The 101,312-nt window shown below is 38.5% G+C and overlaps 1 protein-coding gene and 1 long non-coding RNA gene across 26 annotated transcripts; one reads left to right on the top strand and one right to left on the bottom strand.

The window, feature by feature from the left end:
* Positions 1-2,440: 2,440 nt before the first annotated feature.
* On the top strand, positions 2,441-101,074 carry KIF1B (kinesin family member 1B). 25 transcript variants are annotated; one of them, XM_052791986.1, is made up of 53 exons: positions 2,443-2,778; positions 8,201-8,387; positions 25,246-25,322; positions 27,622-27,801; positions 29,932-29,997; positions 31,942-32,120; positions 32,856-32,967; positions 34,009-34,086; positions 34,331-34,396; positions 35,156-35,173; positions 36,708-36,783; positions 37,085-37,163; positions 37,708-37,850; positions 39,031-39,072; positions 41,491-41,702; positions 42,807-42,886; positions 44,286-44,361; positions 45,458-45,520; positions 46,852-46,914; positions 47,425-47,504; positions 48,944-49,050; positions 49,532-49,615; positions 51,237-51,417; positions 51,826-51,898; positions 64,505-64,598; positions 65,378-65,526; positions 66,134-66,312; positions 67,300-67,437; positions 68,548-68,796; positions 74,200-74,318; positions 76,147-76,232; positions 76,380-76,509; positions 76,885-77,044; positions 77,652-77,742; positions 78,321-78,439; positions 79,432-79,487; positions 80,000-80,200; positions 82,198-82,306; positions 82,945-83,011; positions 84,433-84,517; positions 84,780-84,885; positions 86,394-86,420; positions 89,220-89,334; positions 89,895-90,028; positions 90,559-90,620; positions 91,340-91,485; positions 91,837-92,076; positions 92,342-92,413; positions 93,036-93,157; positions 93,931-94,080; positions 94,587-94,779; positions 95,405-95,523; positions 96,319-101,074. In XM_052791986.1, the coding sequence occupies exons 2-53, from the start codon at positions 8,282-8,284 to the stop codon at positions 96,359-96,361; spliced, it is 5,802 nt and encodes a 1,933-aa protein (XP_052647946.1). In that variant the 5' UTR covers positions 2,443-2,778; positions 8,201-8,281; the 3' UTR covers positions 96,362-101,074. The 25 variants fall into 25 exon arrangements, with proteins under 25 accessions (XP_052647967.1, XP_052647946.1, XP_052647950.1 ...); XM_052791990.1 differs by having other exon boundaries at positions 41,569-41,702; XM_052791988.1 differs by lacking the exon at positions 86,394-86,420.
* LOC128143936 (uncharacterized) lies at positions 19,904-21,409 on the bottom strand. The gene is made up of 2 exons (XR_008235931.1): positions 20,880-21,409; positions 19,904-20,263 (listed from the first exon to the last, which is right to left on the bottom strand). It is a non-coding gene; the product is annotated as an uncharacterized LOC128143936 (long non-coding RNA).
* Positions 101,075-101,312: the final 238 nt, after the last annotated feature.

Raw genomic sequence — 101,312 nt, forward strand, 5'->3', positions numbered from 1 at the left:
TATTCAAACAGGCTTCCCAATTTGAGTAACCAAGTATATATGTTTGTACTAATAAATGCAAGAAATTTTTCACAGTACTACTTGCTGTCATGTGTCTGGTATAATAATGCTCAAGAACACTTTTCTTTGTGCTGGGCACCTTCATTATGTGAGTATTTTCTTGAATGTCTAAATTCTAGTTTAAAACACACATGCTTGCAGGGAATTGGATCTGTTTCTGCTGTTTTGTAGGCTGATATCGTATTGGTCAGAAACGTATAAAAGGAGTAAGAATGGTCCCTCTCCTACAAGGGAATGGACACAATTTTTTAAATGGGATTCACAGGTAGAACATAGCAGTAGCATTCCACTTAAGTACATTTTTCAGTAAGTTAATTCTAAATTACCCAAGGAGACCTGACTTTCAAAAATGATATGGAGAAGGCTAGTCTAATTTCTAATTAAGTTGAGATATAATTCTATATTCTATATGTTTTACAATTAAAAAGGCATCACAACCAACTAGATGAGGATTGTCTTACCTCCATATTTGGATATTTGAAGAGGAATTTTCCTTATCTCCTTTTGCAGTGAGTGACCTCCCAGATGCTATACAGCACCTGCCATATGCCCTTTACTCTTTTCTTTCTCAACATCTAACTACACTTTTTCTGAACATTTCTAGCAGATTTTTCAAGGTTCTGTAAGCAAGCAACCGAACTAACACACTGGAACTATTCTATGCGAGCACTCTGTAAACTTAGATGTAAGACAGTGATGCAGGAACTACTGTTCCTAAGAGACGCTACACAAACTTTGCTGAAGTAAAATTAATCACGTTGGCTATTACCATGAAGGACAGCACACACCCGGTATCCAGACAGTTTGCAGAGGATTTCAAAAACAGGTTTTGGTTTTTGAGTTGGTTTTTGGTGGGGGGGGGTTGGTTTTTGTTTGGTTTTTTTTTTCCCAGAGAAATTACAGCTGACCTAATTCTGCATGGCCCTAGATAGAAGTCAGCACAGTTACACCGAACTAAAACCACCACTAATGATTTAAATGGGTCCTGGCAATAGAAGTCTTCCACAGTTCAAATAATGGTATTTTCTAGGACATGTGAAAACCACCTATTTTTGCTTTGATGGTTCTGTGGCAGTATTTCCCTATCAACCACTGTTCAGCTATGTGGTGTTAGGCTTTTGCATTCATAGGTGTAACTGCAAATAATCTCCAAAGACAATGAGATTGGCAATGGTGAAAAGTCATTTTTCACCAAACAGAAAGTAACAAGCAACTCCTTCTCCCAAAAAACTGAGACTGATGGGGAACACAAGAGACACTGTGAAGATCAATGTAGTTAAAGCTAGGGGCCTGTGAACAAAAATAAACCTCATTCTGAAACTAGAGATCTCAGGTCCAAAATGTTCTCAACAGCTTAAATCCAATTCGTACGTGATGGTGTATGTATGGAAAATACCTAAGTAAGATACTTTATGGAATATTATTTTCTTTAAAATGCTTATAAGCTTATACATAAGCGTATTTCTAACAGTAGAAATGATCAAAGTGCTAATGGAAAGGAGGAACTTGACAGCTGAAGTAATCGCCACAAAAATAAATTTTTACTATGGGAATACGCGTGAAATTATTTAAACTACAAGATCTAATACACCATTGACTATAACAATTTGATCACCTACATAAAGATACATTATGAAAGCTACAAAAAATAATTTAGGCTGCTCAAAGAATGTTTTGGGGAGGGGGCGGGAAGGGAAAATTAATCCCCTCCCTCTGAACTACCATTGTTAAGCCTCGTTTAGGACTCAAAAATCCTACTGAATCCCACCGAAGCCGGCTGGGACTTGGCGAATTCGTTACTTCAGCTACCGTTTTTCGGTAGGCAGGCACGCTGACGCGCTCACGGGCCCCTCGAGTTGGGGGCGCCGAGCAGCCGCATACGTTAAAAGGCTATTTTTAGTCACAAGTGCCCGATTTCTGCTCACGTCTTTGGCAACGATACGCGCCACTCTCGGGCCCGCAGGCAAGGCCGCCTCAGCCTCGGGGGGCGCGCACGCACACACACAGACAGAGCACGGCGGGGCGGTGATAGGGCGCGAAGTGTGTCCTCGCGCCGCTCGCTATAGGTTGAAACAGGGACGACACGGATTCCGCCCCGAGTTCTGATTGGCTGGGAATGGAGAAGAACCGAATCTCCGTGTCCCTGGGGCTCGGCGGAGGGATTGACTCAGAGGGTGGAGTGGAGCTCCTCATTGCGGTCGGGCATTCCCGAGCTGTGATTGCTGCACGGCAGTGTCAGCCTGTGATTGGCACGGCGAGAGGCGGGCACGCGCCGAGTTCTCCGCCTGGCGATTGGTGAGCTGTAGGGAGGAGGGAGCAGCGGCGAGCGGCTATTGGCGGGACCGACGTTCTTCCCCCTGCGGAGGCGGGTTCAGGCGCGGAGCCCCGCGATCCTGTCAGTGTGGGAGCGGCGCTGTGGGGAGTACGTCGCTGCGTTCCTTCTTCCCGGCGCGGCCTTTCTCTTTCCTCCCTCCCCCTTTCTCCCTTCCCTCCTCCTTCCCTCCCTCCCTCACTCTTCCCGCTTCCTTCCTGGTGGCGGGGTGGGGGGGTCTCCCGGCCTCGGTGGAGGCGGCGAAGCGTGATGGGGATGGCCGGACTCTTCTCTTTCCTCCGCCCCGCGCTGCTCTGCTTCGCCGGCCCCGCCGCCTTCCCCAGCTGCTGACAGCGCCGGCGGCCCCGCGCTGCCCGCGTCCTGCGGATACCCCCGCCCGTCCCCAGGTGAGGGGTGGCTTACGCCGACGGAGCTCGGCCCGACGGTCGCCGGCGGCCGTTTGTCAGGGGAGCGGGGGGAGGCGAGGAGGGGAACGGCTTGGTGCCGGGGCGGGGGGCGGGGTGGATGCCGTAATGCGGTGGGGGAGGCGGGGGTTGCTGGTGTACGCAGCTGTTCGGGAGGGGGAACGGGGAGGCTCCACGGGTGGGATGGGGCCTGGGAAGTGGAGGGGAGGGGGGGGGTGGGAATGGGGGGAGCGTTGGCAGGACAGGGTGCCCCGGAGCTGTCAGGGCAGCGGCACAAGGGCGTGGGGCCCGGACTCGGCCTTTCCTCGCCTGCATCTGCCTGATGCATATAGTTGTCCCCTGGGACGCTTCCTTCCCCTTTCCCCCAGGCGTTCCGAGCCATGGCGGTGCGGCCGCTTCCCGTCCTTTCCCTCGTCTCAATCCCGTCCGCTGTGTGGGTCGCGAATATCGCCGCGTTTCGCCGTCCTTTTTCTCCTTTCTAGCTCAGATGAGGTGGAGGCGATAATTGCTCGTTCAGGAGGGAGGCGTAGTCCCTCACCCAGCGGGAAGATGCAAGAATGTAAAAGGATTGTGGTTTTCAGGGTGGGTTTTGTGGACCTGTAGTTGGTGGCTCTGTCCCTGGATTCCGTACAGCACAATTACTGAGGCAGCCATATTGGGATGATGATCTGACAATCCTCTGAGCTAAGTCAGGAGGCAGGCGTCAGGAGACAGGATGACAGGCCCGGTAGTTTTGGGGTCATTGGCAGAATATGGGTATTAAACTGACGTTGCAGAACTAGAATTCACCAGAAGCAGATGGTGAATTTGTGTCTGTTCTTTGAAATGTAAAATAGGTTCATACCAAATTTTAAAGTGTATTTCTCTTCACTTCCAGCTTCTTCTTAGCTCAGTTCTTTTTGTTATTGCACAATCCAGTAACTTGATGTGTTGGTAAATAGCTGTATGTTTATATGATCAGATTTTCAGTGCATCACCAAGTTCTGCACCACTGTTTTATCTGGCATCGTCACTTAGTACAAAGATAACAATTCGTAGTGTATGAGTTCAGCTGATATATCAGACTGTCATCACTACCTGATCTTTAGTGGAGGACCTAAAATTGGATTTGTTGTGGTCCTCTTGTTCATAAACCCCTGCTGCTCTGAACAGCTGTTTTGCTAACTTTCCATATACTAATCTCTATCCTTGTTTGTTTTCTTTCTTTAGATCTGTTGTACTCGTTAAGTTACAAGCAATTTTTTTGTTTAAAAGTTAGCACATTGTCTGGTAGGCATACCTGTGCAAATATGACACAATAGGTGGCTATGTTAAATAAAAGTGATGCTTCTTCATTTGTGATGTGTGGTGTTTTGTTTTTTTTTTTATTTGAATGTAGAGATACAGATTCTGAACATTGTTTTCGTAACCACTTTGAACTTGTTGCAAACTTCTCTGAATATATAAATAATAATTTGACTCTAAATCCCTACTGTGCTTGTAATTTTATTTTAAAAAATAGCAATATGTTCTGTATTTTGACATTGCATAAAAACTCATTTACCAAAACTTTCAAGTACGTCCAAGGATGCAAGTCTTAATGAACAGCTTGTAACTTTAAACATTTGTGTGAAAGTCCAAATCTAGTTACAAGTGCTTTGAGACCATGAAGGGTGATGGACCAACATCATTGGGTTTGTAACCTTGAATAACAGAAAACAGACAAGATATTTAGATGGTTTGTTTAATGACACACTTTGATATTAAAGCATCACTGTGTGACTTACGGGGTGGATGGTGGATATCTTTTAATAATAGTTTAAGATAAGTGTAAAATTAATATGTAGGATTCGCTTTTGTGCTGATGGAGCTCACTAAAAACTCAAATACTATCTACCACCTGTTTTAGAGCCAGTGGTATATCATGTCAAAGACTCAAGCATGCAGTTCCCTTCTTTACTTGGTTCCTGATTGGATTCATACAGACTGAACGTTAAAAGATACACAGCTAGTAGACTCTTTCAAGGCATTAGGAAAATGATTCATTCTGGCATGGATGGCAGCCTTCTAAGGCTATAGTGAACATAAAAAAAGAAACTGTCTTTTATAAAGATTGTTCTTCTAAATCTGCACCACAGACTGTACTGCACATTTTGTTTTGCTCTGTTGCAAGTCACGTCTCCTATTGCCACTCTGTAGACAGTGTTTTGAAGTAGTGATACTACTGGGAAATGTGAACCCTGAAAAACGAGTTGCGATTTATTATCTGTGATGCTATGCAACTTGGTCTTATTTTGCCTTGTTTTATCGTTCTGGATGATGAGGGCAATAGTGCCTTTAAACAATGTTCCAACCAGTTAAAGTTGCTCATAAGTGGAAAAAAACCCTCAAAACCCCAACAACTTAAGTTTATGGGAAGCTTAGAAAAATATATAATTTGTGGTTAATTTTCTTATTAATGAAAATTAAGTCTTGCATAGTGAGATGATGTTCAAAACATCTGAAGTCCATGTGCAACCAGAAGTAGGCATTTTGCATGTGTCAGCTATGAAAAATAGCAGAGTTGAGAATGAATGAGATTGAAAATTATACCACATTTAATTTTCTGTGAGCACAAAAGTTAGGGTTGGGAAAAGTTAGTAATTACAAAAGTCTAGCAGTTAAATTTTTATGCTGTTGTAGGTGATTTTGTGACCTGTTCTGTAAGAACTTCTTCACAGCTATGTTTCAAACAAGGCTATCATCTAGCTAGTGCATATGGAGTCTCTGGCAGTGTGCTTTTCATACTTTGTTATTGTGAATATGGTGTTCATGGGTACTCAAGATTTTTTTTTTTTTTTTTCCCAAAGTAGATGATTCTTTCACTCCATCTTCTGCTTGCCAATTTCCTAGATATACTAGTTATCTGCAGAAATTAATGTAGTATTCTGGGAGGTATTTCTATGAAAACAACAGAAAAAAATCTTTGCGGGACTCTTCGGTAAGAAGAGTAAGTAAGAGAAAATAAGCTCCCTACGTTTCATAAATAATATTATAAGAACACATTGGTTGTATTTTTGTTTTCTTAAAAAAAAAATCCTTTTCATTAATGGCCTTACCTTTAATCATTGGCCCTTGTGGGATGTTGACAAAATTATGGTTTTCCCATTAATATGGATAGATGGGGAAAAGAAAGATGAGAACCACTAAGCCACTGTCAGGTAGAGTTTCTGTGATGTGCTGCGCCCTATGAAAATTCCACCGACTCATCTTTTTCTGCAGTCTGACAAAGTAAACTGTATCAGTACAAACTTGGTAATAACAGAGATTTTGCACTTGATAGATTTCTTAAATTGTATTTCAGAAACAATGCTTACTGGCCACATACAGTAACATTCCTGTTTTCTAGCAGCTATATTCGGGGTCCGTTGAATAATACTACTGGGATGTATCAGGATTAGTCTTGTCACTTAGCTTTCATGTGAGGGCACAGGTACTTATGCAAGGGTCAAGTTAAGAAAGGAGAGCAAAAATTCCACATAGTAGATACTCAGGAAGAAGGTTTGTAATGAAGCTACTTGTTTGGTACACTTTATTATACAAAAAAGTAGGCACCTCTGAAGAAAAGTAAATAAAGCAGTCCTCAAACAACCCAGAATCTCTTTTAAACTTTGAAGATCATGTGAATTCATTCCCATTACTTCTTTGCTCTATTCTATGTTTAAGTTTTTAGTGAGACTTCTTAAAATTCTGTACTAACCTAAAGTTGACTGTGTGACTGTCTCATGAATCATTATTTTACCAGTTTGCCGTACCACTGACATTGAAATTCAGTTGGCTTGTTCCTACTTTTCTCCTAGTCTGGTGAGATACCTCAGGTACCTGCTAAAATAAGGAATGCTTTAAATTACTTCTACTTCGTGGAGTAATTTAATTTCTGCCTTCACCATGTGATGGCATTAAAGAAGTAATGCAGTTTTATTAAAAACTTCGTGTACTGTGTGAAGATGTGTTTAAGTGTTTTTACCAGCTGTAGAACTTCAGAGACGAAATGCTTTTGCTTCAGATCTGCTAGTAAGTTTTGTACTTTTGTGGCACTGTGATTACAATGCTGAAATGAGCATTTAATTGGATAGGTGGTGTATAGGTAACCAGAAAAGAAGACATCAAGATTTTTGGGTCATGCATGGTGACTTGTGCAGGGTAGAGTTCTGCCCATGTTAACTCAGATTCAAGATAGAAATGACTGCATTGAGTCAGACCAAAGATTCTCGTAGCCCTGAATCCTGTCTTCAGCAGTGGCCCCAGCAGGTATTTAGAATATAAGGATAAATCAACTATTTAATGACGTTTTCTCAGTATAGTCTTCCTGGTTCTGAGAGTCTGTGCCATGGAGGCTTTCCTAGCCAAGGGTGGTTAGCTTTTTACTAGACCTTGATGGCTTTTTTTTTTTTAATCCATCTTACTGCTTTTTGAGTGTGTTTTACTTCAGTACTGACAGTATCCTGTGGCAATAAGTTAAACTGCTTAATCATAGACCAACTGAAAAACTTTCTTCTAGTGGAAAAGATTGGTCAAGGACAATACAATTGAACCAATCTTTATTAACCCCGCATTTCAATTCTGTCTCGGACATGCCTTGAAGTTTGGATTGTGGGTATCAGGGAGTTTCCTGCCAACTAAAGTGCTCCACCATTTGGATGCAGTAGGATTTGAACAGGTATTTTGATAATGAAGGTGAATTTACTGGTGAACATTTGCTGAAGATAGATAGTAATATTTACCTTGAAGGCAATGATTTTTGATTCTTCTTTCTTATAGAGTAGTGTGTCCTTTAATCACTAGATACACAAGTAGTCAATGAGTTATTTCCTTTGAGAAGAGGACTTTCCCAGGACTGCAAAGGGTTCTTTAAGGTTGTTGGGTACACCCATTTCTCTGGAATGGTGTGTATTGAAAGTCAGTGTGATATGGCCCATCACACTTGTGTTAGTTTTAATATTATTGCTAATGCATTCTGGCAGCAAAGGTTGACAGCTGGAGAACCTAGATACGTATGTAGTATATGGTAGTTAGCTCATGCTGAAATCCAAGTAGCTGTATCTTTACTGCTAAAATTATCTTTGTTAGGTTAAGCCTAACACATGTTGCAACCAGATCTTCATTTTGGTATTGGCATCCCTACTTTCTGGGAAGAAAACCAAGTAATGAAAACAAATACGTTTGTACACTTCAAAAGAACTGCTTCAGATGAGAGAAACTTTTGACTAGGGAGACAGTGTACAGGTGCTATTAAGTTCTGTCTTTGAAGTGACAGCTTTGGGGTGGGGGGGGAGGGTGATTGCAAAGTAGAAATTGAAGTTACCAAACAACTTGAACCTCCCTAATTTTATGAACTTCTTGAATACAATAGCTGTAAATAACTAAATTGTATTTTTCTCTTTAGAAAACACCAAGAAGAAGGATAACTTGAAACACTCTTGACCCCTTCACTTTCAATTTCTTGACTGCACAACAAGCAACCAGAATGTCGGGGGCTTCAGTGAAGGTGGCTGTTCGGGTCCGGCCCTTCAATTCCCGAGAAACCAGCAAAGAATCCAAATGTATCATCCAGATGCAAGGCAATTCAACCAGTAAGTTTATTTTAATCTCGTAAGGGAGTCTTTCTTTCTCCTCTCCCTTCCTACTTAACCCTCTCTTTTTTGTCAGACTAAACTGTGTACGTTATATCATCTAGAATTACTCTCTTAGGGAGTCTTCTCTTCTGAGGTTGTCATTACAAACTAGATTGTCTCTGAATTTGACTGGAAAGTCAAAATCATGGGTATCTTGATTTTGAATGCAGTTGTTTGATTGTGGTGAGTTGAGAAATCTACAGAAAAATTAGAATACCAAAGTGAAAATCTTTTCGTTAACTTCAGTGTGTGGGATTATCATGTGGACTGACAGATACAGGGATACGTTGCAGATCACCACATGATAATTGTTGTGGTATAACTTGCTGCTTGGGTCTGGTGCTTTAGTTCTTGGTGTGCTTATTCTGCAGTCTGTGCCTTTGTTTAGGAGTGTAATTTGAGTGAGAAAGCTGAGGGGAAAAGGATGTCAAGTTTTATGCTTTCCAGATTAGATGTCCAAATGACGGCAAAATAACAGACTACATAAAGTCATCTTATTTTCTAACCGATTAGAAGTGTTAGGGTTCTTAAATAATTATTGTGGGTCCGATTTGGAGGAGGAGACTCTTCTATGGGAAACTGAATATGGGCACACCATTTATTGATTGATTTATTTTTTTTTTGTTTGTTTGGGTTTTTTTTGTTACATGCTTCCTAAGGTCAAGGCAGTATTAATACCGTTTGCTGCAGTGTCATTGGTTGTGTAGACTAATAACTATACCTATAAACTGCTGCTCTTTTGGTAGTTTTTCATTGTTAGGTAATCAAGTAGAGTCATCTTGTGTGTAGCTGTAGGAAGTAACACTCCAAAAGCACTGAGTTGCTTCACTGGCTGATTACTTGAGTATTTACTCATGTTTGTTAATACAAAGGAGGTTTCATACGGGCTCCTCCCTTTTTTTTAGCCAAGGTTGTACTTCAGCCTGCTTCTGCAATGGAATTTAAGTCCTGGTTGTGCTCACTTAAACATTGTATATAATTTATGTTTTCACTGGAAGAGATGCATCACACAGAAGAGAGCTTGCTTTTCAGCACAGTAAATTCTTATCTTCAGACCTCATGTGGAATATTACCTGAAGAAACTTCTTTCTTAGTTGGGTTTCAAAATTTCCATTTAAAATGAGGGGAATGTTCAGAAGTCATCTCATGTAGAAACAGGTGCTTGTATCCCAATGATGCCTGCCAACTTTCAGACCAAACCAGTGTAGAATGGAAGAACTATAAACTCTATTAGATGGCATTTGTTATGGAAATGCCACCAAGCTCTGAACTACAGCAGCACCACTGGGTGCCACTGTAATAGGTTTTCTTGCTGCTGTCATGACATGACAGCTATAATTTTAGATGCCTAAGATTTTTGAACTCCAGGAACCTGTGGAAACAGCTTGTTTGTAGTACAACGACAAGGGTGATCAATCTGTCTAAGTTTGAAATGTGGTGTAGACAAAAGACACTGGTTCTGCTTCTGAACACTAGAGCTGCACTGCAAAGGCACTTAACGTTTTCAAGAAACTGCATTGGCTTTCAAGAGGAGAAAAATACTTCCTGATTTATCTAGTTGGAAACTTCTTTACAGCTTTTGCTATATTTTGTGCTCTGGAAATGTTCTAATCTGTAGCCTTCTATTTGAGTCCTGTGGCTCTGATACAAGATGTGTGATATGACAGATGGTCAAGTTTAAGTCACCAGGGGCCATTACAGACTGTGGGAAAGGAATCGTCAGTTGCAATAGTTATAAGTTCTTACAGTCTGCGGGCTATTTTTTCCCTGTATTTCCCTCTTAGAGGAGAAATACAGAGGAAAGCAGTAGACAGAGGCGTAATTTTACTCATTGAACAGAAGAGGATCATATAATAAAGTATATGAATAAGGCATTGTTTGGTGGGAAAAAACCTGAGCAGAAATCTTTTCTCCAAAGAATCTTCCTAACAAGTTGTCTGACACGTAACTTCAAGCTGAAATTCTTCTGGTGTGCTTTTAGGCTACATGTTAGATTTGGGGGCATAAGTACTGTTGCTATTTCTGCCAAGGATTGTTTTTTCTTCATGATCCCTCAGTCTTTGCAGCCTCACAGTTATGTTATTGAGCTCCTTATTATTAAGGTCTGAACTTGTTGGCTAAAAGCTGACTACAGAAAGTGACATTAATGTATCTGACTCTCATATCTGATGCAGCAATTTCAAAATAAAGGGAATTCAGTAGTAATTCTAGCCTATGGAGTTCCTGTTTCATACTTTCAAATGTGCCAGTGAAAGGATCAAAGCTTAGATATCTTGCCTCTGAGAAGTCGACAGGAGGCAAATCTGAGAGGCTGGTGATATCTTGGGTAGTGACTATTTTAAGCCTCCAAGACAGTTAAAGTTCCCTTATCTCGGAATTAAAGCCTAATGGACTGTTGTGATGAACAGGATAGTGTGAAGTCTGATAGCTAAGAAGGGATTTTGACTGTTAGTTGAATGTTAATTCTTTATGTATTGATTGGCCAAGCTATTCTACGAATACTTTGTGTGTCCTGAGTCTAAACTTTGTCCAGGTCTTGTGTTTTGTAAATGTATTGGCTGATATAGGCAGAGGCTACATTAGAGTGAAACTGAGGCTAAGTGCTTAGGATTATTTTAAGGAAAATGGTGTAGAGATAGAGATAATAAAGTGTATCATAGGTGTACTCCTTTTATGGGTTTTTTTTAATGAATATCTGAAAAAAGGAGCATTTTTTGACATCCATAATGAAGTATGTTCCTGAAGTCAGAATGCCACCAGGGTTGTTGCCTGACACGCTGCTTTTGTTTGTCAGTTTTTGTGTGAATTTGGCTGTTTACAGCTGTTGGGACTGCCCATCATTCACGTTGGGCTTGCCAGCAAAGCAAAACATCCTCCTGGATTAGAAAGCTTATTCTCAATTTTGTCACACAGTTTAACTTTGCCTTAGAAGCAAAACAAGTGTAGTTTTGTTGTGAACTTGAGGTCTCCTACAGAACTACAGAATTAACTTGTTATCCTATCTGGCTTTTATGTTATTTCCTTGTAGAAGATCAAGGCCTTTAGTCAAGATCCATAGTAGATCTCCGTCTTTATAATTTATCAATGTTTAAAAATGACAATGTAGCTGAATACAGTTCTATATATGTCTTAACCTCAGGGAGTTCTTACAAAGGTCTTTAATGCACAATGTTAAGAGCGCTTACTGTGAGTACTTGGGACTTCTATTTTTCTGTCGGAAGAATGCAAAATATGTGAATTTTGAAATCGGTACTTGAAACATATTGTTTGTCTTTTTTTTTTTTTTTTTCCTTCTACTATACTAAGATGACAAGACTAAATTTTTTTTCCCCTTTATGGTCACAAAGGTATTGATCTGCAGTAATACAGTATCTTTCAGTCTTTATGTTTTTAAAATATATGTTGCAAAAATGAAATTCTGCAGTCCAGCTGAAGTCACATGTGCTGACTGCATTAAAGGGCTGGTATTTTGGCAGAAGGCCTGTGCTACTCAGATCTTATCTAATTGCATTTAAATGATATTGCCAAAAGTTCTTCAGTGGAGATGGGAGAAGAGGGGGTAGGAGAATAGAAGATAATAGAGGAATTCTTAAAGACATGAGAAGTTAGAACCTGCAAAATCCTACTACTTAAGTTAATTTGGGAATGCAAAATGCTTTCCAAAGAAGAGGTAATGTCACCATCAAATTACTAATTAAAAAACCCTACCAAAACAGTAACTGAGTGGGATTAATTTAAGAAAAGACCATTGTTGTTTTTATTATTATCAGTTAGAAATGATCTTAAGACACAAAATTTGTTTTCAAAAGCACCTGATGTGCAAGTGGATTCAATTGACCTAAATGTTTTGTTTTCATTTGGAGTTATGCTCTGAAGAGCATATCTATATTGTCCATTGTACAGAGGTCACTAGTAGAATGAATGTATGCCTGTAAGTCTCATGTGCGCATACCCACTCAGGACTAGGCACAGTATAGCTGTGTTTGTAGCATTGCCCAAAGTGTTGTCAGCCATGCTAGGGTTCCTGGTGAGAAAAGAGAAAAGTTAGTGGGCTCTGAGGACTTTTCATATTGACAATTAATTCCCTAGGGTGATCCCTCTGTTAGCAGTCCTTACTGTCGGTTAGCTTGATGCTGCCTAGTATATTCTTTGTTTCATATTCTGCTTATTACAGAATATTTTCAAGTGAAACTTGGCATCAGTGGACTTTTAAGTTGCTTTTTGTGGTGGTGGTGGTTTATTGATAAAATCCCAGCTAATACTGAAACAGACTGAAACTTCTGAAATAACACTTTTGTCTTTTTCTCTGAGATAACGTTGTTTAATTTTGTCAGTCTTTAAATAAATTTGAAAATTTATCTTTCTTTAAATTACTGGATAGGTGGTTTATCATGCTGTAGGTCAAACTCACAAGCAGCTTTTTGAAATGAGTAATTCAAGACTAGATCATGGTTGTCAGCGTATCTTGATTGAATTTGTTTCGTCTTTAACTCCTGCTTTTTCACATTTTTTTTGTTTGGAATGATTTACACCAATGCATCTTACCCACAATATATTAATTACTTACTTCCTGTCCACTTCATTAATTACTGTTTTTGTGGTGAGTGGGAAGAAGATTCTGCTGTATAATACATGGGATGAAATGTGAGCTATAGACCTAAGAGTATTTTGTGTGTCAGTAGTTCTTGTACTCATTCTTATATCAGCTTTTGAAATGTAACAAATATAAATAATGTTGGCAGCTGCTGCCTTGGATTATTGAAATGAAAAGCTAAGCTATTCTGTGCCTAAAGACTTACATAGTATTGTGTTTTTTCTGGGTTTTGTTTTTTGGGGTTTTTTTTGTGGAAGTGATTTGATAATCCTGTCTGTAAATAAATAATGCATAAATAAAAACAAATGACAATGAAGCAGAGGTTCAGGCTAGTAGCTACAAGACACCATTTAGATATTTATCACTAGCAAAGAGTCCAGCTAGCTTGTTGTTCTAAAAAGCTAAATAAGTATGTAGAAAACTAAACTAATGAAGCAGGGAAATAAGGAAGTCTCCTACTTGGAATACGTCCTCTGCAATTGATGTTGCATTAATTGTGCACTAGATAAATGGAAATAGGTTTTAGCATCTTGTGGGTGCTGGTGACGGAGTAACACGAAGTTCTCAAACTATAGTTCATCTGAGATTATTGTATATTCTGGTTTGCCATAAACCACATTAGTGTAGAAATGCACCTGCACAGTCTAGATTATCTTGAAAGATACAAGTGCAACTGGATCCTCGGGTTAGGACTGAAAATTACCTGGTTTGGATTTTAACTCAGTAATAGTCTCTGTGGCTTGGTAATGTGGGTTCTTTTGTGGACTGCTTAAGGTATTGGATGTTTAATGAAAATAGGCACAGTGGAGGAGTCCCATCTGCCAGTAACAATAGTCACAGCTGCTGCTGTAGACATATGGCAGTTAGGTTCTCAAGCAGGCATCCTTGGCATCAGAAAAACTTCGTAAGGCATTCTGGAGTTAATTTGTAGAGGTTGAGGAAAAAAGTATTTTCTTCTGATGGTTGTTTGTTTTTTTTTTTTCTCTCTAAGGTTTATAAACCTCTGGTCTAAAAAAAGTTAATAGAGAAACATCTAATTTGAGTTCCTTTTCTGTTTAGGTTTTTTCCTTAATTTTTTTTTTTTCTTTTAAGTTGTGTCCTGCTTTATGCAGTTGTTCTGGAGCAAAATAAAAATGGGTGAGAAAGCAGGACTAAACTTAAAAGGCTTTTGATTTATGGCATGTTTGTCTAAATTAGTGATATTTGAAATATAATACTAAAATTGCTGATATTTGATAAATAATACAAAAGTCAAAACTATTGAAAGGTTCATATAGCAAGGTAATTGGCCCATCAGTAATTCAGCCAGTACTTTATTGGTATACAATGACAGGAGATATTGTTAAATTTTGCCTTTTTCATTGTTATGTAGCTCTAAAAAGTAGTAACCTCTTTCAAAGAAACTTAATCCTAAAGGAGGGGGGTGATGGGGAAGTATGGCTTGCTGATCTTTTTCTCTCAGATCTAATTTTTAACTGTTTTCTTAATGAAAAGACACGCTGAATGGTAAAGAAACCCCATTGTGTGTGCATGCCTTCAGGACAATAAGAAGTTTGGGTTTTTTTTTTTTTCTGCAGTAGTATTCTGTAAGCATAGCTTGGATGGTTTCACAAAGGAACTTGTATCATTGAAATAATCTTTGGTCTGAATTACTGGTGAGAAAAGTCCATATAAGAAACTGGCTTCTATTTAGACTAGCACTGAGTGCATGTAGATAGTAAAGTAATGGGAATTTATGTAGCATATGCTACATAGGTAGAAAATGCAAGCAAAAGAGTTCATTGTAGTTGTCTTACCTAATAACTTTTGATTTTTTTTTTCTCTTGATGATGCATTTTCAATGAAAGTATAGAATAGGTGGGAGGATTCATTCTTGTAGATAGATTTAAGTGTTGACTCTCAGTCTATCTTCTGAAAATGAATGATTTAGGTATCTCGAAAACAAGCATAGCTCATTTCTGATGACTAGTGCCTGCCAAAAAGCATTGGTTCTTAAAGCATGTCTTGTGTAGTGTTTTTACCACATACAGCTTGGTTTTCTTTTTTTAAATTTTTTTTCTTTTTTTTTTTTTAAAGTGTTTCCATTTTTTTTGCTTGTATCTTGCATGATGAGGTTGTCTTGGGAAGATAAACAGCAGTGGAGGAAAGTCACTTAACCCTACCCTGATTTTCTGGTCTGTAAATCCTCGTAACTGTGGTTAAAACTAAATGAATGCTTGTCCAATATGTTAATACTACATTGCATTCATGGTAGATGTGTTATCAAAACAGGCCATTTTATGGGAATATAAATTGTGCGTCCTGTGGAGGATGTGTGAATTGTCTTGCACTTGAGGCTGAATTGGGAACTGGTTTGAAAGACAAGTCAAAGAAATCACAACAGTAGAGGTTACCCAAGTTCTTCTAATGACTGTCCTGCTTCCAATTACGACATTTGTTGCAAGTCATGTAACAGGCAAGAGAAGTCTTGAATGCAAGTTTGTGTCAAACAGAAAATGGAAGCAATTGCTATTCTCTTTAAATAGTTGTTCCAGGAGTGGAGTTTGGTGGGGAGTGGTTCTTGCTTCTTCAGTTTTTTTCTAATAGTACTGGGTCGGTCGTTCTAGGAGTGAGAGTCATAAAATGGTAACAGAGGTAATGCTGAATGCAGACAACAAGCAAAGACTCTACATATGAACATTAGAGCTCTCTGTGTTTTGCAGGGTTGGGGATTTCTGTTGCTTGTCTGTAAGTCTGTCTTAATCACTGTCTCTGAATGCCCTACAGTATTGGCAGTTCATATGTTTTGTTACAAGTCTTGAATGTTTCTTTGGAGAAGAACAAAAACCTGGAATTTTTTTACGTGCTGGTTTTTCCGTCTAAAGCCTTACTCATGATTGTATAAAAATAACTTGAGAAGTGTTAATTCTGCACACTGTTTAAAAAAAAAAAAAAAGGAAAAGAAAAAATCTATTTTGGAAGATGACTTCAGGGAGGTGGGAGAAGATGAGTGTTTAATGATTTTTAAATGTTAGAGGTACAAATAATGGGCCTGGAGCAAGACCGTGGGATGGCTAGGATGTTCCAGCTAATGTTAAATGCAGTTGGACTACATTTAAAAAACTGTTATGGAGTTAGTATAGAGCTATAGTAGAGAGAGAGAATATTGCTAATGAAACCAGAAGAGTTTTCTGTCAGTGGTTGTTGTAAACCGTGTGAGATACTGCCCCTTCAGAATTAGTGCCCACTGACACAGAACTAGGGCCTTAGAGATGATTCTTTTTATCAAATGCTTAAATAATGTGCCACATTTCAGTATGCAAGTATAAGTAAAGAAAATGCAAATTGTCAATGGGAACTACTTTAAGTATTGGATATTTTCACTACATGAATCCTCGAAGATATTGAGGCTGGCAGAACTGACTACCCAGGGTTCCAGCGCTACGTGATGTCCTCTTTATGTAGTGCTGGCATGTGTCTGAAGGTCAAAATGGCCTTTGGAGAAGGCCCTTGGCTCTTGGAGATGTAGTCAAGTAAAAGCAGAAGGTGAAAGGAGATATTGTTTTATCTGCCTTGAAGCAGAAAATGTGTGAGGAAAGAATTCGCCTCAACTCCAAGTGCTTAGCCAACTACATACGTAGACCTGACATGCATCTTCTGCAGTAGGACATTTTCAGGTAATCAGTTGACAGTGGAAGTTTTGGAATGGTTTTGGTTCAGCTTTTCAGATAGGTAGAACAGTATGGTTCGACTAGCTCCCACTTGGTGCAAAGCCTGCTGGCATGCTGTTCTCCAAGAACACCAGCTGTAGAGATGGTATTTATAGCACTTGGATCTGTAAGAGCAGCTGAGGATGAGAGCGGCTTTCTAGCAGCTTCTGTGAGCAAGCATTTGCCTTGCTCTGGTGCTATTGAGCCTAACTCCCTCCCCCATCCAACCTTTCTCCCAGTACAGGATTGAAATTCCACAGTGGGGAGAGAATCCGGTTGAATTCCAAATGAGCTGTTCTTAGCTTCTACTTGGTTTCCTTCCCTTTTAATGATTTGAAAAATGCAAACAATGCTTTGAAAAGCAAGCACTGCTTTACAAGCTGGAAGTGTCCATTTCCCTTCATTTATCTCTTATAATAACAACCCTGAAAGTCTGTCTTATAAAAACAGTATAGCCATATATCTGATTGCAACGTATGCCTAGGAAAGAAGCCTGTATTAAACGTGTCTTTGGGGTGTTACTCACGTTCCAACAAATAAAGAATGCCTGCTCCACCCTGCTCTCAGTAACGAACATGTTCTCATTGTTGTCATTCCAGTCTACAGATGGCGCAGATATATTTTCCAGACTCATGCATTTTAAGAGACTGTATATTTAATGTTAATTTGGTCTTGTGGAGTCAGTTCCGAAAACCCCAGATATTTTATATTGGTTAAATTGATTATTGAGACATCATAAAGTAAAACTATTGCTTATATTGATTCAAGTAGAGTTTGAATAAGGCACAGAAATGAATTTGGTATTTGTTTCCCTGAATGTTACCCCTTCCAAAGGTCTGTCTAGACTAGCATGTCTTTTGAAAATTTCTGCCTATTCCTTTACCAATGATTAATGAGAACAAAAGTGAAGACAGGACAGTGCCTTTTATGCTAGCTGTTGTCTCTTAGTATGTGTTGGCATTTGTTAGGAATGTGTGCTCTGTGTAGGTAACTGCTGCCACTAGGAGAATTGTTAAGGCTAGTGTGAAGCCTCTTTTGTGAGATGAAACCTAATTTTATTTCATATGTAGAAATTAAAGAGGCTTTGTGCCTTCAGCATCTTCAGATGTGGTAGCAATATGGGAATGGAAGATGTAAATGACAGAGCAGGCTGTATTGCACGAATGATGGAAGTTCAGTTTTTCTAGTTCCATACCTGACTTTCACCATTACTAGGTTTTATTTCTGATTGGGAATTGATAGTTTGTTTGGGGGGTTTGTGTTTGTGTTTTGGTTTTGGTGGGGTAGGTTTTTTTGTTGTTTGTTTGTTTGTTTATTTATTTATTTTTTAAATCTATCAGTCTGTCTCCTCCTGCCCCAGCATAGACGGTATACCAGCTAATCCTAGGATTTAGCCCAGGTTAATTCTGTCTGCTGGTGTTTATCTGAAGGGCATACTGTAGTTAGCCACTTCTTCACTGGAGCACCCTACAGTGACTAATATGTGGCATGTCTGATGGCAGAATGCCCTGGAATATGACTGATAGCTAACAGAGGTGGAGCTATTGAATCTAGTGACTTGACTTTAAATGCAATGAGGGATAAGAGAATAATTTCAATTCTTACCTCTTGTGTGCTTTGCGCTCTGTCTCTCTATTCCAAGAAATTATTAGAAAGATTTGGTTGTACCCCCAGATACTGAACTGCAGATAATTTCTAACCTGCAAAATTTGTGACATGCTGAGGAGCAGTGCTGACTGGGATGAAAACAGATTAGGTTTGGACTGCAAATTCAGTGCCATAATCTGACATGAGATTTATGTGCTTAAGAAGTAGTTTTGGTCATTCTTTGTGTCTGCAAAAATATATATGTGGCTGAGTAGACGGGAATGGAATGAGGGGACTGATCTTGGCCAAGTTTGCTTGCTTTTGTTTTCCCTTTTTATCCACCCTCCCACCCCCCTGTAGGTTTCCCACTGTCTGTTTACTTGGTTAGTTTTAATGGAGAATGGAAGTGTAAATCCAGAAATGAAGGTTTGAAGTGGCAATATGTTTGTGTATATCCTTAGGAAGGGGTGAGAACACAGAGAATGCTGCTTCCAGTTGAAAGTATCCTAGAAGACTGTAACTTTGCATCAGCTCTGTTGTGCTCCATGGTCTGGTTATAATTGTAAAATAAAGTGTGTATTTGAGGTGTGCTTTTTGAATTTCAGTTTCAACAAATCAAGATTGGATTGTAAGGCAAAAAATTCAGATGTCCGAAATGACGAAATACAAAATAATACGTATTACAAAATACATGGGTACCGTTTCAATAGTGAAGTGGTCTTTCAAAGTTTGCTAGCAGTTTTTGCTAAAATTGAAAACTAGCAATGAATTTGATCTCATAGATTTGAAAGGTTGAAAGTGTATGTTATTTTTGTGCTAGCTGATAAAGCAGATGGTGGATGGTATGAAAAATGTTAATTAAGGAACAAGTAGGATGGACTGTGGAAGTACTTTATGCCAAGAAATGAAGTTGCCTGTTGAAGTAAAGGCACGTTAAAATCCAAATGTTTTGTGGAGATTGGTTTGTTACTGTTGATACAGCACATCTAAAATGATAATTCCTTCATTGATTGTGGTCGTGCTTTCTCCCTGTCTTTTATTAGGCTGTACTGTTCCTACTATATACTTCTCCTGTACAAGGACTAGTTAGTTAAAGTATGTGGGTCTTATGTAGTGATGCAAAATTTTAGATTATTTTGTGTGAAGAAATTTGTTTTAAAACTGTTGGTTTCCTTCCCTTTTGGTCAGTGATGCATAAACTCATATGTTTGTAGTTACAGGTATCTGTACCCCACCAAACTTAAACAGCTAAGCAGCTAAAAAGAATTGTTTAAATGATTTGAACTTCAGAGAATATGTGGTATGGCTTACTATTTAACTGTAAGGAGAAATAAGCTTTTAAAATGCAAGCTGTGTCTCTAGGTTGGGATGGCAGTGGGTATTAAATGAACTGCTTCAAATTAAATGGTAATGCTGCATAGGTGTTTACGCAGTGCACTTTTATTTGAATTTTATATCAATTTATGACATGTAATTACTTCTACTTGTTCTATTTGCTTACCAAGGTAGAAAACTGATATAAATATTACGTCTTAAGGTAAAGCATATTATTCAAAATTTCTGGAAATTCATAATTCAAATAAAGAAAAAGAATAATATGGGCATTTATCTCCCTCAACCAAATCAAGAATTTGTAGAGTATATTTTTAAAACATGAATATTCCCATGCCTTTTTCTCAGCCTTCCATTCCAAAGTAAATGATGGATGTTAACCCAAACTGTGGTTGCTGCTTTGATCCCAGAGGAATTTTTAGACACTGCAGTAGGAAAATAGGATCTTCAACTTGTTTCATCCTTTCCATGTTTCCGAGTTGTGTGTAACCTTTTTCAGTAGCAATGGTATAGGAGATGGTGATTTTGTAAAATATCTGTTCCAGTTTCTGTTTGATGCAGAAACCTTAACTTGTGGAAAGCTGAAATATTCCACATGACCTAAGAAGTTGGCTCTTGGTGAAGCAAGGGGCCTGAAAAAGGGATTGAATTTCTCAGAAACTGGCTGCTTAGGCTAACTCCAACATTCAAAGTTGCTACGATGCCATGCTGATGGTAACTAATTATAGCTGCAGCACAAAGTGTTAGTGTCAGTTTGCAAACAGAAGAGTTAATTGCCGCATTGGACCTTTGAAATAGCAGATAAACAAATTTCTTCTGTAAGATAAAAAGGCCATTAATGTGTTCCTGCTGTGATCGTCTGCCTTATTGCCTTTCTCCTTTCCTGAGGCTCTGTAATTAAACCATTAGCTTGCGTACCATGCCATGAGTCTGCTGTGGTGAGAGGAGATAGATGATGACCTATTTCATGATTCACTAATACAATTCATCTTGGCCTTGCATGGTTTAAAAAACAAACAAACAAAATAACTGAAAAGCTTTTAGTGTTCTTGTGGGTATTGGAGACACTGGTAACAGTCCTCTTACTTTTTTAATTCTATTAGTTTCCTTGTTCAGCTGAAAACACAGCTTGCTGAATAACATGGCACATAAAATCAATGTTGCCAACTTAAGTCTTATTTTCTGCATGATAGTTTCTTTTTTTTTTTTCCTCCAATTTGGCATATGAACTTATAGGATAAAGCTTACCTGTACTGTAAGAAGTCTTTTAATTTCTCCAGACATATCCATTAGCTTCCTTCAGAGTAGCTAGATTTCATGGATTTGCTTGTCCCTCCAAAGAAGATGTTTGGTGCAATAGACACCTTCAAGGTAGGTCAGTTACTTCAGTTTGAATTCTTGGTTTCTTAGCTGCCTCACCATCTTCTTTCAGGTGTCTTATCTCACATTATTACGTACCTGATCACTTGGTTCAAACTCAGACTACATCAGACATGACCGATGCTAGTAGCTACCCACTTGGTGTTCAGTGTTCCAAATGAGGAGGGTTTCAGTCCGATTGAAATCCGTTGAGGTTGTAATCTTAGATTTTCTCAATCAGTCAGCTCTCCTGGATTCATTTGTAGACAGACTGAGAATTGTGTTAAACCAGTGATTCTGAAAATGGAGGATGTAGGCTGCAAGAAACAGGAATGGGGATAAATAGACTTCAGGCTTGGACTAGAAGCTGAGTGAAGAGACTGTGACTGGATCACAGTAATGAGGGACAGCATGCAGAGTTCCTGGCAGCCAGGAGGTTTTCTCTGACCCATTCCTGCTGCAGTGGAGGGTTTTGGCTAGGCAGCTGCATTCCCAGCCTCTGACAGAGCTGCCTTCTTGCCCGTTAATCTCCCTTTCCTGATAAATGCTTCTCAAGATATGCTTTGCAAAAACATGCATCCTAGAAAGTAGTTTTCAAAATAGTGAGCTGGACATGGAACTTAGTGTGAAGGAGCTGAGAAAAGCCTGTCGAAGAAAATAACAATAATAATAAAATGGCTTTTAAAAAGAAAGGGGGCATCTTGCATAAATCATGGCGCCTGAATTTGACTCTTCACAAATGTGATCGATCAAATTTAAGCTTGAAGCAAGTAGGCTGAAGCTGTAATGGCAAGCTTGTAGTGCCTTCCCAGACACTAAGCCTGTTGCACAGCTAGAGATCATCTTTCATGAGTGGTCAATGTGCCTTTATGCACAGCGAGCTGAGTGGAAAAACTAGCTATTCTTCTGATTAAAAGTTTAGCTGCTTTGCTTTCTTTTTGGAAGTGGTGGACTTTTCCTAGAGATTTTTAGGTTTTTTTAAAAAACAATTAATGGGAAGCGTGTATTTACACATCAAACCTGGTTTTGAATAATACTGAAATTTGTGCTGCTTATTCTGTTTTTAAGTGGAATCTTGGAAGGCAATTTAACTGTTGTTTGCTTGGAGAGACCAAGTGCAGCTTTGCCTTGGCCCAGAGAAATGTCCTTTTTGCTTATAAACAACAATATCAAAATGAAAGAGAAAAAAACCGATGAATACTTGCTATTTCACTGTTGATTCTAAGAGGAGACAAATCAGTCATGCCATGAGGTAAATAAGTGAGATCAAAGCTCCCTTTTGTGATTGCATTTGTACCTTAAAGTAAAACTGCACTGATGTGACGTTGGGGTAACCAATGCATGTTTTTAAATTATGGTTAAAAATGTGTTTCTTTGTCAGCAAAGATGTAGCTAGGCTTCTGCTTGTCTTGATTGCCTTCACAGTTTGCTGGGCTAGGAGTTTCCTATTTCCAGGACAATGTTGCAAATGCAATGTACCAATAAAGGTAGTTGCTCTTCCCTTTCCTTAGCCCTGACTCCTCTCACAAGAGTGGTATCAAGAGTTTGGGTTAAAATGATTTGCTGTTGAGATTAAGCAACAAAATGTATATTGCCAGGAGAGGTGCTGGCAGTACATTTTTTCATGTATCTGCTTAGAATTGTTTTATACAGTACATAGGAATAGGTTCTAGTACATAGGAATGGGTTCTATTTATTACTGCTTTTTTCTGCTTTTAATGGTTAGATCACTTTCCCTTGAATTTATAGCCCAAAATAATTGAAGAAAATTGTGTTCACCCCCAATGGTTGTTACATTGAACTAATGTGGAAATTGGTTTTTATTTGTACTGCTTTTTTGGGTAGGAACTTCTGGGTACAAGGCATTACTTCTTTCTTACGTTTCAGAGCTTTGATGTTAAATAATTGAACGAGAAATGAGAAGTTGTTGAATTGTAGCAGTCTGGAATACACTGAAAGGAGAGAACTGGTTTAAATTTGGGGCAGGGGAGTTGTCTTCTAGGATCTGTTAGTTGTTCACTTTAACTTTAGAACTGGTTTAATAGTGTGTGCTGTAGATGTACTGTTTGGTCAAAACTAGTAAAGGGAAACTGAAGCCATATATGATTGCTTAGGTTACCACTTTGTTATGTGTTGATGCCCATGTTGCTATCCAAAGCCACAAGCGTTTTTGCCATTTGATACTGTACTGGGGCAAGGCATATTATTCATTGGCTTTGCATGTCTGTCAGCTTTTATAAGGCAAGAATGTCAGCACAAGGTGCATCCAAGTGAAATGGAGTTGGCCACAAGAAATGGAATAGCAACTGTTGCTATTTGCAATCCAGACAGTGATCTTTTCTCCACACTGTAGTTTTGGACAATAGCCCTGCTCAGGGACACAGCATCTGGTAGAGGAGTGATTTAATTTTAACGGGGATGCTGTAACCACATTTTCAGAGATTTTGGTGCAACATGATGTTAAGTGCATGTTTGAAATAGTAAGAGTTGTGGGTCTTTAGAATTTTTATTTATCACAGAAGGAAAGGGAGAAGCCCCCAGAAGCCCCCAAAAGTCTCCCAAAAAAGTATCCCAAAGCATAGCCTAACTGGCCTGAATATGTGAGAAATAAGCATCCTTTGTTTAGGATGACTGGTATTGGGATGTAAATCATCCCCAGGAAGACTGTCACCACCTTTGTGTAGCTTCTTTCTTTGTAGATTTTGTTTGCATGTATCATAATTAGTGTATCACTCCCAAAGGCAGATTGCTGCTTTAGGTGCAGATGGGTATGTGTAAATCTAAGGTGTTTCATCTAATTTTGATATCCTCAAGAGTATGCCTTTTTACAGTCCTTACTTACACAGATGGTGTTGAAAACAGCTGCTGGAAGTAATAGATTTAAGTATTTCCAGCACTGTAATACTGAAAAGAAGAAAGCAGTAGAGATTCATTTCGGCACCAAAAGCTGTGCTTATAAATTACCCTCCTTGGAATACAGAAACTACAGATGTTCCGTACGCCATTAAAGTGGCAGCTGAATCCATTGCATATTACTCCCCGCCCCAGGCAAAGGTTATAGGAAGCTGGTTTGTTGCTGGGAAAGAAAAAACAAACAAACAAAAAAACCCAAACAGAACAAAAAACCAAACAAACCAAACCCAACAACCTAAAAGGTATTTGGAAGAGCTTTCAGTAATTGTGGGGAATGTGCATGCGTGGGGCAAATATTGAAAGAATTAGAGGACCTGAGAAAAGGAAAAGAGCGTAAAATTTACAGATGTACTGATATGAAGAGAAAACAGGGTTTTTTTGAAAAACATGTTTATTCTGGTACTTGTAAAGTGTTCAGTGACTGAACTCACCTGAAGGTTCTTAGATTTTTGTATATGAATACCTTGGGAAGAAAATTAAGTCAAGGATTGCAAGACCTGAAAAGGCAATTGGAGGTCAGCTTTTTGAATGGGATTTATAAAGGCTATAACATAAGAACTGAAGACAAGCATTTTTTCATTCTGGCTTTTGTGTGTGTGTGTGTGTGTGTGTGAACTTTGTCGTAGGGCCATCATATGTTATACAGAAGTTCCAAAGAGAAAAAGTACATAAGTTGGTTGGGGGTCATTGTGGGATTCAGTGGCTGTGTACACTAAGAACATTTACCAGTAATTTGGTTGGTTGAACTAATGTCATCCTATTAAAAATCTGTCTGTAGGCTTTATGCATGTAAAAGAACATTGAAATAAACTATGCAGATAATCCCTGAAATGTCTGTAGGTCCAATTTTTTTCATGTCATCTTCCATGCTCTGAAAATACTGAGCTTCTTAAAGAAAATCCTTCTGCAGTGAGCTCTTGTACTGTGTAACATATATTTCAAAATAGACTTGAGTTGTGCTGCTATGAAATCACCAGGGATTCTTGAACTCTTTGTGTTCCGGATCTTCCCTCTTGCTAATACCCCTCAACATCTAAAAGCCTGTCCCATTCTGAAGCCAAAGGACCAGGGTGACCTACTTGTGGCTTTCTGTCCAACAGAAGAATTTTGTTTAGCAGCAGCATTCCTTCTAGGAATTTTTTTTCTTGACTTATTTCAAATAAGGCCTACAGAAATAGAGTGTTAGGAAGCTGTAAGTCTATTACTTCAGTCTCATTACTCCTGTGCAGCGTGGTAACTCTGTGAATACGCAGATTCACAGATTAAGTTGAGGGTCAGCAAGCTCATTAATTGTACTCCTACATGGCAAGTTAGCTAAGAGTTTGAATTTTATTTCCTGTAGGTATTATCAACCCAAAGAATCCTAAGGAAGCACCAAAGTCCTTCAGCTTTGACTACTCTTACTGGTCCCACACATCGGTAAGTTCTTTTACAAGAAAACTGTTTTGTGGTTGGGTTTGGTTGGGGTTTTTTTTGTGTGTTGACTGGCTTGATTTAACTGCATTCTCTTCTGATCACACCATCCCTGTCAGATGTTTCTGCACTGTCTCTCACCCTCATTCAGGTTAAAAACCTGTCATTGTACGTTGTCTTTTCCTGTTTGGGGGAGAGCAGAATGCTGAGCTGGAGTTTGATAACAAGTTGTAAATACTTGAAAGATTACTGAAAATGCTCTCAAACAATGTTCTTTTCTAAATATTTTAAGGATGCATGTAAACCACAGTTAATTCAGCTTTGCTCTTAGACACGTGAAAGTTGCTTGAGTTCTTACAGTTCAAAGAGAGATGTGGTCTGGGTTCCCTTGGCATATCTGGAAAAGACAGAGTAGTGATCCATGTTTCCGATTAGCTGCAAAAGCAATAAACTCTTCATCTAGCTACTCTGCCCCACCCTCCTGTGAATTGGTGCTAAGGTCTTGCTGACTTCCACTAATTGTTCTACAGCAGAACTGTGTTATTCTGCCATCTACCCCTCCCCTGCCTTATTTTCTCAAAAGGTATAGAAAGAAGTGATAATGCATTTCTCTAAGATTAATTTTAATAACTTGGATAGTGCAAATAAGACTTAATATTTCTGAGCAGATTTGTGGCCAACAATATTGTTTTCATGATGAAAAACTTGGATTTGTGCAGCTTCTTTACTGAATCTTCCAGAGCAGTCATGCAAGTAGATTACAGGATCGGTCAGACAAACATTGTGAGCATAATTCCTGAAAACTAGCAGATAAGCAGCATCAAGGAAAAGAAGTGGTCTGATAAAACCTTGATCCCAACATTAGAATGTTAGCACAGCTGCGTTTGTCCTGATTTTAGGAGCAAGTAATGTTAAAATCCAATATTTCAGGAAGAGAGAGAATGCTAGGTTAAGAATAAGTCACATACAATGTAGTGGCGTACTCCTACAAAATCAAGTTTCAGTGATATGTTATCTGTGCAGTCTCTTCTGGTTTGTGCAACATAAAACGTCTGTGTAGATAATCATTAGTATGATAATTTTCTCAAGTATTTTTACCAAGGACTTTCCTTAATGATCAAGAGAGGACGTCAGAAAAAAGAGCATATATGCTGAATCCAACTTTCTGTCAGTATTTTTGTATCCTGGAGCTACATCTTGGATTGCCTCTTGTAAATGGATGTTTGGGTCTGATCAGTACAGTGCCTGAAATGCACTACTTAAAAAAAAAATGGACAATTAATTTCTACAATTCATGAAGTTCTGTTTCAAATGTGTTCTATATTTGCCTTGAGACCTGGCAAGTGTATTCTTTTTGGCATCTTTAACTTGTGATTTTTTCATTGCATGTGCAGTGGTCCTGCTTTTCAAAATGTAACAAACTTTTCCATTGAGTGTTTGAAGGTGGTAACTTGCTTTGTCCTTATACAGATTTCTATTGCTGGATGCATCTACGGTAGAATTTTTGTTTGTTTTATCACTGGGCTAAATTGCTTTAAAGCATTGCTTTTTTTTTTTTTTTTTTTTTTTTTTCCTTTCCTTAATTTAATGTTATATTTCAGTTTTATTGCTAAACTTAAGTTTAGCCATAGAAAAATGTTCTCATACATTGTCCTTGACTGGTTCGGCTATTTGCTGATTTGAAATACGTATTGACATACTTAGGGATTTTGTAGTCACCAGTGAGGTTGTAAATAGAAACCTGGTTTGGATTAGACAGTGGAATCAGACAGCTGCAAGAGAAACTTGGTCATTTTAGTGATTTGTTTACAGTCTTTTGATCTTGAAAAAACCCAACAAAATAAACCTAAAGCAACTTTTGCTTTTCTTTTTCCCCCTGCTACCCTTCAGAGCCCTTGTTAAGACCAGCCACCGTGGGATTTTTGTAGCTTCCAGCCCTTTATTCATTTGTATTGACTCTCTGAACTCTACTTTTGATTTTCTCCCCCCTGCCTCCCTCTTCCCAAACACCCTGAATCTTGTGTGTTGGTGATGTTGCATGAAACTTTTCCAGTTGGTTGGTTGGTTTCTTTATGCAGATTATTTCCTCAGCATTGATGGAGTGGTCCTCCAAGGGTTGTCATTGTTGTTCTTCTCCAGCTGGTACTGCCTTGGGAAAAAGCTGTGTGTAAAAATGTGCTACGTTTGCCTCTTGCTCAGGGATCGACCTACAAGATAGAAGTAGAAAAAAAAACCAGTCGCTTTTTGAAATGTTACTTGAATGATAGGATAAGACTGTATTTATGCTGTTTTCATGTCTTTTCAGCCTGAAGATCCCTGCTTTGCATCTCAGAGCCGTGTGTACAATGATATTGGGAAGGAGATGCTGCTGCATGCCTTTGAGGGCTACAATGTATGCATTTTTGCGTATGGACAAACTGGAGCTGGGAAATCCTACACAATGATGGGCAAGCAGGAGGAGAGCCAAGCAGGCATAATCCCCCAGGTAGAACAGAACCCAGAAAGGGAATTTGATTTATATAGCATGTTCAGACACACACTTGCTGATATGCTCTTTTTATATTACAATAACAGTTAACAGAGAACCACAGTTTATTTTTGAAGTGAAAGAAATCTACTGGGGAGAAAGAGCGTTATAAGTTGTTTTCCCTCTGATACTTTTTTTTAAAATTGTACTATACACTCTGTGTATTTTTCCTACATCCAATTTCTCCGCTTCCCCAAAAAACTGGTAAATCAAGAGGTCTTTCACTGGGTTTTTTGTCTCCTCTGACTTTAGCTAGGACAGCACTTAAGCACTTTGTATTCAGTAGGAATTCAAAAGGTGGTATTACTGATGAACATGCTAGAAACTTTGTGTAGAAACAAGTTTCCCAAGGCTAAAAACTGAATAATATATCTTGCGAAGAAATTAAGTGTATGAAAACTTTGGGAAAAATATTTACAGCAACTAAGCACAGGCCAGTGTTATTTCCCCCTCTGAAATTTGTTTTCGACATTTGCCATGAAATTTAAATAAGTTGAGATACCCCCACAAGAAATTTTGGCCGACAACAATTTATGCTGTCGTCATGAATTTAGCATTCTATAGCTGTTGGTTGTGTGGCACTTGTTCTACATGCAGGCCTTTCTCAGTGTGTAGGTGCTGACAGTGGACCAAGTTTGTTGGAAAATAGTGCGTTCCTCCATTCCCAAAATAGAAATCTGAGACGGTGTTTTGATTTTGGTAGATAAATTTGCTGGAAAGCTTGAGTCCTCATTCTGCTGCAGGTTTGCAGTACACATTGGCCCTGTTCCACATGTGTGAAATAGACAATACAGAGCGTTGTTCTCTGTTAATAGTGTGGGCATATGTACTGAGATAGGTTGCAAGTATTGTGGTGATTAGCTTAAAATAATGTTGAAAGAGCTAACATGATGAAGGACAGAATTGTTATATCTAAGCATTTTGGTTTTATTACAGTAATATAACAGTGTAACAGGTGAAATGAGCTGAAAATCTTTGACAACAGCTTCGTGCTAAAATTTTTTCGTTGTAATCTCGATATTCCTATTTGTTTTTCTGAAACCTCAAATACATACAAATTAAACATTGCCATAAACCCCCCCCAACTTAATAATGCTCCTGTAGATTTAATAATGCTGCTGTTACCCTGTTTTATTTAAGATGAAATAATTTCCCTCCAATTTCATTGAGAAGCCTTCTCATACAGGTACAAAATGAATTGTCTCTTCAGGGAGACCTTGTTGAATCTGTTCTCTTTCTTGTCACATGCACAGAAGGTACAGCACAATTGTGTTCCAAGTAATATAGGGTGTTGACAATAAATTCTTATGTGTTGGCAAAATTCCCTGCCTGCCAGTCCCTAGTGTGAAGCTTTATGATACTTCAACCATGTGTTGACTGAATACTCCAGAATGTGTACTTTCAAAATTGCCTGTATTCTTCATAATCTGTTTATTTCTCATACAGTGGCTTGTAGATATATGTTCCAGAAACCTGTTTCTACTCTTATTCCTCTCTGTACCCACGCTTTTTAATTTCCAAATACATATCTGTGGCTTGCCCGCTGTTCATTTCTTCTTCCTTTGTTACCTTAATTTTAGGTCTCTCATTTCAGTTACTTGTAGACAAGCACTCTTGAAGCAGTAGACCACTGATAGTTAAAGTATCCTTCATATGAAGATACTGTTAACAAATTTTGAAGTCACTTCTGCCTATTTGTTTAAATCTGAATCCTGGAACTTCAGCACACCAGATAAACAGAGTGTTGTTTTTATGAGATTAGGAGAGGATTAAGGATTTTAATAATTCCTTTCTAAAATTATGACTTCCAATTCAGTTATTATAGGCTTTTTCTAATTTTATAGTACAGAATAATAATATTGGTTAAACCTAGAACAATTGTTGAGATACTACATAAAATAAGGTTGAATGATAGTGATGTAGAATTGAGATTAAGTATCTTCCAAGTGCAGCTGTATGTGGTTGATGTAATAGGTTCTTTTTCTTCCCCTGCCCTCACTATAAAGCCAATTTAGTGACATGTCATAGTAGTTACTTGTTATTACTCAGTAAAGACTAATTTCTGACTCGGGTTTAATCTCTTTCCAGCTATGTGAAGAACTGTTTGAGAAAATCAATGACAACAGCAATGAAGAAATGTCATATTCTGTAGAGGTGAGTCTGGTGAGGGATCAAAGATGATCTGTGTGCTGGACATCAGACTGAGCTTAGGTGCTGCATTATTAATGTTGCATTAAGAAGCAGATTTTTTTTTTTAAGATTTCTGTCTTTCTCTCTTGTTCGATGTTTGAGGCAAATGTAAATAAAACCCTTCTGGGACTTTTTTTTCCCCACCAGAAAATTAGTAGACCTTTACCTGTGTAGTAATTCTGAAAGAAAAGATGGGCTGAAAAACCTGAAGATGCATTTACAGGTGGTTTTTTGTTTGTTTGGTTTTTGGTTTTTTTGACTGCCGGATGGAAGACTACATGTTTCTTGTCAATTACTGTAGTCAAAACTTATATCCTATTTCTCTACAGGACTTGTCTAGGATAGCTTAGTCATGCAGTCTTACCTGACATCTGTTAGTAAGGTTGGTTTACAGAAAAAAATTGTTTAAGCTGTGCATACACAAGAAATTTGTCAGTACTTAATTTTTCTTTATTATTATCCTTACTTAGGTTGGTCTGTGTTTAGAAAGTGGTTTTCACAGGCTATCATACTCCAGCATTTCTTTTTCTCTTTTGTCTCCCTGCCCAGCTCCAAAATAAAACCAAAAGCAGCTGCTTCACAGAAACAGTATTTTCTTTCTTTTACTGTGTGCCCCCCCCCAATCAGTTTTAATGGCTTGACATGCAAATATATTGCGGGCTTGGAAAGAAAGGGAGACCAAAAAAACTGGTAGAAGTCAAATGTGATTATTATTAATAAATATGAATTCCAATCATTACTGCTTCTAAATTACAGAACTGGAAAATGACTAGTTCTGTGGCTTTGAATCTGTCCATTTTAACGCTTCATTTAATTGTATTTTATTAACATTTGATGACTTAATGCTTGAATACCATAGGAGTCTCATGTTTAGGATTTGTGAATGAGAAGATTCCCACATTTTCATGATGTTTTTTCCATTTGGTACTTGTTTGTGGTTCTGATTATGTCTCCAAGCATAAATTTGTGCATGTGAGAGAGAGAAATAGTCTCTTTTACAATGGAAATCCAAAAGAATGAATATCTGACAAATAAGCAGAGAAGGGAGAGAGCTAGACAGAAATAGTGACGGAAATGTATAAATAGTGTATTGTGATCTGTTTTGGATATAGAATTAATTTTTCTGAATTGCACTTAAACAAAAAGAGATCTTCAATCTCTAAATTTCTAGAACTGCTGCTTGCATCTATAATCTTTCCACAGAATGAAAATGAGTAACTTGTTGTCTCTTTTAATATTTAATATCTTTACTGCTGCAGCTGCTACCTACCTGTTGGACTGGGATAAGCCTAGTGCCATGAGAAACATAAAAATTAAAGAATGCATTTAAAAATTATCTTAGCTTTATAATTTATTTCAAGGGGTGCAGATTTAAGATTACCTTAGTTTGACTAATTGTACTGATGACTCAGGAATACGGCAGGATGTGGATACAGCTTAGAATCAAGTTGCTTCTGCATACAAAGAAATTATTTCTTTTTCCTTTCTTCAGTTTGCTTTGGAGGCTTGTAAGAGAGATTCCTTGTAAGCAGACTCCTTTTACCACCTGTCTTTTTTGCACTTTTAAACAGACAGTTTTGCTGCTGTGTCGTATTAAAACTGTTAAGATGATTGTGAACTCAAGAATCTAATTTTTAATTAAACACCAATGTTTTTTGAAATGGTTGAGGGATCTATACATGGGTGCAAGGCCTGCAGCTTATGTTAGAGATGTGATGCATGAGACTAGTGACTCTTCTTCCCTTCTGCTATTGTCTCAAGCTATTAAATGAACTGAGACACCCACCTACAGCTTTCTTGTAGTGGACTGGGAGAGTTTCTACCAGTGGCACTCTGAAATGCTGCAGAGCTGCTTGCAGAGGAAGCCTTAAGAAACACTAAATTGTCCATGCAAATTCCCATTTTCAGGTGAGTTACATGGAGATTTACTGTGAGAGAGTCAGAGACTTGTTGAACCCGAAGAACAAAGGGAATTTGCGGGTGCGAGAACATCCTCTGCTTGGACCATATGTGGAAGATCTGTCTAAGTTAGCAGTCACGTCTTATACGGACATTGCAGACCTCATGGATGCTGGGAACAAAGCCAGGTTAGTGATGGTAGCGTGTTATATGTTTTTATCTCTGTTGTGGGGATATATGGTATATAGCAGCAAATTTAAAATATCTTCTGTGATGCATTGGCACTTCTAAAAAAAGCTCATGTCACATAAGGAGTATTGTTGAAATATGCCCTGATCAATGCTATTAAAAGGCTGAAATCAATTGGTGTGGTGAAATAGTGCTGCAAATTGCTGTATAGATATTTAAAGCTTGTAATGAGTTGAGATGAAGTATGTAAATAATTATACTGGCTTTTAGTTCTGCCTTTGTTGTGTACTGTATCACTATATTGGTATAAACAGACGTGAACACAGTTTCCTCATTTATTCAAGTGGTCAGGACTAAAGTTGGCATTCTAGCTTTAGGTTCTGGTTCATTAGTAGTTGTTTTTATGTCAGCTGTAAGCTCCATTTAACAATGTGTGGGAAAGACTGACATAAATGTCACTTGTGTTGTCTTAAGTGAGTGTAAGGCAGATTGAGTACACAGATTGAGGAAGCTCTGCTTAAACTGTGATGAAGATGGGAGTAACTCAGGAGTGAAAAATCAAAGGGTTTGTTAATGGTATTTGGTGTGGCTTGGTCTTGGTTGCAGGGCAGAACATCACCTGTACAGCCTCTTGGTCTCATTCTTCTACAGCTGCATTTAGCCCTGCAGGTAGTTGTACTTGCAGCATAGAGGCCACTGTTTTCTATACAAGTATATATCTGTTCATATTTCAGGACTGTGGCAGCTACCAACATGAATGAAACCAGCAGCCGCTCTCATGCTGTGTTTACAATTGTCTTTACTCAGAAGAAACATGACACAGAAACTGATCTTTCCACAGAGAAGGTATGTTACAGATAAGTGGTTTTCTGACTTTTTCACAAATCTTCCCTGCGGTGACTTATTCTTACTAGCAGTATTATGAAAAAACGAGAATGAATTGTTTTTTCTGGTGTTTTGTTTAAGGGTGAACTTGCTGTGTTCATTGAGAGCGCCCTTTTATTTCTTGTGGGATTTTGTTTGATTGTAATTCTAAAAACAACTAAATGGGGAGTATGTGCAGGAGGAGAATATATAGATGTGGGAAAAATATGGCCTTAAGGACTAGGTTCTATGGGGAGGGATATATGAAATAAAAGAAGTCAGTTTTCTTCCTCAGTCTTGTCCCCAGAACTTTCTGTGGTTTTGCTTGTCAGTGCAAAATATTTGGTTCGTTAGTTCTTTTCTTTGGGCACAGGAATTGGAATGAGTGAGACTTAGGCACTTTCTGGAATTTGCGTGTTGAAAGGAGGTACGCTGTTTAGCATGGAACAGTTTTTTCTGGCTTTTATTACTCTGAACTGCATGCAAAAGTAGCTGAAAAACAGGTACTGTTCATGTTTCTGAACTGACCACTGTGGATAGATCTGAAAAAATTTATGTGCTGAAAACACCTTCCCTCCTCCCCCAATGATAAGACCCTGTAAAACTATCATTAACTGACATGCAGTCTGTAGCTTTAGTTAGACCAGTGTTTTATTGTTGGTGTCACTAGACTCAGGATGAAACATTAAGTTTCTTTTCCTTTGAGATTCCTGTGTTCTCTGTAGCAGTAACACTTAATTTCTTTTGACTTCTGTTTTGCTCTGTTCATGTGAAACCTCATTCTCTCTTTTTAGGTATAGTGATACTTAAACCAGAGCATAATCCCAGACACTTCTTATACATAAGATAACAGCATCAGGCTAATTGCTTGTGAAAACTCTGTTTGACTGTAGTTTTCAGCGCACTACGGTGATTTTTTTAGACAGCAGAGTTCTTCTCATGCCATAGAATTCTTTGAAGTTTTGTTCTTGCTCTAGTTCACCAAAAGCTAATTCTCATTGTTAATGTGCTTTCTCTCTTCAGGTCAGCAAGATTAGCCTTGTAGATCTAGCTGGGAGTGAGCGAGCTGATTCAACTGGTGCCAAAGGAACCCGATTAAAGGTATTGGGCCGTTGATGTATGGGGAAAGAAAGGGAAGGGGTGCACAAACATCATGTGGAGTCTTTGCTTGACAAATAGTAAGGAAAAGAAAGGATTGCTATTATAAGTATGGAAAAAATAGTTGCAAAATTGAAGACTTCCCCCCTGTCCCCATCATGGATGTGACATTTGGCTCATTTAGTCTATAGAGGTTCATGGTTGAACAATGTTAATTGCTATATAATACTGGATTCTGTTTTCTCAGGAAGGAGCAAATATAAACAAGTCTCTCACAACTCTGGGCAAAGTTATTTCAGCGTTGGCCGAAGTGGTAAGTACAGCATTTACTTACCTGCAACCACATTTCCATAGCTAGTAAAACTGAGACGCTAAAAACCATGGAATACAGCAGAATCATTCACTCTTCTTGGCCTAGCATTCTCAGCCAAATTAGCTGTGTATATTTTGATAGATGAATAGTGTTGATAGTATTCTGTGAGTGTCACGCAGGCTGGTAGAAACTTTGTTAATAGATTGAAGCACTGGTTTATTTAGCTGTGAAGAAACCTTGCAAAAGAAGCTTGCATTTGTGTAGAAGACATGTTCACGTAGCAGGCTTTTAGTTCTGCAGGAAAGTAATTTTATTTTTATTTAAAAGAATAATTTTAGAAGACTAACTGCAGCTTTGTTGTTAAAAATTTTAGAAATACCAGTGTAGGAATATCACTGGCTTTTTTTGCAATGGCAAGACTTAATAATGTGTTGAGTTGAGTGAGCATATGTTGATCCAAACATAGGGTTGTAGGTTTAGAAAAGTACTTTGTCTTTACATGTATACTCAACTACTATTTAAAAAAAAACCCAACAAGTAAATTATTACTGTTCCTTTTAAAAGTGAGTTCTCAACAGCTTGGACAAGTTGAATATACTTAAGTGCTTTTTAGATAATTTCTTTTTAATGAAAACCATTCTCGTTCATTGGGCTTCTCAAGAAAAGAAAATACTAACCAAGCTAACATGGAAATTACATATACAGCTCTGTTAAGCAGCTCATGTTGTATCTTATTCCTCTTTAATGCTTTCAACTTAGGATAACTGCACCAACAAGGTATGATGATCTGAGTAGTAGTGATGTTGTCTTTTTTGCCTGAGTGTCAGATTTTATTCTCTTCACTTTGGAATCAAAGAGCAAGGATCTTTTATATCAGATCTTTGAGAAATTTCTGTGACTATAAATTATAGTCACGAAGCCTGAGAATTATCAGTACTAAAATTTAAAAATGTTCTAAGGTTGGGGATAGATTTATGAAAAGTACACATTTAAGTACGTATTTAGGAAAATTATTTTATTACATTCCTGCTCCTGATTTGGTGACTTACCTTGGGAAAATTTACTTTTAGCATGGATAACTTTGTCTTTGCTTTCATGCTTCCATTCTCCATGCTTTTTTCTTTACCTCATATGATGGACTGTAGGTGATAGTCAATTCTAGTTTTCAGCTTTAGCATCTGGTTCTTACCTGCCCTTAGTAATTTTACTTGTCCATTATAAAGTTACTCACCTTTGCCAAGGGACAATAGAACTATTGCAAGACTAACACTCACATTTTAAGCACCTCATGAGTGTTAAAAGGAGTTTCACGCAAATTATAATCAGGCCTTGTATTGCAAAGCCATATCCTGTGTTAAATGTTGTGTAGAATCAGACTTTTGGCATCTCTTGAAGCAAGATGTTTGCTTACTAACTATTCGTGTAAGTAAACAGATGACCCAAGATTCACATTCTGTTATAGAGCTTTTGAAGTTAATCGTTGTTTCTTTTAGACCAAATAAAGAAGCTAGGGAAAGCCTTTACAATGAAATTTGGAGGGAAGTTTACCAGAGGTGCTGAGAAGGCCCTCTTCTCATGTGGAAGTTCTACATTTGTCACTACTGATTTTGGGACAAAGTACTTGGATACTTGGGCACCTGTCTTGTGGCCTTGTGCTTTGGTTTGGGTAGTCTTTATAAAGTTTTTGTCTTTTTTTTTTTTTTTTTAAACCAAATAACCCCCCCCCAAAACCCCCAAATCCACCTCCTTTCTACTTATACTTCTAATTTCAGTGTCCAAGTACTTTCATCCTTTCCATCCTCAAGTTTTCTAATAACTGCTTACAGAAACACAGGAAGATTGGGTAGTTGTCCTTTCACATGTGCACCCGTGTATCTGTAGCTGTGCAATCTCCTGTAATAGAGTTTTGACTGCTCTAAAAAGCCGTAACTTTTCTAGCAAAGGAAAAGTGAATCTTCTCTTGAACAAGTAAGGTTTACTGCTTAAATTCTCTTGGAGTGGTGTTAGAACACAGAATTCAAATGTCAAGAAGGTATGCCTCATACGCAGAAAAACCTTTCTGAAGTTAGTGCATCAAGGGAATTCTCTGGACTGCTTATCATCATCTGTTTAGATGTCTGAATATGTTGTATGTTATCTAATATCAAATTCAGTAATCACTTGTACAACTGAAGATGGGCCACCCCTCTGTTTAGATAGCATATGTGTATGCTGTCATGGTTCTTTTAATACCTATACTATGATTTTTATGTCTTAAATCTGAATTTTCCATTCGGTGTCTGTTTTTCAGTAGTATGCTCTTTCTTTGTAGAGTAAAAAAAAGAAGAAGACAGACTTTATACCGTACAGGGATTCTGTACTAACATGGCTACTTCGAGAAAATCTAGGTATGGCTGATTTGCATGTGCCAATATGGAAGGAAATTGTCACTAAATTTTCTGACTGCTTTCAACTCACTTAACCTCATACTTGATACAAATTTAAGTATTTTTAGTAGTCAAATCTGAGTCATATAGTTCTACCTTTTGTTAAAGTTACAACTCTCTTTCCTATAATTTTTCTATGTTACTTAGTAATGTAGAATATAGTTGAATTCTATAATTTATTGAAAGTACTGATATTTAGCAGGAAACTAGTGCCTAGATTGTGCACTGTAGTTTCATCTAAAATCTTGACTGTTCATTATAGGCGGTAACTCCAGAACTGCGATGGTTGCTGCTTTGAGTCCGGCAGACATAAACTATGATGAAACTTTGAGCACTTTAAGGTACTTTCTTTTTATCTGAGATGGATATGGGTAGGTATTGGCTCTTATGGTCACATTCTATCCTTCAAACATTTGGGTGGTTATACTTTGAGAAAATCTGTGGGGAAGACGACTGTATACTGGCAAGAACTCAATTACTCTGAAAGAACAAAACCCATCCATTGTATGTGAATAGGGAGCTAGGGGTTTATTGCCTACTCTTAACTTGAAAAATCAAACTCATCCTCTCGTTCATATGTTCTTTTTCAGTGTGGTCCCTAAAATTAGGCATATTTGTTAAGCTGAGGCTTCAAAGCACTGAATAAAGAAAAAAAGAAAAAAACACGTCTGTTGTACATGCTGTTAATCTGTGTTGAATAGGGCTTGTCTTTTTTGCAGCAATACACTGTATTAAATATGAATTCAAATGCATGATTGAATATAATCCAGGATTCTCTTCTGATGTACAGCTGCAAGCTAAATGTCTCCTATATTGCTGCATTCCTGTGTTGCATATAAGCACTTAAGTTCATTGTAAGGTTTCATTGTTTTGGTCTGGTTCCAGATATGCTGATCGTGCAAAACAGATTAAATGCAATGCTGTTATCAATGAAGATCCCAATGCCAAGCTGGTGCGTGAGCTGAAGGAGGAGGTGACAAGGCTTAAGGATCTCCTGCGTGCCCAAGGGCTGGGAGATATTATTGACAGTAAGTGGATTAAACAGACCTTACCATCTTGAGGTTGGTCTCTCCTACGGAGGAGGGAGAGCTGGGCCTGTGAGAGAAAGGGGTTTAAAACAGGGAGGTTTAATGTAGGTGCTGATATTAAATTTTGAACGTGGTTTTAGAAATGGTAGCCTCTTCTGTCTTTAAATAACCCATCCTAGGATTGTCTGTAGAGTTGACGTGGCTGTAGAGTTCAAACTCTCAAGTAAAAACATGGAGATTGAGTTTCCTGTTACTGTAGAAATGATTTTGTGTACTAGAACTTACACATTCAGGAGCTGCTCTGATAAGTTATGGAGGGCTTTTTGTCTGGCTGCCAATAAAAGGAGGAGAGTTGAGATATAGAAACTTAATTTCATACTGAGAAAGAAAGCATCTTTTCTTCTTCCTTAAAGGGTTAAGGTTATTAGTTGGTACTTGGCTTTAATGCCATCCTTGCTCAGAAAAGAAAACGATGGCTAATTCCTGTTAGACGATGTCCCGAGTGACAAACCATTTGTCATTTCAAAATAACTAGCTATGAAACAGCTGCTTGTGAATAAATAATGAATTCTTCTGGGGCAAGATTTTGAGTTAGGTTGGCAGACCAGTATTTTACTGATTTGCTTTGCCAGCAACCTCTTAAAGCACCAGAACACACTTGTGCCTGAATAATTTCCTTGTCCTCATTCCAAACGAGGCAAATAAACTAAAATTTTAGCTGCTACATTCTTCTATAATATGACCAGTGATTTATTTCCTAGTGAAAGAGATGCCCATAAAACCACTGAACGTATTCCAGTGGATTAAAAGATTCTTTGACTTTAAAAAAAAAAAAAAGTGAATGTTGCACCACCAGATTTACCAGAGCTTACTTGCCTGTGAAGCAGAAGTCCTGACTTAGTCACAGACTGCTTAAAGATGTGTAACATGTATTTACTTTTTTGTTTGCTTGTTTTCAAGAGAATGGGGCCAGAAGAGAATGAAATGCAGGTGTTTTTCATGCTTGGTACAGTCTGTGTTTTTTGGTTCTAAATCAAAACTGAAAAAAAAAAAACCTATGTGTTACTGAAAATTGTGTTTTGTTTCTTTAAACATAAAGTAGTATTCTCTTCCCTTCCTGTGTCGCTAGTGAACCTTCAATTTTGATCCTTCTTGTATTTTCCCTCCTGCTTCCTTTCAGTTGATCCAATGGGAGATGAATACTCTGGAAGTGGAGGCAAATGTGTGTATTGTGTGGTTCTCTTTTTAACCTGCTTTCTCTGGGTCAGCTTTTAACTGAGCTTTGCATGCCAGCATTTCTCACAGGGAAATCCCAGACAGAACACTCACTGTGGAATGCAATGCAGTTTCATGGAAACTAGCTTAACCAGCGTTTCTTAGATTGAGTTGACAGTCAAAAAAAAGTGCAAAGTTTAAAATGCAACATATGTTCATTGCTTTTTTTCTGGCATAATATAGAAGGGAGAGTGGTGATTCTTTAGTCTGTTTTCATGATGGCCAACAGTTTAGATTCAAACTAGAAAAACTTTTTCTCAAATCTTTCTCAAGTTACTCAGTTGAAACAGCTTCTGCTCACCTAGCTTCCTGGCCTTTTAACATCTCTTTTCCACCTAGAATTATTTGTTTTAATGTCAAGTGATTAACTCAAGATGTAATGTTATCAGTTCCTCCTGGAGACTGAGATTTATTTATTTTGTATAGTCTCTTTAGGAAAAAAAAAAAAAAAAAAGTTGGACATTTATGCTGAAGAAGGTCTCTTATTTGAGCTTAAATACTTGGTTGCAGATGATTAACTTAATAGGGTTAAAAAGAGTCAGCAAATGGCTTTTTATTTCTGTTCTACTGTTTGCTTCTATGAAAGGGAAATATATTTAGATCATTGCAAGAAAAATGTCTTCTACATAAATTTTGGGTTGGTAGACTTTTTAAACTCAGTCAGTCAGTCTTCTTCGCCCTCACTCAAACAATAGCAACTGGAAGAGATCTGTCTGAAATTTCCGAAAATTAAAGCTACTGGTGGTGTAAAGACTCATCCTGGCCTTGTCTTATGTTCTGATGCTGCTTCCAGTGTGTGCATATGTCATCTGTGTGAAAGCTGCAGCCTCCAGGAGAAGCGTGCATGATGTTGAAGGTTTTGGTTCTCTGTGGTCACAGCAACCGTGAAAGCCATTGCAAGTGCCACTTCCTTTATCTTCAGGAGTGCATGTGTCTATTGGCCTTTTGAGACTTCATCCTCCCTGCTCTGTCATGCCTGCTTTCCTCATCCCGATGGCATTCCTTTTCCTTAACTTGCTTTTCTTCTGCTAAACTCCCACCCCTGCTTCCTGTATTTGCAGATGGTGGTTTTCAAACTGACTTGATGCAATATCAGTTTCATGAGGCTGAAACAGCAGGTTGAATGTGGAGTAAACTAGGGCATAAGGCTGACAATAGCAGAATTGTTCAGGAAGAGTAGAGGAGATGTAGGAGGACATGGAAATTTATGTAATGTCTGGGTGAGCATCTTATTTTTGTAAGTGTGAAGCCCTTGTTTATAACTTGCAAGGTCTGGTTTGACATGTTTCCTTCCTAAGGATACTTATTTTAAAGGGTTTGCTTTTGAAATAGAATTTGAAGCTATCAAAATTATTTAGTTGTCTGATATTTCCATGTTAGAAGATTTTTTTTTTTTTGGTGTGTGATTATTCTGAGGTTATGGTTTACAGAGATACATGAGAAGCTAAGTTAGATTAAAATAAATTGCTGTTGGATATTAGTTCTTAAATCATTCATGCACCTTTTCCTTGTTTTCTGTCTTTCAAGGAGGCATCTTTCAGGCCTCCAGGTTTTCAGGCTACAAAAGCTGCCTTATTAAATTTTAGGGTTTTTTTTTAAGGCCTTCCTCATCTAAACTAAGACAAAAAAGCTTTAAAGCACCTTCTGAAGTATGAGAGCCTTATCAGATATTTCACTCATCAGGTATCTTAGATTTTCATTTTTCAGATAAGGAGGGTCAAGAAGTAACGTAGTGATGTTATTGAGAACTTGTGTTCTCTTCTCCCCATCACGGACTGACAGGTGATTTACATACTCTTTTGTGAGATTTTAAGGAGGGGTAGTTCTTTGTCCTGTGGTCTGGGTGGTTCAGCAGAACCACTGCTGTGATAAAGATTTACTTAATCATTGTTTTAGATTAAAGGAGTCTGGAAGAGAATGTTTTGCTGAGTTTAAGGGGTTGGTGTCTATTAGGACTTCAGCCCAAAATGCCACTAATCTCACGAGGAACTGAATGTGCTGCTGGTCTGAGCTCCGTGGTGCTCAGTTTAGTGTTCAGTTAGGAATAGGATGGTTTATTTTTTTTTTTTTTTGCAAGTGTGTAATTTATGTTTTCAGGCTTTGTTGATCCAAATGGTTTATGATGCAGTCGTTACTAATAATCCTCAGGGTCTGAACTGAGTTACCACTATGTTATGGACACTAATATTAAAAGATTTGTTTCAGAACTGCCATCTAAAAATTACAAAACTTGTCTTGTTGCTGCTTAAATGCTTTCCTCTTACACTGGTATTTCCTTCCTTTCCTTTTTCCTCTTACCTCCCTCTTCCTATTTGCCTTTTTCCCATCTTTCTGCCTTCCCTCTGTCTGTGTGTCTCTCTCCCAGATTTGAAAGATTTTCAGAACAATAAACATAGATACTTGCTAGCCTCCGAGAATCAACGTCCTGGCAATTTTTCCACAGCCTCCATGGGGTCCCTCACTGCATCTCCATCCTCCTGCTCTCTCAGTAGTCAGGTGGGCTTAACATCTGTGTCCAGTATACAGGAAAGAATCATGTCAACACCTGGAGGAGAAGAGGCAATTGAACGTCTGAAGGTAGGTATCACTGTAGATTAAGGAGGCTATTATTTTGGTCTCTTCCAAGGCTAAATAGCGGTGAACCCAGGAGAATTTTCTTCATAAATATCTCCAGTTAGCTATTGTTTCTGCAAGAAGTTGTCTGAAACCCACTTGCACCTTAAAAAGGGCACTTAACTGCAGTGGGCTAGAAACTGGGTTCATGCCATGAACAGCCTTTCTTGTTAGGATTATTTACGTTTAATTGTAGCCTGGAGCTACAACTAAATTATAAATGAAAATATTGATTCTTGTTTACAGGTCCTCTGATGTAGTGGTAATTATGGAAAATTTGATCACAAGTATAGACTTCAGGGGGCCTGGTCAGCACTAGTGTGGACAAAGTCTGACTAGCAAATGCACTCAGCTTTCAGAAAACCAAATTACCCCGAAGTTGAAAAAAGGAGGAAGAATAATCTTGCCAGTGTTGTATTCGCCCAGCCCCCACAGATTAAAATGTGAAGCACACAGAATAGCACGCTTTATCCAGACAATAGCGGCCTTGTCCCAATTCTGCATAGAATTGAACTGCATCAAAAGTGCATTACAGTGAAGTATTTCTTAATTTTTATGAAAGCTCCCCCAATCTCCATGGGTGGATGAGTGGGGAGAGCTGGCTGTGTTGAATCTATGCTTCATTCTCATGTCTTGTCCATGAGACACTGCTACAGGGATTGGAATGGGCTGGAACTCACACTGCATATGCCTTTCCTATTGGAAACCCACTGTTGCCATGGAAATAACAGTGTGGTCTCTGCAGTTCCTTGGCATCCAGTTACTGAATGATGTCTGTAAATCAGGTTTAAAAAGAAAAATAGAAAAAGGAAAAAAAAATTAGGTGGTTCAAATTACAGTCTGACTGTGTTTAGTTCTGAAGTCGTCTTTTCTTCTGAGCTTGCCTTCAAGGCTATGTACCTTTTTAAAAATTAAGGAAGACAACTTAGAGTTTTGAAGTGCTGAGAGTACTTTTTATATCCAAAATTAATTTGAGGTCTAGAACTGAGCACAAACTTCAATTGCTTTGTGTATTATGTAAAGAACTTTGAGAAGAATTGTAAAACAGCTTCTGGGATTTTCACACAGGAATCTGAGAAGATCATTGCAGAGCTGAATGAAACATGGGAAGAGAAGCTGAGGAAAACTGAGGCCATTAGGATGGAAAGGTCAGGAATCAGAAGTGCTGTAGATGTGGATGGTCTCTAGAAAATGGAGAAGTGTGGAAAATGGAGAATGTTACTCTGTTCAAAAGCAATGGAACAGCAGAATAGTGCTTAGTGATAATTCTGCTGATGTTTGTGTTATGTATTAGGGGCAATGCTGAGAGAAAGCCATATTCTTTCCTATATTTCCTAGAGTTGAAGAGTTTACCATTGTAATTCAGGTAACATCCTAAGCTGCTGCATTGGTTTCTGCTGTGAAGCAGCATGGAGTCCTGGTCTCTTTCTTTCTTCTTCCACTGTTCTTTTAGATCCCCAAAATTCTGGCCCTGAAGTTGAGCAGAAAAGATTAAGTTTTTAGTACTGGAGTGTCTAAAATTATGAAACACATCCAGCTTTCCAGCTTTGGTTTGAATTGTGTTTTAGAGCAACAAGACAGATGCTTAATAATTGTCAGAAAGTGGGTGCAACCAAACAGAGCATTACTTATTAGAATATTAAAAGCTTACAAAATATATAAGGGGAACATCTTTGCCTGGAAACAGTGTGACTGAGCAGTCCATAAAATCATGAGGTATATGAAAGAAAGTGGATAGAGACGGGTTATTCACTGACAGAGCGAAGGGACTTTAAGGCTAACAGGTGATATGAAACAAATAGGAAGTTCTCACAATACATAGGTAAAGCTGTGGAAATCTTTACTGCATGATGTTGATGATGCTAGGAGTTGGAATTAAAATAAAAGATGACAAAACCTCAAAAAAACAACAAAACCCCTTTGGATAGCTGTTTAAAAGAAATGCCACCATTAATGATGGAAATTCCTTAGGAAGAAATTGGGAGACTATGAGAATACTTTGGGGAAAATATCACAGTGTTTGCCATGTTCTTATTCTTCTGTGTTGGTGTCACTGTTGTGCTTTGTCAAAGCCGAGAATACTGTGTTACATGCACAGTTTGACCCAATACAATCCTTTTTATGGCTTAAGAAGGAGAGAGTCCTTTCTATATTAGATCAGGAAGAGCCAGTTAAGTCTTTGTTAATTAATGAATAGTGGTAGCACCTTTTACCTAACTTAAATATTTAAATTTAGAACAGACTTTAACCTTCCTTAAAGAAGCAATGAATGTAATGTCCTAAAATGTCCTTATTTTGTGATACATTATTGCACTAAAATGCTGTTAAATCTCTAAAATTTCTCCTGTTGCCGTTCTGCAGGCCTATAAACTAGGATTAAAGTTTAAAAACTTGCCCTATTGTGTTATAAGGTGGTGACAGTCCTGGTTGTATGGCCACTGGATAGGCTGGTTGAAAGTCTAATGTATTTCATTACAGGGCATTCATTAGACCTTATTTTGTTGAAGAAGCCTAAAATATGGTAAATATCTTGCTTTTCTGTCTCAGGGAGGCACTGTTGGCCGAAATGGGAGTTGCCATTCGGGAAGATGGAGGAACACTAGGAGTCTTCTCACCTAAAAAGGTAAAGAAAATTGATAACTATTGCATCATGTCTCCAAAAGGCTGATCAATCTGGGAGGAGAGGGGATGAGGGACCTACCATTCACACAAGGGCTTGTATTCATGTAAGATGCAGAAGAACATAAGTGAGGTTTGGACCCTTAGTAGTAAGTTCCTTTCACAATATCTTTTCGGAAATAGCTTTAGTGTTAGAATCTGTCAAAACACTCTACATCTAAGGATTATTTTGCCCATAATAATGAAGTTGGATGCTGTTCCTAATGTAAGTGATGCAACATAGTACTTAATGCCTTTAGGGAGCTGCAGAAAGAATTGCCTGTGGTAGCTTCCATTGGTTGTTAAAGTAGGGAAGCATGTGCTAGCCTAATACAATGATGAAATAGGAGCAGTGTGAAAAGTTCATGGGGAGACTTCCGATATCAAAAAAAAATCGTTGAACTTTTTTATACCTTCCTTTAGAAGAATCTGTGCTGCACACAGAAGTGTTTGCAGCTCCTTGCATATGTGTTGATTCAGTACCAACTCAGAAATGCTGCCTCTTACGTGGTTGTTGCCATTTTCTGTACCAGCTGTGTGTGACCTTCATGTACTCTACCTATTCTTTGAGATACCCAGAAAATGTTGAAGTCCTGGTCAGGTGCTCTTCCCTGAATTTGTGTTTTAATCCTTTTTCCCCTTGGAAAAAGGGATTGTAATCTAATGAAGTTAGTAAAGAAGCTATCTACACAGTTAAAGCAGAATTATTGAAGAATACAAGGAAAAGAATGTACTTTCTTGTATCCCCCAAATCTTTGAAAAAGGAGCACAAAGTAATATCTTAGCCTGAAACTTGCATGTGCAGTTGTGTAACAAACTTGATCTAAGGTTAAACGGGGACCTATCTAGAGACATTGTACAGAAATACAGGAGAGCAGAATTGGTTAAAATGTTTAATCCTTTGCTTAAAGTAGTGTTAGACTGTTATGTTTGGAGTAGGTAGAACTCTGGTTTGCTTTTGGTATCTACTTCAGAAGTGCCTAACGTTTGTAAAGACGCTAATTCGTTGAGTGTTCTTTACATTTCTTTCTTTTATGTTATGGATCCTCATCTCCTTTTAGATTTTCCCTCAGAGGCCCTCAGCTCTTTTTGATGACTCTTTTGGTGCATTTTCAGCTGATCAGGTTTGTGTATAAATGCCATCTGGATTAAGTAGTTGCTTTGGTAACAGATAGTATTTATTTTTACCCATATAGGATTTATTAGGAGAAGTAAAACTCCTGACCTAGTCTTGTCTGCTTCTGTTCCTTGCTATCCTTGCACTTCAGTTTCATTAGGTCTCCTTCTAGCAACTGTGGCTGCTGTTGCAAAAATTTAGGAGATGTAGATAGCAAACTTGAAGTTTTTTTAATAAAGACTTTACGCTTCTGAGGTACCAGTATATATCTAATTGTATGCTACTAGGACAGCACTGTGTTATTTTTACTAGCTGAGCTGTAAATTGAACTCTGCAAGGTAAATTTTGCCCAGTTCACAAATTAAAAGGTGTCACATTGTGCAATTATTGCTGTATCTACCAGTTTTGCTTTTGATGGCAGGAAACTTCTTGAAATGGATTGTGGAAATCTAATTGCTTGTGCTGTCATCAAATATAGGAGCAGGGAAAATCCTTCAGCTCATGCTTGAGGAATGCTGTAATGTTGTACAGGAGAAAGTTGAAAACATTACTGTCTGTGGATGAATGACAGGTCTTAGAATGAGTGAAGAGTTGGTTTTGCTAGCATCACCTTTAAGTTGTTGAGCTTTATTTCTTAGAAGAAAAAGTAAGAAAGGCAAGTAAGAAAACTCCCTGTTGCCTGTGAAAGACCCATTCAGACTTTGATTTAGTGTAGTAAATGAACTCAGATGCTAAAACATGTATGTATAGGGTACAGTATTATTTTCAAAGCATCCAAGTGGTACAGGTCATAGTGGTGTTACAGCAGTCGACTGTGTCTGGGATTTGGTTTCTCTCCAGTTTTCTCTTGATTTAAGAGCTTTATACAGCTCCAAATGTTGATTTGAATGCAGTGAATAGCAATGATGGCATGGGACATCTTCAGCTGCAGTTTTAGGTGGCTTCTGTATTTTTAGGGGTGAAAAAGTTGTCTTGTTTTTTCCTCTTTTCTGTCTTTATAGTTAAGTCTTCCATTGGGCAATTGACAGACTTCTTCATTCAAAGACAAATTTCACTGTGAACATCCAGTAATTTTTGAGCTTCTGTAAACTGAGTGCTGTTAACATCTCTCTTAAGTAAACTTTTTTGCAGCTAGAGTAAGTTGATGGAAGCAATGTTGCCAAGGAATCTTAGCCAAATTTATTTCTTTTTGCTAAATTTATTCTATTTGAGGGTAACAAAGGGACAGGTGGCTTATTAACAGCTTTATTTCTCTTTTATCATCTTTATTCTTTAATTCTGTTTAACCATTTCTGCCTTTTCTTTTGTGCTTGTACTTACTGCTATCTCACTGGCTAGATTTTCACACCAAGGCCTTGTGACTTGTTTGCTGATTCCAATGGGGTTTTTTCACCAAAGAAGGTTGGTTTAGTAACCGTAGTGGATTTAAATTTAGAAGAACTTTAGATGAAGAGCTTTTTAGCTGTTTTAATTAGAGAATGTTGGTAGTTTTAGATTTTCTTCTGATGTTAACAGACTTTGCCAAATGAGCACCTGACCTTTATTGCCCAAGAAAAGCCAAAGCTGATTCCACATCAGTTTCAAAATTTTACTGAAGCGACCTTTTCTGCTGTTGGACTTCCCTTATAAAAGTTTACAGACACTTTACAAGGAATCTTTTTTTTTTCAGCTGAAGCCTTTATTCTCTCTATTGATTGATATTTCAGATAACTAAGCAATCTGAGCTGTATTTTTGCTGTTACTTTGTGATGCTCTTCAGAGCAAGAGGTTATGTTTGAAAAAAATGCATTATAGAATAACTTCGATATACGTAGCAAAACTGCTGGATTAATATACATCCTCCACAGCTGTGGGAAGAAGCCTGAAAGTAGGTCCTTGGTTCTTAATTAACTTTTCTTTTTGTTCTTTCAGACTCCTCATCTTGTAAACCTTAATGAAGATCCACTCATGTCTGAATGTCTGCTCTACTACATCAAAGATGGTATTACGAGGTGAGGATTGGCGCTAATGCGCTCTGAAGTCTGCTTTGCTTGCTTAAATCCCCATACTGGAGACACTACGAGTTTAAATAATAATTGTGCCTTGAGCTATTCAACTTGCAGGTAAAAATGAAGCATGAGATTGCTGTAGGTGGAAAAAAGTATAGAAATGCATTTTCTTTTTAAGTTGATTTTTGTGCTTTAGAAGTAATGTCTTGAGTTACACAGCTTTAGAATACATTTGTTACTACACCTGGGCAGTAGAAGAAAGCATGATATCCCTTCTAAGATACAGGAAAACAAAAGTAATAAAACTTACTGAAAATGTCTTTGAGATTTTTGTGGGTGGAGGATTGAAAACCGTAATACCTGATAAAAGCAACTGGAATATGGATGAGTGTTCACTTCATTATTTAAATAAACTGCTATCCATGCCTCTGCACAATTAGTGTATCCTGTGTTCACATATATGAGATTAAACTTAATTGCCAGATTTGGAACTTGACAAGTTTTGGAATAAAATCCGTTTTATCAAGACATCTGGAAGAAGAGAAGTGATTTTTTGTTATCGTTGGAGCACTAAGCCATGTTTGGTTGCTTAGTTTGTATATTCATGGGGAACAAATGGAGAAAAGTACACAAACAGGGGCTGTTGTATGGTACTACTCTAATATGCATTGGACCTACTGAAAAGGATATCAAACTTGGAGAGAATTCAGCACAGAATGATGAATAGAATAGCTTAGGGCTAAGAAATCATAATAAGATTTGAGCCTAGCTAGCTGACATCAGAAATGTGTTGAGTAATAAGTAGAGTGAGAACTTTGTAAACATTAGGATTGAAAATTAAGTTGTCCGTATCTAGAATCGCTCAAATATTTTACTTTTGAATGGACATAAGATTTCATGCTCCAGGGATACAGCCAACCTCTTGCTGTCTGGAAGCTGGATGAAACTGCTTGTGGCATCAAATTATTCAGCAAGAGTCTCCTGAGCCATTTTTGCTCCTTTGTTGAAGTACAGATGGTGATTATTGGAAGGGATGGTCACTGTATGCCAGCTGAAATGCACCACTGGAAGTTCCTGTCACCTTTTTTTTTTTTTTTTTTTCTTCTTCTGTGTTCCTTTGCTAAAGAGAGAAGGAGGTACACAAGAGAGAAGGAAACACATTAAATCCAGAGGTGTTTAACATTTCAATTCTGTCTTTAAATTACATGTTTTAAGAGAGAGAAAACTTCTCTTTTCTTTTGTCAAGCTGTTATCCTCCAATTCATGGTAAATCTGGTAAGTTCTCTGCAACACAGAGTTAAGTGCTAGTTCAAACCTTTAAAACTTGAAGGATAGTCTTAATAGTTTAGACTTTTTTCCTGGATATTTCTGGGCTGTATTGTCCTACACAGAGTTGTAGAAAGTGTCTGATTTGCTCTTGAAATATCTTCTGTTGGACCCAGGGTTGGCCAAGCTGATGCTGAGCGAAGGCAAGACATTGTATTGAGTGGGGCTCATATCAAAGAAGAACACTGTATCTTTCGAAGTGAGAGGAACAACAATGGTGAAGGTAAAAAAAGCTATTTCACCTAGCAAAGTATTGCTGAATCTTTCACTCCTCACTTGATAGTTGGCCAGGGAATACTGGTGTTTGAAAGTTTCTCTTACCTCAAGAAAACTATCAGGTTTGACTTGCTGTTTTCTTGAGTCTTAGGGGAAGAAAATAAAATTTGTTTAAGAGCTTCAAATTGCAGGCTGCAGTCAGTATAAGAGTTAAGTTCTGATCTTGGTTAAATACAAACCTGGAAATTCAAACAGAAAAAATAATGATTATTTCCAACTGCAATATGTGGAGATGTCAGTAGTATTGATTTTTCTCATGGGGTTTTATTTCTTTTTTTAATCAGCATGGCATCAAGGAGTGATTCACTTGTATCTTGTTTTTGTGTTAGTAGGAAGATGGGCAGAAAATGAGAGGCTAGGGTTTGCACGCTTCTGTTTCTGTATAATGCTTTTTAAGGTCTCATTCATCAATGTTGTTTTCTTCATAGTTATTGTTACTTTGGAGCCTTGTGAACGATCAGAAACCTACGTTAATGGCAAGAGGGTTGTGCAGCCTGTGCAGTTGCGCTCAGGTAAGAAATGTTAGAACAGATTTTTTTGTAGACTGTCCGTCTAAGAATTGTCCATACGTGACATTTGCATCATATGTAGAGAATGCTGGATGCTATTAAAGGACAGCAGTGTTACCTTTTTGGAATGTAGCTTTTAAACAGAAGTTGGTACAATTCGTCTCTTGGCAGCAGTTTGTTTTCTTTCATTCTTTGCTGCACTAGCTGTAAGTGTACTTAAATATTCACTGCCACGCAGCATCCTGCTTGTCCTTCTGCTTACCCTGATATTATTCAAATACATTCTTGCCCAAGCCTATTGCCCTTGGCAGTCTCAGTGAGACAGAACAGACAGACTGCCAGTTGCTGATGGAAAATTCCCAGTTTCCTGGCAAAGCTAAGATACGACCCTTTGCAAGAATACAACAGCTTCTCTTTGCTCGCATTAGATTTCCCACTCAGTCCCTTATATTCCTTTAGAAAGGCATGTAGAGGAATAATTAGAAAGGAGGGAGTGACTTCCCTAAATTATGGGGTTTAATTTACCTCTTTCAAGCTATGATGCTTTCTGTGTTCCTCCCTCATTTTTCTACTGGAAAAAAAAACAAACCCAAAACCAAACAAACAAAAAAATCATCTCTGAATTATTTGCATCAAGTTATAAGTGAGTATTTTCATGGAACCAAGTGTACTGACTTCAGCACAAGTCTGGGCAATGAAGGAAGAAGTTTTTGCTGCTCTGTGATTGCATATGGCTCATATTGAATACCATGACTTTATAATTTAGTACTTTTTAAAAAAGTAGATTTTCTTCTTTCCGCATCTAGATAATTGAGTTACTAGAAGAATATAGACATGGTATCTGACATCTTTCAGAGCCTGTATTTTAGTAATACATTGATAAGGACAATTTTGGTTACTTTGGAGGTCTATTTACTAGAATGCCTTTTTAAAATTTTAACTATGTTAATATGCTCTCTGGAAGAGCAGAGGCATTTTACTGTCTTCCATCATGCTCACATCTCAGACTTTGTGGACATCTGATATCTCTAGGATTTAGCCGAAAGACTTGTAAAATATTAGATTCCTTCAGCTCTTCTGACATTAGTGTAGAAGAAGCTGTAAAATCCTTCCACAAATCCCACTGATTAGGACTTCAATAAAATCAAAACATATAAACCACATTTTAAAGAAAAGTAAGCCCAGTGCATTCCAGTGTTTGAAGTTAGGTTTTTCCAAGCTGGAAATTCTGCTGAAGTGGCTTTTGCCCATGTTTTGGCACTGCCACTGGAGGAGGGGAATGGAATTTAGTGATGCGTTTTATTTACTGCAACTGCTGGTCAATCTCCAAGTTTGTCCTTTAATTTTTGATGAACTCTGCTGGGATATTAGATTGGACCCCTGAGGGGGGTGATGTCCTCTATGAGCACTGCTGCTTACCAGCAGTGGCTTGTTCTGTACAAACCATGCATTCTTTTTTTTTTTCTTGTCACCTAGTTAACTTGAATGTATACAGAAATCCTTATAGGGCAATCTTCTCTTATTCTGTCACCCAACAGGATAAATGGGATGAATCATTCAGTGATGTTTTTCAATGGTTTTGGAATCCTTACCTGAAAGAGTTAACTTCTGTTCCTATTCTTAGGAAATCGTATCATCATGGGTAAAAATCATGTCTTCAGATTCAACCATCCAGAGCAAGCACGAGCAGAAAGAGAGAAAACACCGTCAGCTGAGACTCCCTCTGAGCCAGTTGACTGGACATTTGCTCAGAGGGAGCTTCTGGAGAAGCAGGGCATTGACATGAAGCAGGAGATGGAGAAAAGGTAACAAAATAACTCAAAATTTCTACCTGAAACAAGGAGTCAGCTGTAGGTTATTTGGGTGGTGTCTGTGCAAAACCTACACCTAGGTTCTGCCACATAGCATCTCTGCTACCTGTTATGAAAGTTCAGAAAGCTTCCTTGTTATTTTACGTCAGTGTTTCAGTGCTCTAGCTCCTTTAAAAATCATGGGTAAGCACCTACCTACCTATAAACCTTCTTGTGAAGGACTGAAGTGCAACTTACAGGAAGTTTCACTTCTATAGTACTATAATAGACAAATAGCAGTTCCTTTTAAGTGGAATGACTTTTACTCTTGTAACTGTAATTCAGTGGGCTGTGCGTGTAGAGTAGCACCAACAGGAGAATAATGACCTCTTTGACTACTTTGGTTCTTTTGTTCATCTTCAGATTACAAGAAATGGAGATTTTGTATAAGAAAGAGAAGGAGGAAGCTGATCTCTTGTTGGAGCAGCAAAGGCTGGTATGTGTCCTTACTTCAAATTAACTATACCTTTGGCAAACAGTAATTCCTGTCCTTGCTCATCTGAAAGTTTAGGAAACCTGCTTGGGTTGTCTGCACAATGCAGTTCTCCCTTTGCTTTCAAATACTTCGTGTCTACGATGAATTATTATCAGTGTGAGTGAGCTCCTTCATGTTAATTCCGAGATTGTAATTGACAATGAAGAGGCTTTAATCAGTTCTTGTTGGGACAGGTTGGATTTCTTGCAACTTAACCTGAAAGAAGGGCATTTCTATGCTCTGTGTCTTTTGCAGTTCCTTTTCAGTAATCTAAACAGCTACTTCTTGGGATGTTTGCCTTTTATTTTTGTCTTGGATCACCAGAACATACTAATTTTGTGCTGCCAAAGAGATTCGTAGAACATTGATACTCTAGGTTTATTTTTTTTGAATGATGTCTGAAAACGTTGCTGCATTGTGCATGTTTTAACCCTTCTCCCTCCCCCTGCATGGAGTTCCTTGTAAGGGTCTTAATGGTACATATGCCTATGGTGGGGTTATGACTAGGGAGCAGTGTGCAAAGGGAATGTTAACTCATTCAGAACAATGGGAATTCCACCATTCCACCTGTTTCTTAAATAGGAAGTCTGATAAATTAAGTCTGATATAGGAAGACTTCAGTCTTCTCACAACAAATATCTTCTGAAGTGCATTACCAATAGAAATGCATGCAGTCTTCAAGCACCCTGTGAATTTAAAAACAAAACCAAGCCCAGGAATGAAATCTAGATTTCCTTAAACCCGAGTCTCCTGATTCTGCTTTAACGACTCGGTTGTCTTTTAGCCAGAACGCAAATGTAGTTGTGCCTGAATTCTAATAAAAATTTCAAAGTCATGATTCATTTGGTTGTAGTATTAGTCTGAGTTTGAGACCACTGAAAACTGTGGGTTAAATGCATGCTGGGTTTTAAACTGTAAAGCTCTTCCCCTTCTCCCAAAACCAGAATGGAGCAAAATACTGTGGCTTCCATCGGTAAAAGCTGCACTGTTTTTTCTTAAAAGTTATATCATACACTTAAAGACTTCTGCATCTCTGATTATTTCATCGCAAGGGACTAATTTCTTGGATGGAGAGCAGTGGCTGCAGACTTTGAACCACTTAGTTCAGAAAGGAAGTTAAGATGTGACTACTGTAATGTTTCCTCTCTGCAATTTTATAGTTAAAATTTGTGTAGCTGAAAGTAGTATGGCAAAAATTAGTTCAGTGTGAAAATAAAAATAGTTTGAGTATTGAGCAAGTTTTGGCTACGTGTCAAAGGAGATGCAAGTAATGGAATTCCCTCTGTTAAATTTTAGCTGACGGGCAGAAGCTAAGCTATTGTATGAATTAAAGATGTGAGAATTGGCTGTCTGGGGAACTGCTTCAAATAAGGCTGCGTTTATAAAAGTGTTGTGAAGGGTATTTGTTTCCCATATACTTAAGGTTAAGGGAAGGTTCTTTAGATAGTGGGTTGTTTAATAAAGTTGCTGATTTAAGCTTGTTTTGGTTTTGCTGATTTCAGTTAGAGGACAAAGGTGGAAGACTATCCTACATGCATTACCACTGTAATTCCTGAAGGACACCTTTCCTAGTTGTAAGGGATGACATCAAGTGAGATCACTTGTCTGTTAAGCAGTATCTTGCTTATCGCAATGCTTAATGAGAATACTTCAGGTGACAGCAAAACTTCTTGACACGTCTCGTTATTTCTGCGTCACTGTACGCAGAGTCTGGAATGGACAGGATGAATGCATTCGTACAACAGTAGTTAATCATGATTGGGAAATCTGGGAATGCATTTCAGCTTGTGTACCTTAAAAGTATTTACACTGCTGCGGTATCCAGCTGCAATATCAGGTTCTCTAACTTACGGCTATGTAAGACTGATATTGAAATATAAATATTGTTCTTGTTCTAAATTGGAGTATAATCTTGGATATAAGAAGCTGGCTAATCCTGTTTACCAGATTGTTTTGGTTTTGTGCTGAGATTCCAACCAATTTGGGTATTTATTTGTTAGATGTGCTGTACAAAAAAGATAAATAACAGCTCTTGTCCCCCCAAATTTACAACTAATATATATTTGCCTTGCTAATATTACTAGGGAATAGAAATAATCATTCTCCATTTTACAAATTGAATGTGAAAATGGGTTTAATAGAGCTAAAATTATCTTCCTGGTTTTCTGGTCATAATGCCTTTGCAGTGCCCACTTTATTAAAATGTGGGTATATACCTATATTAATTGGTCTGGTTAACCTCTGAGTGCACATAGGGCAATGACCACATAGTGTCTCTTAATCAGCTATTTGTACGCAAGACGTGCTTTACCCATAAGTAGTAATATGGTAATTTTGTAACCTATAAGAATAATCCTGTGGAACTTGTGACTTAATGTTTGAGTAGTTCGTGTTTTGCCTTTCTGGACATAACCTTGAATGTGTAGATTGTACAGTGTCTTCCTCCAGGGCATCTTTTGTTTGCACTGCAATATGCAGTTTGTTAGATGCTGTTTCCTTAGGCCACAAATTTTGTCGGCTGTAAACTCACAAAGAGTTTATGTTCTGTTTCTAAACCAGTGTTTTGCTTATATTTTGACTTAAACTAGAAGTGGATTCTCTAGTGCTATTCTTAAATAATAAAAATACATAAGGTCGCAAGAAGCTCAAATAATGTCAATCTTAGGCTATGGAGCTTGTTGACCATAGGGCGGAACAGTATTTCTTTTACTCCCTTTCATCATTCCCAAAACAAATTATGTTGTATTCTGAATTCTTCGTGGTCTTCTACCCGAAGTTTTAAGTCTAGGAACCTGTGGTTCTGAGTCAATGACCTGGGTTTCCTTTGGTTTTAGAGTAACTGGCTGTTGTTGTTCCTTATTTCTTATGTATTATAATTCTCTATGTGAAAAATAGGGATGTTAGACAGAGGTTCCTTAGAGACCGACTGCTGTGTTTTATTGAAGACGTTTGGATCACAATAATACATAGGACTTTGTTAAAGAGATGTCTTAATAATCATTTAAAGAAAAGTAGTCTGACTTTAATTCCTGGTTACAGTAAGTAATAATGGATATCCTTAACTTCTGGTGGCAGTATACCTGAACAAACATTCCTAGCATATGGAAACCTGAAGCACTGCTCATTAAAAATCATTTAGCAAAAGGTGGAAAACTTGTAATGAAGAAGCAAAACACGCATAACTCTTAGCAAATGTGTGGAAGCTCCAGGCTCTAGGGTTTGAGAAGAGGACAAATCAAGGATATCAAATAGAGAATTTGTCTTAAAACAATTAAAAAAAAAAAAAAAAAAGTCATTACTGCTACATTCTTCTGAAACTCATTCTTCGGACAGACAAGACTGTTAATGTTTTTTTTTCTTTAAACTAAGCAACAAGGTGACAAATGGGAAAAAAAAACCAAACTACAACCCACCTCTGAAACTCTGATTCTGGATATCCTTTTAGCTTGTAGCAAGTCTTGGAGTATGAACCACTGTCTTCACCTGTCATAGTGGCACTTACAGTCCTTTTAACACTGAACCTTTCGGCTGCTTCCGTTTCATTTTTTCTTATCGTCTAACACTTCTCTGGCTGCTATTGTAGTGAAGTGGATTCTAAACTTGAGCATCCCTGCAACCACGTGCAACGTTACTAACCAGTGTTAACCCGACTTACTCTGGCTGCTCATGACATCTTCTATGATGGCTGTTGTGTTCACCTACCTGGGGAGGATTTGCTGAAAGAAGCAACAGCAGTCACCAAGGCAAATGTGTGTGGCGGGGATTTGCATGTCTTTGTAGCATGTGTGAAGTGCAGTTTACACTCGGTTTTTAATTTTTTTTAATCAGGAACTTGGTTTTAGTTGATCTGTTTAAAGATTTTGAAAGGGATTGGGAGGGAGGAGTTTAGATTTCTGCTATTTTGAGATGACAAGACTTTTAAATATAATGTTAATTTAGTGAAGAGCTCCAATTTTGACAGTCCATGACTCTTGAAGATTTTAATGTCCTAACACTCAGTCTTCAGGGACTTCCTTATCACTTGTTCTATTTTGATTTTTGATTTAGTTTTCTTTGCCTGCTACTTCTTGTTTAGCTTTTCCATTTTCTTACAATTTTAATTTTGGTTATTTTGGGGCCACTTCTTGATTTTTGTTTTTCCAAAGGATGCAGACTCTGATAGTGGGGATGATTCGGACAAGAGATCGTGTGAGGAGAGTTGGAGACTGATCACTTCCCTGAGAGAGAAGCTGCCCCCCAGCAAGCTCCAAACCATTGTAAAAAAGTGTGGCCTCCCCAGCAGTGGGAAGAAACGAGAGCCTATTAAAATGTACCAGATACCCCAACGTCGACGCCTTAGCAAAGACTCCAAATGGGTTACCATCTCAGACTTAAAGATTCAGGCTGTGAAAGAGATATGCTATGAGGTAGCACTCAATGACTTCAGGCACACTAGGCAGGAAATTGAGGCTCTGGCCATTGTTAAAATGAAAGAGCTTTGTGCCATGTATGGGAAAAAAGATCCAAATGAGCGTGAATCATGGCGAGCTGTTGCTCGTGATGTCTGGGATACGGTAGGAGTTGGAGATGAGAAAATTGAAGATGTTATGGCCAATGGTAAAGGAGTGACTGATGTGGATGACCTTAAGGTGCATATAGACAAATTGGAAGATATTTTGCAAGAAGTGAAGAAGCAGAACAACATGAAGGATGAAGAGATAAAAGTTCTTAGAAATAAGATGCTAAAAATGGAGAAGGTTTTACCTCTGATAGGGTCTCCAGAGAAAGCTCAGTCAACCATGCCTAATGCTAAGTCTCCAAACTCTGCCAGTGTGGTGGATGTGGATAAGAAGCCCATGGATGACTTAAAAAGAAGTGAGAATGATGATCTTGCTAAAGAGGAGCGTGTTTCTCAGTTAATGGCAGGTGATCCAGCTTTCAGACGTGGGCGATTACGTTGGATGAGGCAAGAACAGATTCGATTTAAAAATCTGCAGCAGCAGGAAATAGCAAAACAGCTTCGTCGACAAAATATGCCTCACCGATTTATTCCGCCTGAAAATCGCAAGCCCCGGTTTCCTTTCAAAAGTAATCCCAAACATAGGAACTCATGGAGTCCAGGCACCCATATAATTATCACAGAGGATGAAGTTATTGAGGTTAGAATTCCAAAAGAAGAAGATAAGAACAAAGATGAAAACAAAGAAAAAGAAAGTAGAGCTGCTTCAAAAGACCCTCAGCAGCTGTGGAATCTTTATGGCCCCCAGAGGAATCAAGACAATATCCAAATTAACAGGCAGCAGTTAAACACACAGTCACAGCCTAGCAGTCAGCAGCAGCCATCACCTCAGTTGCGCTGGAGAAGCAATTCTCTCAATAATGGCTCTCAAAAAACCTTGCGGCGTCAGACGTCGGGCTCATCTGAATCATTGCACTCGTACAGCGGGCAGCAGAATCCAGACCTGCAGACTTTCCAGCAAAAACGCCACATCCACCAGCACCGACAACCTTACTGCAATCACAACAATGGAGGCAGTGCAGAAGGCAATACAGCTAACTTCCACCCAAAACAGACTGACCGGCTTAACCACTATAACCAGTTTGTGACGCCCCCACGAATGAGGCGCCAATTCTCAGCACCTAACCTCAAAGCGGGCAGAGAAACTACAGTATGACTAGTTGGCCAAGAGTAGTCTGGGGGAGGAGGGAAGCAGGGGCAATTCTGGCTTATCATTGAGAAACAGCCAGGATTGGCTCTGCTGATGTCTTGGGTTTTGTTTGGCCAGGTAGAACTTGGGTAATTCAACATACAAACACAAGGTACTGGCCCTTCAGCCCGTTCAGTTTGCATGTGACTTTTGTTGCAGTTTTAACAACACCGATTGGAAGAACATTCTGAAAAATTGTAAGAACTTTATTTGTAGACTAGACTTGGAGGGAGGGATGTGGAGGGGAGAACTTCCCTGCTAGCTCATTTACCATTTTTTTGTGTGTGTCTTGGAGTATTTTTCTAATGCTGAAAATACTGTCTGGAACTTAAAAAGTGCTACCTTCCTCCTGTGTTTTATGTAGACAATCAAAAGAGGAATTTAGTTTATAGCATTGAATGTTTCTTGTGACCTTTTTCTTAGCAGTAGGGAAATGAGCATCTGTTTTTAAATTGATCTGGCTCTTCAGAACAATATTTTCCACTCTTAACTCAAATTCTTAATAGTAATAATAATCTATAAACCAAAAGTTGTTGGCTGACAAGATATGTGGCTTTTTTTATAGAGAAATGAAGAAGCGCTATTGGGTCACAACAGTCCTACTCCCTGAGTAGGAGATGTCTTTTCTCCTTCTGCTTAAGTTCATAATTATTGGTATGAAATTGCTGTGACAGTTAAACTTGCCTGAATGGAATTTTATGTCAGAATATATATATATTGCTGAAGCAATACTTTGGAAATAAGCTTTCTTCTAATTCCCATTGTATCTCTAAATATAATAGTTTTTAATTATATACAGAGATTGTGGAAAGGAACTAGGATTTTTCAACACTCTGGTGCAGGAAGAAGCCTCAAAAAGCTAATTCTTTTTATTTTATGTTTTCAGCTTTCTCGGGCATGAGTCTGGGAGATGTTCTTGAAATAGTTATTCTTATGAAGATTTATAGATCTCTACTTTGAATTGGCTGAATTCTCCTCAAAGATAGGAGAATTAAACTCTTTCATCTTAATGTGATACCTCATATTAGTGCCTCTGGTCTTGGATTAAACCCCGGGTTCAAGACTTTTTTAATAAAGGAAAAGGTCACTTTGAAGAGAAGATAAGATTCGTTTTCCTTCTCCCCATACTCAAAATGCAAGTTAAAATTTTTACTATCTGTTTTGATCTGAAGAGGTCTATACTTGCAGGTGATTTGCCATAAAACAAATGCTTGCAATCCCTACTTCAGATTGTTTCAAACAAATTACAGAAAAACTATTGATTCAGGAATAGGCTTTATGATCTTGGGGTTTTATCTCAATTGGAGAGTCCCAATTTTAATTATACACTTTCTGAGTTACGTAAAGTGCAAGACAAAATTGTGCTTACTTCTGAAAAACTGTGGACTTAAGTATAAGTCAATCTAAAGCTTTGAGGACTTATTTTGCTTTTAAATTTAACGCGAATACAATTTTAAAAACAGAATTGGCTACTATACCACATTTGGTAAGATAGGTCCACTTTGCAGTGTATCTGTACAGTTAAATGATTTGTGCCGTTTTGCACAAATATCCTTAATTTACTTGAGGTTGCTTATTTTTTGATAAAATATAAGCCCTACTGGTAATTGTTACTTCTGCGTGTTTCAGCATAGCTGTAGATGAGTTGGAAGTGCCTCAAGCTTAATTTCCATCTTGTTTTTATTTCCTGTCCTATTTTTTTCCCCTCCCCTCATCTGTGCATGGTGTAGGTGCTGGTTGCAACATGTGTTACGTGGCAGCCGTGCATCATTTACATATTGTTTAATCAAGTGTCAACTCTTAAGTCTCTGCACATGTGTTACTGGTAGGATACTGGCCCTCTGATGTAGGAGATACAAAGTCAGTCCCCTAATTGTCCTAAAAGAATGAGCTAGTCCCATCAGTTGGAACTTTTTTTTTTATGGCAGGTTTAATTTTGTGTCCCAATATGGCTTTGTAACTTGCATTTGTCTCATGCTTTGACCTACTTGAACAAAGGAAATAAAGCATCATGTCCAAAAATGTCTTGATTCTTAAAGAAAAGAAGCCTTGTAGATGAGCACTACTTTCTTTGAGCTTGAGTCAGAATTGCAAAATGAGTTTTGGCCTGCAAATAATATTTTGCTGTTGCCTTTATTTTAGAATCCTGTTTTAGTAGTGCATTGCACTTTGTTTTTGTGCATGTCAAGAGTAATGAGTTCTTTCATATCCTCAAAAAGGCTTGGACTCTCAAAAATGCATGCTTGGGAAAATCCTCTCAATTCTGTAGGAATAGGTGAGTCAGAATTAGTCTGCATGGGATAGGTCATGAGAGAAGACCAAACCAATTTTATCTTGTGTCCCATTTTTGTTGAGGATTGTGGCTGCCTGTGCGAAATCACCACGTGATTGAGCATGGAGTAATTTTGAAGTCCATGCAACTACATGTACTGACATGAGATTAAAAACTGCTACTTGATTTTTTTTTTTAACGCTAGACACTAAAGTTTTTGCCAACTTAGTTCAGCTTAAAAATCTGAGAAGAAGTATCTGTAAATGCCTGGGTGGTGGTGATGATGGTGAAGCATAGGTTGCCATCAGTCTGTCTTACCCCACTGTTTTAGCACAGCACTAGAAAAACAACCCTGCTTATTCTGTTGTTGTATGATTTGACAGAAAAGAAAAAGGATAGTCAATGTCAAAATGGACTCCAGTCTGCTCAGAGGAAGCAGCTTTTTTCCTGGCTTTTAGGAGGATATTACAGAATGAAACTTGGAAAATAAAGTCCTATAAAAATAATTGCTCACTTTAAGAATTGAATATTAATTACAGTGCAGTGCCTCATCTGATAAGGGAAGCAATGTGAGAACTCGTGGATCTCCTTGCACTATTCAGAAATACACACACCTCTTACTCCAAATTCTGTATTAATAGAGCTATTGAACAGTAATAGAACTGCTTCCATAGAAGACTGTGTGACAAGGCTTTCAGGTTAATGGAAATGTGGCATCCAATGATGGGAGTGCTGTTTTAGTAAGCTTAATTGCCATTGCTAAGTGCTGATGTGCTGTGTGCTTTGACAGCTGGCTTGTATCCACCTGTGCCATAGTGATGATTTCTTAAATATTCTTTGGGACTCACTAGGGACACGTGGATTTGGGGGTGTGGGGGAAATGCATGCCACTAATGCTCCTCTGATTGACTTCAATACCCTTTCTGAAGCAATCTGAATTTAGGGATCTGTCAAATTAGAGGATGCTATTTTTATCAGTACATTCAGCATAGTTTCAATATCTCTGTCCTTTATCCTCTATATGTTGAAATTTGTTCTTTTATCCTTTATATGTTGAAATTTGACTTGGATACTTCCCACTGAACCACTTCAGGAGCTGCCATATGAGAAATCTATGCTGTGTACCCATTTGTACTGTAAAGAAAGCAGTGAGCTGCCTTTGAATTAAATGGGATTTTCAGATCTGTCCATTGTTTAAGAAAAAACAAGTTTTGGATTGTCTTAAGAGCAAGCATCTGCCTTGTGAAAAGCAGAACTGGTTTGTATTGTAACAAGTGCTCTTTCAATAAACTATGAAATACTCTTGTAAGTGTCAGACTCGTCTTAGTGAAATGGAAATGAAACTTGATTGCAGTCTTGTCCCATTTTTTTTGTCTTGGGGTTGGTATTGTTCTAGCAGAGTTAAAAAGGTTTAATTAATTGTTCCTCAGTCTAATTCTTCTAAGTCCATCCACCCTGATTTTTTCTGCTGTGAAGTGAAAAGCAGCCTATGCAGATTTGTGTCTACTGTCACATAGCTTATTTAAAAAACAAAAACAAAAACAACAAAAAAAGACTTGTATAGTGCAAGGGGATACAAGCCATACTCCTTTTTGGTGCTTTCCCGTTGTACCATCTTGTATGCTGTTTATCTAAATTCTGGATGAAAATACAGAGCTGGCTGTTCTCTCTTTATTTGCTCGCTGAAGACAAAAGAAACTGACTTTTTTGTACACCTCAAAGAGGAGGGAATCGCACACGCTACAGTACCTTTGCAGACATCACATAGATTGAAAGAAACATAGATCCAAAGAATCTAAGTTGTTATGGTACAGTGTTCTGCATAAAAAGTGGTCCAGTCTGGTCTTAAAAAGCTTGGCCTAGTCTGAGTGTATGATTTTTTTTATCCCCCCCCCCCCCAATCCACGATTATTGTGGCTTTAGATATTACTATGCCCCTGGGCAAAATAAACTTTGCATTCCCTTTTTCCACATTCATGGAGCTAATGATATCAACAGGTTTGAAGCTGTACAACAATATGCATTGGGTTCCCGGCAGTCTGGGGCATGGACCTTCAGGGCAGCTTCTAGATGCAGGGTTTTTTTCTTTACTAGCAGTTGAGGCACCCTTACACTGGTACTAACAATTATGTGTGTATTATCACTAATCAGATCTGGAAACGTTTACCAGGAGAGCCAACCAATCTCTCAGTAGAGCATACCTACCCCTTTTACAGTGCAGTCAAGGCACCATCTGTGTGAACCAACCTGAAATTCATCCTTCATCTGTTGCTCAGTGCCAATTATTTTTAAATACTACCGTAGTATCAAGTGCCAGGAGGCAATCTTCAGTCCTGTTTTTCTGCTTAGGGAAATGGTACCTGTTTCTCTTTTTCATTATGGGAAAACAAACTTCAATTCTTTTAGTTTTAAAACTAATGTTTGTTAGCGTGGAGTCAATAAAAAGTGTCTGCTTATATTAAGCATTTATTTATCTAGGTATGTAAATGTACAGAAGATACACTTCCTCAGCTCATAAGTCTGAAAATAGAGAAGACAAGAAGCAGGTCTTTGTCTTTGAATAAATTTAATGTGCCTGGGTTTTTCATGCTGGAAGTAAAATTTTCGTAGTGGAATGCTCCTGGTTTTTGACCATTCCCTCTGCAGCTTTTCAGTTTCTCCAAAAGAATCTGATCAAAGATTCTACTTAAACACTACTTGAAGAGCTTTTCATTTCTTCATTTCTACAATCTAGCCACTCAAAATGACATCCTCAGATTATCTACTTCAGACTACAGGAAAATAAATTATTTTGCTGTTCCTTGCAAGTAAGAGAAGCTTGTCTCTGTCACTTCACATCTGACCTGTTTTATCTTGGTTGCAAATGTAATAGCATTATCTACATGGATGGGGGAAAAAAGATCAGAGAGAGTGCCTTTATGTTAATTTTTAAGAGTATGCTAGGTATTTCAGAACTGTAGATAAGTCTGAAACTCCTCATCGAGTCTAGGATAGTTTTTTGGTGCATCATTAAGAATTTCAGAAGGAGTATCAAAAAAAAAGGATATATGTTTGTTTTGTCTGTAGTTCTTTTGCTGCTGGGCTAAGGTTTACTTACCGTGTAAGTATGTAGCTATCTTAGAGTGAATGGAGCAGACACACATGAAGAAGGACCATTTTAGCCAAATAAAATTTCGGGAGGAAGTTAGAAAATTAAAACGCAGCCCTCATACAAAGGCCATATATCTTTAATAGTTCAGCTTTCTCTCCCTAAAGGTCAAGGGTATTGAATTCATTGTACTGAAAATTCTGCAATTTCTTAAGAGCACGGCTACTGTTTTTTAAAGCTACCTCCAGGAAATATTACTTACAAACTTAAAACAATGTACTTCAGGTTTATCTCCTTTCCAAATACCGTTTAAAGGTCTTTCTGACTGAACTTGTGTTAAATTTCATGCAATCACATTGTGGCAGTGTTAAGTACTATACTTGCTGTACAAAACCAAACTAATGTAGCTGTTTAGGTGAGATGCTTAAATAGGATGGGAGGAAAGTGTAAAGCTTGCTTTCTATAGCTGTTAGACTTAAGAACGTATTACTGCAAACAGTGCATTGGAGAAGAACTTTAGGTTTGGGAACTGTGGAAGAGAGAAGGTTGGAATACAAGACGAGTGGCCTGAAGAATTCTCCTTAAGAACTCTGTAACACTCTTAGTGAATTGATGTTGCAACTCTTGTATAAAAATCCTGAGAAGCCAGTTTACTTTGTGTAATATATGCCAAAACATTATCTTCAAAAAATAAAATGTAATAGTGAAGTAGGCTCTGAGACCAGGAGCACAGTGACTGTGACTGTTCTAAATATCTTGAATTTGTATTGGTTTTACCAGCAAATAATAAAAGGGTCATTAGGTCTTAGTAGCATTTATTTCAAGGCATGATTATGCTGAACAGGAAGAAAATGGTCTTACACCAGAAGGTATTGTTCAAGTGCTCCTTGTGGTTAAACCTCTCTGCACAGACTTCTCTGCCCACTTGTCAAGGTGGTGGTATTTTTTTCATCTTCTGATATATGAAATACACATGTGAAAAAGTGATACATCCCAAGAGGAAAATCTAATTGAAAACAAAATATGTTTTGGTTTTTTTTTCTAAAATCTGAAATGAATTTTTTTGTATCAAAAGGCAAATCAGTGGTGCTGTTAATCCTTCTCTTTGAGCAAATGAAGCTGAATCCTCCCCTTTTAAACTTATTGCTGTACTTTTCTCTATTTCTGCCTCTTTCCTACCTCCCTGAAAGCAGCAAGCAGGTTCCCCCAATATCCCCTTTTTTCAGTCTTTAGCAAAAAAAAATCCTAAACCTTTCCCTCTTACAGATACTACGAGCATGTATATCTGATGATTTTAGAAAACAACACTACTATCTTAGTAGTGGCCTCTGTCTTCTCTCTTTTCAAAGACAGATTGTACTAAAACAATAGATGTTGGTATGTGACCTGTGAGCATTAATGGAAATGTCTTTATGTATTTGTTCTCTGTGTCTGTCATTCCATCTGAGGTGTTAGTCTCTCTTAACTGTTCTCCTTGCTTTTGTCTGTCCTCCTACACGGTATCTTCTCTTTCCCCACAGGACTATGAGAGTAAGCTGCAGGCCTTACAGAAGCAGGTAGAGACACGATCCTTGGCAGCTGAAACAACAGAGGAGGAAGAAGAAGAGGAAGAAGGTGAGCTTGAAGCTAAAAATAATTTGGATATAGCCAAGCCTAAAGGGACAGTTGCTATAATATCTCTAGTAATAGATAGAAAACTCGCTTTGGAAAGCTGTGCAACACTTCATAACTTCTTGATCTGTAGTCTTCACAGCATGAAGGGATAAATTCCTATTCATAGAATAAATTCCACATGAACAGTAGATATACATCCCCAAATTAAATTGATGCACAAACTAGGTTAGTTGAACTATAAGCTTTGATTTGGTGGTCTTGAATTTGAAGGAATCTATCTCTTCTTGGCACTAAAAAGAGTTCAGGTGTCTCAAACCAAAATAATACTGTTGCCTTTGTTTCCCTGTTTTGATGTTGAAATTTCTTTTTTTTTCCTTGACAGGAATTCTTGTAATTCATGCTGTGACATGTCTGTATAATTTTATTTCTGGACAGTGGATAGGGTTTGTTAGTCCCATAATACTTCCTTTCATTCCACTGTTTCAGTATTTGGCTTTAATAGTTGTTAACTAATTTAAAATAACAGGAGTAGAATTTATTTTGTCTGTTCCAAGTCTCTTTACTTGATGATTATATCCCCATTGCTAGTGGTGAGGAAGTTTGAATCCAGTTTTTCCTCACTGAATAATAAAAATGCAGGTTTTTGGGTTTTGTTCTTCTCTTCCAGAAAAGGTGTTGAGAACTTGATGATGCAGTCAGCAGTCGTATTAGGTACTGCGTGTGATGCTTTAGAGTAGAAGCCAAGGTGTTTTATTTCTCTGTTTCTTTGCTCTTCCTAGTGCCCTGGACACGCCACGAGTATGAACTCGCACAATGGGCTTTCAGGAAGTGGAAATTTCATCAGTTTACTTCACTGAGGGACCAACTCTGGGGAAATGCAGTATATCTGAAAGAAGCCAATGCAATCAGCGTAGAGTTAAAGAAAAAGGTAGGGACATGCAGAGTAGTTTTTTGAATTTTCTGACTCATTAGTTTTGACTGTATAATCCTGCTTCAAATGCTCGGAGATACTTGTAGTCTTTAAAGTTATATGTATTGTGCTTATTAGTTTAGGATTTAAAAGGGTTCAGAAAATTGTGAGTCTCTGATTCAGACTTCTGGCTGAATGAACATCCCATACAAATCTGGTTGATGCATTCTCCTCTTCTTCATTTCCCTTACGCTGTTCCTGTCAGTATCATAAACACATGTACATGTACAACTCCCCAGGGCCCTGTCTTTTACTTTTTGCTTTTAACCTCATGTGGTCATTCATGGTTCCAAGAGAATTGAATGCTGCAGGATGTGCTAGGTTTATAGTTTTCCAGACCTCTGCTAGCTGTGACAATAAAGGCAAGATATATGTACTCAGCTGAAAAATATGTTTTATGCCATTTTGAGACAAAAAAAAAAAAAGTGACACAAGAAAACTTGAATCTGTTCAGACATGAAAGTTAAACTGGCTTTATACGTTGCCTTAGGTTAGGTCTCTGTCCCCTTTGTGATGCTGATAGATGATTTCTCAGAACTAAAGTAATTTTTCTTTTTCTATTCAGGTGCAGTTTCAATTTGTTCTTCTGACAGACACCCTCTACTCACCGCTGCCACCAGAGCTTTTGCCCACTGAGTTGGAGAAGACCCGGGACAATAGGCCTTTCCCCCGTACAGTGGTAGCTGTGGAAGTCCAGGATCTGAAGAATGGAGCAACACATTACTGGTCCTTAGAAAAACTCAAGTATGTAAATATTACTAGAGAACAAATTTCTTTATATCCAAGGAGTTTCACTGAAAAATTTCACCCCTTGGCATTCATTCTCTGCTGTACTTTTTTTTTCACTGTCCCCTCCCAAATACCAACTTTCCAGACAGTGTGGTATGTTTTAAATACCAGCTTTCCAGATTCTTTGAACAAGTGCGTTTGTTCTCCAGCATCTTACCTCGCCTCCACATTGAATTTTTGTAACTTGAGGTTAGATTTTATTTTTTAAATCTGGTAAGGCTCATCACAGCTCATCTCTGCATTAATTTTTTTTCCACGTTCCTTTCACTGCAAAAGTTTCCTTGCTACCTGCTTTTATATAACCTAGTAGTACAGGGCATAATTTATAATAAAAAGCTTAAATAAAGAAGATTCTATTTCTATGGAAGCTACACAAATTCTGACTATAATCTGAATTATTTTCATCATATTCTTGCAAATAGGCAACAGACGTGTCTTTTCCCCATTTTCTAAATACTGACTCAGGAACTTTTTTTCCACTAATAACTTCCAGACGAAGGATCTTGCAGTGTGAAACACTTGTTTCCTGCAGTTAAATAAATAAATAAATAAAAGTCTGTAATGGAATCAGTTTGCTTTTAAAACAAAATGCCAACGTTTCTGGAGTGGAATGCGAAAAACCTGCCTAAATTACTCAGCAACATTGTTTGATGCAAAAAAAGAAGAATATTTGCAAGTTTGAATGAAATCCAAGATTTACGTAAGCTTCTGGAGTGACCTTGCCTTGTGCTTAGTGGGCTTAATCTACAAAATTTTTCCCAGAATCCCTAACATGTCAGAGAATTAGTACAGTACCAAACTCAGTGGTACAGACTCCTTTGTTTGTTCTTCTTCCTTTCCTATGTGTAATTTGGTATAGGTGAGGTCGGTGTACCCCACTTTGTGTTCTCTGCTTTTTTTATTCACTCTCCTAATCTTTTAATCCTGCTTTCTTCTACGCAGGCAGAGGTTGGACCTGATGCGTGAGATGTATGACAGAGCTGGGGAAATGGCATCGAATACACAGGATGAAAGTGAAAGCACAATGACAGGCAGTGACCCCTTTTATGATCGCTTTCATTGGTTCAAGCTTGTTGGAAGGTATGTGACGATAATCTCAACTGCTGGTACACTGGTAACTGTTGTCAGTTCTGGATGAACTTTGACTTTGAATGTGGTTGTAAACTGTGTGGCCACCAGTGTTAGTTGTGTGTGTTGTTTTTCAGGGATTTCTGATAGGCTTAAAATATAGTGAAGAGCAGAAAATGTTCTTTAGAATGTTGCTGGTTCTGGTGTAATCTTGTAGAACCTGATTTGACTGAACCCTTAGTAAGTTACAAGTTTATTTAAAAAAAAATGTAGCTAGCTAAGTTCTGTATAAAGTGGCTGGAGCAGAGCTGTGAGAATATGAACACTGGAAACTGAGGGGAAAGGTGGCCTGTCGTGGTCGAGACGGACAAATAACAAGTATGCATTCTTATAGTACAAGCAAAGAAGGTTTTTTTATTACTACAAGCCAGCAAATTTATACCCATTATACTTGTTACCTTGTACATATGTCTGTCCCTTATTGGTCAAAAAGTTGTCAGAAGTTGTTTTTCTCACCCCTCATTGGGTGACTTTTTCAGGTTCCTTATCACAACTGCAAACGGTCAACACATTCCTTAAACTTAGTTTCCCAGGCATGCTTCTCATCCTTTCTTGTTCTCTCACGGGAACACTGCAGACTTGTCAAGGTCAATATCCTCCCCAGGCCCCTCGGTCCAGCCGAGGTCCTCTACAGTGGCCCAGGGCCTTACTTACATACGTGGTTCAAATAGTTTGGTCATACCCTATGGAAATACCTAATATCTGATGGGATTCTTTAATCTTTCCTGATGTTGGCCTCACCTTTACAATATTTTTATTTACAAAAATTCTACATGTTGGAAATAAGAATGGTAGCTCTGCTAAATGGATGCGCTTTCAATATCTGTATGTTCGTCCATGTTTATATTCATTTTTCGTTTGCTTTCTGCTCAGTTCAAGGATGCTCTTTTTCCTGACTTTATTAGCAATCCCTTCCCTTACGTTTCATTGCAGTCCAGATGGTTTGAAGCCTTTGTTTGTTGTTCAGGTGGTCTCTGTGCTGATGGCAACAGACGGCTGTTAAATGAAGCATTCTTCTTTCCCCTCACTCTGTTAATTGGTATTCCATTAACTGATATCTAGCTCCCCTATATTCCATGGCTGCGTGAATGAGCGCCTTGCTGATCGCACGCCCTCCCCCACTTTCTCCACGGCTGACTCCGACATCACTGAACTGGCTGATGAACAGCAGGATGAGATGGAGGACTTTGATGATGAGGCCTTTGTGGATGATACTGGCTCCGACGTTGGAACTGAGGAGGGATCAGACCTCTTCAATGATGGGCGCGACCCGTTTTACGACCGATCCCCTTGGTTCATTTTAGTGGGAAGGTTGGTGAGGTTACTGTGAGAATGGCCAAAAGGGACCAGCTCTTGCTGTAGACTGCAATGGCTTTGCCTTGTGCTGCATAGAGTATCTGTCAAGACAGCTGAAATATCTATATACATAAATTGGAATTGCCAGAGAATGAATGTAGTTTAACATTAAGTTTTAAATTCCCATGACAGAGGCCACGAAGACCTAAATAATAATTGAGAAAATAACCCTTAGATGCAACATGAGTAAATCTATTTCTAGGTAACTTGTCACAACATAGACTGAATGTAGTTTTGCTTATGTGCAGTATTTAAACGTTATTTATGGAATGCTCTATTTAGCCATTGCAAGATTGCTGAGATAGTATTGCAGTATGTAATTTTCTCCCGTAGAAGAGTCTCGGAGTACGGTGAAAAGTCTTTAAGTCCACTCCAATAAATCCATTTTTTGAAAACTCATTTAACGTCCTCTGTGTCTGAAGAGAAAAGATGCCATGAGGAGAATGAAGAATGGTCCTTTCTGGATAAGGAAAACAGTATTCTTTGAGATGATTTGGCTTCTCAGATTATGCATGACTCTTGGTAGCAAGTGTTATGTAGTGAAAGGTCATCATCATTAAAATTCACTGGCTGGTGGTGTTTATCAGCGCTTTCCCCATGCACCATGCTTGAATTCCTGAAACAAGTTTGCTTAATGTATTTTAGAGTATTACCTATTTTACCAATCTAGATATGATTAAGGCATTATTAGACTTCAGTCTGTGGTGTAGAACCTAAGGACAGCAAGTTGCATTAAAAAAATGTAGTACTTTGCACTGTTTCTTCAAAGATAGTCTTGCTCAAACATGTTACTCATGACAAGAAATAGATTTTATTTAGTGACTTTGCTCCCCTCTCTTCTTCTCCCACTCCCCCAATTATGCTTTTTTGCTCATTTGATCACTCTGTAAGCCAATCTACTTGTTAAAACAGTAAGGGAGGTGGTTACCACAGGTGTTGTACAAAAGATGGGGTAAGACTTCATGGCTGGGAGAAGGGAGGAACAAAGGAGAAGGGACCAGAGCTTGGCTTTATCCTTTTCTGTGACTGCAAGCAGGGAAGACTTCATGGTCAGGAAGACGGGATCATTTTGCAGTTTCCTCAAATGCAGGAAACTTGATTGCATTATTTGTGAAAATGAGGGACTGAGTTTGTCAGTCTTTTATCAAGCTTTTAGATCAGTTTAGCTGTATTGTCTAACCTCATTCTTTGTCTTTAGTGGATCTATTTACAAGCTGTGATTAAAACTTGGAACTTCCTTGATCTAGTCTTTGAAATGAAAATTACAGTTACTTACAGGTGCAAGAAATTGCGTTAGTCCTCTTTGATCTCTCTGAATTTGTGCCCTTACGTGCAATGTCTGATAATGTGTTTTATAAAATTTAATTCTTTCAGGCTAATCTGATCCACAAGAGTCAGTTTGGGAAAGCCATCCTAACTGACTTGGAAGTGGTTGTCAGCTAGTTAAAGCATATATGTGCTGTCTGCAATGGCTAGGGCTGCTTTCTTGTAACAGTGCTGGCATACTCAGCGTATTCTCCTGTTGTGCGTGTTCTTTCAGAGCAGGACCTTCAGTGCTTGGGAAAAAGTTGAGCTATTCATCTTCATTTCACAAACTCTTCAGGAAGCACAACACCAGCTGAGCAAATACAGTGTATAATGAAAACAGCCGTGCTTCCTGGCAATTAGACAGCTTGCTTCCCGTTTCCTTGTATTAAAAAGAATACTGAGCTCTGTCTCTATAGGCAGACATGTGAAGCTGCAGCAGTTAAGGGTACTAGCCTGAACCATGTAAGCTGCATATGTTAAGGAACTCTACTTGGGTTGTAAATTGTATCGAGGAATGAAACAGTGTGTATTACCTCTGAGTAGACAGCTGAATTACTTTTTCCCAGTTGTTGGTTTCTATTCTGTTCTGTTTCTATTCCTGTTCTGTTCTTCTGTTGTGCTGATTCTGTCAGCAGAAAGCTGTTGGACTGTTTAGTACCACTGAGTAGAAACTATTTCGATTCCTCAGTGTCTTCCAGCATGAGAATTCTACTTTTGAGCAGTGTGACTTACAAGTATCACAGGGTATGTCCGTCTACATAGATATTGTCTTGAGCACAAGGTAGTGTTCAATTTATAACAAAATGAAAATTCCTTAGCACTTTTAACTGTGTACTGTTTTGTATGTTGTGGAATGTGTAGGACAAAAATAAAATAATTTTTAATATTTTTGGGGGGCGCTCATCAGCAATAGTGAGTCCAAGTCGTGAAGGAGAGGAGGAGGAGGAGAAATTGATCATGTAGTTATCCAACTCCTTGGGCATCACAGTTTTGTTTTTTTTTTTTCTCTGTGCTGTGACTGTCTTTTATTTGTACTGTAACTATTAAAGAAAAGGAAAAAAAGAGCTGGTCCCTTTTAGCCATCTCTTCTGGCATGCTGGGCTGTCTTTAAGGCTGATTCTATTTAATGGTGTGACATATCAAGCATTTGCTGTTTTTAGGGGAGGTGGGAGAGGACTATGGGATATTTTATTTAAATCTTGAATTGGTGTGTTTATTTAAAAAATATCCGTCGTCATTCTGAGTTCTGTTGTTTTTGTTTTGATTTTTTTAAAAAAATTGTGTTTGTTAAATTTCATTTCTAGTTTTGTTGTGAGTATGCCATTTTACCTCACCAATCTTTCTGCTAATACAGCTCCCCCTCTTTCAGTCTGCTGGGCTAAGGTGTGGGGGGACACTTGCATACAGGATGTTTGGGGAGTGGGAGTCTTCCCAGATGTGGGAAGAGGAGGAGGATAACCTTAACATTTCATCCACTCCTAACTTGGTACTGTCTTGTGATGAAGCAGATGGAATGGCACTGGAAGGCAGTATTGCTGCATAAACCAGCTCTTTTCTCTGTACAGCAAATGTGCTATTGCTCTCCATTCTACAGAAGAGATCCAGCATTTTCTTCACCAAACAGGAAGCTTAAAACTTTTTGCATTGTGTGCTTTTTCTTTCTCTAAGTTAAAATGATTCCAGTGAGCTAGGGGACTGGATGGAAGGCAGTTAAGGAAGATGAGAAATATTTTTTTCTTTGGGGTGGTCATTTTACTGAGGTGACAAAATTGTAGTTGCTAATAGAGCTGAATGCTTTGGCTGTCATATGTTGAACAGCAGGTTCAGAACTTTAGCCGTGCAAATAAAAATATATTTTTATTTTTCATGCAGCTAATGCTTTCACTTGCCATTAGTTTGGCTTTGAAGTAGGAAGGCTTCTGTAATGACTGCCTCTTTTAGTTAATGAAACTGTCTCTTACTGTATAAATATCAATGTAAGGCTATTTAGATTCCTTTCTGTTGGGGAAAAATGTCTGTTCTCCCTAGCCTGAAATGTGTTTTTCAGACTGTGTGTGTTTTTCGTGTTGAGCATATAACTACGTACCTTCCTGAACTCCATCCCTGGTCCAGTCCAAGTGAACAATTCCAGTTTGTTAGCGTGAGGAACTGTTTTCTTGTATGGTGGGATGCTGCTTTCTCAAATGAGCACCACCTGAAATTTCAAAGCTAAAAATGAAAATGTTTTCTTAGAGGAAAAAAAAAAAAAATTAAACTTCTCATTTTGTTACTTTAAATTTAGTCTCTTCTCCCTTCCCCTGCTTTATCAGTGCTTACCTCACTTTGGAGCAGACTGAAAAGGAATTAGATCCTAATCTTAGTCAAGTGTTATGTTGCAGTTGTTTTTTTTGTTGTTGTATGGTTTTCTTCATTTTTCGTTTTGCTACTTTTATAGCCTTGTTAATCATTCTCTTCTCTATTGCATTTTATCACCACTTTGGTTTTTAGTAGTATTTTTTTTGTCTCTTTTTTTCACAACTGACACCTGTTTGACTCCCTTGTCATTTCATTCATTCTGGGAACGGTCATGTGAACCCAAGGAGAAACACTTACCTTTTCTAACTTTGGTCCTTAGCTATGTGTCAGAAGGAATTGAGTTCGGATCAGTCTTGCTGTGTTCACGGAACAAATTCTACAGCTGATGTCTCCAGACAGAGGCAGTGAACATCTTTATTTCTCTCTCAGTCCTCTTTTGTCATGCAGGACTTTCCCTATGAATATTAAACAATAACAGTTACAAATTTGGGAAATTAATTATGCTTAATAATGAAGACTAATAAAAGGGGCTGCAAGAAGGAACTCCAGTTAAACAAATGACTGGTGTTTAGCATAATTTAATATGCATAAATTCATAAAAATTACATACATAATTGGTTAGTCACTTTAAATTTAATGACTGGTAAAACCATTGGTTAAACTTCTATGCATCTCAGTACTCTCCTGAACTCTGAAACAGCTCACTTAATAAATAAAGCCTTCCATTTTTTTCCCCTTGTTGAGAGCCATTCTTTACCTGACTTGTTAGGCTTCTCAACATTTAAAGTTTTTTAAACTCTTGCGATTCATTGCAGAAATGTAAAATAATAATGTTAGTCTAACTTTAATTAAAAATCTGTACAATAAAACTTACTAACTTATTGTTCCAAAATAGACCCTACTTGTATGTAACTTTAAAAGTTAACGTATAGCAGGATCATCCAGTACTGGCCTAAATGCTGCTTTTCCTACTGTAAACTGTAATTTCTAAATGATTGCTCTAGCGTACTGTTGTGGTGTTTTGTTGGCTGTTTTTTGGTCGCGCCTTTTTTTTTTTTTTTTTTTTTTAAGAAATAAATATAATACTCCTAAAGATATTTACTGTGAAGACTACGAGTCTTCCACTATCTGTATACTCACTCAGTGAATCTTCCAAGAAACCTAAGAGATGACTTATGGTTTATTGGGGATTTCTGATTACTGTGTATACCATGCTATCAAATTAATAGAGAAGAGAGAAAACATTCAGTCGATCTGTTTTGAAGAGTGTTCTCATACGTTCAGTAAAGTATCTGAGGCTGTGTGAACACAGTAGATCAACTCCCTTTTAATTTATCACTTCAGACTACACTCATGGGGTGGAAAACTCAAACAACTCTTTGTACTCAGTAGCTCCTTAGTAGACTTCTACCATCTTGCTAACAGCTCCATTTACAACTGTAGTACATCTAAAATTATGTTCTATAAAGCCATCATCTTAAATTGTCTCCTTCATATGTTTTGTAACTCACTAATATAAGCCCTGTGTCTCTAGTATACTCTTGATTTAGATAATTTTGTGGCTTCGTTTAGCTTTGACACTGCTGCAGAACCCTGTGTGGCGAATATGGATACATGACCACAGTGCAAGTCTAATAGATGGAGTAAAGTAGACTCTGAAGATTTGAATGTCCCATTAGCCAACCAAATACTGCAGTCTGGTTTTGCAGATGATTGCCTAATGCTGTTTGTGTTTTCTTTCCTTCCTATTACCAGAGCATTTGTATACCTGAGCAATCTACTGTACCCGGTGCCGCTTATTCACAGAGTAGCTGTTGTTAGTGAGAAAGGAGAAGTACGAGGATTTCTGCGAGTAGCAGTGCAAGCTATAGCAGGTGAGATACTCTTGAGAGCTTTACCTTGCAGCTCTTTGGTACACTATGAATAGCTGCAGCTTTAAAAAGCAGGCAAACAAATCAAACCATTCTCTCTTACACTCAAACCTGATTAATTTTAGTGTTGCAAAGAACACTTGTTCTTTATTATTAACTTGCTTTTGAAATTCTTTAATTAACGTGAATCATATGGACCAAGTATGAATAAATCTTGAAATAATGATACTGACCAGAAGCTTTTAAGATGATGGTGTTGACCAGTGAAGTTTATACCTGGCAACTAATGCAACAGTGCTTTTTAAGAGTAAAAGGGCTAACTAGTGTCAGTAAACTTTTTAGTTTTTAACTAAAAGCAAAGGTTTTCTTTCTGGCACCTGGTATAAACAGTGGACAAAGGTATATGCAAGTTGGATAGTTGTGGTGACTTGCAGAAAAGTTAAATGTACCAAGTGTTTGCTCCTTCCAAACTGTCCTTTTAAATGCACAGAAATGTGCTCCTCCATAGTCTGACTGAATAGCGTGTGAAGCAGTTCCTGAACTGACAGTTTTCAGTGTAGTATAAACAGAAATCAGCAGCAGTTTTCCATTTCATTGCCTCACTAAAATGTGTTGAGACCTAGAAGCTGCTTTAACATACTGTTTAATCACCAAGAATTATCAGCTTTTCAGAAGAGAAGGGTAGACATATGGGGATGGTGACTGCTTCATCCAGTTTTCAACTGCCATTGTATGCATGCCAGAGCTTAACTGCAGTCCGCTAGTCAGCTGCTAATATTCTATACTTTAACAGTATGAGGTGAGCTAGTTGAGTTTTACTGTTGGTAGTCAGCCATGTCTTATCTATTCCGGTGAGAGCACAGATACTTCCCATAGTTTGTCCTTTCTAGCAGTGGCTAACTGCCAACATTTCTTTATTGTTTAGGTAGGGTAACCCTGGAAGTTTCACTCTCCATGGGAACATACAATGAAATCTCAGACTCTGAAGATGTGTAAGAATCACTCTGGCAGGGACTAAAACAGCAAATGAAATAAAATCTGGTTTAATGTGTACAAAAGTCTCATTTCTAGTTTGTTTTGGTCTCCTTAGCATTGACCAAATATTTCCAAATAAATATTCTATTTATCCATCCAAATAAATAGAATACAGCATGGCTAATAGAAATTGAACTGGGGACATCCCCTGAAAAAGAGCCATGGCATTATTTGGTCCCAAAGCGAAGCTTCGGAACACATTCTGAATCTTGGGATTTGTCCTGCAAGAATGCATTTACTGTGGAAAAAATAGCTGGTGTTTAACCAGGCCTCATTGTTGTCAGTCTCTGCAAAGAGGAGGAGGTTAAATGGGCAGATTGTGTGGACAGAACCGCCGTTTAAATTTACAGCATGTACTTGTGAAGCTTTGCTAGTGTTACTGCTTAGTTTATGGCTACAGAATTTTAGATGGCAGTTTAAATCAACTTAAGTATACGTTCCCACGTGGGTCATCGTATTATGGTATGTTAATTTACCTTGGGTATAATAATCAGAAGTAAAAAAATAATCAAAATGAGTACTGAAATTGTTTTGCATTCAAAATCCTCTGAAGTATATTAATGTTGAAAATTCATAACCTGTCTTATTATTTTCCCACACTTGAGTTCATGATGGATAGATTTCTGCTGTGACTTTTTCCAGCACTTGCTCTAATCTGTTATTGGTTGACTGGAACCAGGCCTCTTCTGCTTTATGGGCTGGTTTCCATTGTAATCAGAATTGCCATTTAGATAACTCTGAGGGTTTTCCCCTCTCCTCCCCACCATTTTTTTTTTTTTCTTTTTCTGTTTTTTAGCTGATGAAGAAGCCCCAGATTATGGATCTGGTATTCGACAGTCTGGCACCGCTAAAATTTCATTCGACAATGAATATTTTGATAGGGTAAGAAGTCTTAAAATTGAATTAGGTTTCTTTGAGTGCAGTAGTTTGTGCTTCTAAATAAAGACTTAAGTATTGCGGGGGAAGAAGGGGATGGCAAAACCAGAAACTGCAGGAGTCTGTTACATGCTACTTAATTTAATTTTTCAGAGTGATTTTTCTTCAGTTGCGATGACTCGCTCTGGACTGTCATTGGAAGAATTAAGAATTGTGGAAGGGCAAGGACAGAATTCAGAGGTTACCACTCCTCCAGAGGAGATAAACAGAATGAATGAGCTAGGTAAGCAAGAAATATGTAGTAGTTTTGGAGAACTTAAGGGAAATCTGGGACACTTTCAGTCAGTGATAGAAAGGGGTTCTTAGTGTCCTTCAAGAATATGATAGGTAGGGAGAAGTGTAACTGGTGGGTTGCATATGATAGATGCTGGAGTTATTCATTTGAAGAACTGTGCAGAAAAACTGTTCCCAGGTATTTGGATCTCTTGATTATTGTGAATAGTTGGGGCTCAAAAGAAAAACAAAAAAGTGTGATGGGACTAAACTGTTGCCTGAAGGAATATTTTAAGAAAAGAAAGGAGAACAAAAAAAAAAACAAAACCAAAAAAAAACCCGAAAAAAGTGATTTCATGTAGGATGTTTGTGTCTCCTCCCTAAGACTTGAAGTCAGCCACTTTGGATGGAAAGATGACTATGGAAGGATTCACTGAGGAAATTGGTGATCACTTGAAACTGGGTAGTGTGTTTACCTTCCGTGTGACAGTGCTACAGGCCAGCGGCATCCTTCCTGAATATGCAGATATTTTCTGCCAGTTCAAGTAAGAATTTGTCCTTATTTACATTAAGCAATTAATGGTTTGACAGAGAGTGCAAAAATAGTGCGCAGTGGAGGGTCTGACTGAGAGCTTTTCAAATCAGTGGCAGTGTGGTATAGAGAAGAAAAACACCTTGTCAGTTACTGGAATTCCTGTTACGAGCAGTACCTGCTTTGTGTTAGCATGGTGTTAAGGAATAAAGTTTTGCAGAAAGGAATTAAGAATTGGAGTGGACTCTTAAGTTACTAGTTAGAGATATCTTAAGGTTTTGCTTGATAATGGCTTTTAATGTGAAAAATTTGATATTAGATCCTACATATGCTCAATTGGAATGAAAGCTATATGACCCTTGAGTAAATCAGTAGCTCTGAAGTGAAAGTGTTCTTTGGCTTAGTTTCTTAAGAAAGAGAACAAAAAATGGGAGTAATAAAGACACAAAACAAGTACGGGAATTGTGGTCCCAAAGACTAGGGTATTCCTAGCTTTTCAACTCCCTGTAAAGTTCTAGCAGAATAAATTTATGGTTTCCTTTCAGTGTTGGGTTCATGGCACAGCAATCTTCACTAAACTGTTCTGTGGTGGGGTGGGGTTTTTTTTGTTTTTTTTAAAGCTTTTTACATCGGCATGATGAAGCTTTCTCAACAGAACCTCTCAAAAACAACGGTCGAGGGACTCCCCTTGGGTTTTACCATGTTCAGAATGTAAGTAAAACTTTAGATGAATACTAAGTGCCTGTTTTAGCACTGGGAGTTGTGTGTATCTTTCTGAATAAACTCATGAGGGGTGTATGGAAAGGGGGGCGAGGGGAATTATTAAGAATAGACAGTAGGAGGAGTGATCAAGTGAATGATGTAATCCCCAATGGAGAACAAAATACAGAATGATTCTGTAACTCTTCTGTTTCACCTCTACTTCCTACCTTTGAATTCTCTGTTTCCTTTCCAGGATGTTCAGTGAAAGCAGTCTAGAATTCAGGAAGTAAAATACATGTGAATAGCATTGCTCATGATCTCAGATGAACTGAATATATCTATTTTTATGAACTGTGTAATCCTTTGGTTACATGTAGCCTCCTCTTCTCCTACTTAAAATGCCTGATATTGAGGCTTTCATTTTCTCCTTTATCAGAGAGTAGAATTAATGCCTAAACCAAAAAGGATTGCAATTGCTTTTACTGCAAGTGGTGCTAAACTGTATGAAAAATACAGACTCCTAAAATTCACACTTATAACATTTCTTATTTGTATGTCTCATTTTCTTTCCTTACTTTGCCTAATAGATTGCTGTGGAAGTGACAGAATCATTTGTGGAGTACATCAAAACAAAGCCCATTGTGTTTGAAGTCTTTGGACATTATCAGCAGCATCCTCTCCATCTGCAAGGACAGGATCTCAACAGGTATTGCTTACTATTCTGGCATAAAGGCTGTTTATGATCATGCTCAGGCTAGCTCTGCAGTTCAGGCAGTACTTTTTCAGGCTCCTGAAATTATATAGCCACACCCTCACAAGTAGGATTCCTGACTGAGGTAAGAGTGTTGGCAGAGGCCTATTTACCCAATGTAGTATGTTTTGTTAGTGAGTGATGGAATTGTTTTACCATCTCAAACTTGGAAAGCTGTCTGCCAATACAGCTGCATCCACCCTACAAACACTGTGGTGATAGAATATTGTACTCAGAACTTCAGTGGTGATCTCAGTGAGTTCTGGGTAAACCTTAACAGTGCTCCAAGATGCAGCGTTCCCTCAGGGCAACTGGCCTGATGCGTGAAGGCAGGATGACAAAAGAACAGAGATGAGATTAGGGGGAAAACAAAAGGCTCTCAACCTTTTGATAAACTAGTGCCAAAGTTGCTGAGCATTTGAATTTTTGGTATTAGGGACAGGACCCCTAGCTGTTGTCGTCTTCATAGCTTAAGGGAAGAAGCTATTGTCTGGATTGCTTGGCCTGGTTAGCCCTCCTACTGAAGGCAGCAGCTGCGAAGAGGAAGCACGTGCTGGTTTTAAGAGGAAATGCCAGCTGAGGCTTGTTCCTTTTCCTTAAGTTATTTTGGGAAATGCCTGTTACATACTTAAATTTTCAGTGCAGAATGGGGGTAGAGCAGTTGGAAATGGTAAATATTTTTTATTATTATTTTTTTTCTACTGACAGCTAGGATTAATTAAGTTAGAATAGAGGAAGGACGTAGGTTAGTCTGAGAAGTGTGCTGAGTCCACTTGTTTTCCTGACAGGTGATATTTACCTGTCTTCATAGGATTGTGAGGATATTTTTAGGGATAAAAATGGGTGGAAGAACTGTACTGGGTGTGTGTGTATACATAGATGCATGTGGGTGTATTTTTATGTTTAGCTGTCTCTATATATTGATAACTCTTTTCATTTCTCTATAGTCCTCCACAGCCTTCCCGAAGATTCTTTCCTCCCCCTATGCCACTCTCAAAGCCAGGTGAGAACCGTTCTCTAATTCTGTACATCACATGTCTGCTACTGAAAATGAAGGTTGTAGTGTTTTTCCTAAGCTATTCAGGACACCAAGAAATGTAATGGAGTGAATGTTGGCATTGGATCTATCTTGCTGGCTGTCTTCCTTTTTATGTGTTCTTTTCCACCTTCTCTGGGAGGAAGTGCTTCTTGGTTCATTAAAGTGTACAATGTCATTCCTGAGGTGTTGACAATATTCTATGAGATCTGGCTATGGCTCTTTATATGCTTACTGAGCACTTGACTGGAATTTGCTTATTCGTTAACCGCTTCATCTTTTTGCTCTCTAACATTCTTGTTTAGTGAGTCAGTCTTGTTGAAATGATCCTTGGTTTTCTTTGCTTAATTGTAATAATGCATGCTGAACTCTTCTGTGGTTTTTTTTTCCATTTACCTTTTAATTTCGTCCTTCTCCAGCTTTCTCTCACCTGCATATTTCTACCATCCTTTTTTTGGTGTGTTCCATTCCCTTTGCAGACCATGAAAGAAAAATTGAGTTGATTAGGTATCTTATGTCTGGCTATGTAAACGTGCATGTGCTGAACACGCTATCCGAGCATGCCAACGTGCTTGCATCCTCTGCTGTGGCTGCTTTCCAGGATGGAGCTGACCAGCTGCCACCTTTTCTCTTTCTGCCTGTTCCCAGTTGTCAAAGTGAGCGGGCTCCTAAACGAGATGGTTAGTAGCCAAACTTGATCTATGGTAGATGTAGAAGTAGTTCCAAAACGTGCTTCAAAGTTCCTTTTTTCTTATCTTTATCATGTAGTATTTTTGGGACTAGAAACTGCCATGGTTGCGGTCATGGAAGGATGATGCAGTGCCTAAGTTTAGGGCTATTCTAGGGAGAACCATATAGAAAGTCTATAAACTCCAGTGTGCTAGTTATCATAGATTTTTCTGTGTCACTGGATCTGTTCTCTGAAACTTCCTGGACCTGCGATTTTTTTTTTTTTTTTTTTTTTTTTTTTTTTTTTTGGTGTTCTGCACATAGTCTTGTGATATTGGGATGAGAGACGCTGCATATGAAAAAACAGCTAGCTGTAGAGGAAACAGTCTGCTGTGTTCTATATAGGTTTCCTTTTTGCTCATATTTTTTTGCCACTAAGTGCTGTTCCTCACTTACATTTTCATTCTGTTTTATTAAAAAAAAAAAAAAAAGACTACACGCTGGTTATTAATTGTGCTAGAGCAAGTCCATGAGAAGTTCTGGAACTGGCTTTCATGTTTAGTTAAATGTGTCTTTCCGTTGTTTTTCTCTGCTGGTGCTTTTGAATTTCTCTGCTTAGCAATACATTTGAGTGACTTGTGTGTTTGATATTCCTCTTGCTATCAACAGCATTGAGTCCAGCTGTAATGAGTTCATGTGCAGCTACGTGGTATGATGGCTATAAGAGAGTGACTATCCTGAGTAATGAATAGGAAGAGTAAATGATGACACTGAAGCTCGCTGCCTAACATGATGGAGTTGTAGTGCTGTAAATAACTGACTCTTGTAAAATCTGTCCCTCTGAGGTAGCTGCTATTTTACCCAGAGAAGAAACAGAATTCACATTTTTTGGTTTTTGTTTTTTGGTTTTTTTTCAAGAGAGACTACACAGGCACACCTTTTCTTAACTGGGGACTGTTATGCCCTTCCATTGCATGGGAAATTAAGTCGTGCTGGAAGCTGAATGATAAACAGAAGTGTGAAGATAGGAGAACCTAAAGAACACTTGAGCAAGGGAAGAATGGGGCTTGAGAGGCGAGAAGGGAGAATAATTATTTGGCTTAATAAATGCAATGAGTTTAGTATGTGAAAGGACTGAAAATGGAAAATCAGTTGCAGAGTTACAAAAATACCTGTCAGTACACAGGAACTAAGCTTTAAAAATGTTCCCATTTACAAAAATGAAATGAGCGAACAGATGACAGAAGTCATGTAATGATAGCTAAAAAGGTGTGATGTAAATATGTGTGAAGGAATATCAGCTTATTTCTAGAATTTCAGTTATCGCATTTTTTTTTAACATGCTTTATCCCTACATTTGTATGAAAGGAATTAGAGAAGATCTGGCCAGTACTAATCACTAATACCCAAACATAAGGAGCCCAGAAGCATACTTTGGCAGGATTATGGCTCTGGAATAAGTCTTGTTCAGCCTTTTTACATACACATTATCTTATTTAAACCGGTACGGGAGAGTAGCAATTTGTAACGTGAAGAAGTGAAGACCGAAGTTTTAAGTTCTTGATTTTTTTAATTTATTTTTCTTGTGTGGACAAGGGCAGATGTACTTTATGGGTGAGTAATGTTGCAGATGAACAGACCTAAGCAATTCTAAATCACAAACTGTTAAGCCATAAAGTAACTGATGCACATTTGAGGAAACTCTTTTTCTGTGGATCTAGAGAGACTGCGTATTTTTACAAGCTTTTTGGATACATTTTTGTTTCGTTATTTAACTTTTTTTTTTTTAATCTAGTAACATAGATTTAAAAAACAACACTTTGAGGAATAATGATTGCTGTAAGCAACATAATTTTCATGGAAAAAGTTGTGGGCTGCATATGAACATAGAATACATAGGATCACTGAAATTACATGTTTCTGTGAGCCCTAGGGTAAGCTTTACTTGTTCAGTCTTTGTAAACCATTCTTTTTCTTTTTCTTCTTTCTTTTTTTTTCTTTCTTTAAGTGCCAGCTACAAAGCTAAATACTATGAGCAAACCGAGCTTGGGCCAGAGTGTGAGCAAGTACGACCTCCTTGTGTGGTTTGAGATCAGCGAACTGGAGCCAACAGGGGAGTAAGTCCAGTATTAATCTTCTATGTTTTAAGAACAGTGGTTTACAGGAGTTTGATCTTGTACCCTTTGTTCTGTTCAGACCAGGTCGATGTTTAGCAATCATTTTTGGGCGGTGGCCTGGCTGGTTTGTAGTGATTGGGTGTAAATTCTGCTGGCATTCGTTGTCGCCATTGGAAAGGACTGAAGAGATAGAATGACGTTCTTTCACATTCAAAGTAATCTTTCCACTCTGAAAGTCTATGCGCACCAGCTGAACAGGTGCTGGGAATACTTATCCTATGTAGGCCATGAGTTTAGATTCTTTGGTTCACTAGAGACTTCATGCTCCAGGACTCCTCTAGCAGGCCCTATTTTATGTTCATCTCTGCTACAGAGAAGGTTTTCCTCTGACAGGTCTTCAGGGATTATATTGAGAAGCGAGTTCCACAGAGTTTTCCAGAAGTACTGGAAGTATAGGATATGATACTTGATATTTCACTGATACTGTGGTGCGATAAAGAGTCCAGTCTGAGAGTCAGTAGAAACACTCTTATTACTTCAGATATTGTATAGAGAGGTAACTGTTGGCAGCAGAATACAGAGTAAAGTTGCTGTGCTTGTATGTCTTTCCTGCCTGTTGATTTAACTGTCTCACACAGGTATATTCCTGCTATTGTGGACCACACTGGAGGCCTGCCCTGTCAGGGGACATTCCTGCTTCACCAGGTACTAATGAAGACTGTAGAACAGCAAGTTTCATCTCAGGGGGGTTAGAATGCTAATGACTGGATTTTGCATCTTTCATGTCTTTTCCTTTCCCACACAGCTGTCTAATGATAGCTGTAGGGTCAGTCATCTTTCAGTCTGTACTTAGTCTGTTAGCTTTGGGCTATGAGGAGAATATGTTTGGCCCCTAGTATATTGCCGTTTCCTTTGCTTATCACTGTGCGTCCCACTCATGAAACATGAAAGCCTTTTAAAAAGCAGGAACCTTTGGGACCGGATTTGTGCCTTCAGTGTTCTCCAACTTCTCTACCAAGGACACAGAAGGATCATGTGGACTCAACTTTTCATTGGTTCTTTCTCACTGCATGTGCTATGAGACAGATCTACGAAATGACCATGTCTCAGTGCATTTTAAATGCCTGTAATAATCCTTAATAATAATTTGTCCTTAGCTAGATTCTAAAGATAATCCTAGTTAAATATTGTTTATAGGTTTATGTTGTGTTTTTTCTACTCTCAAATTCTCAGTTCCCTTTCACAGAGTTTACCTGTGACTTGCATTTCCTCCCTTTCTTAAAATGGTAGGAACAGTTCTTACAGCTTAGGAATAATGGTCATATTCCAAGAATTTCCTTAAAAATAGTTAATAAAAATGTTACTAGGTTCTGGATTTACTAGTGTCCTCATCAGTTACTTCCAGTTCAAACCAGAGTAACTCTAGCCTATGTAATTCCATTGCCAAATCCACAATATAGGCAAACATCTTTGAACATCTTTTCAAACAGTTACACACAAAGCACCTTCTCGCTGGATAGTTGTGTTCTACATTTGGAAGAGTGGAATCTGTTGCAGCCAACACCTGGCAAATTTTTCTTTTTCAGATGTGGTGTTTATTTCTATCCTACAATTTCACCTTCTTCCCAGCTATTACAAGATTTTATTATATTTTGACTTGTAACAGATACGTGTGACAAAGGAGGAGAATATCTGCATGAGTAGTTGCTATTTTCTAGTAACTTCTGGTATATACGCTTTTTGGTTTGGTATACACGCTTTAATATAACATAGAAGTATATAAGGACACATTACCCAAGTATTTGCTTGGTTTTGTGGTCAATCTGATATATCGCAGGAACGATACATAACTTCTTTGAGAGCGTAGCAACAATTTCAATACTATTTTAGGTTAAAAAACCTCTGCCTTTGTGGAGTGAAAGGTGTAATTTCTGTTACATATGAGAATATAATGTTCCTCTTAAGTTAATTTTAGGGCCCTGAAACACATAGGTGCTTCATCACAGTTACAGACTAATTTAAATTATCTTATTTGCTTCATTTTTGCAGTATAAATGCAAAATAGATGATGTTAGTGTGTCTGTGGGGGAATACTTCACCAGTGTTTTGTTTTTGAACTCTACCAGGGAATCCAGCGTAGAATCACAGTCACCATCATCCATGAGAAGGGCAGTGAGTTGCACTGGAAAGATGTGCGAGAGCTAGTTGTTGGTGAGTATATTGTTTTGCATGTTGCTATGTAAGGAAGAAAAAGTACTAATGGTAACGTCTCTTTGTATGAGATTCCGTCATCTTTATGGGTATTGGCTGTGAGAGGAGAATTTTGAAAAACATCCAGAGGAAAAACTTAAGTTTTGCAACTTCCACTTACAGCTGCTTGTTAATCACATAGTCTGAAATGATATTTGGGAAAACAAATTCCTTCTGTGTTTCAGGCTTAGTTTTAATTTATTCTCCCTCCTACCCTTTTCAGGGCGTATAAGAAATAAAGCAGAGGTAGATGAAGCTGCTGTGGATGCTATTCTGTCTTTGAATATTATCTCTGCAAAATACCTGAAGTCCTCTCACAGCTCCAATAGGTAAGTGAATAAAGTGAGTGCTGTAGCAGGAATCTAAAATTTCTTTGATTTCTGAGGTATTGGTAGGATGTTTGGAAAGCTGGGAATGTTGCTAATTATTAAATGTAGAATTCCATGGGCACAGGGCATACGGATAGAGAATGAACGTTCCCATAAATTCTTGCTAAAGCTGAAGTCCATTTGTCTGCATGGAGGATTTCTTGATAATGTACTTGAATTACTTTCCATGTGTAAGCACCATAAAGGGAGGATGGAAAGGAACAGCTTAAGGTAGTCTCAAAATTTAACCCAGAACTTTTAAACTGACATCAAGGTTTGTTGCTAGAATACACCATGGAAGTACAGGGGCAATCTCGGGGGATATATTTATGGATGTATACATACCTGTATTATTCCTGGAACAAGCATGTGATAATTTAAGCAAGAGCCATGCTTTGTAAATTAAACTTTATAATTTGTGGATTTATACAGATGTATCACAAATTGACTCCAGTTCTAATAAGGGGGTGTCTGTTCCATGTAACTGCAGTCATTTGCGCAACAGCAGGGCCCCTGTCTGAGAGGTTTCTGGCTGTGTGTGTCTCCTCATTAGGGTGCATTGCTCTAAAGATCAGTCAGACTCCACATTGTTTTGCTTCAGTGTCTGCAACAAAGGGCAGTGAAGCAGAATGCTGCATTGCCGGCACAGCCTCTCCCTACTCTGACATCAGCTAAGTCACTTGACCACTCCCTGGCTCTGTTTAGCTGGTGCAAAGCAGGAATATCTCTGAAATTTAACTCTGAATGAGTGTTTCCGGAGGGGAGGGGGTTGTTTTGGAGCCCATCTCTGCTGCAGCTGCTAAATGTTGGAGGCAGTATCCTTCTAGGAGCTGAAATGGCTTCTTCCTTCTCCATTAGAGGCTTGGACTTTGAAATACCATTGCGATATTAAAGGTGGATTCAGGACACCACTCCTACCAACTGAATGTCTTCCTGCCATCTAGTGTCTGTAAATGCACACAGTGACAGGTTTTTTTAGCAGTTATTCTTTGCCTCCCACTGAGACGTGGGTATTTTAGTGTATTTGAATTAATGGATCAGTGTAACTGGAACGTAAGGGGACTGTTGCTAGTTTCCAGTCTGATACTATTGGATTTGCAGTTGGAAAGCACTATACTTTCTGTTCTCTAGCAATTTCAAGAAATTATAGCTCTGTAGTTTTCTATTAGGTGGGCCGGTTGGATGAGCGAGGAGTGTGAGTGAAGTGAAGCTGTTACCCATCTTTTACCAAAATGCTAAGGTTTAAGTTCTGGGATGAGTACATGGCAGGGTGATGGAGTGGGATTGAAGCCCTGGTAAGGGATATGTCTTACGTTTGCTCATTGTCTGCAGACTTGTTTTCTGGTCGGTGTGGTTGGTTGGTTGGTTTGTTTGTTTGTTTCAAGTCCACTTGTTCTGTTCCTCTCAGCTGTTGCCTTTTTGTTCTGCTTTTGGCTGCACTAACTGAAGCTCTTTCTATGTTTTCACAGGCTCTTTCTTGATAAGGATATGCCTAGGTATTTTCTGTTTGCTTCCTTTGTACATAAAGATTCTTGAAAATAGAATGCTTTATGTCCCATTTGTATTGCTGCCACTTCCCTTTTAGCTTTTACTGAATTCTGTTAGCACACCTCTTAGCTCTTCCAGAAGTAGTTTACCTCCTCCTCCTTTGTGTCTGGGGTTTATTCAGGTACAATTCAGTGGTGAACTTGTGAAGGTAAACTTTCTTTCACGTGTAAGAGATAGCTTCCTTCATACAGTCTTTCTGATTCTCAAAATGTGCCATCAGAATACAGTCCCTATTTGTAGTCCTTGCTATTTTCTTCCTTTGTTCTGTATCAAAGAACTAAATTTGGAGTTTCTTACTGTCTCTGACTCTGTAAGGCTTGCCATGTTTTGAAGTACCAAGTCAAGGACTGAATGATTAGGTTACTTGAAATTCCAGCTCAGAATTGCACTGAACAAAAAGCAGTGGCTGCCATGTGTCTGGCATTCAGCCTCTGTTCTTAGGTTGGATTTGCATCTAAAATTTAACCATGTGGTTGCTGCTGCTTAGTTTACCATTTGGCAGAGAAGCGAGGCATGTAGTAGCTGCTCAGACTGGATTCCTCTTTCACCTTCCAGATTGGATCACAGCCAAGCATGCTGGCTGCACAATCGGGGACAATTTGCACTCTGCTTTCTGTGTTCTGCCTCTTTGAAAAAGAGAAGACTTCAAGTCTTCAATGCTCTCAATTCACCACCTTTCACTAATGCTAAAATCCACTTAAAAATCAGTTCTAACTATACATTGGTGCCTTTAACCTCTTTTTCCTGTTTTCCATGCTTTGTTTGTTCTGTGCTCCAGTTTCCTCCTTGCGCTATTGGCAATGCTGAAAGAAGTTTGCTCACTTCTGCTTTTTTTTGTCTCCCTCTATAACTATTCTAGCAAGTTCTGGTTTGGACAGGCATGGCTCTGTATATTTAACTTCCTGGCTAAACAAAATCCAGTAGAGTAACTGTCTCGAAGCTATACTTGACTTCAACTTGGTGTTCATCCAAAAATCATCGTTTTGCTGAAGAGGGGCATTTAGTTCTGCACTGATGAACATTTACACCTGTGTTCTCTCTTCATGATGAGAAATCGTGTTTGGCAAATGGTGCAGAGCTGATTCAGGGGCTAGGTGCACTGGCTTTCACAGCAGTGGAGAACCAGGTTTTACTACTTTTTCTTCCATCCAGATAGTAGATCTGGAGCTTGCTAAAAGTTTAAAACATTGCTCTTATAACTAAGACATGATGAAAGATTAAAACATAAGGACTCAACACAGATTTGTAAAGGGTTAGAGGACAACCTGTGTTGTTTGCCTAATCTAACTCAAGTAAGGAATATTACATTACAATGCTTTTAAAGTTACCACTTAGCCTTTAGAATATGTTTCTCTGTAGCATTTTTAATAGAAGCAAGACATTTAGAAGTAATTTCTTAAGTATGCTCTTCAAATGTGAACAGTATTTGGCAATATTCTCAAATTACATTACTTGATTGCCCAGTTCATGGTGTCTCAATGTATTAGTTCAGAACTGTGTAATTGGTGTCAGGAAAAGGGGATTCTTGGAAAGTCTGACATCAGCACTCTTTGTTTCTGATATGTCTGTTCTTAGGCTGTTTCATGTTTCTTTTTGGTTTAGTTTGTTTTTTATTTCTTTCTTCCACCCCACGCTGCTTTTTGTCACTTGTCTTTTCTATTTTTCTGAGTTGGCCTTCGGCATTAGTACAGAAGCTCTTTAGAGATATGACTTGTAAAAAAATAATATACATGAAGCACTTTCTTGCTTTTAGTACCACATCATTTGGACTCGAAATGGGATGGAAAATCTCAATGGCAAGGGGATTTGGGAGGGAAATTATGTGGAGGTGATGAAGAATTAATACCTTCTTTTTCTGTTGCCAGTGTAGAAAAAAGCATGCTGTATTCCTGTATAAGGGTATAGGACTTCTTTCCAAAGGAACCTACATTAAATTAGTTTCTACCTGTGAGAAAGGAGAAAGCTCATTTCCCTAAACCCCTGTTAGAGAGGAGAGAGTGTAATGGTAACTCTGGATCTGATGATTTAACTGTCCTGTGTATGATGCTGTCTCTCACCTTTTACTTGAACAGATGAACTTTCCTGACTGCTGGGGTAGAACTGTGGGAGCCTTCAGCTCCTTTCTTTCCATGTACCAAACTGAAGAAACTTCTTAAAAAATTTTTAGATCTGCCAGTTTTTACTTGAAGCTAGTAGGGACGTAGAAATCTTTATCACTTGAATATAGGACTTATCCCCACCTATCAATCATTCTGATTTGCTATCAGAAGCTGCTGGTTTTATAAGACTAAGTATTAGAGGGATCTCTTCTGTTGCTATATGTTAGTCCTAAAATACGGTATAGAATGAGTGTTGCTTATAAAAAAGACTCTTCCCATGCACTTTGGAGGTCCAGCTGGGCTGAATTGGACGTGAAGCGATAGAGAGGAATTCTGTATGTTTAGAAACACTGTTCGTTAGTGCTGACTTCCCTGTAGTGTTATGACAGCTTTTGTTCTCTTCTGTATTCCCTCTTTTCTCTTTTAGATGAGTCTTTTTCATAACAGGCAATGGTCTCTTATGCCACACTATTTGAGGTAGAAGTAAGTAATCTTGGGAAAGAAGAGAAGGTCTTTGCTTCAAGTATTTGTTATCTAAGCCACTGAGAGTCATAGTGGATGATGTCAAGGAAGAGATGCTTTACACTGACCGATGAGAGGGATGCAGAGGAACTCTTACTATTGAGTTTTTACTGTACTTTTTTCCAGGACTTTCTATCGGTTTGAAGCAGTTTGGGATAGCTCCTTGCATAACTCCCTTCTCCTCAATCGAGTGACACCATATGGAGAGAAGATATATATGACCCTTTCTGCTTACCTGGAGGTTAGAGACCTGTGCCTTCCTTTCTGCTTGTGACTCAAGTATAACTATTTGAGACTGTGTGTACCTGAGATGAATACTTACTGGACTAACTGATTTTGAATCCTGAAGCCAGTGAAAGTCTTTATTCATTTTCTGAGAACAGGGTGGAAAAATCTATTCACAGTTAACATTTTGATGTCAAGGTATTACTGCCTTGCAACAAATGTGAAGTGAAACTGGTGATCTCCTTACCTTTCTGTGCCTCATTTTATCTATCTTTGTATCTGAATATCCACTGAAATCGGCGAACGTTGCTAAGTAAGAGCTACTAGTGTTACAAACACTGGCCTAGCTCTTGGCTTTGCGTGCAAGACACTGTTGTTTTGTGTAGTACAATTATTTCACCCACAAGAAGCATCAAGAAATTTGACAGTTCTCTTTCACAGAAACACATATGAAAACCCTTCACCAAAGACCCAAACAAGAACAAATTTCAAAAAGCTGTCCCACTAAAAGAGGGAAGCAGTATAACTTGGCATGGTTGTCTGCAGCCACTCATTCATTACTGTTTTTTCTCTTAGCTTGACCACTGCATTCAGCCTGCTGTTATAACAAAGGATGTTTGTATGGTCTTTTACTCACGAGATGCCAAGATCTCCCCACCACGGTCACTACGCAATCTCTTTGGCAGTGGCTACTCCAAATCTCCAGATTCGTAAGTTCAGTTACCAATTTTGGTATCAATGTTTTATGTCGGTATATGCTTTTTCTCTTAGAGGGCATGGGGAGAATGTAGCTTAGTTTTCTTTATTTCTTCCTTGGAAGTCTACCTAGATATAGTTCTCCAGTCTGGTTTTGAACATTCCTTCTTGCATTTATTTCAGTGGAACTCTGATGGCTTCTCTCTTTACTGACCCCTTTTCCAGCCTTCTGACTGAACAGTTGGGAAGAGAGATCCATTTTTTCAAGCTTGCACATAGATGACCCTGATCCTGGCCTGGAATTTACTGCAGCAGCTTCTCTCTGAGTCTAATGCGGGGTGGAGAGGAACATGGGGGAAATGCCATTTTTAAAGATCTTGCAGTCTGTCCTGGCTATTTTATGTCAACATTAGAATTCAGATGTAGTTCTAACTAACAACTATAATTAAACTTCTAATTTGGGGATCACTTAACTAAAGGTAATGCACTTTATTTCTGAAGATAATAGGGTTTTTTTTTTTCCCCTCTGGTTTCTTGTGAACAGCAATCGAGTAACGGGGATTTATGAACTAAGTTTATGCAAAATGGCAGACACAGGAAGTCCAGGTAAGCAGTGACTGGGTGTTCAAGTGATAAAGATGCTGTAAACTGAAATATTGCAGAAAATTTCATAGGCAGAACGGAGTGAACACTTCTGTCCTGATGGGAAGCAGTTCCTGTTTTTCACAGGAGCAATGGAACATTGCTATTCCATAAAAAACTTAGGCAGGCTATTATGTTTGACTTAAATCTGTGTTTACCATTGGTGACGCAAGGATTCACTGAAAACTTTACATTTTTCTGACATGGGTGTATCAGGAAACTGGGCAGTTACCTGAGTCATAGACTTAGGGGGCATAATACATGGCTCATAACTAGCACAGCTGAGACTTGGGTTTGCAGCAATCAAGTATTCTCTTGGTCTTTTGAAGATACTGGTGATACCTGACACAAGCTTGATAACTTGGAAGAAACGTAGTTCACGTAGTATCAGTATATTTTTCCTCTAAGACCTAGCAACTGAAGTTCTTGTGTTTGAATTGGACTGAACAGGAGTTTGCATTATATCACGGTCAATAGAAGATACCTGAATGAAGAAAGCAAGCTGGACTAAATCAAATCTGTTTGGAATGTGTGATTGCTGTCAATGAAATCATTTCCTTGTATATTTCCAGCCAAACAGCAGAAGTGTTGGTTCCTCACAGATTGCTGATTGATAGGTGTTTCTTAGTGGCATCCCTCTGGCTATGTTTTTAACATGTCTTATGTTGTTTTTCACTGCTCAGGAATGCAGAGGAGGAGGAGGAAAGTCCTGGATACATCTGTGGCATATGTGCGAGGAGAAGAGAACCTGGCAGGTTGGAGGCCCAGGGGTGACAGCCTCATTCTAGAGCATCAATGGGAATTGGAGAAACTGGAGCTGCTGCATGAGGTGAGTAAAGAGATAGAGGAAGTGAAAGAAAAAGCACAACTGTATCTTTGAATTTGCCTTTAGTCTACCCTCTGTGAGACTGACTGAGCTGAACGGGTTCCCAAAGTCAAGATTTAAATAAATTCTCCAAAAGAGAAGATAGAAAGTGTGTGGCTGGCTGCTGAGTAGAATCTTCAGTTCAGAATCTTAGTGTATTCAACAAAGGCAGACTCAACTTCTCGTGCCATTGTAAACTCCCCTCCCCAGGGAAAATGTTTGGTGGTATGAATCTTAAAAGAATGCATAAGAATTCAGTGCCTGTAAAACAGGCAACATCCTGGAGCAGATGATACTGATTTCTTTTCTTACTAGGTGGAAAAAACCCGACATTTCCTTCTGCTTCGTGAAAAGCTTGGTGACAGCATCCCCAAGTCCCTGAGTGACTCTTTGTCTCCCAGTCTGAGCAGTGGAACCCTCAGTACCTCCACCAGCATTTCCTCACAAATTTCGACTACAACATTTGAGAGTGCTGTGACACCCAGTGAGAGCAGTGGCTATGACTCAGCAGATATAGAGAGCCTGGTGGATCGGGAGAAAGAGCTGGCCACCAAGGTATAACATGAGAAAAGCATCATGGGTCTAAATTGTACCACATTCCCCTTCATTAGTAGTTCTGTAAATGAAACTTTGCAATTTTATGAAGGGAAGTGATGATTACCCTCTTCTTCTGGGATTTTTCACAGCAGTTTAGAATTTGTTTATTCTTTCATGAGCTGCCAAGTGTGTATTGGCAAATTGCCTCTTGTGTTCAAATTTCTCTGAAAGTCTAAATGTAAAATTCTTCTCTGTGTTTGTTCCCTCCCACCCCCCACCTTAGTGTCTGCAACTTCTTACTCACACTTTCAATCGGGAATTTAACCAGGTGTACAACAGCATCAGCGATTGTAAGGTAAATACTTCATGCAATACAATACACTACATTTGTAGTACAATAACAATATATTTGTAGTTTGTGGAATCTGTTGATACTATGAAGAGACAAAACACTTAATAGTAATTTTCTTTATTTTCAGTCTGTTGGAAGTATTTGGCTATTCACCGTCAGGTTCCAAAGACTGTTGCAGGAATTAGAAGTGGTGTGAACTTGGACTATAGTGTAGCTTCTAGTTTATTAGCAGACTGGAAGTGCTCTTACTGTCTTTCCCTACATACCCTTTCCCTATGTAAAAGGATAAATTGGCTCTTTTAAAAACTGTGACTGTAGGCACAGGGGACACACAAGTTGCAAACTGGATAGTCTGATTCTATTGAGGAAGTCAGGGCGTGAATAATCAGAAGCGTAGGACACTAATAACAAGCTGTGTCTACAGAAGGGCCATTGTATTTTCACCCCCAGATGGGTTTATGATGGTTGTGTACAAAAATTTGAATACTGAGTAGGGAAATGGCTGATAGAAGTAATTCCTATTATCTGAGCCTTCAGCATGCTGAATGCCACGTTCTAGCCCGGACTGAACACTAGCTACAAAAAAACCTCTTCTGTAATATTTTGCCTATATTTGTCCTTGTAGTTGTCGGATATTTCTCCAATTGGGCGGGACCCATCAGTGTCGAGTTTCAGCAGTGCAACCCTCACACCTTCATCTACCTGCCCTTCTCTGGTGGATTCAAGATGCAATTCAATTGATCAGAAGTAAGTATAGGGTATTAATAGAAAAACTTAGTGCTTCACAAGTCTGTCTTTGCTATGTTTTCTGACTTTTTTTTTCTCCCCCTTTCTTCCTTTTCCCTACTTCAGATATTTCTCTGTACAGCCCCCTTGCCTTGTCTTCTCCAATCACTCTGCACAATTGTTTTTCCCCATCTGTTCTTTTGAAGTCGTTTTTTCTTCCTTTGCGCTGAAAGAACAGTCAGATGCTTGTCAGCGCAGTGACCAGTGCATTTTCAGTGTGTAGAGTCCACAAGTTCTTTTCAGAGGTCTGTTAAAAAGACCTACTAACAACAACCCAGAATAAACCAGTTTGGCCAGTAATCTCTGTTTATCTTTCTCAGCTGTATCTATAGAAGATATTTTTGATGAAATTGGGAAGAACTACTTAGTGAAAGACATGTAATTTGTACCTTCTCAGTTTAACATCCCTGAGAGGAGGAGTGCTGATGTAGTAGTACATTTTACATCAAACCACAGTAAGACATGCATCTGTGTTGTAACTGTGTTTGGCAAGAGAAACGAGGGAGCAGTAGTGGGGAAACAACTTAATAGCAGTTATTATAAGCTTTATTCCACAGATTTCAAGGGAAATGCTATTTGATATTGTACAGAAGGATCCCAATGTCGTACAAAAAATCTGGACTGGAGGATGAAACTTGTAAGACAGGCTAGGCTGTAGATGCACTTTAAATTCCATTGTCACATTCAGTTGGTTTGTTATGATTTACTTTTCTTTCTCTGCTTTTTTTTTAAAGGACACCAGAAGCAAATTCTCGTGCCTCCAGTCCCTGTCATGAGGTGGAACAGTTCCAGCTAATTTCTACAGTAGAAACTTCTTATCTTGCCAGAGCTGGAAAGAACGAATTCCTAAACCTCGTTCCTGATATTGAGGAAATCAGACCAGGGTAAGTTTTCTATTGTTGTGTGATCATGGCTTGCTGACAGCTGTCACAAGGGCCTTCTGAGATTTGTAGTTTCTTTGCCCCATTTAGGAAGGTGAATTAAACAGGTGATAGCAGAACTGCAGAGTCCTGTATGATGGAGACAGGATTGATGAAGGTCATATTGATACTTGATCTCTGCAGCATTCTTCCTCTGCATCTACTTAATGAACAGGATTTCCAGTGACTTAAATATGATGTCTGTTATGATCAAAACCATGGCTGAAGATCACTGAAGTAGAGATCTTTGTGGGTCATTCTTTCTGCCAGACTTTTGTGTAGTTCTTGAAGACAGAATTCAGCTTGCTATAGACGAACTTTTTCATAATACTGTTGCAGGCAAAACGTATGAAGGACCAAGGATCTTATGCAATGTTTTGCAGCTAACAGGGATACTCAGTAGGTGCGTTATTTAGGGGAAAATGTATTCCCGTTTATCTGTGGGTTTGTTTTGGTTTGTTCTTTTCCAGCTCCGTGGTCTCAAAGAAAGGATACCTCCACTTCAAGGAGCCACTCTCCAGCTCCTGGGCTAAGCACTTTGTGGTGGTTCGCCGTCCCTATGTTTTTATTTACAACAGTGACAAAGATCCTGTAGAAAGAGGAATCATAAACTTATCCACAGCTCAGGTGGAATACAGTGAGGATCAACAGGCAATGGTAAAGGTCAGTCTGAGAGCTATTGTTTATTTACCCATACAGCAGGGACATTACAGGTAGTAGTGCATCCATACCATCCTGTGTGTCATCTTTGGTCTGAGGAAAATGCATCTGTGTCTTGGAGAATGTCTGGCATCTGGTGATTCTGCCCACAGAGTTCCCAGTTTGTTTAGGGTTTCTTATGTTTTGGACACAGGTGAACAAGAAACTGAAACTGACTGCTGTTACACACCGTATTTGCTTTTATGAGCATGTGTTGGTACCATCACCCTGTGTGTTTGGGTTTTGTAGTTTCATTTGTGTGGTGTTTTGGAGTTGTGTGGTTTTTTTTGTTTGCTTAGAAAAAAACACCAAAACAGCACAGACAAACAAAAGGAATCAAATTAACTTTACTGGTCCATCTCAGCAGCTCTTAAAGTCCACACTCATGAGTTAAAACTATATTTTGTAGATGATGTTCCATTTGACTGACTAATAATATCCTGGAAATGACCAGTGAAACTTAAATGAAAGACCTTAAGTCTTGTGGGTTTTAGGAATGTGACATAGCAAACTCTTCCTCAGAGAGGAAGTGTGCATCAGCTTCTGTGCTTGTAGACTTCAGTATTTTAAATTGTCCTTGATATTCCAGACACCCAACACGTTTGGTGTATGCACAAAGCATCGTGGGGTCCTGCTCCAGGCCATCAATGACAAAGACATGAATGACTGGTTATATGCCTTCAATCCACTTCTTGCTGGCACAATACGGTAAGAGGCAGTTCATGGGCAGACAATGCTGCAAAGCATAAAGATAGTGAGATAGTCATAAGCAAAGAGGCAGCTAGGTTGTCACAGAATTTAATCTTGTTCTGAAGAATTTGACAAGATGGGTGAACTGAAGGAGGGAGGAGGGCGTGCAACAAAAAAAACGTAATAAAAAGGTCAAACAAGCCCTGTATTTCAGGAAACGCAGTGGCTTTGGCTTGTGACATTCTTAACGGATGTAGCCAGTTTGAACATGCGTGGTATGCTTCATACAATACTACATTTGGAGGCCACAAAAGGGTTTCTTTGTATTGCTATTTTACAAATTCATAAAGCTTCTCACTACCTCTGTGCAGGCGGGTCTGGACTGCCTTTTCGTTCTCTTGATTGCGAGCTAAAGCAGATATTCTCATTTCCTTCCCTTTTTTGAACTTCTCTAGAAGCCTTCCCTTTAACATAGGTCACAGACATCCCATGCTTGCTGAAGGGATCTTACTACGCTACAGTAGCTCTGCCTTTCAGTAAAAAAAAATTAATTTAAAACTAAGATATTACGGTACAGCATCAAATAATTTCTTTATAGTGCAGTCCTTAAAAAGATCCCACCTTTAAAGGAGCACAGCAGAAGAGTGAGAAGTCTTTCTCATTACACCCTTTGAAACGTTTTACTTTCTAAACATACGGAGTAAACTAGGACGATACGAAAGGATTTAAAAAAAAAGTGGACAAACTGTGGGGAGGGAAGAAAAATAAACTTCCAGAATTCAACAAATACTTTTTTACTTCTTTCTTGCGCAGGTCAAAACTGGCTCGAAGACGCACGGGCCAGCTGAAGTACTGAGTCCATGTAATGTTCTCATCTGTTCTAACTCACCTTCTGATAGATAAAGTGTTACCTCTCATTTTCTCTTTGTGATTCTTGACAGTTTCTCTTGTATGTAATCCTGTGGCTTAACATCCCCTACCTTCCCAACTCCTTCAGCACATTTTCTAGGTATTCTAACCCTACCTTGTTTCTTTTCACTTGTACCAAGAGTTGTACTAGTAGCATGTGGCCAAACAAAAAGAGAAAGAAAAAAAAAATCAAAAAAATGGAGTAGTTATGCACGACTCTAAAAAGAAAAAAAAATTATTTATTTTTTCTTATAACAATTGTTTTCCCATTCTAACTGACCTTTTGGTGTCTGTCCCACTGTCCATTGTTGTCTTCTAGACTGCTGCAGGTTTTTCATTCAGTTTGTGACTTGGCAGTAGTCATTGGTTCCCTCAGGGCAAAGTTCTAATGCCAGGGAAAGATAAATTCTTCTATGTAGACATTACCCAGCCAGGAACTGCAATAGCTCCTCAGGCTTTCTGGATCCAGCCTCTAATTTAAACTCTGTTGAAAGCTGATATTGGACAAATCTATCTGGGCAGACTGGATTTTGGACTTGGTGTAAGTTTTTGAGTTTCCAGGGTCCAACAGGCTAAGGCATGAGCTGGAAAAAAATAGGGAACAAACCAAGAGGGGCTGGCTAGAATGATCTGCCGTTAAACCCTTGCTGTGAGGTTGCAGGTGAACAGGGCTTGGCTTTAACTCTTTCCCCAAACATTAACACTTACTCCTCTGCCTCTGAACTGAGCGGAGGAGATGGAACTTGTGCTGATGTGAGGAAAAATAAACCACATCGCTGAAATATTAGAAACAATTCCTAAAGTTTTAGATGCTCAGCCTCGTATTTGACAGATGGAGAGTGTTAAGCGGAAACGGCGCAGTGTGGTTGTTCCCCAGAGCGCTTTGAGGAGATCACCACAGGAGGGCAGTATCTCCTCTTTCTGCTTTTAGTCCTGACTTCTGAGGTCCTGTAGCAACAGTTCTCACCTCTCTTGGAAGAGATTCACGGTTGTCATTGGTATGTTAGGATAGACTGCTCGACGGCATCATTCTGAAAGGCCTGCTTTATGCATGCATCCCTTATCTGTAATACTCAGATGACGTCCCATCTGTTCATGGGGAAAGCATCCTCTGTCTACAAAATACTTTCTAGACGTAGCACTTGCAGTATTCTCCAGGGAACAGCAGAACACTTTCACTTCCTTTTGGAATAACTGTTGAATGTCTCTGAATTTCCCTGCTACAGTTTTCATCAGCTAAAACCCCCTAGTTAAACTTCAGAATTAATCCTTCCTGGAGAATGGATCAAGTAGACTCTGCTCCTGGTCAGTGGGGTGTAATAATTGGCTTCTTGGAGATCAGCTGGGTGGTGGTAGTTCTTGACTGACAATGTAAGTTCTCCTTGTGGCCAAAGTTTTGGTCCTTGCCCCAAGAAAGGAAAGCAGAATGGATTTCCTTTCTGAAAAGTGAACTTGTCTTTCTTAGGTTGTCGGGGGGTGTGTGTGTGTGGAATTGTTTGTTTTCTTTTCCTATGTTTCAGACTGCTGTGCTATACTTTCTTGACTTACCTTGGGCATTGATAGGGCTAGCTGTGATCCTGGGGAATGTACGGGAATTTCATCCTGAGGTTCCGACCTCTCAAGGGAGAGGTAAAAGGGGTTTGTTCCGCTATTACAGTAGGCACATCTAGGCACACTCCAGCTCAAGAAGGTCATTTTGATTCAGCTCACTCATCAGCAGTCGTGCCATGAATTGGAAATTCTGTGGTCAAAAGTGTACGTGGGACTGGCATCAGTTGAGCAATTTTTTAGCTTTATGGGGTTTTCATTCTTCAGTAAAGTGCAATGCATAATGAGACCACCTAAAAGCATGGTTGGCAAAGGAGCAGGGAGACGGAGTCTGACACTTGCTAGGACATATCTTTATATATTTTGAGATAGTATTCAAGCTAAATCATGTACTTACGCTATCTCCTGTGGTCCTCAGATTTATTTCAGAACTGGAAGCCAGAGTGAGGGAGCATCCTGGGGACCCAGGAGCATAATAGGGATGTTTTGGTTTTTTTCTTTCTTCTGGTTTTGTCTTGTTTAATTGTGTGTGACTCTTAATACAGTGATGATATTCCTTTGTTATGCAATGGATGAATAATGCAGTTCCAGTGAGTGGAGAAGTAAGACTGCTAGTGCTGCAAGAGGGCTCCTCAAGCTGGAGCTAAGCCGATCTCAAGAATTAGGTTAATTTTAAGCACTAAGTTGTTGCTGCCATCACCACTGTTTATAATGAAAGTGGAACCAGTTTGAGGAGGCGTAGTGATTTAGGTGGTGGTATTTTGTGACACACTGAGAGTATTTTAATTTTTATCTTTTTCTTTTTTTAACTAGAAGAAAACTAGTTTGCTAAGTCTTTGCTTTGGATAAGCCAGAAAATGAACTAAGGGGATATAGGCATTGCATAGAAACATGATTAAGGGATCTTCCTTTAAAAGCAGGAAGAGACAGATGCTTATATGCTTGTATAAACAGAGCTGGAAGTGTTACAGCTGTGTTGCATAAATGTTACTCTTCTATCTAAAGACTCCAAGCAGCTTCTGATGACTTGATGTCTATGCGGATAACAGATCATCAGAAGAGCAAAATTCTATTTTTAAGCATCAGTATCTCTTAAAGCTGCATAATCTGTGACAAAATAGGTTCTTGTTGTGTGGAGTTCAAATGGGCATTACTATTTTCAGGTCTGACATAAAAGCATACAGTTACAGTTTTTCACCAGTTATTGAAGCCTACTTTGAGACATCAGTTTCCCTACTTGAAACTGGACTGAAATCAATTCAAGTTTTCTTTAAAAGGATAACAAAGAAAAAAAAAAAAGTGGATTTCCATTCACTTCAAAGCTTTTTTGATCTAGCCCAACATGTTAGAAATTTCTTTTTAGAAACAGAGCAAGAAGGGACAAATGTGCTAAGTTGCCTTCTCTTGACACTTAAAAACCAACTCTTGGTTACGTGCTGTGTGTATGTGAAGTCCTGGAGTCAGACAGCTCTTGGGACTCAGCCACTGGAGATGAGGCATCATGCCGTGGGCCTGCCAGCCCATTGAGCATAAGCACTAGTAGTAAACTTGATAGGCATTCCTTGGAGAGAACCAGTGTGAAACTGTGCTGTAGTTTGGGTTTTTATGTTCTTCACTAAAAGGAAGGAGAAAATTATCTTTTTTTGTTCATTGAAAATCATGTCGTCGGTGTTGGAGCTTCCTGGATATCTTAAAACTAAAGTAAACCTCCTATACTCTATTTTAGAAATGCACTTTAAGTACCTTTTTAAAGAAGATTCCTATATTCTGGGATGCAGAAGGGAAGGGAATGTTATTTCCCGACCGCTGAGGAAGTGTTGTTTTTTTTTTTTTGGTCAGTGTCTAATAGTCCTTATTACTGATTAGCAAGGTATTTCAAAGCAAAGACTTTACTTTTTGCTGCTTGTTATCTAATTTACAGGGATTTAATTTTATGTAATGTATTGTATATTTATACATCTGTAATTAATTGCACATTAGATAAGAAAGAGGATTAGCTTTGGTATAACACCCATTGGTACTATACAATCAACTAATACTGCCTATGCATATGCATCTTTCTGGTACTCTTGCACAGCCCTAGTTTGTGTTAGTTTATACTGTGGTGGGTGTTTTTGTTGAAGATGCAGCTGTTAACCTGCTGCTCAAAGGAAGGATACTAATGCTGCTCTGGAACGGTTTGCTGAATGTACTTTAAAATGGGTCTCTAATCTGTGTGCATTGCATCTCTCCATTGTGGTTAATAACCCCAATATGTGGTCTGAACTGTACTGTATGTAGCAGGAATGTATTAATTTTGTGCTTCCTTGTTTAAAAACATGAGCTATTCAAGAACAGGATTGACTTTTTTTTGTTCAGAAGGCCATTTATGCATTCTAAGTATTTGAAATCAAAACTAGTCCAACACTAACCAGACGGTTGTGTCCAATGTTATTTGGAACAGTTTTTAAATTAACAGGATCAGCTGTGTATTCAGAAAACTGAGGGTATGGAGGTTGTAAGTCTTTAATTCTTAATGTTGCCAGGTTAACGGCCTGATCCTGAGCAGTACTGAACTACCTCTTGCTTGCCTTGAAACCAGGGACTAGAAGCAGAGGGACTCTTGAATGATCAGCACTTCCCAGGATCAGTTCTTAATTTTCCACTCTGCTTGTTCATACTTCATGTGCAGTTGACTAAGGTTCTTGAATTTGGACATTAGACATGCTGTTGCACTGAAATACATACTTTTTTTTTTTAATTGCGGTCCCCATTTCCCTGTTTAATCTCTCTGTACACAAGGTATACAAGGTATATGCTGTATAAGTGGCCTTCTTGAACAAATCTCTTTGCAAACTGATTTCATCCCAGCAAAGGAGTGTATCAGCAACACTGTACATTAATTTCAGGTTTTCATTTTTTTATTTTATTTTGTAAATATATTCAATATTTGGAGCTTGAGTATACAAAATGTAAATATAGTTCATGTATTTGTACTAATTCTGATCCGTTTGCTGTATAGCCTTAGGTGTGCAATGCAGATATCTAACTGTGTATGGTAACCTTGCACCACTGAATTGTTAGTGAACGAGGTGAAACAATAAAGGTACAACCAGTGCATTAGCAGATATAATGTGTGTTCCTTTTATTACGATTTAATTACTAGTATCTTACATTGAAAACCTGTCCTGAACAAGCTTACGCTTTTGTGAAAAGAAATTTGTCTAGGCTGTTCTTGAGAAAGATGAGAGGCCCTTCTTATCCTTCCTCATCCTTTTCCCTTTGATATGTTATGCAGCATTTCTAAGTAGGTTTTGGATGCTTTAAAAAGATTCTTTTGCTTGAAAGATAAAATCAGGGTGTCATAGTGC

The sequence above is a fragment of the Harpia harpyja genome, chromosome 7 (genome assembly GCF_026419915.1).
Source record: "Harpia harpyja isolate bHarHar1 chromosome 7, bHarHar1 primary haplotype, whole genome shotgun sequence".
NCBI lineage: Eukaryota > Metazoa > Chordata > Aves > Accipitriformes > Accipitridae > Harpia > Harpia harpyja.

Bases quoted from the DNA above. Each gene is read 5' to 3' on its own strand.
- KIF1B (XM_052791986.1), top strand. From the start codon at position 8,282: ATGTCGGGGGCTTCAGTGAAGGTGGCTGTTCGGGTCCGGCCCTTCAAT. The intron at 39,073-41,490 runs GTGTGTATTGTG...TCTCTCTCCCAG, and splicing joins CTCTGGAAGTGGAGGCAAAT to ATTTGAAAGATTTTCAGAAC. The intron at 94,780-95,404 runs GTCAGTCTGAGA...TTGATATTCCAG, and splicing joins ATCAACAGGCAATGGTAAAG to ACACCCAACACGTTTGGTGT.